We start from the raw sequence: 141,847 nt of genomic DNA, 5'->3' as shown, positions 1-141,847 counted from the left end.
GGGAAAGAATACAGAGGTGCAATTAGACACAATCCATGTTCCTCGGGGAGGGGCTCATGATCTAATAAAATCATATCTCCTCCAGAAAGCCCTCCCTGACTAACCTCTCTCATCTCCCCATTGTATTTTCTCTTCCTTCTGCATAACCTATGCACTTGGGTCAATATCTATTAAGCATTTTGTTACTCACCCCACCCCCACCCATACAGCACTGTATGTCCATATCCTTATACTCTGCTGCTTCCCCTACCTGTTGTCTATCTTCCCTGCTAGATTGTCAGCTGCTGGAGGGCAGGGATCCTGTCTACTAACTCTATTGTATTGTTCTCTCCCATACAGTGCTCTGCACACAGTAAGCCCTCAGTGAATATGATTGATTGATTATAATTGTGATATTTGATATTATTATTATTAATAATAATAACAATAGTAACAACAATAATTGTGGTATTTGTTAAGCATTTACTGTATGTCAAGCACTGTTTAAGAAACAAGGTACTCTGGTCAGACACAGTCTCTGTCCAACTTAGGGCTCACAATCTAAGTAGGAAGGAGAACAGGTATTGAATCCCCATTTTACAGATGAGGTAACTGATGCACAGAGAAGTTAAGTGACTTGCCCAAGGTCACACAGCAGGGTTGTGACAGAGCCAGGATTAGAATCCAGGTCCTCTGACTCCCAGGCCCACACTTTTTTCCCCTAGGCCATGCTGCTCTAAGCTGCTCCTCTTGTGAAGCACAAGCAGCATGGCATAGTGGATAGAGCATGGGCCTGAGAGTCAGAAGTCATGGTAGTCATTGGTTCTAATACTGGCTCCACCACTTGTCTGCTGTGTGATTTCGGACAAGTCATTTAACTTCTCTATGCTTTGGTTACCTCATCTATAAAAGGGGGATTGAGACCGTGTGTCCCCCTGTGGTACAAGGACTGTGTCCAATCCAATTTGCTTGTATCCATCCCAGCGCTTAGAGGTGTGACTGAGAGCTTGGGGTGAGATGGAGGAGCCACACACACACACACACACACACACACGCACACACACACAAACACACACACTCTGCCTGGCACAGAGTAAGTGCTTAACAAATACTATAATTATTATTATTATTACTTATTATGTGCCAAGCACTGGCACATAGTAAATGCTTAACAAATACCATAATTATTATTATTACTTACTATGTGCCAAGCACTGGCACACAGTACATGCTTATCAAATACCATAATTATTCATTATTATCAGTAGTAGTACTCACTGGGGAAGACACAAAATAATCAGAAAAGGTACAGTCCCTGTCCCATACGAGGCTCCCGGTCTAAAGTGGAGAGAAAAGGTATTGAATTTTACCGATGAGGAAACAGGCCCAGAGAAGTGAAGTGACTTGCTCAAGTGGCAGAGCCTGGATTAGAACCCAGGTCCTCTGACTCCCAGGACCCTGCTCTTCCCACTAGGCCATGCTGCTCTTCTCTGAGGGTGAGTCCCAGTGTGTCTATAGGGGCCAGTTTGCATTTGAGGAGGTCAATTGGTGTGTCTCTGTGTGCATATTTAACAGTGGAAGGGCACAAACAGTTAATTCTGGGAAAGGACAGGATCCCAGAGGCAGGGGACTACTTCCTCACCCTCCCACCCACTGCCCTCCCACAGGGCAGGCAAAGCTTCTGTGTAGGCTTTTCTCAAAGCATCTCCTGCCCGGGGGCCGCTAATTGGGAACTCAGCTGACGTCATGTCTTGCTGTCATCTTTACGAGGGTGAGGAGGCCTCTAAGTGTGGAGGGCTGGGGCCAGCACGGGGCCGGAGCTGCCTGGACTTTACGAGTCCCAGGGAGAGAGTGCTGAGTGGAGTGGGGCAGGGCGGGGGCGGTTGTGGGGCAGGGCGGGGGCGGGAGGAGGGCAAGCAGTCATGAAGCCCGGGGCGGGGGCAGTCCTGGATATCAGGAGGGGACCGCGTCTGGTCACAATCTAGGGCTGCTTGTGTGCTGGCTGGGGCCCCAGGACTGTACCACCAACTCGAGTCTGGCATTTTCCCTTTGAGGATCCCAAAGCACCTTACATCACAGGGTCTTCCTCATCCTTCCAATGGTCCCATAAGCCAAGGAGGGTCCAGGAGGCCCTTGTCCATTTTCCCGACATGGCAGCAGAGCTGCCAGCCAACATGTGGAGACAGAGCTGAGGAGTCCTGAGGCCCAGGTCCAGGGCAAAGGAGGAGGGTGGGGGCTTGGTAGGTCTGAGCAGGGGCTGAGCTCCAGGCTGAAAGGGCCGAAGGTAGTAACAGGGCCTCCTGGAACCTGGTGGGCCTGGAAGCTGGGGAGCACGATAGGCTGGGGCCTCTGTGGCTCTTCAGAGACACAGCCGGGCCCCCCAGCCTGGCAGAGCACCCCTGGGACTACAATCCGAAGGCTACCTAAACAGCCCTGAGGACTTCTGGAAAGGCAGAACACCTCCAGGTGAGCTCAGAAGAGAGAAGAAAGTGGCCCCCCATCTCGCCCCCAGCTCTCAGTCATATCTCTAAGCTGTACTGGATCTTGGATGGATTTTCAGAAGCAAAGGTTTAGGGGTGCCAAATTGGTCCATCCATCACCATGAGGACAGGCAACCAGCATGTGGATTCTGCAAGCATCCTGTTGCCATGCAGACAGTCAGACCAATGGTCCACCCAGCCCAGGATTCTGTTTCTGGAAATGGCCACTGTCTACTCGGAGGCAATTGTGTTCTGGTTGCCCTTCTGGGCACCCACCCTCATGGTGAGGGATGGACTTCCTAAAAGTCTCCCACCTTAATGTTCCCTCAAGTAACCTATTTATATACCCCTCATCCATGTGTGACCTTGGGTGAGTCACTTGGCCTCTCTGGTTCTCAGTCCCCTTATCTATAAACTGGAGATAATAGATGATCAATCAATCAATCAATCAATCAATCGTATTTATTGAGCGCTTACTATGTGCAGAGCACTGTACTAAGCGCTTGGGAAGTACAAATTGGCATCACATAGAGACAGTCCCTACCCGATAGTGGGCTCACAGTCTAAAAGGGGGAGACAGAGAACAGAACCAAACATACCAACAAAATAAAATAAGTAGGATAGAAATGTACAAGTAAAATAAATAAATAAATAAATAAACAGAGTAATAAATATGTACAACCATATATACATATATACAGGTGCTGTGGGGAGGGGAAGGCGGTAAGGCGGGGGGATGGAGAGGGGGACGAGGGGGGAGAGGAAAGAAGGGGCTCAATCTGGGAAGGCCTCCTGGAGGAGGTGAGCTCTCAGCAGGGCCTTGAAGGGAGGAAGAGAGCTAGCTTGGCGGATGGGCAGAGGGAGGGCATTCCAGGCCCGGGGGATGACGTGGGCCGGGGGTCGATGGCGGGACAGGCGAGAGCGAGGTACAGTGAGGAGATTAGTGGTGGAGGAGCGGAGGGTGCGGGCTGGGCAGTAGAAGGAGAGAAGGGAGGTGAGGTAGGAGGGGGCGAGGTGATGGAGAGCCTTGAAGCCCAGGGTGAGGAGTTTCTGCCTGATGCGCAGATTGATCGGTAGCCATTGGAGGTTTTTGAGGAGGGGAGTGATATGTCCAGAGCGTTTCTGGACAAAGATAATCCGGGCAGCAGCATGAAGTATGGATTGAAGTGGAGAGAGACACGAGGATGGGAGATCAGAGAGAAGGCTAGTGCAGTAGTCCAGACGGGATAGGATGAGAGCTTGAATTAGCAGGGTAGCGGTTTGGATGGAGAGGAAAGGGCGGATCTTGGCAATGTTGCGGAGCTGAGACCGGCAGGTTTTGGTGACGGCTTGGATGTGAGGGGTGAATGAGAGAGCGGAGTCGAGGATGACACCAAGGTTGCGGGCTTGTGAGACGGGAAGGATGGTAGTGCCGTCAACAGAGATGGGAAAGTCAGGGAGAGGACAAGGTTTGGGAGGGAAGACAAGGAGCTCAGTCTTCGACATGTTGAGCTTTAGGTGGCGGGCGGACATCCAGATGGAGATGTCCTGAAGGCAGGAGGAGATGCGAGCCTGGAGGGAGGGGGAGAGAGCAGGGGCAGAGATGTAGATCTGGGTGTCATCAGCGTAGAGGTGATAGTTGAAGCCGTGGGAGCGAATGAGGTCACCAAGGGAGTGAGTGTAGATTGAGAACAGAAGGGGACCAAGCACTGAACCTTGGGGAACTCCCACAGTAAGAGGATGGGAGGGGGAGGAGGAGCCTGCAAAAGAGACTGAGAAAGAACGACCGGAGAGATAAGAGGAGAACCAGGAGAGGACGGAGTCTGTGAAGCCAAGGTCAGATAACGTGTTGAGGAGAAGGGGGTGGTCCACAGTGTCAAAGGCAGCTGAGAGGTCGAGGAGGATTAGGACAGAGTATGAGCCGTTGGATTTGGCAAGCAGGAGGTCATTGGTGACCTTTGAGAGCGCAGTTTCCGTGGAATGAAGGGGACGGAAGCCAGACTGGAGGGGGTCGAGGAGAGAGTTGTTGTTGAGGAATTCTAGGCAGCGCGTGTAGACAACTCGTTCAAGGAGTTTGGAAAGGAATGGTAGGAGGGATATGGGACGATAACTAGAAGGTGAGGTGGGGTCAAGAGAGGGTTTTTTTAGGATGGGAGAGACATGGGCATGTTTGAAGGCAGAGGGGAAGGAACCAGTGGAGAGTGAGCGGTTGAAGATGGAAGTTAAGGAGGGGAGAAGGGATGGAGCGAGAGATTTCATAAGATGAGAGGGAATGGGGTCAGAAGCACAGGTGGCCGGAGTAGCACTTGAGAGGAGGGAGGAGAGTTCCTCTGAGGATACCACTGGGAAGGATGGGAGAGTAGCAGAGAATGTTGAGAGCAGGGGGGTTGGAGAAAGGGGGGAAGAGACTTTGGGGAGGTCGGACCTGATGGATTTAATTTTGTTAATGAAGTAGGAGGCCAGATCGTTGGGGGTGAGGGAAGGAGGAGGGGGAGGAACCGGGGGCCTGAGAAGGGAGTTGAATGTACGGAAGAGCTGGCGGGGGTGATGGGCATGGGTGTCAATAAGGGAGGAGAAATAGTTTTGTCTGGCAGAAGAGAGGGCTGAGTTAAGGCAGGAAAGGATAAACTTGAAGTGAACGAGGTTGGCATGGTGTTTAGACTTTCGCCAGCAGCGTTCGGCAGCTCGAGCATAAGAGCGAAGGAGGCGGACAGTGGCAGTGATCCAGGGCTGTGGGTTAGTGGTGCGAGAGCGGCGAAGGGAAAGGGGAGCGAGCGAGTCTAGCTGAGTAGAAAGGGTAGAGTTGAGAGCAGTAATCTGATCATCAAGACTGGGTAGAGAGGAGAGGGCGGCGAGGTGGGGTGTGAGGCGTTCCGAAAGATGGGTGGGGTCCAGAGAGCGGAGATCTCTGTGAGGGAGTAATACGGAGTTACAGGGGAAAGGAGTGTGAGTGAGGAGGCAGGTGAGAAGATTATGATCAGAGAGAGGGATCACAGAGTTGGTGAGGGTGGACACAGTGCAGCGGTAGGAGATGATGAGGTCGAGGGTATGACCAAGTTGGTGAGTGGGTGAGGTGGGGTGGAGGAAGAGGTTGGCAGCGTCTTATCTGTTAAGCACTTACTGTGTGCCAGGCACTATACTAAGTGTTGGGCTAGATACAAGATAATCAGGTTGGGCACAGTCTCAGTCCCACATGGGATTCCTCGTGTAAGTAAGAGGTGGGGGGGTGGAGGTAAGATACTTCTTAGATTGTGGGAAAAGATTGGATTGTCTTATATCTATCCCAGTACTTGGCCCATAGTAAGAGCCTCTAATGATGCTATTTGTTAAGTGCTTACTAAGAGCCAGGCTCTGTAATAAGCACTAGGGTAGGTACAAGTTAATCAGGTCAGACATAGTCCCTGCCCCACATGGGGATCACAGTCTAAGAGGGAGGGAGAACAGGTCTTGAATCCCCATCCCCAGATGAGTTTACAGTCAATACCATTAGAAGAAAAAAAGTGTTGTCAAAGACATAGTCCCTGCCTTCAAGGAGCTTTCGATTCTCCCCATTTGTGATGGGGGAGCTGAAGCCCAGAGTGGTTAGGTAGCTGGCTCAAGATCACCCAGCACAAGGTTGCCTTCTCTGGAGGCCCAGATCCAGCAGCTTCCGCGCCATCTCCACTACTGTTGTTATCATTAACTGGGGGCCCCGAGGGCACCCAACATTCCCTTTGCTTTCCTGGAGCCACACACACAGACCCAGAAACGGTGTTCAAATGGTGGCAGAAAGCTGAGCTGCCACCTGGCCCCTCTCTTATCCCATTCCTTGCTGGTTTAATCTCTCATCCTATCCTGATTGGATTTCTGCATCAGCCTCCTCTCTGATCTCCCATCCTCCTGTCTCTCCCCACTTCAGTCTATACTTCACGCTGCTGCCCGGATCATCTTTGTGCAGAAACGCTCTGGGCATGTTACTCCCCTCCTCAAAAATCTCCAATGGCTGCCAGTCAACCTACGCATCAAGAAAAATACCCTCACTCTCGGCTTCAAGGCCCTCCATCACCTCACCCCCTCCTACCTCACCTCCCTTCTCTCCTTCTACAACCCAGCCCACAACGTCCTCTCCTCTGCTGCTAACCTCCTCACTGTACCTCGTTCTCGTCTGTCCCACCGTCGACCCCCGGCCTACGTCTCCCCCTGGCCTGGAATTCACTCAATTGTATTTATTGAGCGCTTACTGTGTGCAAAGCACTATACTAAGCGCTTGGGAGAGTACAATACAACAACAGACACAGTCCCTGTCCATAATGAGCTCAGAGTCTAATCAGTCCCAAAATATCAGAGATGCAGAGTTTCCTAGTGGCTAGAGCACAGCCCTGGGAGTTAGAAGGACTTGAGTTCTAATCCCAACTCTTCCACTTGTCTGTTGTGTGACCCTGGGCAAGTCACATCACTTCTCTGGACCTCAGATACCTCATCTGTAAAATGGGGATTAAGGTTGTGAGCCCCATGTTGGGTAGGGTCTCTGACCAACTTGACAACCTTGTATCCAATATTTAGTACAGTGCCTAGAACACACTAAGGGTTTAACAAATACCTTTAGCAACCATTAACAATCCTAATTTCAAACTGGCCGTCAGATTTTCCTCACTCTCCTCACTCTCCTTCCACACATCTGCCAAGCTAGGTCTCTTCCTCCCTTCAAAGCCCTACTGAGAGCTCACCTCCTCCAGGAGGCCTTCCCAGACTGAGCCCCCTTTTCCCTCTCCTCCTCCCCATCCCCCCCGCCCTACCTCCTTCCCCTCCCCACAGCACCTGTATATATGTTTGTACAGATTTACTACTCTATTTATTTTACTTGTACATATTTACTATTCTTTTTATTTTGTTAATGATGTGCATCTAGCTTTATTTCTATTTATTCGGATGACTTGATACCTGTCCACATGTTTTGTTTTGTTGTCTGTCTCCCCCTTCTAGGCTGTGAGCCCGTTGTTGGGTAGGGACCGTCTCTATATGTTGCCAACCTGTACTTCCCAAGCACTTAGTACAGTGCTCTGCACACAGTAAGCACTCAATAAATATGATTGAATGAATGAATGAATTCCTGAGGGCGCAGAAGGGAAGGACGCGTGGCGGCCCCCAGCCACTGCCCACCAGGGAAAATAACTCAAACCGCTGTCTCTTCTCTCAGCGTCACTACCCGGGTCTGGCTTTCCAACATCTGGAAAATGGGAAAGGAGAGCTGGTGCCTGCCCCATTTCTGAAAATATTATTGTTATTTTTAAGTGTTTCAGGACTGGTCCAGCACGTGGGCCCCAGGGGGAGAGAGCCATCCAGAGTGCGGGTGTGCGTGTGCGTGCATGCTTGCATGTGCCATCCACATGAAACCCTCTGGGATGTGTGTGTTGGAAATCCAAGGCGATTTATGTCCATCTTGAAAACGCACCTCCCAACCAAGCCAGAGTGGAATGTCTGTTTGGCCCATTCTGGAAATTGGCTCCTGGTGGGCTTCCCAGAATACATTTTTCCTAAACACATCAGCTTTGATAGTCAGGCGGGGTTGGGTCTGAGTGACTAACTGGAAACTCCTCCCGAACAATCAGGCGAAACGGTGGCTTTTGAGCTTGGCCGACAGGGAGGCGGGTGGATGGAGGCCCAGGGGCAGGGGGTGAGACCGGACTCCTGGGTTCTGGTTCCTGACCCAATGGGTGACAGTCTCGCTGTAGGCCTTGGCTTCTCCAGCTGTAAAATGGGTGGGTTGGGGGCTTCTCATCTTGACTCTTGGAACTTTAGGGGGTGGGGATGGGGGGCTGGAACTGACTCCTTGAGGCCTCTGATCCTCCATCACCAGGCCAGATTCCAGCCTGAACTAATGGGAGAATTTTCTGCACTCCTGGGAGAGAAATCACAGCTGAAAATCTCTGTGTTGGGAGATCAGCAAGGCTTCACAGGGCACTGAGAGACAACTCCTCTCTCCAGTCCTCCCTCCCCTCCTCCGCCCTCACTTAGAACTCCTAAGTCTTATCTCTGTTGAAGAACTTCCCCTCCCAGCATTTTTGCCCCCACCCCTCAGCCCCAGGGGTGACCTTCTCCCTCAATCAATCAGTGGTATTTATTAAGAGCTTACTGTCTGTGGAGCACTGTACTAAGTATTTAGGAGAGTACCATATAACAGAGTTGGTAGAAACGTTCCCTGCCCACAAGGAGCTTGCCTCGTACAGGAGGCAAGTCGTCTGATCTGCAGTCATGTGCTGGGAGAAAAGGGAAAGTGGACAGAGAAACCTTTCCCACGCCATCTAGCTCTTGGCTGAAAATGAGAAGGAGAGGCAGAATAAGGAATTTAAACCCCAGAAGGGATAACTGAGATCAACTGTGTAATCTCTTCCAGTGGAAACACTAACTGGGCGTTTGTGGGTTTGGGAGAGGGAAGGTGCCGTTCTAGGGAGGTGGGTGCGAGGTGACTTTCGGGATGACCTCTGCTTTACAGCTCAATCAATCAGTCTCCTTTACTGAGCACATACTGTGTGCAGAAAACTGCACTAAGCGCTTGGGAGAGAACAATATGCCAGAGTTGGTACGCGCATTCCCTGCCCAGAATGAACTCACAGTCTAGAGGGGGAGACAGACATTAATATAAATAAATAAATTCAGGATATGTACATAAGTCCTGTTGGGCTGAGGGAGGGGTGAATAAAGGGAGCAGATTGGGGCGACGCAGAAGGGAGTGGGAAAAGAGGGCTTAGTCAGGGAAGGAGGAGATGTGCCTTCAATAAGGCTCTGAAGGTGGAGAGAGTAACTGTCAGGTATGTAGAGGGAGGGTGTTCCAGGCCAGGGGCAGGACGTGGGCAAAAGGTCGGCAGAGAGATAGATGAGATCGAGGTACAGTGAGTAGGTTGGCATTAGAGGAGCCAAGTGTGTGGGCTGGGTTGTAGCAGGAGAGCAGTGAGGTAAGGTAGGAGGGGACAAGGTGATGGAGTGCTTTAAAGCCAATGAGAAGGAGTTTTTGTTTGATGTGGAGATGGATGGGCATATGAGGAGTAGAGAAACATGGATTGAACGTTTTGTAGAATAATGATCTGGGGAGCAGAGTGAAATATGGACTGGAGTGTAGAGAGACAGGATGCAGAGAAGTCAGCAAGGAAGCTGATACAGTAATCAAGGTGGGATAGGATAAGTGCTTGAATTAACATGGTAGCAGTTTGGATGGTGAGGAAAGGACAGATTTTAGCAATGCTGTGAGGGTTGAACCAACAGGATTTAGTGATAGATTGACTATGTGGGTTGAATGAGAGAGAAGAGTCAAGGGTAATGCCAAGTTTACTGACTTGAGAGACAGGAAGTATGGTGAAGCTGTCTATAGTGAAGGGAAAATCACAGGGAGGATAGTTTGGGTGGGAAGAAAAGGAGGTCTGTTTTGGACATGTTAAATTTGAGGTGTTGGTAGGACATCCAAGCAGAGATGTCAAAGGCAGGAGGAAATGTGAGACTGCAGAGAGGGAGAGAGATCAGGGCTGAAGATATAGATTTGGGAATAATCTGCATAGAGGTGGTAGTTGAAGTCATGGGAATGAATGAGTTCTCCAAGGGAGTGGGTGTAGCTGGATAATAGAAGGGGGCCCAGAACTGAACCGTGAGGGGCTCCTACAGTTGGAGGATGGTAGGCAGAGGAGAAGCCTGTGAAAAAGATAAGAATGAGCCACCAGAGAGATTGGAGAAGAACCAGGAGAGGACAATGTCAGTGAAGCCGAGGTTGAATAATGTTTCCAGGAGAAGGGGTTGGTGGACAGTGTCCAAGTCAGCTGAGAGGTTGAGGAGGATTCAGATGGAGTAGAGGCAGTTGACCCTTCTGAGGGTCACCTGGAGAGTTTCCAGTACTCTACCAGTCTTGGCTATGGGAGGGAGAGTCAAGTAGAGGCCTACCCATTCCATTCCTAGCTTGGGCAGTGGTTAGTGAGTGGAAGGCAATCTGCTACAAGTCAAAGCTCACCCGTGCTGGGCAGCAGCAGCATGGGAGAGAGTCGAGGGCTGAGACTAAAGTTTACTGCGCGGAAGGAGGCAATGGTAAACCACTTCTATAATTTTACCAAGAAAACTCTATGGATACACTACCAGAACGATTGCAGTTGGAGAGCGGGGTGTTCTGGGAGAGATATGTCCGTGGTATCACTATGGGTTGGAAATGACTCGATGGCATAAGACAAGACAAGAGGCAGTTGAATTTAGCAAGAAGGATGCTTGCAACTTTAGAATTCTGGAATCAAAGCAGCTGGAGGCATCAGGCTGGGTCTTAATGGGAGTCGACAGACCCATCCTTCCATCCCTCTGGCATTTCTGACCCCCACCTGGAGCCAGAGATAGCCTCAAGCCTAGGGGAGACCCTATGGAGGAGGAGGAGAAAGAGGAGGAAAAGGAGAAGGAACAGGAGTGAGATGAGGAGGAAGAGGAGGAGGAGAAGGAAAGGGAGTAAGGTGAGGAGAAGAGGAGAAGGAGGAAGAAGAAAAGGAGAGTGAAGAGGAGAAGGAGGAAAGGAAGGAGGAGGCAAGGGCCCACAGCACACAATGCAAAACCCACCCTGCTCCCAATTTAGCACAGTTCTCCTTTTTAACTGTTTATCCAGCTAGAGGAGCAGAGCGGGGGCCCAGAGCACACACCTTGGCCAGACACCACATTCTTCTGGGCCATGGGGACAGGGGAGAGGGGTCAGATTCAGTCTGATTACACTGAGTCCGGCGTCGGCGTCGGCGTCGGCATCATCCGGTTGGACCAGCAGTCCCACAGGGTGCAGTAAAAAGCAGCCAGAAGGCAGCGGGTGCAGGCCGGGTGAGGTGGAGAGGGAGCCAGGGGTTATGGCTGGTCACCAAATAGCCGTTGGGCTGGATCTCCCCTGTGGACCCTGACGATGGAGAGAAGAGATCCTCTCTTCCCCCAGCCGAAGACCAGGCAGCACAGAACCCTTGGCACACCTGGACAACTGCTACCAATAGGGCAGACCCTGGGTCAGCTTAGAGGCCCACAGGAGCCTGCAATTCCAAGACCTCAAATCCCTAGTTGATCCTGGGGCTAGTGGAGGCCCCCTGTCCACGAGTCTGTTTGAAGGGGCAGATTTTAAATCGGCACCATGCACCTCCGCTGGCTGCTTGCCTGTTGAAGCTGGAAGTGGTTGAGACATTAAGAAATGGGGGGCAGGGGAGGGCGGAGATGGGGAGGGTGGTGACGGAGGACGCGTGCTGCCTTTGTTCAATGAAGCCACTGTTTGGCTTCAGGCCAAGCCGCCTCCGAGCCACTGGGAAGAGAAGGATCTGGTTTTGTGGAGGGGAAGAGGGGGGAGGGCATTCCAGACAGGGGAACGGCCTGGGCCATGCTCCCTCATGTATGTGAGGCAAGCAAGGAAGGAGTGGGGAGAATGGAACCTGGGGGTAGAGGCCATGAAGGGAGTTGGGTCTGGCAGGTGGAGGGGAAGGTCAGTGGCAGCCTGTGGCTTGGGGATCTGGACCATCAGAGTTGCTTCTGAGTCCCTGCTGCTGGACAGTCTCTTGGGTCAGTGGCTCAGAACCTGTGAAGTTCAGGGCCACCTGAATCAGCAGGATGCTGGAGGGAACTGGAGAGAAGTCACGTGATGTTGGGGAGGGGGATGGCTTGGGGGGCCGGGGATGGGAGCAGGGGGGCTCATGATTTGGAGATGACTTGGGAGATGATTTCATGATTTGGAGACCCCAAAGTGCCGGGGGTCTCGGGCAAGGCTGGGGAGGTGGTAAGTTAATTAATTCATTCATTCAATCGTATTTATTGAGCGCTTACTGGGTGCAGAGCACTGTACTAAGCGCTTGTGAAGTACAAGTCGGCAACATATAGAGACAGTCCCTACCCAACAATGGGCTCACAGTCTAGAAAGGGGAGACAGACAACAAAACAAAACATGTAGACAGGTGTCAAAATCGTCAGAACAAATAGAATTAAAGCTATATGCACATCATTAACAAAATAAATAGAATAGTAAATATGTACAAGTAAAATAGAGTGATAAATCTGTACAAATATATACAAGTGCTGTGGGGAGGGGAAGGAGGTAGGGCCACGGGGATGGGGAGGAGGAGAGGAAAAGGGGGGCTCAATCTGGGAAGGCCTCCTGGAGGAGGTGAGCTCTCAGTAGGGCTTTGAAGGGAGGAAGAGAGCTAGCTTGGTGGATGTGTGGAGGGAGGGCATTCCAGACCAGGGGAAGGACGTGGGCCGGTAAGGACGTGGGCCGGGGGTCGATGGCGGGACAGGCGAGAACGAGGTACAGTGAGAAGGTTAGCGGCAGAGGAGCAGAGAGTGCGGGCTGGGCTGTAGAAGGAGAGAAGGGAGGTGAGGTAGGAGGGGGCGCAGTGATGGAGAGCCTTGAAGCTGACAGTAAGGAGTTTTTGCTTGATTCGTAGTTTGACAGGCAGCCACTGGAGATTTTAGAGGAGGGGAATAACATGCCCAAAGCGTTTCTGCACAAAGATAATCCGGGCAGCAGAGTGAAGTATAGACTGAAGTGGGGAGAGACAGGAGGATGGGAGATCAATCAATCAATGGTATTTATTGAGCACTTACTACATGCAGAGCACTGTACTAAGTGCTTAGGAGAGCACGATACCTCGGGGATCTCTCCTCATTCCCCAGCTGGGTGGTGCCTCCTCCAGCATGTGCGGCTTCCTGGGGCGGGGGAGAGGGGTCGGGGGGCGGGGAACGGGACATACCTGAGGTTTGGGAGCAGGAGCCCAGCTCACATCTGGATTTCTCTCTCATCTCTTGCCGATTTCCTTTTCTATTTACCTTGTACACCCCAGGGGTTAACTCTTCACTGGAGCCGATCAGCACCGCAGTTAAGGCCGAACTGGCTGTTACATTTTCCAGGATTATTTAAAAACTAACACAAGACACCCCCGCTCCCCCACCCCAACCCCGACGTGTCCAGAACAGATTTCCAAGGTCTGATTTTTCTCTTGTGCATCGTGTTCTAGTTCCACAGAGGAGAAAGAGACTGCCCTGTTTTGCGTCAGAGCTGGGAGGAGATGGTTGGAAGGGGCCTTGGTTGGAAATGGGGCTGGTGCTGCTGGGGCAGAAGAATTGCAGGGTGCGGGGTAGGCATATGTTTGTGCATGTATAGATCCGTATATGGCTGGACTGTGTGTGTGTGTGTGTGTGTGTATGCATGTGTACGTGTGTAGGTGCCAAGTGTCTGGATGTGTGCATGTGGGGGCTCTCCCATCTGTGCCTATGTGGTTTGTGTGGATTTGTGTCCCCGTTTGCCTGTGCACATGATGTGTGAATGCTCCAGCATCTGTGATGGCATTTGACCCTTTCCCACCTTCCTTGCCCTTCTAGGAAGCGCACAAATCATCTGGGAAGCAAGAGACTCAGATCAGACCTGCACAGGCACCATTTTAGTTTTCTCAGGTAACAACACTGAATCTGTTCTGGGTGCTTGGAAGCAAACACTAAGGGTAATGGACATGGTCCCTGCCCTCAAGGAGCTTGCAGTCTAAATCTTGTTGACCCCCTCCGTTCAGTGATTTTAAAATCCTTTGAAAATTGGTCGCTTGCAAATGAATCTGGGTATTTCTAAGGGCTTGTACGCTGAGCTGTAAAGTGTGAGCTAATAATACCTTTTGTTTTCCAAAGTCCTTTTCTCTTACTGATCTCATGTCCTCATGACAGCCTGGTGAAATAGGGAAAGGCTGATCCTCTGGACTGTAAGCTCACTGTGGGCAGGGAATGTGAGTATCAACTCTGTTGTTCTCCCCCTTCTAGAATGTGAGCCCATTGTTGGGTAGGGACTGTCTCTATCTGTTGCCGAATTGTACTTTCCAAGCTCTTAGTACAGTGCTCTGCACACAGTAAGCGCTCAGTAAATACGATTGAATGAATGAATGAGCTCACCCAAGCACTTTGTCCAGTGCTCTGTACACAGTAAGTGCTCAATAAATACCACTGATTGATTTGATATGATGGTCCCCATTCATTCATTCATTCAATAGGATTTACTGAGTGCTTACTGTGTTCAGAGCACTGTACTGAGCACTTGGGAAGTACAAGTTGGCAACATATAGAGACGGTCCCTACCCAACAACAGGATCATAGTCTAGAAGGGGGAGACAGACAGCAAAACAAAACATGTGGACAGGTGTCAAGTTGTCAGAACAAATAGAATTGTGCACATCATTAACAAAACAAAATAGTCAATATGTACAAGTAAAATAGAGTAATAAATCTGTACAAACATATGTACAGGTGCTGTGGGGAGAAAACACTGTTCTAAGCGCTGGGGAGGATACAAGGTGATCAGGTTGTCCCATGTGGGGCTCACAATCTTAATCCCCATTATACAAATGAGGTAACTGAGGCTCATTTTCAGGATGAGGAAACTGAGACCCAGAGAGGTACCATTACTTGCTCAAGGTGTCACCCAGAAGGCCAGTAGCAGGGCTAGGATGAGAATCCAAGTCCTCTGACTCCCCTATAACCACTTTCTTTCCACCATACCATGCGGCAGATCCTTTAATCAGTGAATCTATCCCTCATTCTTGACTCTCCCACCTCTGATCCACTGCTCACTCCTCTTACTCTCCTCATCCTCCCCCCTCACCCTTCCATTTTACTAAACTATATCTTTCCCCTCCTTCAAAGGGGAGTTGTCGAGTTGTCTACACGCGCTGCCTCAAATACCTCAACACCAACTCTCTCCTCGACCCCCTCCAGTCTGGCTTCCGTCCCCTACATTCCACGGAAACTGCCCTCTCAAAGGTCACCAATGACCTCCTGCTTGCCAAATCCAATGGCTCATACTCTATCCTAATCCTCCTCGACCTCTCAGCTGCCTTCGACACTGTGGACCACCCGCTTCTCCTCAACACGTTATCCAACCTTGGCTTCACAGACTCTGTCCTCTCCTGGTTCTCCTCTTATCTCTCCGGTCGTTTATTCTCAGTTTCTTTTGCAGGCTTCTCCTCCCCCTCCCATCCCCTTACTGTGGGGGTTCCCCAAGGTTCAGTTCTCGGTCCCCTTCTGTTCTCGATCTACACTCACTCCCTTGGTGACCTCATTCGCTCCCACGGCTTCAACTATCATCTTTACGCTGATGACACCCAAATCTACATCTCTGCCCCTGCTCTCTCCCCCTCCCTCCAGGCTCACATCTCCTCCTGCCTTCAGGACATCTCCATCTGGATGTCTGGCCGCGACCTAAAACTCAACATGTCCAAGACTGAACTCCTTGTCTTCCCTCCCAAACCCTGCCCTCTCCCTGACTTTCCCATCACTGTTGACGGCACTACCATCCTTCCCGTCTCACAAGCCCACAACCTTGTTGTCATCCTCGACTCCGCTCTCTCATTCACCTCTCACATCCAAGCCATCACCAAAACCTGCCAGTCTCAGCTCCGCAACATTGCCAAGATCCGCCCTTTCCTCTCCATCCAAACCGCTTCCCTGCTCGCTCAAGCTCTCATCCTATCCCGTCTGGACTACTGCATCAGCCTTCTCTCTGATCTCCCATCCTCGTGTCTCTCCCCACTTCAATCCATACTTCATGCTGCTGCCTGGATTGTCTTTGTCCAGAAACGCTCTGGGCATGTTACTCCCCTCCTCAGAAATCTCCAGTGGCTACCAATCAATCTGCGCATCAGGCAGAAACTCCTCACCCTGGGCTTCAAGGCTCTCCATCACCTCGCCCCCTCCTACCTCACCTCCCTTCTCTCCTTCTACAGCCCAGCCCGCACCCTCCGCTCCTCTGCCACTAATCTCCTCACCATGCCACATTCTCGCCTGTCCCGCCATCGACCCCCGGCCCACGTCATCCCCCTGGCCTGGAATGCCCTCCCTCTGCCCATCCGCCAAGCTAGCTCTCTTCCTCCCTTCAAGGCCCTACTGAGAGCTCACCTCTTCCAGGAGGCCTTCCCAGACTGAGCCTCCTCCTTCCTCTCCCTCTCGTCCCCCTTTCCATCCCGGCCGTCTTACCTCCTTCCCTTCCCCACAGCACCTGTTTATTACTCTATTCATTTATTTATTTATTTTACTTGTACATATCTATTCTATTTATTTTATTTTGTTAATATGTTTGGTTTTGTTCTCTGTCTCCCCCTTCTAGCCTGTGAGCCCACTGTTGGGTAGGGACTGTCTCTACATGTTGCCAACTTGTACTTCCCAAGCACTTAGTACAGTGTTCTGCACACAGTAAGTGCTCAATAAATACGATTGATTGATTGATTCAAAGCTCATTTAGAAAAAAACACCACCTCCAAGAAGCCATCCCTGATTAACCCCTCACCTTCCAGAGCAGGCCAACACTCAACCACTCCAGATCTCCTCTTCAATGATCTGTTCATTTGTTATTGACTGATTTATCCATCCAGGTGGATGGATAGCTACTCTTGTGCTCTCTGCCCAGCTCAAATCACCAGAGTAGTAGACACAGGCTACCAGTGGGTGCCCCATATACAGACTTACGGTGGGGACTACCCCCTGTCCATTTCCTTGGATGGCAGCCTGGGATCTGGGGGCACCAGGAATGGAGGAGAGTCTTGGACAAGGAGTCAGACTTGGCATCTGTGGGGGGCGGTTTCTGTGCCTCCTTTTCAGAGCTCTTGGTGGGCAGGGTGGTGGGGGGGTGGGGTGGGGGGGGCGAGTGCAACCCTGGAGGAGAAGGGGAAGAAGAAGGAGAGATCTCCAGGGTGGTATTTGAAGTCTCATCCAAACTAGGAAATGGGCTGATGGCAGCACTAGGGTGGTGTTTGCTTTGGGCTGGAGCCACTTCTAATTAAAGTATTGGTGAGTGGATCAGGGCGGCCAGGAAGGAGTGGGGAGGCAGGGAGGCGGGGAGTGGGTTTGGGCTATACTTTTTAGGCTTTTTGATTCTATTTTTGGAAAGGGGATGGTAATGCTAAGCAGATGAGCTGGGACTCTCTCTCTCTCTCTCTCTCTCTCTCTCTCTTCCCCCTCCCTCACCTCCCCCCCACACACTGGACCTCCCCACTCCCCAACTTCCCCTCAGGCTTCCGGCTATCCTACCCAACGGGACACCTTCCAAGCCATGCCAGCCTCTGAGAGGTTGCAAGGAGGCCCTTGCCAGTGGAGAGGGAGACAGATCTGCCAGAGACCCAGTTGATGCTTATACTTCTGGCCCAGGGCTGCTGGGTGTATAATTAGAGGTAGCTTGTGGAGTTCATTTTCACTTTAACTTACTGATGACCCAGGGGGCTTTTCCAAAGCTAAACCCAACTGAAAAGAGCAGAAGGGCCATTTAAACCCAGCCCCTACTTACAAAACACCAGCAGGCCCATTTAAATCCAGCCCCTACATAGAACACCAAGGAGTTTTTCCAGTCAATCAATCAATCAATCAAGTGTATTGACCAAGCACTTGGGTGAGTATGAAAGAGTTCGAAGACACCATCCCTGCCTGCAGGGAACTTATGGTCAAGAGGTGGAGTCAAGACACATTAATGAAGGACAGTTAGGAGGAAGTGATTGAGTATACAAGCTATAATAATAATAATACTTGTGGTATTTGTTAAGCAGTTACTCTGTGCCAGACATTATGCTAAGTGCTGGGATGGATTCAAGCAAATCGTGTTGGACACAGTCCCTGTCCCCCTTGGGGCTTACAGTCTCAATCCCTATTTTACTAATGAGGTAACTGAGGAACAGAGAAGTGAAGTGGATTGCCCGAGGTCACACAACAGACAAGTGGCAGAGCAGGGATTAGAACCCAGATCCTTCTTACTTCCAGACCCTTGTATGTTACTACAGGATTGTGGGAAGTTAGTGTGTTCCCCACCTGTCCCAGGCTCTGAGTTGCTCCGTGTGCAGGATGGACACCCTGTGTTCCCAAGAGGGAGAGGGAGAGAAAGGATCCAAGGATCCTTCTCATTATTTAGCATGCAGGAAAACGAGGCTCATGGCCAGCCCTTACTCAAGGTCAGAGGTAGAGCTGGAAAGGGAACCCTAAAGCTTTGCTCAGGGTTGGGTGCATTGAAGTTCATTACCCAAGGAAGATCCCGAGGGGCCAGCTCAGGAAATGGGAGCTGATTGCTGTAGGGGGATGGGGCCATGAACTTCCCCCGCCAGCAAATTCCCAGCAACCAAAGCCTGGGACACTCAGAACCCCAAATTCCAGAAGAGAAAGCCACCTGCCAACCTGTGGTACACACCTCTGACAAGAGGTCATGTGCATCAGAGCCTGCCTCATCTAGGAAGCCTTCGCAGATTACCCCCACGTGGTTCCAGGTCTCTAATCATTCCGGCCCTCCCTACTTATGGATAACTGGGTACCGTGATTATTTTAAAATTTCCTTCCTGTGTGTTCTCTTTATGCTCAAGTCAATTGATCAATGGTATTTATTGAGCACTTATTGTGTGCAGAGCACTGTACTGAACTCCTGTTTCTCTCTCTTAAGGGTTGGAGCAGCATGTTATCTGATGATCACTCTCCCCACTTTCAAAGCCTTATTAAAAGCACACCTCCTCCAGGAGGCCTTCCTTCTCTAAGCCCCCATGTCCTCTTTTCCCACTCCCTACTGCGTCACCCTTGCACTTTAATTTGCACTTTATTTCCCTTTATTTCCCACTCCCTGAGCCCCACAGCACTTATGTACATATCTGTAAATAATTTATTTTATATTAATGTCTGTCTCACCCTCTAGACTGTAAGCCCATTGTGGGTTGGGAATGTGACTACCAATTCTCTTCTGGTGTACTCTCCCAAGTGCTTAGTACAGTGCTAAGAGCTTAGTACAGTGCTCTGCACACAGTAAGCACTCAATAAATACGATTGAATGAATGAATGAATGCTTAGCACAGTGCTCTGCACAAAGTAAGCAATCAAAAAATTATTAATTGATTGATTAATCGGGGCTTCAGATCGAACCAAAGGTCTCCAGAGCTGTCCCGCTGCTCAGCCTTCTTTTTGCCTATGAGACTGGGACCTCTCCTCGCCCCCATGTCCTAATCCTTGAGCAGTTCCTTCCTGGTCCCTTACAGGCTGTACTCAAATCAACTGGCAAGACAGGATCAGAAATGATGGAGACCGAGGACGATTCAGTCTTTCAACATCGAAGCTCTGCTCACCTTAATACAACCGCCCTGGGAGGGACCAGTGAGGAGAACAGTTGGCCAGCCACCCGCCCGGCACGGACCACTGCCCCCACACTGCCATGACCATCTCCAGGTGTGTGGCCCACCCCGCACCGCCCACCTGACCCCCGTGCCATGGGTGCTATTGTCAGGGTATGGAGAAGGAGGAGGCCCCCTCCTGCCCAAAGGCCCCGAGGCCTCAGGCCCATCCTTACTGCCTCCCACCTCCGCATCCCCTTCTCCTCTCTAATAATCATAATAATGATGTTATTTGTGAAGTGCTTACTCTGTGCCAAGCACTGTTCTAATCACTGGGGTTGAACCAAGGTAATCAGGTTGTCCCACGTGGGGCTTACAGTCTTCATCCCCATTTTCCAGATGAGGGAACTGAGGCCTAGTGAAGTGATTTGCCCAGAGTCACCCAGCTGAGAAGGGGCAGAGGCGGGATTAGAACTCACAACCTCTGACACCCAAGCCCAGCTTCTTTCCACTGAGCCACGCTGCTTCCCTATTGTCAAGGGGTGGAGGCCCTTTCTGCCCACAGGCACCAAGGCCACAGGCCCGTCCTTGCTGCCTCCCGCCTCCTCATCCCCTCCCTGGACCCCCTTAATCATCATCCTCATCATAATAATGGTATTTGTTCAGCGCTTACTGTGTGCCAAACACTGTTCTAAGCACTGGGGGAGATCCAAGCTCATCAGGTTGTCCCACGTGGGGCTCACAGTCTTCATCCCCATTTTATAGTTTAGGGAACGGAGGCCCAGAGAAGTGAAGTGACTAGCCCAAAGTCACCCAGCTGGCATGTTATGGAGGCAGGATTAAAACCCACGACCTCTGACTCCCAAGCCTGCTTCTTTCCACTGAGCCACGTTGCTTCCCTATTGTCAGAAGGTGGAAGCCCCCTTCTGTCCACAGGCCCCGAGACCTCAGGCCCGTCCTTGCTGCCTCCCACCTCCTCATCCCCTCCCCAGACCCCCTTAATAATAATCATAATAATGATGGTATTTGTTAAGCGCTTACTCTGTGCCAAGCACTGTTCTAAGCACTGGCGTAGATACAAGGTTATCAGGTTGTCCCACGTGGGGCTCACAGTCTTCATCCCCATTTTCCATTTCCATTTCCCCCATTTCCAGATGAGGTCACTGAAGTGAAGTGACTTGCCCAGAGTCACCCAGCTGACAAGTGGTGGAGGTGGGTTTAGAACCCTTCTCATTTGCTTAGGATAATGATAATAATAATAATAACAATGATGATATTTGTTAAGCACTTATTGTGTGATAACTACTATACTAAGTACAGGGCTATAGTGCTTGGCACACAATAAGTGCTTAACACTTATTGTGTGCCAATAAGCAGCAGCATGCAGAAGCAGCATGGCTCAGTGGAAAGAGCATTGGCTTTGGAGTCAGAGGTCAGGCGTTCAAATCCTGACTCTACCATTGTCAGCTGTGTGACTCTGGGCAAGTCACTTAACTTCTCTGTGCCTCAGTTCCCTCATCTGTAAAATGGGGATTAAGACTGTGAGCCCCACGTGGGACAACCTGATCACCTTTTATCCCCCCAGCACTTAGAACAGTGCTTTGCACATAGTAAGTGCTTAACAAATACCATCATTATTATTGTTATTATTATTATTATATATAAGATAAGCACTTAGTACAGTGCTCTGCACACAGTAAGTCTCAATAAATACGATTGAATGAATGAATCCAAGACCTCTGACTCTCAAGCCCGGCTTCTTTCCACTAAACCATGCTGCTTCTCCTTAGTGGGGGGAGAGGGGATGGGCACCCCCATCTCTTTCCACCCCTCCCCCCCAGGCAGGTCGAGGGGAGACCCCTTTCCAACCACCCCTCTAATCTGGTTTTGTGGTCTGTCTCCCCCCTTCTAGCCTGTGGGCCCATTGTTGGGTAGGGGTTGTCTCTGTTTGTTGCCAAATTGTACTTTCCAAGCATTGCCAAATTGTACTTTCCAAGCACGTAGTACAGTGCTCTGCACACAGTAAGTGCTCAATAAATACGATTGAATGAATGAATCACAGCAGGAGACACAAACAACTGCTGGATTGAGAGCTGAAATCAGAAAACTGAAAGCCAGGAGGGGCAGAGGAAACCTTTTAAGATCATGGTAAAACAGAGCCTCACACAAGGCTACATCCCAGCTGAAAACTAGGAGTCATTTGCTAAGGATAATGATAACAACAATAATAATGATGGTATTTGTTAAGCAATTATTGTGTGATAAGTACTATACTAAGCACAGGGGTATAGAGCTTGGCACACAGTAAGTGCTTAACAAGACATACAAGATAATCAGGTTGGACACAGTCCCTGCCCACATGGGACTCATAGTATAAGGAGGAAGGACAACAGGTATTGAATCCTCATTTTACAGATGAGGAAACTGCGGCACAGAAAAGTTAAGTGACTTGTCCAAGGTCACACAGCAGTCAAGTGGAAGAGCCGGGATTAGAATCCAGGTCCTCTGACTCCCAGGCCAAGGCTCTTTCCATCAGGCCATACTGCTTCCCACTAGGCCAGCTTGCTTCTAGTCCAACATGGTACATGCTATCAAGAAAGGAGTGGCTCTCTTAGATCAAAAGGTTCATAAAAGGAACGAGAAACAAGGAGGTTAAAAAGAAAATGGCATCAGGAGCTACAAGCAACTATGACAGCACAACAAGGAACAGCCTTGGTGTGTGCCACAATGGGGCCTGGACCATGGGTCCTCCTCATTGGCCTTTTCAGTCACCTGTGGGTGAATTTCACTGTCTATGGAAATATATTTGAGTACAAAAGACAACTCTATTTCTAACTCCCTGGGTTTTTAAATCTCCCCCCTCCAGGACACGGTTGCTGTCTTCTCCTTCCTCTGGCCCTCCCCACAGCAGCCAGTAGAGGCCGCACTGCACTTAGTGGGAGCTCAGCTCTCCCCAGGGACTGACTTGACTGATTGTCACTGCTGCCTCTTGGAGCTGGGGTGACCCCGAGTTTCTTTCTCATCCCAGACCCTCAAGGACCCAGGGTTTCTAAACAGGTGCAGTGCAACCTGCCCAAGCCCACAACTCTTCCATCTCCCTTTTTGTAGCCAAGAGCAGCATGGCCTAGTGGAAAGAGTCCAGGTCTGGGAGTCAGAAGACCTGGGTTCTAATCCCGGCTCCGACATTTCTCTGCTGCATGATCTTGGGCAAGTAACTTGACTTCTCTGAGCCTCAGTTACCTCATCTGTAAAATGGGGATTAAGACCGTTAGCCCTATGTGGGACAGGGGCTGGGTCCAACCTGATTATCTTGTATTGACTCAGGTGCTTAGTACAGTGCCTGTCACATAGTAAGCGCTAAACAAATACCATAAAAAAGCCAGTTACCAGTTTGGAATCACTCCTCCTGTTAGTAATTACCGGGGACGGGATGGCCAGGCAGTGGCTTTGGACTTCTGCCCTGCAATCTACTCGGCTCTTTTTTTGTGAGATGAAGCATCTCTCGGGATGGAGCAGCAGGCAGAAGCCACTCTGGCCCAAGCCCAGTGCCTGTGGCTGTCAGTGGGGCCAGAGAATGGCAAAGTGGGTGGGGGGCCCGCCACCCAGCTGTAACTTACACCACAGAAGGACAGAAGTCCAGGAGCTGTGCCAAGCTTTCTGACACACTAGACTGCCCAACTTCAGAACCCATGCCAGCCCAGATGAGATGAGAAGGGAGCAATGTGGCAGTGTGAGCAGAGATTGAGGAGACCACTGCCCAGGCTGCTTATTTACTGACTCTCCAATAGGTCTCAGAATCTTTCCAACCTTCCCACATCTTAATCATCTGAGTGGAGGAAGCTGAACTGTACTCTCCAAAGCACTTAGTACAGTGTTCTGTACATGGTAAGTGCTCAGTAAGTACCACTGATGATGAGAGGTCAGATGAGGCAGGAGGGGGAGAATCAAAAGGTTTTGGATAGACCCTATTCATCCTCCCTCTTGGGTTTTATTTGGGGAAGAAGTGGGTGTCCTATTGGGAACTTGGGAAGACAGTCTGTAAATTCTATTAAAACATTCCTGTTTGGTCCAGGGAGCTGTTCCTTTACCATCTTGGGACCTTTTGGAAATACCTATAACCCAGGACTGTCTCTTTCCTGGACAGCTGGGGGATTGCTCATGAGTTCCCGGGCCAGGATCCCTCCTCCTCCTTCCTTCCCACCTCCACCACCCTAAAAAAATTCCTTGGAACGAGTTGCTGAACAATAAGCTTCCAGCAATGAGGTGGAGATGATGGATATCTGAGAGGCAGAATTTCCCAAATTAACCCCACCTGACGGCAATCATTCACCCTGATCTCTCCAATGCTGGGGTCTCTCTCTCTCTCCCTCTCCCTCTCTCTCCCCACCTCCCTTTCCCCTTCTTCTCCCCCCTTTCTTCCACTCCCTCCTTCTCCCTCCTTCTCTCTCCCTCCCTCTCTCCCTCTCTCTCCCACCCCAAGCCCCCACCCCCTGCTCTGTATTGACAAAAGTCAGTTATTCAAAAAGATAGAGATTGACTCTTTTGGGAGAAAACTTTAGGAGGGAATATCTGAGAGATTCTTGAATTAGCTGATGTTGGGTGGGCCACAAAAAGGAGAAAGACCCAGTTTTGGGCTGTAAAAAAATGAGGCGGGGGTGGGGTGGTGTGTGTGTGTGTGTGTGTGTGTGTGTGTGTGTGTGTGTGTGTGTGTGTGTGTGTTGAGATTTTAAAGTTGAAAGCATTGCAGCTCTCAGAACAATCAGATATGAAATATTCAAATTTGCAAGTTTATTGTTTCTGTAATTCTACAGCATATTTTCTTAGAGTAGGAGCCTAAGAGTCAGGAGTCTTGGGTTCTAATCCCAGCTCCACCACTTGCCTGTTGTGTGTCTTGGGGCAAATCACTTCCTCTCTGGGCTTCAGTTTCCCCATCTATACAGTCCCTACCTCTTAGGTTGTGAGCTCTTTGTGGCGCAGAGACTGTGTCAAATCTGATTAGGTGGGACAAGGATTGTATTTGATCTGTTTGCCTTGTATCTGCCCAGTATTTAGCCTAGTAATTGATGAAGTAAGTGCTAATAAACATTTATTATTATTAGTATTACTATCATCATCATTATTATTATTGTTAGCGTCATCATCATCACCCACCTCCCCTCTCCTCCAATCCCCCCAGTGGCTTCCCATTAAGTAAAACCCCCTCACAACTGGCTTCCTGGCTATCCACTAACTCTCCCCATGTTATGTATCAGCCATCTTCACCTGCTACTTTCCATCTCACTCTCTTTGTCCCTTCCAAAGCCAAATTTCTAGCCATATCTTGCTCTTGACTCTCCCCCTCTGTCCCCTCACTCGTATGGATTCACCAGCCTGGAACTCCCCTCCCTACCCGCTTAGAACAGTGCTTAAGACAATGTCTGGCATATAGTAAGCCCTGAACAAACATCATAATTATTATTATTACCCTAATCCAACAAACCACAGCTCTCTCCACCTTCAAAGACCTCCTAAAATCCCATCTCCTCCAGCATGCTTTTCCCTGATGAACTTCCAAAACCCAAGTCACATCAATCCATCAACCTCCTCTCATGCTTGTGGTATTTGTTAAGCACTTACTATGTGCCAGACACTGTACTAAGCACTGGTAGATATGAGGTAATTGGATTGGACACAGTCCCTGTCCCACATAGGGCTCACAGTCTTAATCTCCATTTTACAGGTGAGGTAATAGTAATGATAAAAATAATAATAATAATGATAGTATTTGTTAAGCACTTACTATGTGCCAAACGCTGTTCTAAGCACTGAGGTAGATACAAGGTAATCAACCTGTCCTACGTGAGGCTCAAAGATTTCATGCCCATTTTACAGATGAGGTAACTAAGGCACAGGGAAGTAAAGGTTCTTGCCCAAGGTCACACAGCAGACAAGCGGCTTGTGTATTTGTTTGTTCATTCATTCATCCCTCTAAACTGTGAGATCCTTGTGGGCAGGTAACCGGTCTTATTCATTCATTCATTCATTCAATCATATTTATTGAGCATTTACTGTGTGCAAAGCACTGTACTAATCGCTTGGGAAGTACAAATCAGCAACATATAGAGACAGTCCCTGCCCAATGGTGGCCTCAAAGCAGCATGGCTCAGTGGAAACAGCCCGGGCTTTGGAGTCAGAGGTCATGGGTTCAAATCCCAGCTCCATCAATTGTCAGCTATGTGACTTTGGGCAAGTCACTTAACTTCTCTGTGCCTCAGTTACCTCATCTGTAAAATGGGGATTAAGACTGTGAGCCCCCTGTGGGACAACCTGATCACCTTGTAACCTCCCCAGTGCTTAGAACAGTGCTTTGCACATAGTAAGCACTTAATAAATGCCATCATTATCATTATTATTATTATCAGAAGGGGAAAACAGACAACAAAAGAAACAAACAGGTGCATGGCTCAGTGGAAAGAGCACAGGCTTTGGAGTCAGAAGTCATGGGTTCAAATCCTGACTCCGCCAATTGTCAGCTGTGTGACTTTGGGCAAGTCACTTAACTTTGTGCCTCAGTTACCTCATCTGTATAATGGGGATTGACTGTGAGCCCCCCGTGGGACAACCTGATCACCTTGTAACCTCCCCAGTGCTTAGAACAGTGCTTTGCACATAGTAAGTGCTAAATAAATGCCATTGTTATTATTATTATTATTATTATCAGAATAAATAGAATTATAGCTATATACACATCGTTAATAAAATGAATAGAGTAATAAATATGTACAAATATACACAAGTGCTATGGGGAGGGGAAGGAGGTAGGGCAGAGGGAGGGAGGGTGGCAAGGGGGAGGAGGAGGGGAGGAAAAGGGGGGGCTCAGCCTGGGAAGACCTCCTGGAGGAGGTGAGCTCTCAGTAGGGCTTCGAAGGGAGGAAGAAAGCTAGTTTGGCGGATGTGTGGAGGGAGGGCATTCCAGGACAGAGGTAAGACTCTCCCACTCCCCCAGACTCACCGGAAAAGGAGGAGGTGTCGGTTTCCTTCTCGCCCCCCAATGTCGCTTTCGCACTATCCCTCCTCCCCCTTCCCTTTCCTTCCCTTCCTTTGAAGCCCACATTATTCGCCTCTACCACCCCCTCCAGATTCTTGTAGCCGTCATCTACCGCCCTCCGGGCCCCACTTCCAACTTCTTTAATGACTTTGACCCCTTCCTCACATTCCTTCTCTCCTTCTCCATGCCCACTCTGATCCTCGGAGACTTCAATATCCACATGGATATCCCTAACGACTCCTCTGCCGCCCGCCTTCTATCTCTCCTTGACGCTGCCAACCTCTTCCTCCACCCCACCTCACCCACTCACCAACTTGGTCATACCCTCGACCTCATCATCTCCTACCGCTGCACTGTGTCCACCCTCACCAACTCTGTGATCCCTCTCTCTGATCATAATCTTCTCACCTGCCTCCTCACTCACACTCCTTTCCCCTGTAAATCCGTATTACTCCCTCACAGAGATCTCCGCTCTCTGGACCCCACCCATCTTTCGGAGCGCCTCACACCCCACCTCGCCGCCCTCTCCTCTCTACCCAGTCTTGATGATCAGATTACTGCTCTCAACTCTACCCTTTCTACTCAGCTAGACTCGCTCGCTCCCCTTTCCCTTCGCCGCTCTCGCACCACTAACCCACAGCCCTGGATCACTGCCACTGTCCGCCTCCTTCGCTCTTATGCTCGAGCTGCTGAACGCTGCTGGCGAAAGTCTAAACACCATGCCAACCTCGTTCACTTCAAGTTTATCCTTTCCTGCCTTAACTCAGCCCTCTCTTCTGCCAGACAAAACTATTTCTCCTCCCTTATTGACACCCAGGCCCATCACCCCCGCCAGCTCTTCCGTACATTCAACTCCCTTCTCAGGCCCCCGGTTCCTCCCCCTCCTCCTTCCCTCACCCCCAACGATCTGGCCTCCTACTTCATCAACAAAATTAAATCCATCAGGTCCAACCTCCCCAAAGTCTCTTCCCCCCTTTCTCCAACCCCCCGGCTCTCAACACTCTCTGCTACTCTTGGCCTTGAAGCCAAGAGTGAGGAGTTTTTGCTTGATGCATAGGTTGACAGGCAGCCACTGGAGATTTTTGAGGAGGGGAGTAACATGCCCAGAGCATTTCTGCACAAAGATAATCCGGGCAGCAGAGAGAAGTATAGACTGAAGTGGGGAGACACAGGAGGATGGGAGATCAGAAAGGAGGCTGATGTAGTAATTCAGTCGGGATAGGATGAGAGATTGAACCAGCAAGGTAGTGGTTCGGATGGAGAGGAAAGAGTGGATCTTGACGATGTTGTGGAGGTGAGACCGGCAGGTTTTGGTGATGGATTGGATGTGTGGGGTGAACGAGAGAGCAGAGTCAAAAATGACACCAAGGTTGCGAGCTTGTGAGATGGGAAGGATGGTAGTGCCATCTACAGTGACAGGAAAGTCAGGGAGAAGACAGGGTTTGGGCGGGAAGATGAGGAGCTCAGTCTTGGACATGTTGAGTTTTAGTTGGCGGGCAGACATCCAGATGGAGATATCCTGAAGGCAGGAGGAGATACGAGCCTGGAGGGAGGGAGAGAGAACAGGGGTGGAGATGTAGATTTGGGTGTCATCAGCGTAGAGATGATAGTTGAAGCCATGGGAGTGAGTGAGTTCACCAAGGGAGTGAGTATAGATGGAGAACAGAAGGGGACCAGGAACTGACCCTTGAGGAACCCCTACAGTAAGGGGATGAGAGGGGGAGGAGGAGTCCTTGGAGGAGACTGAGAATGAACAGCCAGAGAGACGAGGAGAACCAGGAGAGGATGGAGTCTGTGAAGCCAAGGTTGGGTAGTGTGTTGAGGAGAAGGGGATGGTCCACAGTGTCGAAAGCATCTGAGAGGTCGAGGAGGATTAGGATAGGGTGGAAAGAAGGAGGTCATTGGTGACTTTTGAGAGGGCAGTTTCGGTGGAGTGGAGGGGATGGAAGCCAGGTCTAGGAGAGAGTTGGAGTTGAGGAATTCGAGGGAGTGAGTGTAGATAACTCATTCTAGGAGTTTGGAAAGGAAGGGTAGGAAGGAGATAGGGCAATAACTAGAAGGGGCAGTGGGGTCAAGAGAGGGTTTTTTTTTTAGGATGGGGGAGACGTGGGCATGTTTGAAAGCAGAGGGGAAGGAACCAGTGGAGAGTGAGCGGTTGAAGATGGAAGTTAAGGAGGGGAGGAAGGAAGGGGCGAGAGTTTTCATAAAATGAGAGGGAATGGGGTCCGAAGCACAGGTGGATGGGGTGGCACTGTACTCTCCCAAGTGCTTAGTACAGTGCTTTGCACACCCTAAATACAATAGATTGATCGATTAATTGATTTTGGCCCTCCCTCATCACTTACGTATATGTAGAAATGACTGTAAAGTCATTTTATTTCTTCCGATTACCTCATTTGTAAATATTTCCATTAGAGTATACTTTTGGTGTACTTTCCCAAGCACTTACTACATTGGTTCCTAATACAATGAGTACATTGCATCCAGTGAGCACTCAATTAACACCTTCACCACTAGTACTACTGATGTTATTCGGTGGTCCTCATTCCCCTACCTCTTGTGAAACATCTGCCTGTGTGTCAGCGACTCCACAGGCCCCCAGCTCCTTGCACTCCTGTTCCCCACCCCGGTCCCAGCAAATACCCAGACCTCCCCAAACCATCCAGGTTTACACTGCTCCCACCCCACTGGTCGGTTATCAATGCCTGATGAGCACAGTGATGTGGGTTGAACTTTACCTGCCACCACCCAGCTAAGCTCCTTGAGTCCCAGAAGAAGGAGAGGAAAGGGCTTAACCCAGTTGCACCAGGAGAACCCAGGAGTCCACGCCTCCTGGTCTTCCCCTCCCCCTACCCCAAATCCATTCGGCGGATGCTGAAGTGGCTGGAATGTGGCTTTTCTGAAACGGCTGGCTGGCCCCTCCCTCCAGCCCCCTGGTTCCCAGAAGGAGTTTAATAAAATAATAGTCAAAGAATCCCTTCCCGTTAAGGCAGGCCCCCTGGCCCATCTGTAGCATGATCCGCCAGTCTACACAGACGGGGTGGGGGATCAGAGGGGTGGAGATGATGGTTAAGGGTCTGGGGAGTGGTGATTGTGGGGGGAGGGGCTCCTCTTTAGAAGGCCTTTCATTTCAGGCCACGGGAGGAGTGAGCCCTGTGGTTTCTCTTTTCCAACACTGCTGCTCTGTCCCCACAGGCAGAGCCCTGCTGGGGGAAAAGACCCAGAAACAAAGGTTGCAGATGGACCTGGTCCCTGTGGTTTGGATGGAATCTAGACTAAGGCCATGGATGCTAGAGCCCTCCAGACTGGTGGGCTGTGGAAATGCCACTTGGCATTCTGGGAACTGTCTTTCCAAGGGCTTGTGGGGATGTAAAACTGTTTTCCAAGGACCTGTGGGGATGGAAAACTGTCCCCCCAAACTCCAGGGACCAATTTAATGGTGTCTGGCACTTCAGATCTGTGAAATCCCCCTCATCCGGCTCATCTCCCAGGGGTTGGGAGGGGAGAAGAAGAGAGGGACTTTGGCTTTGTTCTTTGAAAACTTCCTTCTCTGCTGCCAGTCCCAGAGAGGACCAAGGTTCAGGCCTACCTCTGAGCCTGGAAGTTTTATTTCCTGCAGTTGCTGTCCCTGGCAGGAGAAATCAAATGGAGTCAATAGGCTTGTGGGTGGCACCAAGGCAGGCTAGACCCTCACTTGCTCAATCAAGCAATGGCATTTATTGAGCACCTACTCTGTGCAGAGTAATAATAATAATAATTATTATTATTAACAATTGTTAATTTGTTAAGCACTTACTATGTGCTAGGCACTGTACTAAGTGCTGGAGTAGATACAAGCAAATCAGGTTAGACACAGTCCCTGTCCCACAGTGGGCTCACATTCTCAATCCCTATTTTCCAGATGAGGTGATTGAGGCCCAGAGAAGTGAAGTGACTTGCCCAAGGTCACACAGCAGACAAGTGGCTGAACAGGGATTAGAACTCACGACTTCTGGACTCCCAGGCCTGTACTCTGTCCACTATGCCATGCCAATTCTCTGAGTACAGTACAGTAGAATTGGCAGACCTGTTCCCTGCCCATAACAAGCTTGCAGTCTAGAGGGGGAAAGACAGATATTAAGAGAAATAATGTACAGTGTATAATTTAAAGATATGTACATAAGTGCTGTGGGGTTGGGGGTGGGGCTAATATCAAATGTCCAAAGGTCACGGATCCAAGTGCACAGATGATGTAGAAGGGAGAGCGAGGGAGAAGAACCCTCAGAACACCCAGTTCTCCTGTAATGCAGGAGTTGCATTCCTGAAACACCCCACTTTAAGAAAAGCTTCCGCTGTAGTACTTGGTACACAATGCTGCTTCACACTGTAATCAAACAGATTCGCGCTTCTGGATGAACATTTCCCAATTCCCTAAGAGCATCCCAGCCAAAACCCCATAGGGAAAACACATGGTCGAGGCAGGTTGCCTAGTGGAAAGAGTACAGGGCTGGGAGTCAGGAGTAGGCAGTACTCTGTGTGTAGGCAAACACAGTAGACGAGTTTTCTGCTCTCGAGGAGCTTCCAATCTCATGAGGAAGACAGACACTAAAGTAATTTACAGGCAGAAGGAAGAAGGAAAAGTATGCAGGTGAGTGAGTGAATGCTTAAGTGGATATGTAAGTTGACTCTGCTCTTCCTACCAAATCTCCAGGCAGATGGTTTCCTTGCAGAGTGAGGAGCCAGGACAGCAGTGCACTGCAATTGAATGAATTGGCCTCCAGAGCTCCCTCTTCATACCCGACAGGCCATGACTCTCTCCACCTTCAAAACCTATTAAAAGCACATCTGCTCCAAGAGGCCTTCCCTGACTAAGCCCTCATTTCCTCTTCTCCGACTCTCTTCTGCATAGTCCTAACCCTTGGACTTGCACTTTTTATTCACCCCTTCCTCATCCCCACAGCACTTACGGATGTAGCCGTAATTTATTCATTTATGTTAATGTCTGCCTCCCCCTCTAGACTGTAAGCTTGTTGAGGGCAGAGAATGTGTCTACCAACTCTGTTATATTGCTCTGCACACAATAAGTGCTCAATAAATAAAATTGATTGAAATATGATTGATTGATGGATTGAGTGTCTGTAGTGTGGGTGGGACTGCACCTTGGCAGTGGTCTGGGGGTAAACTTCCTTTCTTGCTCTTTCCCAAACATGGGTGAAGGGGGCCACAATCTCTCACCTGGACCGATCTGATGTGACTAATCTTGAGCAGCCCCGCCCACGAAAAGCTCCACCCAGGGTCGGAACATCCATAGAATTTTCCCAGCTTGCTGCAGACAGATGCTCATCGACAGAGCTTTCATTCATTCAATCGTATTTATTGAGCGCTTACTGTGTGCAAAGCACTGTACTAAGCGCTTGGGAAGTACAAGCTGGCAACATATAGAGATGGTCCCTACCCAACAGTGGGCTCACAGTCTAGAAGGGGGAAACAGACAACAAAACAAAACATATTAACAAAATAAAATAAATAGAATAAACATGTACAAATAAAATAAATAGAGAAGCAGCGTAGCTCAGTGGAAAGAGCACGGGCTTTGGAGTAAGAGATCATGGGTTCAAATCCCAACTCCACAAATCGTCAGCTGTGTGACTTTGGGCAAGTCACTTAACTTCTCTGGGCCTCAGTACCCTAATCTGTAAAATGGGGATTAAGACTGTGAGCCCCCCCGTAACCTTGTAACCTTGTAACCTCCCCAGCACTTAGAACAGTGCTTTGCACATAGTAAGTGCTTAATAAATGCCATCATTAATAAATAGAGTAATAAATATGTACAAACATATATACATATATACAGGTGCTATGGGGAGAGGAAAGAGGTAAGGCGGGGGGATGGGGAGGGGGAGGAGTGGGAGAGGAAAGAGGGGTTCAGTCTGGGAAGGCCTCCTGGAGGAGGTGAGCTCTCAGTAGGGCTTTGAAGGGAGGAAGAGAGCTAGCTTGGCGGATGTGTGGAGGGAGGGCATTCCAGGCCAGGGAGAGGACATGGGCCATGGGTCGATGGCGGAACAGGTGAGAACGAGGCACAGTGAGGAGGTTAGCGGCAGAAGAGCGGAGGGTGCGGGCTGGGCTGTAGAAGGAAAGAAGGGAGGTGAGGTAGGAGGGGGCGAGGTGATGGAGAGCCTTGAAGCCAAGAGTGAGGAGTTTTCGCCTGATGCGTAGGTTGATTGGTAGCCACTGGAGATTTTTGAGGAGGGGAGTAACATGCCCAGAGCATTTCTGCACAAAGATGATCCGGGAAGCGGCGTGAAGTATAGACTGAAGTGGGGAGAGACAAGAGGATGGGAGAGCAGAGAGGAGGCTGATGCAGTGATCCAGTCGGGATTGGATGAGAGACTTAATCAGCAAGGTAGCGGTTTGGATGGAGAGGAAAGGGCGGATCTTGGTGATGTTGCGGAGGTGAGACCGGCAGGTTTTGGTGACGGATTGGATGTGAGGGGTGAACGAGAGAGCAGAGTTGAGGATGACACCAAGGTTGTGGGCTTGTGAGACGGGAAGGATGGTAGTGCCGTCAACAGTGATGGGAAAGTCAGGGAGAGGGCAGGGTTTGGGAGGGAAGATAAGGAGTTCAGTCTTGGACATATTGAGCTTTAGATGGAGGGCAGACATCCAAATGGAGATGTCTTGAAGGCAGGAGGAGACACGAGCCTGAAGGGAGGGAGAGAGAGCAGGGGCAGAGATGTAGATTTGGGTGTCATCAGTGTACAGATGATAGTTGAAGCCGTGGGAGTGTATGAGTTCACCTAGGGAATGAGTGTAGATAGAGAACAGAAGGGGACCAAGAACTGACCCTTGAGAACCCCCTACAGTAAGGGGACGGGAGGGGGAGGAGGAGCCCGCAAAAGAGACTGAGAATGAACGGCCGGAGAGATAAGAGGAGAACCAGGAGAGGACAGAGTCTGTGAAGCCAAGGTTGGATAGCGTGTTGAGGAGAAGGGGGTTTCCAGACACCTACTGGATGTAGAGAATTGTGCTCCAATATTGGGGAAGGAAAGAAGGAGATGAAATGAGCCAGCCTAAGGAGAGAAGATAAGCATAGAATTCAGCAGCATTCAAATAAGCATAAAACACAAGATGCAGAAGTGTAAGAATCTACTGAATTTGAGAAATGTAACTGAACATGCAACAGCAATAAACATAATTCCCCAAGATACATTGCATGAGGTGTAGCAGTAGTAGTAGTAGTAACAGTAGCCATGACTGAGCGTCCACTACAGTGCATTGTACTAGATGCTTGGGAAGTACAAAACAAAGAAGTGATCTATTCCCTGCCTATAGGAAGCTTCCACTTTAATAAAGACAACAATATTTACAAACAGAATAGTCAGAAAAAATATGAATGCGGAAGGGTTGGTGGGTCCAAATCTGAAGTGATTTTTAAATCAGCTGAGTTCCTGCAGGGATGAGAGGTGGCTGAGAGGTTTTGGGTCTCCATCAGTATGGCTGGGCCAACCATCCTTAATGACCTCTGGGAGCTGGAAAATGCCTTCCAACTCACTTTACCCAGAACCAATCCAGGTCAGCCGCAGAGGAGGTGGAGTAGGGGAGGCAGCTCTGTTCACCACATTGGTGGACAGTGGAACCTGGGGGATGAGAGGGGGTCCCCGTCCCTCCCTGGCCTGAGTCCTGAGAGCTGGGAAGATCCTTATGGAGTGGGGGTGGGAACCCCAGGCTGTCATCTGAGTTGGTCTTCCTGGTCAGTTCAGTCGGCCTGGGCCTCTGAGAGTAGAAAGAAGGACTTGGAGGTTCCTGTGGAGTGTGACGAGATTTCCAAACTCTGGGTGTCTTCCCTGGCCAGAGCCTCCCCCACCCACTTCCCACCTCCTCTGATCCCTCCAAAGCCTCGGGTCTGGCCCCAGCCAGCTCCGAGAGAGGACGAGCCAGAGCGAGATGGAGGGGAGGGAAGAGTCGGGCTGCGGGAACTCCCAGACCCACCACACCCCTCGGCAGTCCAGACAGATTTATGGCCTCGAGTGAGCCACAGTCGCCCTGGGTGGCTGGCGTGGCCTAGAGGGCAGTAAGCGCTGGTCACAGTGCGGTTGAGGTGGAATGAACGGAGGGAAGGCAGATGAACCAGGGCTACCACGCCCACGGCTAGCCAAACTGCCAGCCTCAGTGACCTAGGGCGTCCTGGCTGGGGAGTCCACTTCGCTGCCACAGCCCATCCCAGGTTGTAAATCTCCTCCCCTCACCGCAGCCTGGGAGTGATTATCTTCTCTGGGCTTTCGCGGCCTGGGAAAGACACGAGCGTGGCAGTTGCGTGAAGGATCTGGCGGGGAGGTTAGGGGGGGATTCCCCTGGGACCCATCATTCTGCCCAGCCTGATGTTCCCAGTCACTCTTAAAGTTTTCATGAGTTGTTTATAAGGCTCTGATTTCCCAGGAACACCGTACATGAAGTGTTTGTTCTTCCCGGCTGTGTAACTTCACAGGTTATAACACTACAGGCTGGGGGCAAGGAGGTTGCCAACACGCGGGGAGGGGGGATCCCACATGGAGACCCGAAGCCCAGGGAGCTGGGAGCCTAATAGCTCTGGGCCTTGGTGGATATGGGTGGGATGGGATGGTTCATTCATTCATTCATTCATTCATTCATTCATTCAATCGTATTTATTGAGCTTTTATTGTGTGCAGAATACTGTACTAAGCACTTGGAAAGTACAATTCGGCAACAAATAGAGACAATGCCTACCCAACAATGGGCTCACAGTCTAGAACGGGGAGACAGACAACAAAACAAAACAAGTAGACAGGCATCAATAGTATCAGTGGTTGATGGATGGTCATGTCTTCTCCTCTGAGCCTTCTCCTATGCTGCCCCTTCTGCATGGAACCGCCTTCCCTCTCCCCTCTCCTTTATATCCTTAGCAAAAGGCCACCTCACCCAGGAATCTTTCCCTGCTTCACCCCACCTACTTGTCAAACCACCAGGACCCTTCCCAGCACATTTCTCTCCCTCAGCTGGCTCACTGATGCAATCGCTGAATCTCTGAATTTATGGAAGTGGGTTGGTTAGGCTTGTCTTTCGGTCCGTCCTCCCCTACAAGACTGTGAGTGCCCTGAAAGTGATCAACCAATAAATTAGTTAATGCTATTTATTGAGTGCCTATGGTGTGCAGAGCACTATGCACTAAGTGCTTGGGAGAGTACGATAGATAGTAGACAAGATCCCTCCCCTAAAGGAGCTATCAATCTAGTGAGGGAGACAGAAACTAAGTAAATTACTGACAGTAGAAAGTAGTAGGTAGGAAGTGCAGACAGGAGGAGCAACATGATCTAGTGGAAAGAGCACGGGCCTGGGAATCAGAGAACCTGGGTTCTAATCCTGGCTTTGCCACCTGCCTGTAGTAAGACCTTGGGCAAATCACTTCTCAATGCCTCGGTTTTCTCATCTGTAAATTGGGAATTCAATGCCTGTTGTCCCTTCTTAGGGACCGTCTCTATATGTTGCCAACTTGTACTTCCCAAGCACTTAGTACAGTGCTCTACACACAGTAAGCGCTCAATAAATATGATTGAATGAATGAATGAATGAATGAATATGAACTCTATGTGGGACAGAGACTCCTCCTGATCTGATTAACTTGTACCTACCCCAGTGCTTAGAACGGTGCTAAACACATAGTAAGCACTTAAATGCAATTATTATCATTATTATTATTATTATTATTGAGCATAAAGATACATGTACATAAATGCTGTGGGGGATTATGTTTAGGTGGTGTAGAGTGTCACATGAGAGAGTTGGGGGCTACAAAGTGAGGGGAAGAAAGATTGATCAGCCTCAGTTACCTCATCTGCAAAATGAGGATTAAGACTGTGAGCCCCATGTGGGACACGGACTGCGTCCAACCTGATTTGCTTGTATCTACCTTAGTGCCGTACAGTGTCTGGCACATAGTAAGCGTTTAACAAATACCAATAAAAAAAACAGTCTCTTTGAGGAGATGCGATTTTTTGAATCCATCAATCTATCAATGTTATTTATTGAGCACTTACTGTTTAGAGGGCACTGTACTAAGTACTTGGGAGACTACAATATAACAGAGTTGGTAGACATGTTCCCTGCCTACAAGGAGCTTACAGTCTATAGGGAAGAGCTGAAGATAAGGAGAGCTGTGGTATTTTGGGAATAGAGGGGGAAGGAGTTCCAGGCTCAGGGGAAGGCAGGCATGAACAAGAAGTTGTCAGCAGAAGAGTCAAGAACAAGGCCTGGTGAGTAGGTGAGCTTGAGAGGAGTAACGAATGTGAGCTTGGGGGAAGTGGGAGAAGAAAATGGATAAGTAATAATAATAATAATAATGATAATGGCATTTCTTAAGTGCTTACTATGTGCCAAGCACTGTTCTAAGCACTAAGGGAGATACAAGGTAATCAGGTTGTCCCACATGGGGCTCACAGTCTTAATCTCCATTTTCCAGATGAGGTAACTGAGGCACAGAGAAGTGAAGTGACTTGCCCAAAGTCACACAGCTGACAAGTGGCAGAGATGGGATTAGAACCCATGACCTCTGACTCCCAAGCCCATGTTCTTTCCACTGAGTCACAAAGATGGAGAATTGATAGACTGCCTTGAAGTCCATGGTCAGGAGTTTCTCCTGGATGCAGAGAGGAATGGACCAACCAGGAGGCAGGGAATGGATCCTCTGAGTGCTAAACACAATTTTCTGTTCCCTGCGGGTGTTCATGTTCAAGAAAGATTTTATTTTTTAACTGAATGGCTGACTCACCAGTTCCCACGTCAACCCCATTCTACTACTGGTCAGAATCAGGTAACCTAAAACTTTTTCCCAGGAGATGGAGAAAAGTTGCTAGAATGGGACACCTCTCTTTCTATCTTTTTCTAGGTGTCTCCATTTTCTCCAAGACAGAGGCCCCCTCTGACCCCCAAAATCCAAGTTTGGCCCCCTTCCTCCATCCTCTCTTTCCTTCTATCATACCTCAAGTAAAAACCCACCTCTTTCAGGAAGTCCTAAAAATAGTGTGGCCTAGAGGAGAGAGCATGGACCTGGGAGTTGGAGGAACCTGAGTTCTAATTCCTGCTCTGACAATTGATTGCTGTGTGACCTTGGGCAAGTCACCTAACTCCTGTGCTTCAGTTTCTTTAACTGTAAAATAGGGTTCAATCCATGTTCTCCCTCCTATTTAGACTGTGAGCCCCTTGTGGGACAGGGAGTATTCCAATCTGATAAACGTGTCTCCACTCCAGCATTTAGAACAGTGCTTGACACATAGTAAGTGCTTTGCCAATTGTCAGCTGTGTGACTTTGGGAAAGTCACTTAACTTCTCTGTGCCCCAGTTATGTCATCTGCAAAATGGGGATGAAGACTGTGAGCCCCAAGTGGGACAATCTGATCACCTTGTATCCTCCCCAGTGCTTAGAACAGTGCTTTGCACATAGTAAGCGCTTAACAAATGTCATCTTTTTTTTTAACAAACATCATTTTAAAAAAAGCCCTCCAGGTTGACACCCATCCTGGCTTCAATTACTTCACCAGCCCCTTAGTCCTCATGTCTTTCTCTGTAAATGATATGTATGTAGTTCTGGTTGTCTGCTCTTAAATGTTTTTATACATTTATAGGCTTCTGTCCCTTGTGGTTTGTGTTTATGACTTTGTGTCTGTCCCGTCTTCCCCATTAGATTATAAGGTTTCAAAGGGCTGGGAGCCATGGCTTCCTTCTCTGTTAACTCCTCACAGTGTCCTTAACAGAGCTCCACCTCCAGCACTTGCTCAAGAAGTTCTTTGAACAGACTGACGCATATCACCATCTTTTTCCGTCAGTCACTCTGTGCAACTCCGGGTTGCTGGGCAACCCACAGTGCATCCAAGCAGCTGCCTTAACAGGGACAGTTCAGACAAGTACTGAGGTGGGGGGTGAGGACCTGAGAGAAAGGCTGAACCTCTGGGAATGGTGCTTGGCACGTAGTAAGCACTTAACAAATACCATCACTATTATTATTTGTGGAGGAAGAAGAGGCAGAGGAAGAAGAGGCAGAGCCTGTGGTGTTTGTGTTCAACCCAGCTCTCCCTTCAGAGTGCCAGACCAGTCCAGAGCTATGTCCGAGGCTCCTCTGCCAGTCTGTGACCATAACAAAGCTTGACATTGACTAAAAGTATTATTATGCTTCCTTGGTGACTCCCTGCCGCCTGTTTGTCCTCACTCCAGGTCATACTTCACTCTGCTGCCCGAATCATTTTTCTACAAAAGAAAAACAGTAGAGAAGCCGTGTGGCTTAATGGAAAGAGCACGGGCTTGGGAGTCAAAGGACGTGGGTTCTAATCTCAGCTCCGCCACTTGTCTGCTTTGTGACCTTGGGCAAGCCACTTAACTTCTTTGTGCCTCAGTTACCTCATCTGTAAAATGGGGATTAAGAATGTGAGCCCCATGTGGGACAACCTGATTACCTTGCATCTAACCAGCACTTAGAACAGTGCTTGGCACATAGTAAGTGCTTAACAAATACCATTATTATTATTGTTATTATTACAAAAACATTCAGGCCATGTTTCCCCACTCCTCAAGAACTTCCAGTGGTTGCCCATCCACCTCCGCATCAAACAGAAACTCCTTCACATCAGCTTTAAAGCACTCAATCACTTTACCCCCTCCTACCTCACCTTGCTGCTCTCCTATTACAACTCAGCCCCCTCCTCTAATGACAATCTACTCACTGTAACTCATTCTCGTCTATCTCACTGTTGACCTCTTGCCCACATCCTGCATCTGGTCTGGAACACCCTCCCTCTTCGTATCTGACAGATGATCGCTCTCCCCACCTTCAAAACCTTATTTTTTTAAGGTTTTTTTAGCACTTATTATGTGCCAGGCACTGTACTAAGTGCTGGGGTAGGTACAAGCTAATCAAGTTGGACATAGTCCATGTTCCATATGGGGCTCACAGTACTAATCCCCATTTTACAGATGAGGTAACTAAGACACCGAGAAGTTAAGTAACTTTCCTGAGGTCACAAAGCAGACATGTGGCAGAGCTGGGATTAGAACCCAGGTCCTCCAGACCCCCAAGCCCATGCTCTATCCATTAGGCTACTCGTTGGTTCTTATTAAAAGCACATCTCCTCCAGGAGGTCTTCCTCAACTAGGCCCTCATTTCCTCTTCTCCCACTCCCTTCTGTGTCACCCTTGCACTTGGATTTGCATCCTTTATTCACCCCTCCCTCAGCCCCACAGCACTTAAGTACAAATCCTCCAGGAGGCCTTCCCAGCCTGAGCCCCCTCCTTCCTCTCCCCCTCGTCCCCCTCTCCATCCCCCCGTCTTACCTCCTTCCCTTCCCCACAGCACCTGCATATATGTATTGTATGTTTGTACATATTTATTACTCTATTTATTTATTTATCTATTTATTTATTTATTCATTTTACTTGTACATATCTATTCTATTTATTTTATTTTGTTAATATGTTTGGTTTTGTTCTCTGTCTCCCCCTTCTAGACTGTGAGCCCACTGTTGGGTAGGGACTGTCTTTATATGTTGCCAACTTGTACTTCCCAAGCGCTTAGTACAGTGCTCTGCACACAGTAAGCGCTCAATAAATACGATTGATTGATTCATTGATTATTTATTTTTATCCATGTCTGTCTCCCCCTCTAGACTGTAAGCTTGTTGTGGGAATGGAAATTGCGTCCCAACTTTGGCATATTGTACTCTCCCAAGAGCTTAGTGATTGATTGATTGATTGATTGATCGATGGGGCCGGGCCACAGTCTCTCTCAATCAATCAATGGTACTTATTGAGCACTTACTTTGTGCACAGCACTGTACTAAATGCTTGGGAAAGTACAGTGCAATGAAGTTGGTAGACACAATCCCTGTCTACAAGGAGCTTTCAATCCAGAGGGGGACTCAGATAGTATGATAAATTACAGATAAGGGAAAATGACAGAAAATAGGGATATGAACTTAAGTGTTGTGGGCCTGGGGGTGGGGTGAAAAAAGTGTTTAAGGGATACAGACCTATGAACTTTAGGTCTATGAACTCAGAGGGAAGGACAAAAATGGTGGGGAAACAAGGGCTTAGTTAGGGAAGGCCTTTGAGAGGTGATAGGATTTTAGTAAGGCTTTGAAGATGGGGAGGGTGGTGATCTCTGTCTCTCTTCCCCTCTCAGCTGCTTGGTTCAAAGCTGGGAGGAATTTGACCCACATGCTCAAAGACAGCACTCATCTGGAATGGGGAAAGGCGACCACATTAAATAAAGTCACAATATCTCCTGGTTTTCTAAAATCCTCACCACTGGAGCCCTGCTTTTCGACTCAGGGCCTCCTGAGCATGGGCCCAAGCACTTGGGGGCATGGATCCCTGGGTCTCAGCGACTCCCGAAAGCCCCATGTACAGCAAAGCCAATGGGCCCGTACTGATGGTGGATTGGCCAGTGGTGGGAGGAAATCACAGAACAGCCAGTCATGGTTAGAGGCCTTCCCAGACTAAGCCCCACTTTTCCTCATCTCCCATTCCCTTCTGCATCACCCTGACTTGCTCCCTTTGCTCTTACCCGCTCCCAGACCCACAGCACTTATGTACACATCTGCTATTTTATTTATTTGTGTTGATGTCTGTCTCCCCGACTCTAGACTGTAAGCCCGTTGTGGGCAGGGAATGTGACTGTTTATTGCTGTATTGTACTCTCCCAAGCACTTAGTACAGTGCTCTGCACACAGTAAGCACTCAATAAATATGATTGAATGAATGAATGGTCAGCTCCCGGAAGGGGTGGGAGGAGAAATGAAAGAAGGGAAGAGTTCGCCTGTCACAAACCCAACTTCCCCAGGAGCGGAAGTAGGGATCGCACAAAGGAGGTGGAATGTGACACAGTTGGGAGACATGCCCAAGGGCCTGGGCCAAGCCAGTAGGGGGCTAAATGGACCAGTTTAAATTTTTGATTTATACTCTCTCTCTTTGGTTTTTGTCCTGCAGCTGCTGCAGGGACGGTTTTATGAAGTGTGCTGGCAGACTGACAGAATACCTCTCATTTAAAAAACTTTGAGAGGCAGATTCTCTGGCAGGGTGAAGAAGCTTCCTCCCCAACCCCAGCCCACACTCTCCTTTGATCTGACCCACGGCAGCTGACTCACTCAGCCCAGAGAAATGCCCATCCGGCCCGTCTGGCTTTCGAAGGGAACGAAACCTCGTGCTGCAGATGAGGGGATTCACATGCATGTTGGGGTTTTGGTAGATTGGTTTTTAATATCCCGTCAATGTCGGATGTTCTGTTTGTGGAGCCAGGGCCAGGCCCGCCAATCCTAGGCTTTCCCTTTGCCCTGTGGAGTTGGTTTGGTGTGGGCTGGCAACACTGGGAGCTTCCTAACCAGATCAGTGCCAACTCCCTGGGGTCTCCTCTAGGACTTAGGGCCAGGTCCTACTCTGAATGGGTCTCCTCGGGGTGGCCCCAGGCTGAGACTTCACCCTGGACCCCAGCACTAAATCCTGCCAGTCCAACCTTCAAAACATCGCTAAAATGCACCCTTTCCTCTCCATCCAAACCACTACCATGTTAATCCAATCCAATCCTGCCTTGATTACTGTATCAGCCTCTTTGCTGACCTCCCTGCCTCCTGTCTCTCCCGACTCCAGTCCATACTTCACTCTGCTGCCTGGATCACTCTTCTACAAAAACGTTCAGACCATGTTTCCTCACTCATCAAGAAAATTCAGTGGTTGTCCATCCAGCTCCACATCAAATAGAAACTACTCACAATTGGCTTTAAAGTACTCAATCACTTTGCCCCCTCCTACCTCACCTCACTACTCTCCTACTACAACCCAACCTGCACACTTTGCTCCTCTGGTGCTGGCCTTCTCGCTGTACCTCTATCTCGTCTATCTTGCCACCGACCTCTAGCCCAAGTCCTGCCTCTGGCCTGGAATGCCCTCCCTCTTCATATCTGATAGTCAATTACTCTCCCCCTCTTCAAAACCCTTACTGAAGACACATCTACTCCAAGAGGCCTTCCCTGACTAAACCCTTCTCCTCTTCTCCCACTCCCTTCTGTCACCCTGACTTGCTCCCTTTATTCCCCACTGCCCCCCCAGGACTTATGTATATATCTCTAATTCATTTATTTATATTAATGTCTGTCTCCCTCTCTATACTGTAAGCTCATTGTGGGCAGGGAATATGTCTATTATATTGTACCCTCCCAACTGCTTAGCATAGTGCTCAGCACATAGTAAGCGCTTAATAAATACAATTGTCTGACTGACTGACTGGAGCGCAGGTCTCAAACGGGAGGCTCCCCTCCCCATCGCCTTCATCCCCGCTCCACCATTCAGAAGTCTGAATATCAGGAAGCAAAAGCCCTCACCTCCTCCCGACTCCAAGACGCCGGGGCTGGCCCACTTTTAGCCCAGTCCTGGTGAAGGAGGATCTGGACCAGGTCATGAGCAGGGTGGGGGCCCCAGAATACTGAGGCCCAGGATAACCCATAGCAATCTACATCCCATCAAAGATCATCCTAGTGCTGAACCTTTCCCCATTTTGCCAAGCTCACTTCCTAGGGAGGAACTGAAGATGGAAGAACCAGCAGAGGAGCTGATAGCTGGTAGCTCCAGTCTGGAGCAGGCAACTGAGAGAAACCTCAGCTCAGGGAAATAATCAGAAGCTTGAATGGTAGCCAAATGAGATACCTGACCCTATCTCCAAACTGTCTGAGAGTTTTCTTCCTCCATGGTGACCAGCCCCTGCCTGTGTCACCACCCCTCCCTGCCTTGCTCTCTCCAGCCTAGTGATTTACATGCCAGTTACTGAGCAGGGAGCACCCCTGCTCTCCATCCTCCACGCCCGCAGTGGCTGGCCCTGGCAGGCTCCCGGAATTTATTTCTTGGCCCCGGCGGCATCATTACAGTCTGGACCTGGAAAAAGGATTAGGGAGCTGACTGTTAAACACATCCACTCCTGCCTCCCTGTTTCCGACAACAAGAGCCAAGCCAGTTTCCCTGCCCCTGCCCCACCTTCCAACCCCCCCACCCCATACCGTGCTCTACTGCTGCCCTGCCATGCCCTCCTGATCCTCCTGAGGACTGCCTATCACCCAGGTCCTGAGAGTGTCAAGGGGGCACAGGCAGGAAGGATGGTGAGAAGCATCTCCCCAAACCCTCTGAGGACCCTGGCCTCACCCACTGTGTTTACCTCCTTGTTCTAAGTGTTCTTGCTGGACTGTAGAAATAGCTAGGGTGAGAGTAAGCAGCTCATGGGCTCCCCACTCCCTGCTACAGGCCTCTCAACAATGTCTCCCATGGCAGTTCTACCACCACACAGCAATACTCAAGTCTAAGTGTGGGATATGGTGCCCACTCTCCAGGGACCAGGCACTCCTCTCCTCACCCCTGTCACCCCCGCCCCATGCATCTCTACCAGCCCCTAGTCCCCCGCCCCTTCCTCTCAGCAGAAAGTGACTGACTGGAGCTGCCCATGCTCTCTCCTTAGCTGATGCAATCAGTCTTGGTCTCCCCGCTGCCCCCCCCAACACACACACAGACACACTTATCGCCCTCTTTCCCCTCAAGAGAGGCTTGGTTACGCGGGGCTCAGGGAACATTGGCTGAGACCCAAATTTAGCTCTCAGGCCCTATTCAAATTACCACCCAATTAAGACTGGATCGATTATGCTACTGCAATTAAATCTGGCCCAATTAAGCTACTTCAATTCCACTCCTCCACTCTTCTCTTATTTCCTCCTGGGTGGCAGCCATTAACCCATTGGCACCTGGGCTGACTGGAGATACCTAGACTGGCATTCCTCACCAAGTTGGTTGCGTCCCACCACCTTCTACCTCCGTCCTGCCTCAGTCCAAAAGCCCCAGTTGGAGTAGGCAGAGTAACTGAGAGGAAGGAAAATGTCAGCATGGAATTAATGGGACAGGACGGTTGGAATACCCGCATTCTCTTCCCAGCAGCCTGGTTCCTTAATGGATCCCGACGTCTCCATCCCTGCCTTTCCAACAGCGTCAGGGTGTGTCCCTGCCCCACCGTGGGAGCTCAGGGAAGGGTCGGCTCTCTAATTTGTCCTGAGGAATGATTGGAGGGAGAGAGGCCAGGGAAAAGTGGGGTTGGCAGGGAGGGTGAGGGCGGCGGGGGGGGGGGGGGGGGGGAAGGGAGGAAGCTCAGGCAGGCCTCCACCAGCATCTCAAGGTGTTTGCCCTTCCATGATGTAGGAAATGGAGTCCAAGGTTTTACCTGCCTGTTAGAGCAAGGTAGTCCCTGGTGTTTGTATGCATGTGTTCATGCACAACCACACACACACACACACACACACACACACACACACACACACACACACACACACACACTCTTCCCGCTCAGCAATCGTGACCTGTTCTTCCCAGCTGAACCTTGGATGGGCTTTTTCACTCCCACCCCAGTCAACCCTTCCCCGCCCCCCGGCCCCTGCCACTTCCCTTCCCAGATGCTCAGCAGGTGCTGGGGCTCTGTGCCAGCTGCAGGCTCCCAGGAGGGAGAAGAGATGGTAGCAGTTCTGCTCCAGACAGCCTCTGTGCTCTGGCAGCCCATCCATTCCCCCACCCCAACTTCAATCCATCCAGCAAGGAGCTCCACTCAGCAAGACCAGGACAGTCTCCTGAACAGAGACCAAGGTAAACAGAGAAACTGAGCCTCACTACTGTATTCAGTAAGCAGCTTGCAAGTCGGAGGGAGAGTGGGTAAGCAAGAGGTTCGGCTCCCCCTGGAGCCCCATTTCCCAGTCTTTCTTCCTCTGGGCCCCACCCTCCCCAGCACCTCCTGTCATGCCCCAGTGCCTTTGCATCCTCTCCAGTCCCCTTCCCCCTTCCTCATCCTTCCCCCCTCCTTTTCAGGGCTGCCATGGAGACAGGATGCAGCAAGGTGGAACCCAAGCAGGGATTGCTCCAGGATGGGCTGGTGGAACCTAACCCAGAAGGGGCTGAGGGGTGTGGTTCTGGAGGGATGAAAGGTTAGGGCCTTGCCAGAAAACAAGCAGGGGCTGGGAGACTTCAGTCAGTCAGTCAGTCAATCATATTTATTGAGCGCTTACTGTGTGCGGAGCACTGTACTAAGCGCACTTCAGAATTGAAGGACAGAGGCCGGATACATGAATGTACGTTTGAATGACAATTGAGCTATTTGCAAATTACATACAAACATTATGCAAACCGGGGCCCACTTTAGAGGTGCTGTGCCCTGGCTTGCCCCTTCCTCTTCTTCCTCACCAACAGCAAACACCTGAGGGACTGAGTGTCTGCCCTCAGGAACCAAATGCCATGTATCTGCCTTTGGTTTGATTTCCCAGCTCAGTCTTGTGGACTCCTTCCCACTCCCTGGTTGTGAGACTGGTTCTGAGGGAACCAGGAGAGAAGGGGGCTTGGAGAACAGCTGAGATGCGAGAGGAAGGAGGAAATGGTCTGCAGCCCCAAACCTCTGCCTGCAAGCGAGTGAATGGAAACACCCACTTAGGTGTGTACTTGAATCCATATGCCCGGAACACTTTCATACTCACCCCACCTCCACAGCACTTATGTCCATATCCTTATACTAGACGGTAAGCTCCCTGTGGGCAGGGAACATGTCTATCAACCTTGTTATAGTGTCCTCTCTGCACACAGTAAATGCTCAATGAATAACATTGATTGATTGATTATACTCTGTTCCTTCCTCTATCTGCCATTTATTTTCATGCCTGTCTCCCCCATTAGACTGTGAGCAACTTGAGAGCAGGGATCATGTCTACCGACTAGTATACTCACCCGAATGTCACTGATTGATGGACAGCTGTCGATGTGCTAGCACACCTCTAAGGGGGCTCATGTGTGTCCCTATGCCTGCATATGTCCATGAGTGGTTCCAAAATTGGAGCTCCATTTTCACCTTTTAGTGATTCTGCCCCATGGGGAGCCCGGGGGGTCAGCTGGGAAGGAAGCCCCGGCCCCCACTGACGAGGCCTGACAGGTTGGAATCTCTCAGAAAAGCCATCCCCCTGGACCTTCCCATTGGCTTCCAAGTTTCAGTCTGGCTTGCTTCTGGAGGAGCCCGCTATGGGACCAGGACTCCGAGCCCAGCAGCAGCTCCAGCCCATCAGGTGAGAGAACTGGGTAGGTGGAACTGTGCAGCCCGGGGCCAGCCAAGCCTTCATCCAGAAACCACCAAGCCCGGGGAGCAAGGATAGAGGCTCCATCCCGGCAATCCAAGCTACATTACCTTCCCCCAGAAAAATGTCTGTCAGCTGAGTGCCACCTGGAGCCCGGGAACTGCCTAGGGCCAGCTGAGGCCCCTCACCGGCTTCTGCTCCCAGCCACATGGGCAGCCCTGTCCCAATACTGGCCCTGGCACCACAAGCCGGAACAGGTTTGACACTGGACCAGCACTCAGCTGCCGGCCCCCTTTACTGTTTCGAGTCCTGGCCTCTTAGCCACCACCCTCAAGCCGGGTATCATTTTCCATCCCGTCAATTTGGCAGTCGAGGGGTCAGTGTGCGACCTTGGTCCCCCAACGCCCACTCTGACCGCTTAGCCTGTGGGTGTAGGCATATCAGCCAGGTCCACAGTAAGACCCATCCACGAAGTGGGTGGAGCCGTGCCCTCCCAGCACGCCCTGAAACTCCCTGCCCCCCCGTAAAAAATAAATCAGGGGCTTCAAGAATACCTGGGAGTAGTGGGAGCCCCTAGGGACTACATGTGGATTGCTGAACCCCTCCCCCACCCTCACGACCACAGAAAGACCAGAAGGCTTGATTGTCAATGAAGCATCTTTAATGATGAGCACCTATATGATTAACATTCAGCCCCAGATCTCAAAGCACCGTATAGATAAGAATGGCAGCCCCAGGGCTGACTGAGGCTCTGAGTGACAGCCTGGACCCGGGATTCCTCAGTGTACACGTAGTCATACTGAGGAGTGGATGTGGGCCTCCCGGAGGTCATCATGTTACCTTGGCCTCCCTGGCCAGGGCAGGAAATTTGTCCAGCATCAGACTGGTCACACTCTACAGAGCATCCCGGCCCTTCCCTGTGACTCGACTCCCTCGGTAGGTCGAGCAGGGTCCAGTCTGACCTGGACTCTCCAGGTTCCAAGATCCAGATGACACTTGGAAGATCCAGCACCCGATCAACTTCCAGGAAGAATCCAGGAGGATCCTGGCATCTGCCCCTCATCCATCACCCACCCTGAGGGCTATTCTCCAGGCAAAGCACAAAACCCCCCTACTTCCGGCCTGCCACCTCCCCTACTGTGGGGTCCCTGGTGCTTTCTGCCCCATGGACAGCTGGGTGGAGGACTCAGTACAGAGAAGAGTTATAAATCCTGGGGGGCAGCGGGGGCAAAGAAAGGAATGAAGATCCTGCTAGGCAAGTCTGCAGGCATGTTGTAGCCCATGCAGTGGAGTTAGGAAAGTGGATGGATCAGGAAGAGGATGTGTGGAGAGCCAGGTGGATGATGAGAAAAAAGCGGGGTGGATTGGCGAAGGGGAGGGGCCGGGGAATAGGAGGGCAGGTCGAAGGACAGTTTAGCAGATGGATGTACTCGGCGGGGAGGGGCTTTCTCCGAGAGGGGCTCAAGGTTCCCCAACCCTCCCAGGATTTCCCCATCTCTCAGCCCTGTGGAGGGACTGGGCCCCAGTGAGAGGGAAAGGTGAGCTGGGGTTGGGCCCGGTGGAAAGGGGGGACCCTGGACCTCACCTCTTCAGCACCAAGAAGGGAGGGAGAGGGGATCTGAAGCCTGCCCCCCACCCCTCCGACCCAAAACGGCACAGACCGCACAAACGTGTCTTCCACAATAAATAATGTACAGATCGGCACAAGAGGCCAAGGCGCCTGAGCAAACGGTGTGTCCTCAAGGAAGGGTAGCGCCTCCCCTGCCCCTGACATTAGTATCCCGCCCACCCGTAATTCCACCAAAGTCAACACTTGACTCAGCAGCGCTAATCAGGCCGGGCCAGGTTTGGCAGCCGGGCTGGTCCCTGGCTCTGCTGGGTCAGGGGAGTGGCCACGGGGGCAGCGGGGGCTGCGTAGGCCTGTTTTCGCCACTTGCCCTGAAGCTGTCAGGAAGCACTGGGCCAGCACCAGGCCCTCAGGGGTTGGGGTGGGACTGGTTGGAAGAGGCAGGGTTGGATTGACCTTTCCCCCCTGCAGGTCAGCGCTGGAGTGAACCAGGGTGACCCTCCATTCCACCTTCCCCGCCCTTCTTTCTGGCACCGACTGGATAGCAGGAGATGGAGGCGGGGGAAACGGGATCAGGATTGGTAGGAAACGAATCCTCGGATTCCACCTACCAAACCCTCCCACCTCTGCCAGGGTGTTGCCTCCTTCTCAAAGGGAGTCTGCTAGTTCGCCAGCTGGCCAGTAAACCCACCTCCCCTCCCCACCCCAAGCTAGGCACGTTCCAGAGACAGGAGCTCGAGGACGGTGCCCAGATCAGAGTCCTCCCACGTCCCTCGTTTTCACTCTGCCCACAGCCTCCCGCCTCCCCCCCGCCCGCTCCCGCTCTCCCCAGCCGCTCTCCACTGCCACCTACTGGACAGATCCAGGCCTGTTTCAGAGCACACAATAAGCCCGATTACTGCTACCGCTACAAGGAGACTTCTCCCTTTAGCTCTAGTGGTTGAGGCTGTGCTTTGAACAGCACCTGACCCTTGATCCCTAACCCTGATCCTCCAGGCCAGAATTTCCTTAGAGCGACAGTGGCGTGCTCTGATTTCAACCCATTAAAGCGTTTCAAAGTCACTGTTGAACGGTGGGGGAATCGATTTCCCATCGATTCCATTCCTTTTCTCAACTGACCTCCCCCGCCCCCAGCTTGTCTTCTGGGCCTTTTCCAAACTGGACTGATGAGAATAGAATCCAAGTGGTCAGCTAGCCACATGAGCTACTCTGGCCTGGCAGATGGTGGAAGGGGGGCACTGGAGGCAGAGCGCAGGAACAGCCAAGGAAGAAAAAAGCACAGGTCTGAGACTCTGAGCAGCCCCAGGGCTGGTAGAGAGAGCAGAGCACGGGCTAGCCCACTTACCAGGCCCAGAGAGGCCACAGGGTAGGGTAGGAGCCCTGGCAGTGGGAGCTGGAGAGGAGAGGCAGGAGGAGAGGGCAGGCGTGAAGCCAAGGAGAACTGTCTCTTACTGATTCTAAAACAAAGAACCCCAAACAGAGTCAAAAAAATTTTAAGAGAGAGAGAGAGAGAGAGAGAAACCAGTTGAGGGACCAGAGTACTTCACTCTGGTGAAAAGACCTCGCCCATCTTGCCAGGGCCGGGGACTGGGTGCCCGGGAAGCTCTCAATTCCTGGTGGAGATGCTGGAGATGGGGGGGGGTCTCTGGTCCTGGCCAGGGATCGTGGAGTGTCCTGGGGGTCCTGGAGCCCCCCCCTCCCTGGGGAGAAACCAGTTTTTTTCCAAAGCAATAAGCAAGGGGCCCTGCAGGGTGGGAACGGAGAATTCAAGGAGGAGGGGAAGGGGATCCCAGGAGGTAGGGAGCAGCAGGGGGAAGTTGGGAGGGAAATGGGGTCCCCAGGCCAGGGGCCAGCTCACTGCCGGGCCCGGAGAGCTTCTACCCTCCGCCGGCCACCGGGGGTTCGGCGGGTTTGAGAGGGGAGCGGGTTCCTGAGAGCCACAGGGAAGGCCACTGCCCTGGCCGGGCCCCGTCGCTGCTCATTGCCTCCCATCTCTCTGCCGCTCATCTCGCGGCGGATCTCCGCCAGGGTATCAGCGGGTGAGGTGAGCAGACGGCGGAAGAGGCTCTGGCGCCCGGAGGGCCGCTCCTGGCAGTGGAAGGTGACGGCCGTGCCCACGTCAGCCTTCATCTCCCGCGAGAAACCGTCAGAGGTACCGTCGAAGCAGCGGCCGATGGCGATCTCCTTGGCCAGCCGGGGGTTCTGGTCGGTGACCGTGTAGATGCCATAGTTGTGGCCCAGCGGGTCGACGGGGGCCAGCATATCGAAGGCCGAGAGGTCGTCGGTGTCTGCAGGCCCGGGAGGGTGGCGGCTCAGGTACTCCCTTAGGAGGCCATTGACGGCTGTCCGGCGGCAGCTGCCCTGGGGGATGAGGGACACCAGCGTGCGGTCCACCAGGCTCTGGTCAAAGAGCATGCCGCTGCACTTGAACTCCACACAGGCGGCCGAAGTGTTGGACCGCTCTGGGTCCCGCACGCTGCGGGTGTCCCGCAGCCCGTACAGTTGGCCCCGCGTCTGGGGGTGGCTGCCCCCTACATTCCGGGACCGGACCATGTACTCCTGGGGACCCTGGATCTTGACCTTGATGAAGCAGGCCCGGAACTCCTGCGGGTTGGGCCACCAGGAGAGGTAATCCCGGCTCCAAGACGTCAGGTCTCCCTCCCGGAAGGGCACCACGTTGTACTCGAACTTGTCCGCCTCCACCCGGGAGAAACGGAAGTGGTTGGCAGAGACAGGAGCCTCCTCGCACTCGCGCAGCCCACTGTAGGGGTAGAGGGGACCATTGATCTCGTCCAGGTTGTTGGGGTTGGGCTTTGGCAGGTTGATGCGGAACCCATTTCTTTTCAAGTTCGGGTCGTCATGGTCTGTCCGCCGGTACTGCAGCTTGCCTAGGTAGGGCTGGGAAACGCCCACAGTGCTGGGGTTCGGGCGCGGGCTCGAGGCCGCCGGCTCCAGTTCCTCACCACCCAGGGCCGCCGTGACGTAGGCCGTGTAGGCATCCGCCTGCTGGCTGTCGCAGAAGGCAGGGAGGCAGGCCCCATTAGGGCCTGTGATGGCGCTGTCAAAGCGGCCCCAGGCCCGGGGGTTGGCAGAGAAGCCGGCCATGGGCTCCAGGTTGATCAGGCTGACCACCACCCCTTCCAGCTGCTCATTGGGGACGAACTTGTCATTGATGTAGGCCCGGACCTTCACGAAGCAGCGGCGGGGCTCTGGCACGTCCAGGTTGAAGAGACGCCGCTCCCGGATCTCCAGGTTACCGACCAAGAAGGTCCGCTCCTCCCGCTTGCCCCGGGCCCGCGGGGCCTGGCGGAAGTCACTCTCCTCTTCCCAGAAGCCCGTCTCGGGGTTCAGGGACCAGAGCTTCATCGTCTGGGCGTGCTCCGGCATCTGGATCTGTCCCGCGTCCACGCGGACCTCCACCCGGCCGGTCTGCAGGACCTCGTTGGAGCCCTCGGCCCGCAGGTCCACCGAGAACATGCCGTAGGTCCTGAGTGGCGCGGCCTCTCCGTCGGCATCGACAAAGCTCAGGTCGCTGGAGGCGGCAGCGGCCGTGAGGAGGTCGCGGGGGTCCAGGAAGGTGAGGCTGGCCCGCACCGGTCCCCGGTACACCTCCCCGTTAGCCCGGCGGAAGGAGAGGGGAGGGATCACCACCTCGCCCATGAGCTCGGCCCCCTCCACCTCCCCAAGTGGGATCCTGTTAAGCTGGGTGGCATCTAGGGTCACGGGCGCCTTCTTCCTCATGACCTTGACCTCCTGGTATACAGCGCCCCCCCCGCTGGTCGAAGGGGAAGACCTTGACCGTGTCCACAAACCTCTGCAGCGGATCGATGAACTGGACCACCAGCCGCTCTGTGTCTGGGGGCACCTCGATGGTGAAGGTCCCCTGGTAGCCAGTGAAGCCGATCTTCTCTTTCCCCAGGAAGACCTGGGCGAAACGCAGGGGCTCCCCTGTGTCCGCCGCCGTCACCCGCCCACGGACGAGGATTTTGGGCACTGGGCACTTCTCACAACCACACTCGACCACTGCCTTGATGGGCAAGACATAGCCGGGGCACTGGATCTCCCGCAGCTCCATGCGGCGCACTGCGCAGCAGCGGTCAGAGCTATCCCGGCACTGTGGGCTGGACTCTTGCTTTCCGGGACACTTGCTGTCCGGGCAGCGGCCCACGTTGTAGTAGTGGGAGCCCGTGGCAGCTTGCGGACAGTCCTTGGGCAACTTGATGAGGTGCTCTTGGGGCCGGGGGTCACAGGCAGGTTGTCCTTTGCCTGGGAAAGAAATCTGGAATGAAGAGGGACTGTGAAATCCCCACACCACCTCCCCCATAGCCCCTCGACAACCCCGAACCCTAGACCAGTCAGGAACCCGCTAACGATCCATCGAGAAGCAGCATGGTGTAGTGGATAGAGCAAGAGCCTGGGAGTCAGAAGGTCATGGGTTCTAATCCCCGCCTCTACCACTTGTCTGCTGTGTGACCTTGGGCAAGTAACTTCACTTCTCTGTGCCTTAGTTACCTCATCTGTAAAATGGGGATTGAGATTATGAGCCCCACGTGGGACAAGGGACTGTGTCCAACCCAATTTGCTAGTATCCTTTTCAGCACTTAGTAAAGTGCCTGGCACATAGTAAGCGCTTAACAAATACCATTATTCTTCTTATTATTATCATTATTATTATTATTCCCCACAGACTACTACAAACCAAAGGGCCAGGCCCGTCCATCACTGACAATCAATGCATTGAACCTGCCCTAAGCCATAACCCTACGATAACCTAAGACTACTAGAAGTCTGTTTGGATGCAAGTCCAATCCTGGATCACCCCCCACCAGTTCATCTGACCCAGTGTTTGGTCCTCCTGGCAACTGGATGCTGGGGGAAACTGGGTGCCCGTTGCCCTCCTGAACACCATCCCCAGCTTGTGGTTAGCTCCAACAGGGGTCTTCTCATCCTGGTGTGTTGAGAGTGGCTGGGCAGAAATTCTGGGTTGGCCCTGGCCACCCATTCTGTGGCCCTGATCTGATCTTCAGCCCAAGAGTGCACTGCCCAATGAAAGCCCAACTTGCATTATTCTCTCTCAAGCACTTTGTACCCAAGGGCCAGGGACCGTGTCTAATTACTGCCAATGTATTCTTTCCCGGCACTTAGAGTGGTGCTCTGTACACAGTGAGCACTTAATAACAATTATTACTACTACTACTACAGTGTTCTGCACACAGTGAGCGCTCGATAAATAGCACTCGTCGACTGCTTGATTAACTTGCCTCTCCTGCTTTCTGCGCCACTGTCCTTTGGGACGAGGTGGGGACACCATCAGGCTTGTGAAGCCCAGAGCTCCTCCCCTTCGATTTAATTTTTAATTGGGCATTTTTTTAAGCACTTACTATGTGCCAAGCACTGTACTGAACCCTGGGGAGAGAGATGAGATCATTGTCAGACACAGTCCCTGTCCGACATGGGACTCACCATCTAAACGGGACGAGAACAGGTATTTGAACCCCCATTTGATAGATGAGGAAGATCAGTGACTGGCCCGAGGTCACATTCACTCATTCATTCATTCAATTGTACTTATTGAGCTCTTACCGTATGCAGAGAACTGTACCAAGTGCTTGGAAAAATACAGTGCAACAATAAACAGTGACAATCCCTGCCCACAGTGAGCTCACAGACAGGCAAGTGGCAGAGCTGGGGTGAGAAGCCAGGTCCTAGGACTCGCAGGCCCGGGATCTTGCCACTAGATCACACTGCTTCCACGCCCTGTGGGAGGGGCAGACTGGGGAGGCACTCACCTACAACAGTCAGGAAAGCGTCTGAGGACCGGATGGCCCCAGCATCACTGCTGGCCTTGCAGTGGTACGTGCCAGCCTGTTGAGGCTCCAGGTCCCTCAGGATCAGGCTGCTGTCATACTTGTGGGCAGCCCTGTCCAGGAGGCTCCCGTTGTGGTACCTGTGCGGGTCAGGAGGAGGCCAGGTTAGCAGTGGGGGAGCAGCCCCTTCCGGGGCCGGCCTGTTTTCCCCACATCCCAGCCCAACTCTGACAATGTTGGTCTGTCTCCAGTCACCTGAGCAATAGGCACTCGATGCCTACTCGCCCTGGGCAGGAAACAACTATTCCAGGGGGCTGATGGCATCCATTTTCCTACCAGGGTTCCCTCAACATGGGAGGTCCGGCTGGTGAGAAATGCATGTGGGCTGGTCCTTATCTGCAAGCTGCTCACCAATAATATTTTTTGGGAACGGGGGTGCCCAGGGCTTTGCAGCAGAGAGTCACATGCTGACCGGCCTCTCGCACCTTGGACTCGGGGTGCTTCACGAGATAGGGCCTCTCTGCAGGGGGAGAAGAGCAGCGGGATCAGCGGAATAAAGGCAAACCCTCCCCATCCCTCCTTCTCCCCTCAGCCCCCCACGCCCCCGGTTTCCGCCACGTACTGGGTGTGTGTCCACAGTGTAGCCCGATTTTGGCCAGGCCCCATTTTAGATGGGCCACCTGAGTGGGCGCAGATTCTCCCTCTGGTGTAGTCCGGCAGAAAGTACCTCCTCTCAGCCCACCGCCCCCTCCCCATGGTTCAGTTCATGGGAGGAGAGGGAGATGTTGGGGAGAGGGAGAGGGAGAGGAAACCCATTCCCTAGTGGAAATCCGTCCCCCAGCAGCTCTGTGGGACCCGCAAAGGCAGGTGCTAGATGGGGAGAAGCTTGCTGAGAGAACTGAAGTGGGGAGTGCAGCTGACCGCAGGCTATTGCTTGTCCTCAGTCAGTTACAGTTTTGGGTGACTATCCACCGTGGTTAGAGTCAGCTTGATTCTGAGCACTGGAGGGGGACAGAAGAGGGTGAAGACACGATCCCTGCCCTCAAAGAGCTTGGCAGGGTAACAGGGGAGACAAAACAGAACCAGAGAGCCTGATCCAGGAACAAGCGACAGAGCAAAGAGACAGAAAAAGAAATCTCCAAATGCAAACAGAAACATAGAAATGTAAATTAATGAGGTGGCCAAAAATGCTGAGTGGCTTGAACTGGAGGGGTAGGAGGTGGAGGGTCTCTGGGAGGGCTTCCTGGAGAAGGTGGGCTTTTAGGCATCTTTGAAAGGCAGAAGGAATGTGGTTTGGCGATTGACTGATTGATTGATATGGAGGAGGGCGGTCAAGGCTCCAGCATTGGCAAGATCATCTAGAGAAGAGTCCCTTACCTACTCTCCGGAGGATGACCTTCACAGAAGCCACAGTGGAGCCATTGGAGACGATCTGGGCAGTGCCCGGAGAAAAGCCCTCCAGCTGCACACTGATGTTGGCCCGGCTGTCGGAACAGACCCCCGACACACGGAAACTTCCCCGGTGGTCGCTCGTGGCCAGGACAGCCCGGGGACGCCCCTTCAGGGTCACCCGGGCTTCAGGCAGAGCCACACCTGCTGGAGTGAGGATGGTCCCCAGGATGGTGTGTCCCTCACAGACACAAGTGCTGCAGTCTTCGCTGGGCACCCCTGTGGCACATCTCAGCTGGCACCCTGGAACAGGGAGAGAGGTCACCCTTCAACCTGCCCTCCTGGTGCCCCAGAAAAGGGGAGAGACCTCCAGCAAGGGAACCCCAAAAATCTCCCATTGGGGGACCAGGGCTCCCCATGATGCTAAGAGAATGGCCCCCCACCTCAGGCCCAAACTGCTTTGGGAATAGCAGTTGCGGGTGTTAGGTGAAGACACAGGCTAGTAAGCTGGCAAAAAAGGCCACTGATCTAGTAGCCAAGAAATCCTGCAGGTGAGAGACCAATCTTCCTCTGACCGCCGCTTCGGCCCTCCGGACAATAGTGGCTCTCACCTGCCCCAGGGTTACAGGTGCCTGCTTTCTCCCTGCCAGTTCCCCGGCCCCCAGCCCCTGCCCTCTGGGGTTTGAGTTGGAGCCCGTGCTGGGTGGGGTTCACCAGGGAGGGGTGGTTGGGTGGCTCGAACCTCTCCCCCACCCCCCACACCATTCCTTTTCCTTCATCCCCACCGCCCTCCACCCTCCGCCTTCCCAATCCTTGCCATTGCCGCTGCTCTAATAAAATGGAAAATTCCACTGGAAACTCTTCCCAGCACACAGCAAACGCCTCAGAACCAACACAGGGGAGTTGTGCTCCTTGGCCACAGCAGAGGCCAAGTTTGTGAGTCAATGAACCCAGAGGAAGCCAAAGCAGGGAAAGGGGTGGGGAGAAAGGGGAATGGGGGAAAGCAGCTACCATATTGGTCTGAATATAAGTCCACTTTTTTTGCACACCCCACCCCGCTTAAAACAACAACAAAAAAGCCATCTTTCAACTTCCTTACTTTGTGGCAGAGAGGAGGAAAAGGAAGGGAAGAGGGGAACCAGGGAAACGAAAAGGAAACAACACCAGGATGGATCAGACAGACGGAGAGATGGATCAGGACCAGACAGTGGCCCACCTGGGGCGTGTAGGAGCCACATGCTGGGCCAAGGGGCTCGCAGAAGTTCCTTTTCTAACTCTGTGCCACTCGTGGCTCAGTGGAAAGAGTACGGGCTTTGGAGTCAGAGGTCATGGGTTCAAATCCCTGCTCCGCCAATTGTCAGCTGTGTGACTTTGGGCAAGTCACTTCACTTCTCTGTGCCTCAGTTCCCTCATCTGTAAAATGGGGATGAAGACTGTGGCCCCCCGTGGGACAACCTGATCACCATGTAACCTCCCCAGTGCTTAGAACAGTGCTTTGCACATAGTAAGCACTTAACAAGTACCATCATTATTATTATTATTATTATTATTACTGTGCCAAAGAGCTTCTCAGAGTCACTTAACTTCTCTGTGCCTCAGTTTCTTCAACTGCAAAATGGGGATTCAATGCCTGTACTCCCTCCTTCCTAAACCATGAGCCCCATGTGGGACGGGGACTGAATCCAGCCTGAATAACTTGTATCTACTCCAGCACTTCGAAGAGTGCTTGACACATAGTAAGTAGGAAGAGGGGAACTTCTACTCCTCCTCAAACTGCCTCTCCCTCTCAAATGCTTTACACGCACACACATTCCAGTCCAACTGGCTGTGAGGGGTCCCCAGTCTGGTCCGGCACCCAGCCACCAGAATCCTTAGTCCAACCCTGGGAGGGGGAGATGTGATGGACACTCTCACTGAAAATATCCCCTCCCTGTGGTGAGAGAAGAATGGATAGAAAACGATGCTGAAAGAAAAATTCCAGGCCCCCCGCCCCCAACCTGACCCCCAGACTGCTGTTCACCCCTCCAGCTGGGCAAGTTCCCGAGATGCCAAGTCTCTGGGAGGGGCTTCGGGGAAGTTGGTGCCATTCTTTGTGATCTCACTAGGGGGTAACATTAGCGGCAGTAGGGCAGAAGTGCTACTGTTCCCCACGGGTCACAGGGCAAATGATCCAATTGCCTCTGAGTTGACCTAAACTCGCAGGTCCTCCAGGAAGGAAGGGACCCCCAGGCATCCTTCTCTCCCACTGACTTTACCCCCAGATCCTGGACTGTTGAAGCTTCACGGGTTCCCCTGGCCTGTTCCTGGGCCCCCAACCCTGTTATGGCCCTACCTGAGCAGGGTCTCTGGATGCACTTCTGCGCCTCCGTGGGGTGTCCGACACAAGCCGACTTCTTGTTAGATATACTGCAGGTCCGGCGGCGAAGGCGACGGCCTCCCCCGCAGCTCTTCGAACAGGGGCCCCAGGCCCCCCACTCACTCCAGGTGGCTTCTGGGAAGAGAAAGAAACAGAGCTGAGTTAAGATTGGAAGCAGCAACCTGATCCATTGCCCTCTGGTGGCAAGGCCGACAGGGGAATGAAGCTTTGCTTTACCAGACTGGAGGCAGGAGGCTGGACCAAATGACCTCTTGAGGGTCACTGCAACACTAGATTTCTCTGGTTGCACTAGTGGCCCATCTGCCAGGTATCCCCTAAAGACACTGTCATTGTCCCTGATGGACAGACCCTCATTCAAAAGGAAGGAGGGAAATTTGCGAGCTATCTGTTTAAAGCAGCTAACCCTGCCCACCTAAAACCCTCCAGCTCCTACTGAGCCAACTCTGAGAAACCTGCTGAGGCCCTCGGACTGGACTGCCATCCCAGAAGGGGTGGGGGTGGTCCATGGGCCCAGGGGCTGTAGTTGGCAGGGGTGCCTGGCTGCCACCCATGTCTGAACTAGGGCCGGGGCAGGTGGGGCCTCTCACCTGGGCAGGGGCCAGCAGCGCACTCCCGCCGCTCGGTGGCCGGGCCCACACACTTGGGCAGCTGCAGGAGCCAGGGCGGCTGGGTATTCAGGCAGCTCCGCTGACGGGCCTGCGTCCCGCTGCCTCCGCAGGCTGTCTGGGAACAGGGACTCCAGGCCGACCAAGCCGACCAGTACATTTGTTCTGAGAAGTCCAGCAAGACCACATGACTTTAATGGCAGGAGAGTTGGGGGGCCCCCGGACCCCGAGCTCCCAAGCCCTCCTCTTTACTCCCAGGTTCCAATGAGCTGATGAGGGTCCGGTCGGGAAACTGAGGCATGTGAGGACAAGTTTCTCCAGGGGCACCTCTGGGAGCTCAGAGTCAGGTGCTCTGATTCTTTTGCCTTTCATTTAAAGAGAAGGATAGAGAACTCTCTTGCCTAGACCAGATGAGCCCTTCCAGCCCAGGGATCTTTTTTTTTTTTTGGCATGCAGTCCTGCTTGGAGGCAGGGGTGTATCCCAGATGACCTCTGGAAGTCCCTTCCAGCCCTAGGAGGTTGTTATTACTGTCAGGTTCCCTGCAGGGGATTGTGGAGCTGGGGGGATGCCCATAAGGTGTGGGATGTGGTAAGCCCGGTCCTGTGTGGCATAAATCCTGACCCAGCAGTTTCAGGGACAAAAGGGGAAACCCTGCTGGGCAGAGGAAGACCAGGTGAGGCATTCTGGGTAACGATCAATCACCCTCCCAAGAGGTCTTCGTAGGAGAGGTCTGGAGGGAGAGGGGCTAGAGACAGAGGGGCAGCCCAGCAGCTGGAGGAAGGGACTGAGGACCCCAGTGCCCACCCTCCGGCACTCACCCAGTGGGCACTTGAAGCGGATGTGGTAGTTGGAGCAAGTCTTGCCCTCGGCCTGCTCCTGGTTGAGACACCAGAAGCCCTTGCTGGGGCTGGAGTGGACCCGCTCACCCACGTCCCAGGGGAGCTCCCATTCAGTAGTTCGGGCCTCCAGCGCCAGGGGCCGTGGGCACACACGCTCGCGGTAATAGAAGCGGATGGCCTCCAGGCTCTCGAAGTCGCCCTCGCCCCCTGGGTGATCCACATTGAACCAGGAGGTCCACTCTGTGGCATCTAGACAGAGAGGAGGGGAGGAAACTGAAGTCACTTGGAGGCAAAAGTGGGAGAGGTGGGGCTGGCTCTGTACCTTCCCATCATCCTCTGGATCAAGCACACACTGCCTCTAACTTCCAGAAGGGTTCACCAGGGGACCCCACCTGGCCTCTTCACCCTCCTCTCCTGCCCTCCCCAGCCTATCCACTCCGCACCAGCATAGCTGACCCGCTAATGGCCCTTCCACACAATCGCTGCCCACATCCTCCCTCTGGCCTGGCACTCCCTCCCCTTCATATCCGACAGACCACCACTCTCTCCGCCTTCAAAGGCTTATTAAAATCACATCTCCAAGAAGCCTTCCCTGATTAACCCCTCATTTCCCCTACTTCCTCACCCTGCACTTTGGTGTGTGCCCTTAATTCAGCCCACCCTCATCCCCAAAGCACCTATGTCCTTATCCATAATTTATTTTCATGTCTGTCTTCCCATCTAGACTGTAACCTCCTTGTGGGTAGGGAACGTGCTTACCAACTCTGTTGTACCGTACTCTCCCAAGCGCCTAGTACAGTGCTCTGCACTTAGTAAGCACTCAATAAATACCACTGATTGATTAATTGATTGATTTGGGGAGTGGGTTCAGATTGAAAAACTACTCAGGAGTAGAAATCAGATTCATTTGGGTAAAACTCTCAAAATTTAAAACCTAGAGTTCATTACTTGGGTCCAGGGCTTTGCCCCCAGGAGCATTCAGTAAAGATGTGTTGGCTGTTGGGTGGGCAGGAAGCTGTGCTGGTCAGGCAGAGCCTGAGTTTTCTGTAAATGGTATTTATTAAGAGCTCTATGTATCAAACACTGTTTAAGGCACTGGGGCAGATACCAGTTAATCGGGCCATATAAGCCCCCCTTTCCTCTTTTCTGCATCACCCTGACTTGCTCCCAGCCCCACAGCATTTATGTACATATCTGTAATTTATTTATTTATATTAATGTCTGTCTCCCCCTCTAGACTGTAAGCTCGTTGTGGGCAGGGAATGAGTCTATTTATTGTTACAGTGTGCTCTCCCAAGCGCTTAGTACAGTGCTTTGCACACAGTAAGTGCTCAATAAATAAGATTGAATGAATGAATGAATGAACTGCCTGTCCCACATGGGGCTCATAGCAGTGCTTGGCACATAGTAAGCGCTTAACAAAAACCATCATTATTATTAAGAGATAGAACATGTATTGAATACCCATTGTGCCATTGAGAAAACTGAGGCACAGAGAAGTTAAGTGACTTGCCCAAGGTCACACAGCAGGTGAGTGGGGGATCTGGGATTAGAACCCAGGTCCCCTGGATCCCAGGCCCATGCTTTATCCACTAGGCCCCGATTGTGGGACACAACTGAGAGAAGTCACCCGCTGTCTAGGCACCTTGAGTTTGATTCCCACACACCCCAGTCTTGGCTCAATATTACTATCCTTACCTCCTCCTTCCCCAGGCCCCATTTCCCATCCTCACTCTCTTGGGTAAAAAGTTGAGTGAACCAATACTAATTGCTTACATCCACTTCAGCCCCGGCCCACCCCGGCCCAGCGGTGGGGAGGAGTGAGGTCCAGCAGGACCCTCTGGGCTTGAGAGGAGCCAGTGACAGGGAATTCCCTAGCTTTCAGTGTGTGTTGGCCCCTGTCCCACAAATGCCCAGAATGAAAGGAAAACAGCTATCTTTGGAGAGAGTCTCTGCCCCTGGGGCACGCAGCACGGCCTCTAGGCCAATGCTTCGCTGTGAGTGGATAGTTGAGTGCTCCACCTCTTAGTGATTCTGACTGTTGTCTAGCCCATGGCCAGTTGTGAGTCTCACCTTCCCGGTCTGTGTCCAGAGCTGATGTTGGTCTCCCCTTCTTCCAGTGTCTCCCCACCTGGCTGAGCTTGTACCCTCTGGGTTCCTCCTTCTGAGATTCTGGGTGGGGCAGAGGGGTATTATGGGCTAATGAAGGAAGGGAACAAGGAAAAGGGATAAAGGGTGGAGGGGGGAGTAAACGTATTTCGCAGGAAACACTTCTGAAGGTTCATTTCTCCATCACCCTCAGCCTTTCCTCTCCATTGACACAGGACATTAGCTGCTGCCATCCTGTGACTGATCTGAAGAGAGAGGGATACAGCAGGTGGCATTGCCCAGAACAGTGGCTCAGCGAACATCTGAGTGGGTTCTATGGCTTCCCCTTCACATTCCCCCCATCAACCCCTCCCATTCTATCTGAAACATCAGATTCTGGATTCCTGCTCAAAGCCCCAGCCTTGGTCTTGGTATTGGTTCTAGGACAGAAAGGAAGGATAAGGGGTCTTGAGCCTGGTCTGTTTATTACATCGACAAGGGCTTCATAGAGCAATTATGGCTCAGGGATGAAAGCAAAGCTTTTTCATAACAGAGGACATCATAGTGAAAGAATTCGGAAGCCAGAAATAGAGGCCATGTTGGAAACGTGACCGCAGCATGTCCAAGGAGGGGGAGATATCTCCAGAGTTGTGCCTAGGTCTTCCTGCATCCAGGATTGAACTGTGTTCCCTAGCCCCTCCCCATCCTAGTGAGGGAGACTCAACCTTCATCCAAACTCTCCCCAGGCAACAGTAGTCCCACTCTGTTAAAATGCTTTCAAATGGGGTTCCCCCTTCCCTGGGCTCTTCAGCTTTGGCAGATGCCACATCCGCCACACCCTTGGCCTGGATCAAGGGGTGTCGCTCCCCCCCACCACACACACTTCCTCCCACTCCCTGTTCTTCTGAGAACTTCTCAGAGAGAGGAGTAGTTTAGTTCTTAGATGAGAGGATCAGAGTGTCGATTGTCAGTCCCCTACCCCCACCCAGCCACCACCACCCCCCGGGGGCAGGGCAGAAAGGGATCCTCAATTGTTTTTATTTATGTTGCAGCTCCAGGAAGTGAGACAGTTAGCCCCTTCCTGGCTGGCATCTTATAATAGAGATGTGCTGAAGGGGTGGGTGATCCCAAGAGGGTGGGGGAACAGGGGGTTGGCGGCATTTGGGAGAACTATGTGGCATAGTGTGGGAAGGAGAGATTGAATGAATGAATGAATGAATGAATGAATGAATGAATGAATGCAAGTCTGATTTCCTTTGGCCCCACTAACCCCAGGGGTTGTCTCAATAAAGGGGAGACTCAATGAGCGGGAATGGGTCCGGGGAAGAGAGCAGTTAGGGAGAAGGAAAAAAAAGGGCCACATCAGCTAACTCCAGTGTCCTTAACCGAGAAGCCATTTGTCACCCCAACCCAGCCCCCTAGCACTCACCCATCCCTGTCCCCCTCCCCCACCTCCACCCACTCCCAGCTGTTCCCTGAGAGGGAGGATTTCCTGATTCAAGGCAAAGGGGGTGGGGATAGATGTTATGTGCCAAGGGACTGCCCAGCTCCATCTTTACCCCTGGGTCTCAAGGGACCTAGGACCAGGATCCCAACTAGCCCTAGCACCTGCAGATGTCCCTGTCCCTCCCTCTTGTGACCCTCTGGCACTACATGTTTCCTCTGAACAAAAAGCACCAATGGACCCCAGTTTCCGGGGGCATATGGGTCCCTGGGACCACCAAAGGGGTGGAAATGGAATGTGTCTTCACCAGCTCCTGGGTGGTGCTAGGAGATACAGCCCCATCTGCGTTTCCAAAGAAAAGTTCAGCAAAGGTGATTTGGAAGGGCCCCCCCCCACCCCCAGGCAAGAAAATCAAGGACCTTCCGAGGGTCTCTGCCTCCACAGGGGCAGCCTTGGGGGCAATGATTGTAAAATTCACGGGAAGGTTATAAAAATTCATTTCCTGGGGCTCCATCATCCCTAAGGCTACCATTTTCTCCATTCAGAGAGGGGATCCACATCCACTCAAGAGCTCAGAAAGCCCTCCTCCTTGTTGAGCCAACTCCCCCCACCACACACACACACACACACACACACACACATACTGACAAACACAACCCAAGTCCTACCTCTCAGCCTCTTTCAGGGCATCAGCTAACTCCAAACACACCTCCCTTTGCTCCTTTTGGAGAGTCATATCAGAAGTAAGGACATCTACTGACCGTTCGATGAGTGTGATGCAGTTCCCCGAACTCTTGGGCAAGTACAACTGACAAAAATGTCACGTTCCCTGCCCACTAGAAGCTTACATTCTAGACAGACATAAAATACATGGTACTTCCAAATGAAGTAATCAATATCAATCGGAGCCCGCAACGCCTCTAGGGAAAGAGTTTTGCAGACAACGGCAGTGACTGGGCGATGCCGAGCTGCGGAGAAGGGAGAGGGGCACGTCATTCTCTTCTGGGGGTTTTCTTCTTGTTCTCCTCCCAGGGGAGACGGCGGAGGAGCTGCCCCCTTTCCCGGCCTGGAGGTTAGGGACCCCAACGCCTCAGGAAAGAGCGAGGCTCTCCCCACTATCCCGCACAACCACCCGCCTCCGGCTCCAGGTCCCGGTCAGAGGAACTGGGGGTCAGGCTCCCCTCTGCGGAAATGTTGGGAACCCCCCTTTCCCCAGAGTCTAGGCACCCTCTCTCCCTCCCTACCCCTCTCTCTAACGCCGCCGGCTGCCGGACCTATGCGGTGGGCTACAATAAAGGGACCTTCTCCCTCTCCCAGAGCCCCAGACCCCCCAATCTACTAGGAGACCCCGGCCCCTATTCCGCAGCGCAGACGTCTCGGCCTCCGACGGCCCCGTGAGCACCCTCGGTCCGCCCCGTGGGGAGACCGAAGAGCAGCCGTGGGGCAGAGGGGGGCTGAACGGGGCGGAAGGCAACGCCCCCCCCCTCCACCTCCGAGCTCTGCTCGCATCTGCTGGTCTCCCCCCACCGCCCCGCCGCTTCCCGCTCTTGGCGCATCCTCCAGCGTTGTCTCCCCGCCGGGTCCTCAAGCGTGGCCTAGGAGAGAGATCCCCGGGCCTGGGAATCAGAGGGACCTGGGGTCTAATCCCTGCTCTGCCAAGTGCTTGCTGTGTGACCTTGGGCAAGTCCCTTCACTTCTCTGTGCCTGTTTCCTCAACTGTAAAATGAAGATACCTGTTCTCCCTCTTACTTTGACTGTGAGCCCCATGCGGAACAGGGACTGTGTCTGACCTCATTAACTTGTACCTACCCCAGCTTTTAGAACGGTGTTTGACTCACAGTAATCGCTGAACAAATACCACAAGAAAGTATCCCCGTTTCCAGCCTCTCTTTTCCTCCGTGACAAGGCTCTGAAACGGGGTGATCCGGGCCGCGGTGTCGGAGGGTGAATGAAGAGGGGAGCCTTAGCCGACCTCACTTACCGCGCTCCCTCCTCCCCTCCCAGGGCTTTTTTTTTTCCGGAACACTGGCCTGAAAACCCACGAGTAGCGCGAGGAGAGAGGACGGACGAAGAACGCGCCGCTTCCAGAAAGCCCTGCGCTTGGGGGATACACCGCGTGGGAGTTGCGCGGAAGGCGTTCGTTTAAAAAAAAAAAGAAAAGAAAAAAGTGAGGCTCCAGGCTGAGTGGGCCGTCGGGGGTTGCCAGATGGGGAGGGAGGAGGCTTCCTCGCTGTGCCTTACCTCTGGCCGCAGCGAGGTGGGAGAAGATGCAGAGGAGCAGGATTCGGGTTAAATCGCGCATGGTCTCTCTCGGGACGGGGAGCGGTGCCGGGGCACAGGCTCCTGTGGAGGGAGGGTGGGCGGTGCGCGGTGCGAGGGTAGAGGGGGCCGTCCCGTCCCGTCCCGTCCCGTCGGAAGCGACTGCTGTGCGGCCCAGAGTAATTGGCCGCAACGGGCGCTCTGCGCGCTTAGCCCGCTATTTATGCACGTCCCCCTGAGCCTTGGTTTCTGGTGTGCGCGGAGCCGGCTCGCCCGCTTTTCCACGAGAAATAGGAGACTCGAATGGAGGGTTTGTCCGTGCGCCACCGCTTGGAAGCAGGTCAAGGAAAAGAGCCGCCGAGTTTGGGGGTTTTGGGGTTTGTGGGTTTTTTCCTTCTTCCCACTTGTTCACTCCCTCTTCCTCCTCCCCCACCCTCTTCTCTCCTTCATTAGGCAAACAGAAGCTTCTTTTCTTTTTTTTCCCCCTGCAAAGTTGCTAAATTTGGAAACAGGGATGAGAAGGAAAAAAAAAATCCCATATTATGACCTAATCCCTCCTGCTACCCAGGGGCGGGATGGGGATGGAATTCTCTGGGACTGGAAGAGCTACTTGATTGAGCTGCCCCTTGGGATCCCCTATCCCCCCCTTCTCCCCAAACACACACACACACACACACACACACACACATACACTCTGGCGACGGGAGCCCTTCACCTATTCTCCGAAGGTCTTGTCTTTTTCTTCCCACCCAACCTCTCCCAGACCTCCTTAGTACAGTGCTCTGCACGGAGTAAGCGCTCAATTTATATATATTTATGTATGTATCGATATTTATATATGATTGATTGATATAGATTGGGAAAGCTCTGACGGCCGGGGACAGTGCCTAATTCCCTCCTGTTATATTTTTCCTCAGCGCTTAGCACAGTGCTCTGCACACAGTAAGCATGCTATTACTACCACCCGACTCTGACGTCGACTGTGCTGTGTGCAAAACACTCAACCTTTCTGGGCCAGGGCAACGAGGAGAGGGACCCCCTAGGATGTGCGCGTGTGGGGGGAGAGGAGTGCGTGGGCGTGCGGGGGGCTCTCAGGGCGGGGGAGAACCGAAAAGGGGAAAGGGGGGGGCGGAAAAGCGCTGTAGGGGCTGGAGCCGTACACCTTGGGGCGAGAGGGGGCGAACACGCTACTAGCCACACAGGCCCGTGCGGGTGATCTCCGAGAGAAGGGAGGACTGGAGGCACGGTCCAGTCCTCAATACCACCCCGGATTCAACCTCAGCTAAGAAGTCCAGCCGCCGGGTAAAACTGGAGCCTCAGACGGAGGCGGGCGGTTAAATTCGGGGCTCCTCTCCCCACCGCAGTGTTTTCTCTTTCATTGCTGGTGGGGAGCATGTCCTCGTCTGGCTTCAGAGCCCAGAGCGAACACCTAGACCCAGCAGGGTCTCCCGCTCCAGCTGCAAACATCTGGGTCCCGGGCATATTTTCCGACTGCGCCCGAGGCGGCGGAGTTCTCGCTGACGCTGCGATCCCGGTCACGAGGCTGGAAACGTCTCGGACCCCGGCAGCCCCCCGCCCGCCCCTGCCTCCAAGCGCCGCGCTCGCTTCTCTCGTGCCCTGCCGCCGTCGGGGTTTGGGTTCGGGGTGGGACTCCGCCCGGTGGAGTCTGCAGGCCTCCGGGAGGTGAGCCCGGGAAAACGTGTGGGATAGAGTGGCGGCGGTGCAAGCAACCAGCGCCAGGGTTAGCGTGCAATCTGAATCCCCTCCGCAAGCGTGGGCTTGGGAAAGCGGGGGAGGGGCCGCTACGGTCTCCAAAGGGCTAATGTCAAATACCCAAAGCCGTTTCTCCGGCTTGGCTGCACCCCTCAGCCTTGGATTTTTTCCCGTCGCCTTTCGTCTCCCCTGGAGCCCTAGGAGGCTGTGGAGAGAGGGGTTCGGCCGCTGCCCGAGAGGGTGAAAGCTAAAAACGGATGTTGGGCTTAGTCCAGCCCACGGCGTCTCCCCTCCCGTTCTTCTCTCTCTGTGGCAGTACCATCAGTGATCGTGTCACCGCCGACCCCCATTCTCCGTCCCCCCCGATCCTTCCCCTTAACCCAATCCAGTCCCTACCTGCCCACCCCCGCCGCGCCCCCAACCCCATCCCTCCCTCCGGCACCCTGGCAGCACCTGGACAAGTCCATCCCGTCTCCCTCCCTCCATCTCTCTCAATATCTTTCTTCTCCTCTCCCTGTCTCTCCTTTCCTCTCTTCCTCCTTCCCTCTCTTCCTCCTTCCCCTTCCCTCCCTCTTCTCTCCCTCCCTCCCTCCCTCCCATCTTCCTTCCTCCTCCTCTCTTCTTCCTCTTCTTCTCCCTCCCTCTCTCCCTCTCTTTGAGGGCAGGGGCCGGGGTGGGGAGGGGGAATGCCTCTATGTCTTCCCTCAGAAAAGGGGATTGACCTGCAAATCCTGCCCCTCTGCCCTCCTGACTGACTCCTGGCTGCTGAGGGGAGAAGGTCTGAGCCCGCTGTTGGGTAGGGACCGTCTCTATATGTTGCAAACTTGTACTTCCCAAGCGCTTAGTACAGTGCTCTGCACACATTAAGCGCTCAATAAATACGATTGAATGAATGAATGAATAATGCTCTGCTCTGGCTTCTCCTAAACCCTCAGCCCTTGACATTTGGGGAGCAGGGGCTTATGGAAAGGCTGAGGAGATGTCTCATCAGGCCCCGGGCTAAGCTCCTGTTCTCAGAGCTCCCAGAGACCAGTGGTTGTTGAGGATCCCACTCTCACAAACCATTCTCCATTTGGGAAGAGGGCAGCCCCCCCACAAATAAGCACCAGCCCTCAAACACCACCAGTTAACCTTAAGAATCACCCCACTTCCCAATCTTCTCCCCTCTCCCCCAACTCCAGCTTCCCAAACCAGGGACCAGATCTTTTCATTAACCCAAGAGACCCTGAGAGGACATCCAGAAGTCATTTCGTCCCTCCCCCCTGCCTCTGGGCAAGTTTCATCTCTCCCAGCCAGAAGAGAACACCCCTCCCGCCGCCTGGCAACGTCTCCATCCAGCTTCCCTTGATAACCCATGCTCAGGCTGAGCCCTGCCTAACCTTAAGTCCCCTTCTTTTAAAATGTTCCAGCTTGCCACAGGTGAGCATTCAACAGATAGTGCACCTCCCACACCCATTCCCCTCAAATCATTCCAAAGAAAATGCTTTCCTTGTCAGTCACAGAATGATTATTTATTGGATGACTGATCGGGGTAGAAGATGTGGGCTGGAGATTTGTTCCTCTCCTCGTCCCCCTCCCCCCAACTCTCTCTAAAGAGACACGACACATTCTGTCCCCGGGTAGCCTGGGAGGTTCAGATCAAACTTCTTTTGGACATCATAAGGGAGGAAACGGCCAGCTACGAAGTGATATTTCCCAGAGAAGCGGTCAGCACACTTCTTGGGGGCGGCCAGGGACACCAGGACCTCAGGGCTGATCCCATCATCGCTCCCGGTCTCCACATCCCATCCTGTTTGCAAGGAAAAGGGGAAGGAGAAGAGAGATGAGTGTTGAAGAGGAGGAGGTGGAGCAGCATTCTCTTGCCCAAAAGAGACAGGAGAAAAGTCTTGTTCCTTAATAATAGCAGTAACTTGAATGAATAGGGCACTTTTCTTTTCCAAAGTGCTTTCATAAGGAGTATCTCATTTTATCCTCACAACATCCCTGTAAGGGATGAGGCAGGTATTAGTATTTCCATTTTACAGATGGAAAAACTGAGAACAAGGGACTTTAAGTGACTTCTCCAAGGTCACACAGCAGATCAGTGCCCAGTTCCTCTGATTCTTTCGCTAGATGGTCAGTCTCTTGAGGGCAAGGATCAGGCCTACTACCTACTGTATTGTACTCTCCCAAGTGCTCAGTCCAGTATTCTGCACTACCTAAACACTCAGTACAGTGCTCTGCATATAGTAGATTCTAAGCTCCTTGAGGGCAGGAGGGACTCTTTTGTCCTTTCCCAAGCAGTCAGTACAGTGCTGTGCACACAGTAGAATGGAAGCTCCTTGTGAGCAGGAATCGTGTCTACTAACTCTATTGTACTTTCCCAAGCATTCAGTTCAGTGCTCTGCACACAATACTCAATAAATACTATTGACTGGTTGATTGATTGATTGACTCCTAACTCCTTGCTCTGGCCATTGAGCAGCAATCCATCAACCAATCAATCAATGCCTACCCAAGTGGGGTCCCAGTAGGGGAGAGGATGAGGCTTCATCCAAGACCTTCAGTGATGAGCTCCATCCCAAGTCGGGGAGGGGACTGAAAAAAGAAAACCCTTCCTGTCCTTTCTGTCCTGAGTCCAAGCCGCCTGAGGGCTCAAGGTGAGCCCAGCCAACCCGATCCAAAAAGAACTCAAGCTGTTGTCCCAGTGTGGGATTGTCACTGTCGTCGTAGTTGTCTTCCGGTTCGAAGATAAAGCTGCTGGCTGGGTGACTGCATCCATGAGGGGGTATTTCTGTCTAAGAGAGAATCTCTTGCATATTGTGCCCATGAAACTATGGTCGGGCATCTTTTCTGACTCTGTGCCATTAGGATGAATGTTGCTCAGACACCAATGGTTAAGAGGGAGAAAGGGTGTCCTTCTGCCAGCATTTGCATGTGGTTGATTTAGGAAACATTTTCCTTGATCCATACTGGCTCCATTCCTTTCTCTCCAGGGCTCTCCAGGCCCTGTTTCTGGGGGCTGAGCTAACCCAATCTGGAACAACTACTGGCTGGGTTCCTGACCGGGGATGAAGACCAGAAGGAGCTAGACACACTGGACTCTCAGGCCAAGAGGGCAGGAAGTGTGTGTGTGTGGTGGGGGGGGGGGGGCAGTTGCCCCTCGACCCTGGGGAAGAGTTCTGGGTTTGAGGAACCCAAAGGAGATTATGGGGGTAGAGAGGCAGGAGGAGGATCCCAGAGCTGCCTAACCCATAAGCCATCCTTGTGGAAGAGACTGTGCAGTTATTTGGTCCATCCCCCTAGCCCCACCCCTGTCCCAGATTATTTCTAAAAATCTACAGAGAAGGAAAGTCACCAGACTCCACACCCACTTTCTAGCAATGTGTTCTAGTGTCTCCCCACTGGGGTAAATTCTGCCTGACCACTTTCATATTCACCCCTCCCCCAGACCCATAGCACTTATGTATGAATCCACCTGCCAATATCTGTTATCAATATCTGTCTCCCCCTCTAGTCTGTAAGCTCTGTGTGGGCGGGGATGGTGTCCACCAGCTCTTTTGTATTGCACTCTCCCAAGGGTTTAGTACAGTGCCCTGCACTGAGAAAGAACTCATTAAACACCATTGACTGATAGTCTTCCCTTAATCCCTCCTGTTGCTGGGTAAGCCCCAAGGGCTCCCTGCCATTGGTCTGATCCCCTAGATGCCAGTCCACGCCCCAGGCCTGGAGTCCAGAGACCCGCCCGGGCAAGGAAAGAGCTCTGGCCCTGGCAACGACAGGCATTTCTCTGGGTGGGAATTTACCCACTGACATCGCGGACAGCCGTCTGTTTGTTCTTCCATTTTCCGAATTCCTTCTCGCAGGGGCTGTCTAATGGAGACACCAGACACTTCCCCAGACGCTCGTGTGTTTTTGAAATTACATCATGTCTCCACGGCGGGAGTGTGTTTACTCTGTGGCCCGAAGGCACCTTGATGGGGAGAGTCGGGGGGGTGGTTCTTACCTATCTTCCTTCCTTCCTTCCCTCCTTCCCTCCTTCCTTCCTACTTTCCTTCCTTCCTTTCCCCCAGACCCCCACCCGGCTCCCTAGACTCTGGGAAATCATAAGTGACCACTAAAACAATCCAGCTCCCGGCATTCTGAGCTGGAGGAGGAGGATTAGAGACTAAGAAAGGCAAGAACTTTTTGATCCTATCCCCTCCACCTTCCCCACTCCTTCAGCCACCCCTTCTCTCAAGTATCAGGCCCCAGATCCTTGCCTGATGGGATGTCCAAGCTAACAATGGGGATCTTGATTTGCTTCAAGGTGGCAAGGATGCTGGTATAGGGCTCCTTGACTTCTGCAGGATCCACGCCAGGTCCCAGGATGGCATCAACCACCAGGTTATAGGCGTCATTGATGAGTTGTACCTAAGAATGGCAGAGTGAGGGGTATGGGGAGGGGAAAGCCAGTCATCCCTCTGAGAGTTCCAGTGGACTCCCTGGAGTTGAACAGCTCCCAACAGGGGCTTCTGGGTTGGCACTTCACCCCCAGCCTAGCCCTCTGCTTGAGGCCTTTGCTGAGCCAGAGGGCACCTTCTGCAAGGCCGAGACTCTAAGGGACTCAGTGTGGGGGCCGTAGCTGGGTGCCCTCCACACAATGCCCTGCTTCTGGATCGGCCTCACCACTCCAGGGGTGCAGGGGGGAAGGGGCCAGGTTGGACGGCAGCCCTGGCTTAAGAGACAGGATTTCCCGGTTTCTGACCTGATTATCTTATATCTACTCCAGCGCTTAGTACAGTGCTTGGCACCTAGTCAGCGCTTAACAAAGACTATTTTTATGATGATGATGATGACGATATCCCCCAGTTCCCCCAACCCAACCACGGTGGGGAAGTTGCCTCCAAGAGCTGGTAGATCATCCCCTTCCCCCAGCAATGCCTCGTGGAGAGGAAGACTGGGGAGCAGGAAAGTTTTGCCCCTGCTGCCCTGGCCCTGGCAGCCTGAAGTTCACCCTGGCGCCAGTCCTGGAGAGACTCTGAACAGAACTTTGGCTCCACGACCTTGAAAAAGAGGAACAGATGTTAGGCCATTTGCATACACACACACACACACACACACACACACACGCACACGCGCGCGCACACACACACACACACACACACACACTCACATGCTGTTGCAGCTCCCAGAACCTCCAGAAGAGGAAGCAAGTAAGATATGGCCCAGCTTGTCTAGCCTGGGAGAGGCTGGATAGGTGGGGTGGGGGTGGCAAGAGGCTGCCAGGATCCCAGTACAGATCTCCCTGACCTCCCACCTCTCTCTAAGAAGCTTCGGACATTTGTCCGGCCACATGCCAGCCAGGTTCCTGTCCCATCTCCCACATGGGGAAACACAGAAGGTGGAAGGGGGAGACCTGTGCTTAGTACAATGCTCTGCACACAGTAAATGTTTAATAAATACCATTGATGATGAAATGACCAGGCTTTGGATGCCCTTGTGACCACCCTATGCCTCCACCCCAAACCCCAGTCCAGTGGCAGGAAGCCTGAGCAACACTCTGCTGGAGGAACAAGTCACCAGGAGCAAAGACAGAAAGACGGATGGACAGACAGACAGTCATATGAGCTGTGGGCATGAGGCTCAGCAGATGAGACAAGGGGTGGATGGAACTGGAAAGGAGAGATGGAGGACAAGCTGGCAAAGAGGAGTGAGAAGAGGAAGGAGAAAGAAAAAACAAAAGGTTGTAGTAAAGAAGGAGGAGGAGTGGTGGATTGGAGGTTAGGGTAGGGGAGACTGGGTGAGGCCTCCTTCCATTTTGGGAAAGCGATAAATTGTTGGAATCCAGTCACCAAGAAATTCCAAACGCCAAGGCTTCCAAAGAATGATCTGTCAACAACCCCGATTGTCAAAAAGCCTCCTTAGATCAAGGGCCAGGGGTTATGGCTAGATTTTGGGTTGGGTAGGGGTAGGGTTTGGGTTAGGGTTAGAGCTTGGGGAAACAGAAGTGATGGCAGTGGCGATGCCGGGGGTTTGCTGGCGACATGAAGGAATTTGACACTCCCACCCCTCCCCGTTCTTCTCTGCTTCTGAGCTGCTTCCCCAGCGATTGATCCAGGCACCACCAAGGGTCTGTACTGCCCATACACATACTGCCCCACAGCCCCGCCCAGAGCAGGGTTGTCACTGAATTCGGCAGCAGAAACTGGCCACTTGCCTCTGAACACCCCCGTCCCCATCAGCGCTGCACCCATCCCCACTCCAGGTCCCCCTGTTTTGGCTGTAGGGAGGGGTTGACCCTGCTAAGAACAGAAGCAAGGTGAGTGGTCCACCCAGGGGCATCACTCCAGCCCTGCAGCTGCAGACCAGAAGCTCAGACCCCGGAGCTCAGACATTCCCCGCAGGTCCCAGGGGAAGGTGTGGCCAGAACAAATTACCCCATGGTGGAGCAGCCAGAAGAGTTGGGGGGATTCACCACTGGGCCGGGATTAGGGTCAGGGTTGCGGCTAGAATTTAAGGTTAGGTTGGGATGAGGGTAAGGATTTGATTAAGGCCGTGGTTTTGGTAGATTATAGGACTGGAGACAGGGAATTAGGACTAAGATTAGGGTTGTGGTTTCAAGGACAAGGTACATGCAGCAAGTGATTCTCTCAGAGACACTCACACTCATGGGTTCAGTCTCACCACCACCAGCATCATCTTTACACCAAAGGACCACTCTACTAGATTGAGGCTAGGATTATAGTTAGGATAAGGGTTGGGTTAAGGTTATGTTGGGGGTGAGTTAGGGTTAGGGGAAATTCTAGGAAGCAGCATGGCCTTGTGGTAGAGCACGAGCCTGGGAGTCAGAGGATGTGGGTTCTAATCCTGGCTCTGCCACATGTCTGCTGTGTGACCTTGGGCAGCTCACTTAATCTCTCTGTGTCTCAGGTACCTTATCTGTAAAATGGGGATTAAGACTGTGAGCCCATGTGGGACAGTGATTGTGTCCAACCTGATTATCTTGTATCTATCTCATTGCTTAGAATAGTGCTTGGCACATAGTAAGCACTTCACAAATACCACAATTATTATTATTATGGAAAGAGGTGGATTATTGGTTTTGCCAGTAATTTTACTGCCAATGACTGAGCATTGTGCACTGTGCAGAGTGCTGTACTGAGTGCCTACTGTTTTAAGAGTATTTACTGAGTGCCTATTGTGTGCAGAGCACACTGTACTGGGCACCCACCATTGAATGCAGAATGCTATACTGAGCGTCTACTGTGTACAGAACACTGCATTAAGTGCTTGCGGATATTCAGTACAAGTAAAAGACATGATCCCTGCCCTCAAGAGCCTTACTATCTAACAGCCCATTCAAAGCAGTTATTATTATTATTATTATGGCTTTTGTTTAATGTTCAGTATATCTTAAACACTGCAGCAGATTCATTCTAATCAGATCAGGCACACTCCCTGTCCTACACAGGGCTCACAGTCTAAGGGGGAGGTAGAACAGATATTTTAATCTCCATTTTACAGATGAGGAAACTAAGGCACGGAGAAACTGAGGCACAGCAGGCAAGGGGCAGAGCCAGTATTAGAATCCAGGTCTACTGACTCCTGGCTCTATCAACTGGGATGTGCTGCATCTCTATCTTACATTCTAGCCAGCTCTTAGTCTGTTACCCAGTGCCAACACGCCACAGATTCCGGGAAATTTTAGGATGTGATGGGAAGAAAGAAAGAGAAAGTGAAAACCCTCCTAAAATCACATCTCCTCCAAGAGGCCATCCCTGAATAAGCCTTCATTTCCCCTACTCCCTCTCCCTTCTGCCTTACCCTTGCACTTAGATCTGTAACCTTTATTCACCCCATCCATAATCCGACAACACTTTTGCATGTATACATCATTTATTTTAATGTCTGTCTCCCCTTCTAGACTGTAAGCTCCTTGAGGACAGGGATCGTGAAATATCAACTCTATTGTACTCCTCAAAGTGCTTAGTAAGTGCTTCACACAGTAAGTGTTCAATAAATACTATTGACTGATTGATTGATTGATTGATTGACTGGACTAGAGGGCTATAATCAGGCCAAGATCAATCCTCTGCCATGCCAACGCTCACTGTCAGCCAGACCATTCTCCCTCACCTGGCCTGGAAGGAGATAGGTAGAACTCACCCCCAACTGGGACCACTGAACTCAGTGCCCACTTCACGTGACCCACACTATCACACCCCTTCTGGACTCTTCCAACTCTTGATGTTAAAATGCCCACCCTCAACATCTTTTCCTTCACCAGACTCAACTTCTGGTCTGCCTGGCCCTCCATCGCTCTCACACCAGAAACCACCAGCCCTAATGGCTTTCAGAAGTCCAATTCACTTATGAAGAGTACTCTGCTGGTGGAAACCAGGCACCCAGCCGGCTTCTGCCACTTCAGATTCATTCTGACTTACTGTAATTCAGCTCTCTCTTCTGCTCAGCAACACTTAAACTCCCCCCTCATCGACTTCCAAGCCTGCAGCCCCCACCCACTATTCCAAACCTTTAACTCTCTCCTGAAGCCCCCAATTCTCCCTTTTTCCCCTTAACTCCCCTTCTCCCCATCTCCTCCAAACCCTCCTTCCCATGCCTCCTGGCTATCATGGAGAAGAGTGGGAAGTGGTTCTTGTGTTCCCAGCCGCTTTATCAATGAACTCTCAGCAGGGAAGGAATTGTGGGATTGAGTTGTGGGTTTGGCTACAAAAGCAAAGAGAAGCCTGCCTTTGGACCCAGACCAGGCAACGGCAGAGTGGTAAGCAGGGACTCTTCAAGTTTTTTTGCTTTTTTTTTCCCTTCAACCTCCATATCCTTCCAGGAAAAAAAGGAACATCCCCATGCCTCCTGACTGTCATGGAAAAGAGTGTGAAGCGCTGTCGAAGATGACACCATATTTTCATTTTATTTCTCTTTCCTTCTCTTTCACTATCTGCACTTCCCCTACTTAACCCCTTGTAAATAACCATTCTATCAGTAGTGAGAGTCTCACTTATTGAGAGACTGTACAAACCACATTCAAACAACTGGAGGGCAGGAGGCCAGGGAAGAATTTCTCTTTTTTATGTGTTCTTCCACTGGCCTGACCCAGAGAAGGGGGCTTCTGGGAAAGAAGAGTTCCCCTGTTCTTGATTGCCTGGCTGGAATGGCAAGAGCCTGCGCTTTTCTCTTTTTTAGGTTTTGAACTTTTTCTCTCCCACTCCTTTACTCTCTACAAGCATCACTTCCATTTCTTTTTTATGGTATTAAGCACATACTTTGTGCCAAGCACTGTGCTAAGTGTTGGGGTAGATATGAAATAATCAGGTTGGACACAGTCCTTGTCCCACATAGAGCTCACTGTCTTAATCCCCAGTTTACAGATGAGATAAATGAGGCTAAGAGAAGTTAAATGATTTGTCCAATGTCACACAGCAGACAAGTGGTGGAGCCAGGATTAGAACTCAGGCCCTCTGACTCCCAGGCCTGTGCTCTTTCCACTAGGTTACACTGCTTCTCCATTCCCTTTCTAATGGGAACAGTCATTGCTGAGAAAGGATGGTGTCACTTATTGCACAGCGGCAAATGTGGGGTCAATTTGTACTCTCCCAAGTGAACGATTGCCTAATTGATAAATTCCCAGCCCTGGGTGAGGTTGGAGGATGGCTCATGGAGATGGGTGCTGGGTGCACCTTGTTTTGGAGAGGACTTTCCTCATTGGACCACTGGCCACCAGGGGGTGGTTTTGCACTCAAATGATTAATGGGAAAAGCCCTTCCAAATCCTCCCAGAGACAGGCGTGATTGCCTAGTGACTCTGTGTTGTTTGGGGAAAGCACCATCCCCCCCATCCACTGTCTTTCTAGTTGAGCAGAGGGAATACGTTCTTTTTTTTAAAAAAAAAAAAGACTGTCCCAGGCCTTAGTGAGTCTCTCAAAGTATGGTATACAGTGATGACTTACAAAACTAAAATTCCTCTATCCGACCACAACCTCCTCACCTGCCTTCTCTCCCACATACCCCCTCCTTACAAAATCCATCCTGTTCTCCACCTGCTCCAATTTTCTAGAGTCACCGAGCTCCATCTGGCTCCATAGCCAGAGTTGGCTCCATAGAGTCAACACAGCCCTCTCCACTGAACACAACTCCCTCGCTCCCCTGTCCCTCTGCCGATCTTGTACCACTAACCCACAGCCCTGGAGCATCTCCACAGTATGCTTCCTCCTCTACATGAACCGCAGCAATCAATCAATCAATCAATCAATCGTATTTATTGAGCACTTACTGTGTGCAGAGCACTGTACTAAGCTCTTGGGAAGTACAAGTTGGCAACATGTAGAGACAGTCCCTACCCAACAGTGGGCTCACAGTCTAAAAGGGGGAGACAGAGAACAAAACCAAACATACTAACAAAATAAAATAAATAGAATAGATATGTACAAGTAAAATAAACAAATAAATAGAGTAATAAATATGTACAAACATATATACATATATACAGGTGCTGTGGGGAAGAGAAGGAGGTAAGATGAGGGGGATGGAGAGGGGGACGTGCTGGCGGAATACAGAAATCAAGCCAACCTCATCATCCATCTCAATTCATCCTCCCTTGCTTTGACTCTGCCCTCTCTTCCTCCTGGCAACACTACTTCTCCATTCTTATTAACTCCCTGCCCTTGCCAGCTGTTTCAGACTTTTAACTCCCTCCTCAACTCCCTGTCCCCCACCCCTCCCATCTCTTGCTCTTAATGACCTGGCCACAAACTTTAATCAATAAAGTTGAAACCATCAGATGTGTTTGCCCTAAAATCCTCCATGCTTCTCTCCAGTCCCTCTCTCCCTCCCCCTGCCCCTTCTTTGGCTCTCATCATTATCAGCAATAACTCAAGAGGAGATCTCCCACCTCCTCTTTAAATCCAACCCCTCCTCTGTGCCCCTGATGCCATTCTTTCACATCTTATCAAAACACTTGCCCCCTCCTTTCTTCTCTTCCCGACTGCCATGTTCAACTGTTCCCTTACCAGTGGCTTCTTCCCCACTGCTTTCAAACATGCCCATGTATCCTTTATCCTAAAAAAAATCCTCCCTTGACCCCACGGCTCCCTCCAGTTCTCACCCCATCTCCCTCCTACCATCTTCCCCAACTCCTTGAGAGCTTTGTCTACACCCTCTGCCTCTACTTCCTCTCCACTAATTATCTTATTGACCCCCTCCAATCTGTCTTCTGTTCCCTTTGCTCCATGGAAACTGCCCTTTCTAAGGTCACCAATGACCTCCTTCTGGCCAATCCAATTGCCTCTACTCCATCCTAATCCTCCGTCTCCCTCTCAGCTGCATTCAACACTCTGGACCACCTGCTTCTCCTGGAAACTTTAACCTCGGCTACACTGACATTGTCCTCTCATGGTTCTCCTCCTATCTCTCTGGCTGCTCTCTTTTCTCTTTCGGGAGTGCCTCCTCTGCCTCTCACTCTCTAAATGTGGGAGTCCCTCAAGTCTCAGTTCTGAGTCCCTTTCTATTCTCCATCTACATCCCCTCCCTCAGAGAACTCATTCACTCCCATGGCTTCAACGACCATCTCTACAAAGATGATCTCAAATCTACCTCTCCTGTCTACCTTTTCTGCAGTCTCGCATTTCCTTCTGCCTTCAGGGCATCTCTACCTGGATGTCCCACTGACGCCTCAAACTTAACATGTCCAAAACAGAACTACGCATCATCCCACCAAAACCCTGTCCTCCCATGACTTCCCATCACTATAGACAGCACCACCATCCACCCTATCTCACAAGCTTATAACTTCGACATTATCCTTGACTCATCTCCCTCATTCAGCACTCATATTTAATCTGTCACCAAATCCTGTCAATTCTACCTTCAAGATATCATTAAAATCCTCCCTTTCCATCCAAACTGCTACCATGCTGATCCAATCACTTATCACATCCTGCCTTTACTACTGCATCAACCTCCTTGTTGATCTCCCTGCCTCCTGTCTCTCTTCACTCCAGTCCTCACTTCACTCTGCTGCCCGGATCATTTTTCTACAGAATTGTTCAGTCCAGGTTTCCCCACTCCCTCATCAAACAGAAACACCTTACCATCAGCTTTAAAACACTCAATCATCTTGCCCCCTCCTACCTTACCTCTTTGATTTCATATTATAACCTAGCATCCTCACTCCTCTAATGCCAACCTACTCACTGTTCCTTGATCTTGTCTGCCTCACTGCCAACCCCTTACCTACATCCTCCCTCTGTCCTGGAACTCCCTTCCCCTTCATAATAATAATAATTATTATGGCATTTGTTAAGCACTTAACTATGTGACAAACATTGTTCTAAACTCTGGGGTAAATACAAGGTAATCAGATTGTCCCATGTGGGGCTCACAGTCTTAATCCCCAATTTACAGATGAGGTAACTGAGGCACAGAAAAGTTAAGTGGCTTGCCCAAGGTTACACAGCAGACAAGTGGTGGAGCTGGGATTAGAACCCACATCCTCTGACTTACAGGCCCGGGCTCTTTCCAATAAATCATGCTCCTTCTCTAGACAGACAACCACTCTCCCCGCCTTCAAACCTTAATTAAAATCACTTGTCCTCTGAGAGGCCTTCCCTGACTAAGCCTTCATTTCTCCAACTCCCTCTCCCCTCTGTGTCACCCTGGCACTTGGATTTGTACCCTTGTACTCTGTTCTCCCTACCAGCCATCTCACAGTGTGTGCCCCTGGGCATGTGGGGCCTGGCCGAGAGAGTTGTGGATGGTTCAGTGCCAACCATCACTACTACGGCAAAACAACTCAAGTAGGTGTCCTGCTGGCAGGAGGACTCACCTTTTCCCTCTTAACCACTGGTGTCTGAGCAACACTCACCCAAACGGCAAAGTGCCAGAAAGGGTGCTTGACTGTATTTTCACAGGTACCAGGTGTCAGTGTGCAACAGATTCTCAGTGGACAACAGTCACACTGTGAGCAGTGACATCTTGAACCAAAGGGCCACTCTACATACTTCCCTAATCCCTGATGATGTTCCCAACCACTTTATTAGTAAAATAGGAACTAGGCGTAAACTCCCCAAGGGACTCCGTCCTGTCCATCCCTCTCCAACCACTCTACTGCCTACTGGAAAGAGCACAGTTCTGGGAGTTAGAGAACCTGGGTTCTAATCTTGCCACTAGCAGTGTGGCTCAGTGGAAAGAGCCCGGGCTTTGGAGTCAGAGGTCATGGGTTCAATTCCAGGCTCCGCCAATTGTCAGCTGTGTGACTTTGGGCAAGTCACTTAACTTCTCTTTGCCCCAGTTACCTCATCTGTAAAATGGGGATTAAGACTGTGAGCCCCCCGTGGGACAACCTGATCACCTTGTAACCTCCCCAGCGCTTAGAACAGTGCTTTGCACATAGTAAGCGCTTAATAAATGCCATAATTAATTAATTAATTGCCTGCTGGCAAGTCATTTCGCTTCTCTGGCCCCCAGTTTCCTCATCTGTAAAATGGGGGTGAAAAACCCATTCTCCTTCTTCCTTAGACTGTGAGCCCTAAGTTGGGCAGGGACTGTTCCTGATCTGATTATCTTGTGTCTACCTCAGTGCTTAGCACGTAGTAAGCACTTAAATAACATAATTATTATTACTACCCCTTTTTCTTTCTCCTTCTTCCCAACCATCTCTCAAAGAGTGGTCTTCCAACTACTCTTTAAATCTCTTCCCTCTATCTGTGGCTCTGACCCATCCTCTCTCCCCTCTTAAAAACAACTGATCCCATTTCCCTCCCTTCCCTTTACTGTTCTTCAACTTTTCACGTTCTGGTGGCTCTTTCCCATCTGCCTTCAAACATGCTCAAGCCTCGCCCAGTCTAAAAAATCCTCCTCTGGACCCCATGGCTTTCTCCAGCTATGCCTGCTCCCATTTCCATCCAAACTCCTTAATCAATCAATCAGTCAACCAATGGCATTTATTGAGCACTGACTATATGCAGAACACTGTACTGAGCACATGAGTCCAATATAACAGAGTTAGTAGACACAACAGTGCTGCTACTGCAGTGTGATTTGCATACTTAGTGTCTCTACTTCTACCTCTACCTCTACCTCCAGCTTTAGTCTTGACCCACTACAGTCTCGTTTTTGCCCCCTCCAAAGTCACCCACAATCTCTTCATAGTCAAGTCCAATGGAATCTACTCTGTTCTGTCCTTACCCTTGACCTCTCGCTTGCCTTCAACACCGTGAACCACCCCCCTCTCCTTAGGACAGTATCAGATTTTGGCTTTGCTGCTTCAATACTCACCTCGTTCGCCTCCTCCCTCTCTGCCCGCTCCTTCTGTTTCTTTTGCTGCCTTCTCTTCCACCTCTCATCCCCTATCCATGAGGGTTCCACCTGTCCCCTCCAAGTCACCATCCTTCTCATAAAGACCCTTCGATCCTTCCCTCATCCTGTCCTCCCTCGTCACCCTCAGCTTTCTCTTCTGATGGCTAGACAACCCCAGGAGACTAATTTTCCAACCCCGGTCATCCAACCCAGAGTTCCTGGGTGATTGTTAAGGTGAGGAGGCCTCATTATATTCCTGAGGCCCCCACTAGATTTCCCTGAATCTAGCACTAACATGGCCTAGTGGAAAGAGCCTGGGTGTCAGAGGACTTGAGTTCTAATTCTAGCTCCACTTGTCTGCTGTGTGATCTTAGGAAAGTCAATTAACTTTCCTGTGCCTTGGTTTCCTCATTTGTAATATGGGGATTAGATACCTCTTCTGTCTCCCCCTTAGACTGTGAGTCCCATATGGGACAGGGACTGTGTCCAGCCTGATTATCTTGTATGTACCCCAGGGCTCAGTACAGTGCATAGCACAAAGTAAGTGCTTAACAAATACCATTTTTTTAAAATTCCCCTTTTGCCAAAAGATCCCAAGGTTTTAGGTCACTGGGACCCTTCTAGGCAAGTTTCTGGGTTCAATCTGGTTCTCTCCCATCCAGCTAACAATGATAATAATAATAATAGTGGGATTTGTTAAGTACATATTATGTGCTGAGCACTGTGCTAAGCACTGGGATAAATACAAGATAATCAGGTCAGACACAGGCCCTGTCCCAACTGGAAACACCTGGAACAATAATTTGAGATCACATCGCTAGGATCTGATGCCAATCTGATTTTTTATAAAATAGCCAGGCTGGCTATTTTATTGTGTTTCAGTAATGCCTTTCCCAGTCCATCCTGCTCCACAGACTCCCATTCTGCATGCCGAAAGTCATAACCCTCCAAACCTCCTAGATCACAAACCCAGGCCCTAAGTGCTCCCTGGGACCGACTTTCCACCCCATGATTACCTGGGGGATTCGGGGACTAGCCAACTCCAGGAGCTCTCTGGACCTGTGGGCCCCAAAGCCCTCTCTTCTCCGTGAGCCATGACTAATAGCCAGAGGCAGTGTGATTTCTTGATGGAAGTGGGTGATGGATGATATGGGCTCAATTGCTGTCTTACCAGGAGACCTTGTGTTCTGGGTCACCTGGTTTTCCAGAATGGTGAGGGCTTGCAGAGCACCATCCACACTCCCTAGATTAGTTCCAGCTGCATGTCCAGTTAATGGCACACATGGGGTCCTCTATGGCTCTGGGAAAGGCTGAGAGCTTTAGCTGAGGCAGCATGGACTAGTAGAAAGACCACAGGCCTGGAAGTGAGGAGTCCCAGGTGAAAGTCCTGGATCTGCTGCAAGATCATCAGAATTGGTTGGAGTGAGATATCCCTCATTTCCCCTACTCCTTCTCCCTTCTGTGATGCCCTTGAACTTGGGTCTGTCCCTTTTAAGCACTTGATATTCACCCACCATCAGCCCCACAGCTCTTAGAGAAGCAGCGTGGCTCAGTGGAAAGAGCCCGGGCTTTGGAGTCAGAGGTCATGGGTTCAAATCCTGGCTCTGCCACTTGTCAGCTGTGTGACTTTGGGCAAGTCACTTCACTTCTCTGGGCCTCAGTTCCCTCATCTGTAAAATGGGGATGAAGACTGTGAGCCCCCTGTGGGACAACCTGATCACCTTGTAACCTCCCCAGTGCTTAGAACAGTGCTTTGCACATAGTAAGTGCTTAATACAGTGTGTACAGTACTGTGTTCTGTACACAGTAAACAGTCAATAAATAGGATTGATTGATTGAAGGAGGGAGGGAGAGCTCCAAAGGAGACCAGGAAATCTGTGAGGACAGAGACACATTTGTGAAGGAAATTAGAGAAGCAGCATAGCCTAGTGGAAAGAGCATAGCTCTGAGAGTCAGAGGACCTGGTTTCTAATCCTGACTCTGCCACTTGTCTGCTGTGTGACCTTCTCTGTGCCTCAGTTACCTCTTCTGTAAAACGGGGATTAAAGCTGTGAGCCCCATGTGGGACATGGACTGTGTCCAACCTGCTTATCTTACATGTACCCCAGCACTTAGTACAGGACTTAACAAATACCATAAAGAAAGGGCCCTCCTCTCTTCGGTAACTGCTCTCCGTATGAAGGGTGGGCAGAGGAAAGGGGAAATGGTGGAGTAGAGGGGAGGCAGCTGTTTCCCCAAAACACCCAGATGTTTCTAAACTAGTGAAAAGCATTCACAGGATGCTGCTGTATGGTGTCTTGGGAGACTCAATATTTCTGCAGCTGCTAAGCAGCCCATTGAGCTCTTCCCTGGGGAGGCCACAGGAGAGGGGCAGATGGAGGGAGAGAGTTGGATGGAGGAGAGAAACAAGAACGAGGGAGAAACCCCGACAGAGGGTTACCAGCCATTTTTGAGGCTGCCCATCAAAAGAGTGGGGAGGCCTGGGGTTTGTCTCATGCCCGCCTCATGACCACTCACCTCTGTAGGAAGGTAAGAGAGGAAGGGAATGTCCATCTTCTCACACTGGGTGGTAAAATCCCGGTACAGCGCATCCAGCGAGCGTTTTGGGTAAAAGATGGTCGGCTCATACTCCTGGAGGTGAGGGGAGGAGAAGGTGAGATCGGTCAGGAGCCACCTCCCAAGGGAAGGCTCACTCCTTCCTTCCCCAGGTGGCCTCTTGGGTGAGTCTGACAGAGGACACACCCACCCAGGAATTTGGGGCTGAGGAGAAACAGGTGGTCAATTTCATGCCACGGGTTTTGGGTGTCGAAGAGGACGCTTTGTGCCAGGGTTGCCTGGATACCCTGGGACCACTTTCCACCCCACTCCCCACCTCAGAAAGAAATATGGGTGCTGGCAAAGGGTTCGTGGGCAAGAAGTATGTGATGGGTTATCAGAGGGGAAAATTAGGAGTGTTGGCTGGACCAACCCTAGCCACGAGAATGGGTGTCCAGGAGGGTGACCACCACGTGGCTCCGCCAAGCATCCTGTTGCAATAGAGACCAAATCCGGGGTCACCTAGGCCGTGGCTCTGGCCCAGCAATGACCTAGAGCCTGGGTTGATGGTTCGCATTATACTCCGCCCATTGGAGCTGTACCCAAGATCCTTGGGCCACTCCCCTCCTGGCTGCCACCTTTCAGGGGGAGAAGGGCCAGGGCCCAGATACCTACAAACACCCGCAGGTGCCGGGCGCACACCAAGCCGATGGCCCCGTTCTGCTCAGGCCCGCACACCACCAGCACCGTCGGCTGCTTCTTGGGCAGCGAAGCCACGGGGAACACCTGGGGGGAGCAGAAAGGAAAGCTGCAGAGAGGAGAGGCCTGATCCCTAGCTCTCAGCTCCCAGAGGGAGACACCAGTACACCGCTGCCTTCTTCTCGTTTGAAGGCTCGTCCCTCTCCCATCCCCATGACATCACCCTCTCGGAGGTGGAATTCCACAGCCAGACCGATGGCAGCGGCAAGGGCGGTGACTCTTTTATCAGGATTCTTGGGCCAGGAGGGCACTCTCCCTCTGGCAGTGCCCGGGTAATTTGAGCTGAAACTGGTGGCTGCAGCAGAGGTAAGAGTGGGAGCGATTGTGGGGCGGGGAGGGTTGGCGGGAGGAGCAGAAAGGCTCTTCGATAAGCCTCTTGGGTCTTCCCCCTCAACGGGCAATAGGCCCTTGGTGACTGCTCAGAGGCCAGGCTGAAACAATGATGGGGAGGAGAAAGAAGTGGAAATAGATGAGAGATGCTGGACAGTGATGAGGCTAAGGGGGCAATGGAGAGTGAGGAGGGAGCAGGCAGGGGAAATGAATGGTCCCACTCAAGTGATCTGTTGACCCCAAGACTTTGATAGCCACCGGCCTAATGGACAGGGCACTGGGTTGGGGGGTCGGAAGACCTGGGATCCTGTCCTGCCTCTGCTGCTGGTTCACCATGTAACCTTAGTAGGCCTAACTTCTCTGGATCCCCATGCATCAAATGGGGAATGGAGCTCCTTCCCCTCCCGCCTCCGTGGGCGTGTTGGGAGGAAGGCCCAGAAGCCACTAAAGGTCTTGGGCTTTTCAGAGGCAGCGGGGCGCCGGGTACAGGGCATCACCCCAAGTCGGGCTCGGTAAGTGTGGAGGTTTCGGCAGGTCATCTTGGCTCTTCAATATCCCGGCAATGATTTATGCTGTCCGGGACATCCACTGCCAGAGTCCCTGTTCCCCAGCTGCGTTTGCTTTTCCTGCTCTGACAGTAGCATCTTCTGCCGTCCGGGCGCAGGATGGAGTCAGACAAGGGGCTATTGAGAGCCTCGGCGGGACTCTGACTCTCTCTCTGCTCTGGCTTGGCCCAGGCCCTCCCTGTGTCAGGGAGTTTCCGATCTCCCACGCACCTTGGAGTCGCCAGGGATGGAAGAAGATGGCAGAGGAGCAGCTGAGAATGACGTGGGTGCCCGCCAGTATGAGGGCATTTTCTCCAGGTTCCCGAGATGCCCTGGGGGCTTGGCAGGGGCATCCGGTGACTGGAAAAGATGGGGTCTCCCGGGCCCTGGGAGAGGGACTGAGCCAGCTGCCCACTGCCCCTCCTATGCCCTCTAAGGCCCAGGGTCTCCCCTAGGTGTTTAAAGATGGGCAGCACCCACAGGGTGGGGAGGGAGGGGGGAAGGGGCAAGCCCGAGGGAGGGAGGCAGAGTCTCTGTCCCGCTAAAAAGATGACAAGACGTGGCAGATGGATCTAAGTTCCAACTCTCCCTCCCTTCCCTTTCAGGTTCAACATTCAGGACACCCTCAACTGATTTCCCTTTCTCCACAAAGTCTGGGGAGCGGAAAGGAGGGGTCAGCGTATATTCAGAAAATGCAGCATATACCCCGGCAGGGTAGCAATAACAAAACTGACTTTCCCCAGCCAAGCCACGGAGAACTGGGTTTGAATGAAAATGAGAATGTGCTTCTCTTCTTGATGGATAACTCCGTCCTGTCCAGAGAGAGGTGGGGGAAGGTGGCAGAGAGGCAAAGCCATAGCTTTTTGTAAAACTCTTTCCCACATTTTGAGTATTTTTCCCCCTTTGGTACCTTTAGGGGCAGATTGAGGGTCTGTTCACCCCCACTTCCCCTGGGGTGTAGGGGGACAATATCAAAAGGGATCTTTGTTCCACTTTCAATTATCCAGGTTGTAGATTATCCATGCCCTTTGCCTCTCCCCCTCCAGTGGCCACATTTTTTGGTCCGTCATTCCCTCCATCAGAAGACAGACAGGGCAGAGAGTGGAGTGGGTAGTGCCCAAGAAAATGCTCGGTGGGGAGGGGAAGTTGGTGTTCTTTGCTAAAATGAGACTTTTTTGGGGTTATCCATGGATTTCAATTATCCATGCTCTTCCTGTCCCCCAGCCCCCAAGGTAATCCAGAGTTGGCTGTACATCCCGCTCCCCTCAAAATGAACATCTCCCCCTCCTCTTCCCCAGCCCAGCCCAGGCAGCCGGAATAAACATTCAGTCCCTGTTGGCCCCAAGCCATTAGCGTCTCTCCCTGGAACACTTTCGCCGACATAAAGAGGGGCTTATGATCTGGCAGGGGAGGCTTGGATGGAAACATTGACATAACCCCAGTTACTGTTGAGTGATTAAGCTTCGCTCTAATAAAATGCAATGTAAGTAATATCAGATATATAAACACTTTCCTGTAGGAAGGGGAAAGAAAAAAAGGAGTTCACCCTCATTGGGTACTTTGTTTTCCTTTTTACCTGCCCTCAGGATGACCTCTAGGACTCCAAAGGGTTCTGCTCCAGCAGCCACCCCCTTCCCGGCTTTTCCCAAAATGCCCCTCTTCCCGAGTCTACCATCCATCATAGCTGGGAATGGTTTCCTCTCCCTGTCTGCGGCCCGCAGGAGGTGGAAGCTGAGGGAGATTCTGGCCTCAAGTAACACAGAGGCTCGATGAGGCAGGGGAGCAGCTGAGGGGGGAGTCTCTTGCACCCACTGGCTTTCCCAAGAGGTCAGAAGAAATGAGTCCAAGACCCTCAAGCAGCAGAGGTGGGAGGGAGCTCAGGTGAGTGAGGAGGAAGCAGCCCGGTCGGGTGGATTATGGGCCCTGCACCTAGGATGAGGGCCAACAGCCACAGGGAAAGAGGCAAGGGCTGACTGGAACCCAGAGACTCAAGAGATCCCCTTCAGAACAGAGGGATCCACTCCACGACCCCTATGAATTTATCACCAATACTCCCAGCCTCGCTCATCCCACGTCTCGGACAAGCCCCAAGAGTTTCTGACTGGGGCTGGAAAGATTCAAAATGGCAGCTTCCTGGTCCGTGGGCTCTTTGAAGACCACCCCCCCCCCCAAAAAAAAAACTTCACTCCTTTTGTACCCCAGTGCTCTAACTGAACAGTTGGCATTTCTGGTTCGGAGGCCAACTCCCTTCACAATCAAAACACAGAGAAAGAGGGAAAAAGAGAGAGTGAAAAACAGGAAATGTCAAGGCCCACTAGAAAACCCTGCCCATAAACTGCTACTATAAAAGGGGCAAGGGATGGAGGACCTGAAATCACTTGTTGGGAGAGATGAAGGGGGCATGTGGCTAAATCCTCAAAAGTTAGGAGATGGGATCCAAATTGTGCGAGTTGCCAAGGAGAAGGCTCCTGTACCTCGCACCTTGGGCCCAGTTCTCCAGGCAGGTTTCTGGCTCCCTGTGACCTCCAAGGTCAGAGGGAAAGAAGAGAAGAGGAGGAAACAGTTCCTGCCTCTCCCATGGTCCCGATCTCTTCCGTGGTCCATGTTCCATCATGTTGGCCCCCATCATGGCTTTGTCAACTTCAACCCTCTCCCCTTTCCTCCTGAGTCTTTCCAGATCCAAAATTACTAACCTTGGAAAAATTAATCTTTATTCTATTTCTAAAGATCTCCAGGGATAGAGGATCTGGGTCCTCCCTCAGTTGCCTCTGTTTAACCTGCAAAATTGGTGGAGGAGAGACCCATAACAGGCTATTAGAAGGAAAAATTGGCGATGTAGGAGAGACGTCCCTAATGGTGGCTGATCATTTGACTCCCTGTGGTTTGACATTTGGGCAATTTCACTCCCAGTCATTTCATTCCTGATGACTGAAGTGGAGCAGGTGTTAAAGATCAAAATCAAATGACCAGGAATCAAAAATGAGCAGAAGGATATTCTAGCTACCTTTTTTTTTTAATGATACTTGTTAAGCACTTACTATGTGCCAGGTGCTGTACTAAGTGTTGGGATAGATACTAGATAAACCAGATTGGACACAGTCTCTGTCCTACCTGGGACTCACAGTCTAAGTAAAGAGGATTTAACCCTCATTTTATAGATGAGGTAACCGAGAAGGGAAGTGACTTGCTCAAGATCACACAGCAGAGAGGTGGTGGAGCTGGGATTAGAACCCAGGTCCTCTGACTCCCAGGTCCTGGCTTTTTTTACTAGGCCACACTGTTTCTGGGCTGGTGGGTCCCCTGTCTGGTGAGGGTATGGTACAGGATGACTTTATGTTCAATATTTTTATTTTTAGAGCTTGGACTCTGGTTGCCTTAGCTCCTGCCCCTCAATTCCATGATTCAGAAGCAGCATCTATCGATCAATCAATCTATCAATGATATTTATTGAACACTTACTGTGTGCAGAACACTGTACTAAGCCCTTGAGAAAGACCCTACAATAGAGTTGATAGACATGATCCCTGCCCACTAGGAGCTTAAGTCTACAGGAGGAGACAAACATTAAAATCAATTATGGATAGGGGAAATTGGCATAATAATAATAGTTGTGGAATTCCTAAAGTGCTTACTTTGTGCCAGGCACTGTACTAAGCACTGGGGCAGATACAACCAAATCGGGTTGGGCATAGTCCCTGTCCCACGGGGGGTTCACAGTCTTAATCCCCATTTTACAGATGAGGGAACTGAGGCACAGAAGTCAAGTGACTTGCCCAAGGCCACCCAGCAGACAAGTGGCAGAGGCGGAATTAGAACCCAAGGCCTTCTGACTCCCAGGCCCATGCTCTATCCACTAGACCACCTGGGGCTAGGGTGAGTATCAAAGGGGTGCATGGCCAAGTGGATAGGTGATGGAGAGGGGAGGGAGGGTAAGAGAAATGAGGGCTTAATCAGGGAAGGCCCCTTGGGGGAGATGTGATTTTAGGAGGGCTTTGAAAGTCGGGAGAGTGGTGGGTGGTCTGTTGGTTATGAGTGGGGAGGGAGTTCTAGTCCAGAGGGCAGACATGGGTGAGGGATTGGCAGTGGGATAGATGAGAAGCAGCGTGGCTCAGTGGAAAGAGCACGGGCTTTGGAGTCAGCTGTCATGGGTTCAAATCCCGGCTCTGCCAACTGTCAGCTGTGTGACTTTGGGCAAGTCACTTAATCAATCAATCAATCAATTGTATATATTGAGCGCTTACTGTGTGCAGAGCATTGTACTAAGCGCTTGGGAAGTACAAGTTGGCAACATATAGAGACAGTCCCTACCCAACAGTGGGCTCACAGTCTAGAAGGGGGAGACAGAGAACAAAGCCAAACATACTAACAAAATAAAATAAATAGAATAGATATGTACAAGTAAAATAGATAAATAGGGTAATAAATATGTACAAACATATATACATATATACAGGTGCCGTGGGGAAGGGAAGGAGGTAAGATGGGGGGGATGGAGAGGAGGCGAGGGGGAGAGGAAGGAAGGGGCTCAGTCTGGGAAGGCCTCCTGGAGGAGGCGAGCTCTCAGTAGGGCCTTGAAGGGAGGAAGAGAGCTAGCTTAGTGGATGGGCAGAGGGAGGGCATTCCAGGCCTGGGGGATGACGTGGGCCGGGGGTTGATGGCGGGACAGGTGAGAACGAGGCATGGTGAGGAGATTAGCGGCAGAGGAGCGGAGGGTGCGGGGTGGGCTGTAGAAGGAGAGAAGGGAGGTGAGGTAGGAGGGGGCAAGGTGTTGGAGAGCCTTGAAGCCCAGGGTGAGGAGTTTCTGCCTGATGTGCAGATTGATTGGTAGCCACTTAACTTCCCTGTGCCTCAGTTACCTCATCTGTAAAATGGGGATTAAAACTGTGAGCCCCCCGTGGGACAACCTGATCACCTTGTAGCCTCCCTAGTGCTTAGAACAGTGCTTTGCACATAGTAGGTGCTTAACAAATATCATCATCATCATCATCATCATGAGACTGAGGTACAATGAAGAGGCTGGCATTAGAGGAGCAAAGTGTACAGACTGGGTTGTAATAGATCAGTGGGGTAAGATATGAGAGGATGAGCTGATTGAGTGCCTTAAAGCCAGTGGTGAGGAGTTTCTGTTTGATGCGGAGTTGGATGGGCAACCATCGGAAGGTTTTGAGGAGTGGGGAGATCTGGACTGAACAGGGTTATTTTTAGAGAAATGATCCGGGCAGCAGAGTGAAGTATGGACTGGAGTGGGGAGAGGCAGGAGGCAGGGAGGTCAGTGAGGCGGCTGATGCAGTAGTCAGAGAGGGATAGGACAAGTGCTTGGCTGGTAGCAGTTTGGACCAAGAGGTGGATTTTAGAGCTGTTCATAGTGTCCTGAAAAAGGAACATAGAGGTTCTGGAGCAAGTGGTGGGGCCAAGATTCCCCCCAACACATACACGCACCACCCCCAGGAGAAACACTCTAGGTTCATTTGGCCTTGGATGGACTCCCGCCAAATGATATATATGATGTCATTATGTTGCATTGTGTATTCATATGACATCACGTGTGTCTATCTACCCAGTAACCCCAAGGGCCGGCAGTCGCGGCTCTACTCCAGAGAAGCAGCGTGGCTCAGTGGAAAGAGCCTGGGCTTAGGAGTCAGGGGTCATGGGTTCTAATCCCGGCTCTGCCACATGTCTGTTGTGTGACCTTGGGCAAGTCATTTAACTTCTCTGAGCCTCAGTTACCTCATCTTTAAAATGGGGATTAAGACTGTGAGCCCCACATGGGACAACCTGATCACCTTGTATCCCCCCCAGGGCTTAGAACAGTGCTTCGCACATAGTAAGTGCTTAACAAATGCCATCATTATTTTTACTTGCTTCCATTGTACTATCCCAAGTGCTTAGTGCGATGCTGTGCCCTCAGTAGGCACTCAATAAATAGCATTGACTGATTCCTATTTGCATAAGTCCACACTTGACCACTTTGAAGTTGAAAAGTCATTTTAGTTCCCCAAAAAGTGGGCATGTTGTGTTTTTTCTCTTTGATCCTTGTCACATGGATCTACAACCGCAAACTGGAGAACCTAGCTTTTGCCCATGGTGGGCCGCCAGCACCTCCCCAGTCCAATCAGTCGATCAACTATCTGATTGATCCATCCTGGGTGCAGAATGGCTGCCCGGCCTGAGCCCAGGATTTCTGGCTCCTCCATCTCCGCATCGCCATCTGCCTCCTCTCAAACTCCAAACCTCTCCCTGTAGGCTCATCTGGGAGAAGCCTTCCCTGACTAAACCCTCATCTCCCTACCCTCTTCTCCCTCCCTTCTGCATTGCTTAGGCACTTAGGTCTGTACCCTTTAAGCACTCTGACACCCTACCCCCAACCCCAGAGTGCTTATGTCCATATCCTTATACACTTATCCTTTTCCTGCCCATAATTTATTTTAATGTCTGTCTCCCCAACTAGACTATCAGCTGTTTGAGGGCAGAGATTGTGTCTACCTCCTCTATTTTATTGTCCTCTCCCAAATGCTCAGTACAATGACATGTACACAGTAAGCGCTAGATTAATTCCCTCAACTGATGGACTGACTGATTAGCTGGAAGGGATACGAAGGAGCATTGATGCCAAGCCGAGACATCCCCGCTGGAGCCTCAATTCTACGTGAGCCCCGACCCCCCTTCCCCTCTAATTTCACCCCTGTTCCTCAATCTTTCTTACATTCCTTTTGTTTTCTTTGTTTTTAACAATGCCAAAAACAACAAACATTGTGGCATATGAGTCGGGACCTTTTTATGTGCATAATGTGATAGGAACATTGGGTCTCACATTGGGTTTTTCAGCTGTACAAGCACCTTTGTGTGAATTTCAGCCTCAATAGCTTCCTCTTCAAGTATGAGGGGCAACTCTTTTTTCTAGACCCACTGTCCTATTTCTTTTTAAGCCAATTTGAGTGATTGTCCTACCTTATGTACTCCTTTATTATCTGGAAGCAGTGTGACCTAGTGGAAAGAGCACAGGCCTGGGAGTAAGGGGACCTAGGTTCTCATCTTGGCTCAGCCACTTTTCTGCTGTGTGACCTTGGGCAAGTCACTTTACCTCTCTGTGCCTCGTTACCTCATCTGTAAAATGGGGACCCTACTCCCTCCTATTTAGACTGTGAGACCTGTAAGGGACAGGGACTGTGTCCAATCTGATTATCTTGTATCTGCCCCAGTGTTTAGTACAGTGCTTGGCACATAGTAAGCATTTAACAAGAATAATAATAATAATCTGTAAGTTAAGAAGCAACTTCTCCTATTAAAGGCTCCCACTCCTCCCTCCCAAAGGGTTACACCCATCCTTCACCTGAAAAGCAAGAAAGTATGTCTAATAATAATAATAATGATAATAACGACAATAATGGTAACAATAGTAAGACTAGTGGTATTTGTTGTGCCAGGGGCTGAGTTAGATACAAAACAATCAGGTAGGATGCAGTGTGATTGGGAAGCAGCATGGACTAGTGAATAGAGCCCTTGCCTGGGAGCCAGAGGACCTGGGTTCTAATCCTGGCTCCACCACTTGCCTGCTGTGTGACCTTGGGCAAGTTACTTTACTTCTCTATGCCTCAGTTACTTCATCTGTAAAATGGGGATTAAGACTGTGAGCCCCATGTGGGACATGGACTGCGTCCAACCTGATTAGCTTGTATCTACCCCAGCGCTTAGTGCCTGACACATAGTAGGCACTTAACAAATACCATTTAAAAAATCCCCATTCCAGAGGGGGCTCTCAGTCTAAGCAGGAGGGAGAATGCATATTTTATTCCCATTTTAGAGGTGAGGAAACTGAGGCCCATAGAAGTGCAGTGACTTGCCCAAGATCACACAGCAGGCATGTGGCAGATCTGGGATTAGAACCCAGGTCCCCAGGCCAGGGCTCTTTCCACTAAACCACACTGCTTTTCCATGAGACTTGGAAAATTCCCTTGTGAGTAAAACTCCCCTGCAATCATTCATGGCTCTGGCCTGAGAAGATGGGGAGGGTTAAAAGCTAGGTGTGGTTGGTTGAGTGGGGAATTGCAAGGGGAGGTGGAGGTTTCTCTCCCCCACCCCACAGCCCTGAATCCTGCTCCCCACTCCCCAAGAGGACAGAATCCACCTTCTCTCCTCGAGCCCTGGCTCCTGTTTCTCCTTTGAAGCCCGTTAATAACCGAGGGGCGTTCATCCAGAGAATCCCTGAGAGCCCATTCCCTGGCAAGCCATTGCTGGAGAGTAAACATGCTCATTCCTTGAAGGTTCTAATCCAGTGCAGTCCCCTCCTTTTCTCCCCCCACCCCCCAGCTCTCCAAGATGCCAACATCAAAGGGCAGTAGGAAGGGGCAAATGGGCTCAGCAGTGGAACAGGGGAGATGACAACCCATAGTCCTTTAGCTCCTGCCCAACATCCGATTGCCTTTTATGTGCCTTCTCTCACCACTGGGGAGAAAAAGCCTAGTGGGTCTTTGTGGCAGGTGCATCTGAAGCTGGGAAACAGAGGAGTTGTGTTTCCGCTTCCCCCAACCAGACGGGCAGAGCCATGGCACGGAGTTGCCCGCAGATCACCGGCTGCTCTGTGTTGGTGTGTACCTTCTTCCATTCGTGGGGGTAAATGGGTGTATTCATGTGAGAACCTGTATGCATGGTGAATTTGTGTGTGTGTGTGTGTGTGTGTCTGTATGTGTTGTATCCCCAGGTTATAGCCCCCTCCCTGCCCCAGCCCCCAACTGCCATTTCAGCATTTCTGTGTCATTAACTGAACACTTGGATACTGACAACTCCCCATAGCCCTTATGCACACATTGTACACAACCTATTACTTTAAACATTAACTCATGTCTATATTCTCTTTTCCTTCTTTCTCCTACCTGTCATTTATTTTAATGTCTGCCCCCTCACCCCACTAGATTGTAAGCATCTCGAGAGCAGAGATCTTGTCTACTAACTCTACTGGATTCTCCCAAGTGCTTGGTACAGAGCTTTGCACCCGCTAGGTGCGCAATAAACACCCTTGATTGATTGTGTGTGCATGGATCAGTTGTGTGTGAGTTTGTACATGTGTACCTATTGGGTGATGTACTGCGGGGAGAAAAGGGTTCTTCTCTCATTGAATTTTGAAGCTGGAAAGATTTCCAGAAATCAGTCAATCAATCAGTGGTAAGAGCATGGTGTAGTGGATAGGGCATGGGCCTGGGATTCAGAAGGTCATGGGTTCTAATATTACTCTGCCACTTGTCTGATGTGTGACCTTGGGCAAGTCACTTCACTTCTCTGTGCCTCAGTTCCCTCATCTGTAAAATGGGGATTGAGAATGTGAGCCCCACGTGGGTCAGGGACTGTATCCTATCTGATAAACTTGTATCTACCCCTGTGCTAAATACAGTGCCTGGCATATAGTAAGCACTTAACAAATACCACAATTAGTGGTATTTATTGAATATTTACAAGGTGAAGAGCACTGCAGTAAACATTTGGGAGAGTACAGTACAACAGAGTTGGTAGACACAATCCTCTGCCTCCAGGAAATTACCATTTTACCATCCAAGGAGATTTCACAACCCCCTTCAGTTTCCCCTTTCCCTCTTGGATATGATGATTATGGCATTTATTAAGCGCTTACTATGTGCAAAGCACTGTTTTAAGCACTGGGCACTGTTCTAAGCGCTGGGCACTGTTTTCGGCACTGGATATCCTCCTCGTTGAGAGGTTCTTCCTTAGGTCTAGCTCACCTTCCCCCCGCTGCAGTGTCCATCTGTAGGACTGTGCTTCTCATTACCCAAAAGCAATCTACTAGTTTTTTTAAAGGAGAAATGGCCACCCCCACAAATTCTTGCAGCTTTTCTACAGTCGCCTCCAGCAACCAAAAGTCTTACTCTGGTTTTCTCAAGAGCAGAGGGGAACTATGGCAGCCAGCTGACCTTGGATGAAGAATGCTAGGTCCCCCCACCTGCCCTCCTTCAGCCACCCCCACAAAGACCCCTAGGAAAATCCCCAAACTCTCTCTGAGATCTGGGGACCCCCACGCTCCTGCTGCCTATAAGAAAGGCTGACGTCCGGCTGGAGTGGCTGGCTCTGAAAACCAACATGACGTTCCCCGGCACCTAATCCACTTAGTCTACAATGTGTTCCCCGCCCTCTTCTTCTCTCTCTTGTCATCATCCCACAGATGTTGGTTTGGGAAATTCTGGGATTGGTGGGTTGGAGCCCCCAGGGGCCAAGGGAGGGAAGCCAGGCATGTGTAATCCTTAAAGGGCTACTCGGGGGTCTTACCTTGGTCACGGCCATGGCACAGGCATGTCCACAGATCTCCACCAGCTGCTGCCGCCCAAACTTGTAATCCTCAATCAGCTCCTTTTCCATGGCAGCCGCCTCCACCTTGCTGAAGAATGAGAGGCCCAGAGGGGGATAGTTAGCTGCCAAAGGTCAATCAATCAATCAATCAATCAATTGTATTTATTGAGCGCTTACTATGTGCAGAGCACTGTACTAAGCGCTTGGGAAGTACAAATTGGCAACACATAGAGACAGTCCCTACCCAACAGTGGGCTCATAGTCCAAAAAGGGGAGACAGAGAACAGAACCAAACATACCAACAAAATAAAATAAATAGGATAGAAATGTACAAGTAAAATAAATAAATAAATAAATAGAGTAATAAATATGTACAACCATACATACATATATACAGGTGCTGTGGGGAAGGGAAGGAGGCAAGATGGGGGGATGGAGAGGGGGACGAGGGGGAGAGGAGGGAAGGGGCTCAGTCTGGGAAGGCCTCCTGGAGGAGGTGAGCTCTCAGCAGGGCTTGAAGGGAGGGAGAGAGCTAGCTTGGCGGAGGGGCAGAGGGAGGGCATTCCAGGCCCGGGGGATGACGTGGGCCGGGGGTCGACGGCGGGACAGGCGAGAACGAGGTACAGTGAGGAGATTAGCGGTGGAGGAGCGGAGGTTGCGGGCTGGGCAGTAGAAGGAGAGAAGGGAGGTGAGGTAGGAGGGGGCGAGGTGATGGAGAGCCTTGAAGCCCAGGGTGAGGAGTTTCTGCCTGATGCGCAGATTGATTGGTAGCCACTGGAGATTTTTGAGGACACACAGTATTCAATCATGTACATTGGTGCTGAAGTGCCCTGACTCTCAGCCTTCTCTCTCCTTCCCTTCCTCACTCCCCCCACCCCAACAACCTGCATTTCACCAGTATCGGGCCCCAGTGCTCATACCAGTCATTTGAGAGCAGGAGTACTTGGTAATGACATTTACTGAATGCCAATGAGTGCATCAAGAAGTAGCATGGCTTAGTGGAAAGAACATGGGCTTGGGAGTCAGAGCATGTGGGTTCTAATCCCGGCTCCACCACTTGTCTGCTGTGTGACCTTGGGCAAGGCACTTACCTTCTCTGTGCTGCAGTTCCCTCATCTGTAAAATGGGGATGAAGAATGTGAGCCCCATATGGGACAACCTGATTACCTTGTGTCTACCCCAGCACTTAGAACAGTGTTTGGCACATAGTAAACACTTAACAAATACCATAATTACTATTAACACACTGGACTACGTAGACTGTGAGCCCCATGTGGGACAGGGACTCTGTCCAACCTGATTAACTTGTATCTACCCAAGTGCTTAGAACAGTGTTTCACACATAGTAAGCATTAAACAAATACCATAATTATTGTTATTATTACTAAGCACTTAGGAAAATACACTGAAGTACAAGACACCTTCTCTGCCCACAAAGAGCTTATACTCTGACAGAGGAGGTAGACAGACAAGTATCTGTGAAAAGTGGAATCAAAATAAAGGGCTGAGGATAGGGACAAGAACATACAAAAGTACTACAAATGGCTGTTGGGTTGATAGACTGCAGGTGTTGGGAATTAGTCTAGGAATAAAAATAATAATAATAATAGTATTTGTTAAGCATTTACTCTGTGCCAAACACCATAGTAAGAACTGGGATAGATACAATATGGACAGATTGGAAGCAGTCCTTGGGCTGCTCACAGGCTGTGAGAAGGCTGAGGGGGAGGGAGAACATGTGTTTAATCCCCATTTTACAAATGAGGAAACTGAGGCCCAGAGAAGTGAAGTGACTTCCCCAAGATCACATGGCAGGCAAGTGGTGAGCCAGGATTAGAACCCAGGTACTATGACTCCCAGCCTTGGGATCTTTCAACTAGGCCATGCTGCTTCCCCAAACCTAAGAAGGGTAGTTGGGATGAAATTCTAGGAGGGCTGAGGATTGGCATTTTACTGAGGGAAGAGAGTTCCAGGACGGGGAGCAACATGAACAAGGGGGTTGGAGGTTGAGCGAGATAAAAGTGGTGAGGAATACTGATATGTGAAATAGAGAAAGTTCATGGAGAGCCTTGAAGCCAATGTTAAGGAGTTTCCATTTGATGCAGAGGGAGCTTTGAGGGAGAGGGGAGATGTGTGATGAGTGATCTAGACAGGGCATGGGGTATGCACTGAAGTGGGGAGCAGATAGAGGCAGGGAGATGAGCGAGGAGGCTGATAGAGTAGTCTAGCTTTGATATAACCGGTTCAGAAGAGAAACAGGCTCACAGCTGTCCTTGTCTGCCTCCTAAATTCAGTTTGGGAAGACCATCTCTGTTCCTTCCTCCCCTCTCTTCCACCCTTTGCCCTCAAAGAGGACCAACCGCATGTCACCTAGGCTGGGCCAGCTTATCTGAGTCCCTCCTCATGTGGAGGGGATTCTGGCCAAGTCTCTCTCCACCGAGCTGCCGAGGCACACACATATTCATACACAGTAAGCCTGCTAAGTACAAGCTGGCGCTGTGCAGCTTCCAATGGGATCATAATTGTTCACATCTGGCAGATCACATCTGGCAGTGTGGTCACCTGACTTGAGCAGAGGGAGCATTATATCTTGAATCTAGGGCAGCCCACCGCTGCATCAGTGTTTCAACTTTCAGCTGTTCAGTGTTTCAGGGACCTAGGGGGACAAACCGTGTGTGTTGGAGAGGGGGTGTTTACAGGGGGCGGGGGACAGGACACATTGAGGTGAGGAAGGGAAAGAGCTGTATTTTTTCAGTGTCTCTTGTTTTCCCACTCTACATCAGCTTTTGTGAGACATACACATATCCATAATGTATTTATTTTCATGTCTGTCTCCCCTGCTAGATTGTAAGCTCCTTGTGGGCAGGGAATGTGTCTACCAACTCTTTTGTTGTACTCTCCCAACCTCTTAGTCCAGTGCTCTGCACACAGTAAGCGCTCAATAAATATGATTGATCAGTTGATTGATTGGCAAGGGGGCTGGAGAGCAGTAAGACTGATTCACAGTTAGAAAACTGGGCGGGTTGGGGGGGGGGGGGGGGGGGCGTCTCCCAGTGTTAGTGAAATAGCTAGAAGGTCCATTTGCATGCTATTCACAAAGGCCTAAATGGTTGATGTTATCCATGCTCAGGCGATTTCTGGGTAAAATAGCATTCTAGTTCAGCTAAAGCTCATCTCTGTTCCTGCTCCTGTCTGCTCTTTCAGACCACAGACTCGCAATATGGGGGAGGCACCTGGAGCCAGGGAAAGGGTGGGTAGGGACTGCAGGGGTGTCTGGGCAATTATGCAGAATGTCATTGGAAAGCCGGGTGGGAAAACTGGGGTTCAGCAGGTGGATGAGAAAAAAAAATCAGTCAAGTCTACGAGGAAGTGTTCTGCAGGCAGAGGAGGACTATCGGGTCACCCCACTTCCCAAAGGATGTGGAGAAACTGGAGGTGGAGAATCAGAAAAGGTCGACAAAGATAGTCAAAGGTGTGGAAATTAGGTCCTATGAGGCAAGTTTAGAGGAATTGGGGAGGTTCTGAAGGCTGAGAGTGGAGGGATGAGGGTGGGGGGAGTTGAATAACTGCCATCTGATAAGCACTTAGCCCAGTGCTGTGCATGCAGTAAGCACTCAATATATACCACTGATTGACTGATTGAGCTGCCATCTAAGTCTATGAAGGATTTAGATGGGGAGGTTGCTGACCTGTGATCCACATCCAAATCAATCATAGGATTGAACAAAATAAAATGGCTTTAGATAAAGCAGAAAATGTTTTGGTGGGCCAAAGCCCATTCTCAGGGTGGGTGACTGTGATCAGGTGCTGTCCAATTTGTGCTGCCATTCTTTTGATGGCCTGGAGTCCAGAATCAATGGCACCTCTTCTTCATCTGAAAGGGGGTGGTTTGAGGAACAGAACCCAAGGTTCCTCCCTATAAACTTTAAGCCCAAGCTTCAAATCCAAGCTTCCTCCCTTCCCTCCTTTCCCATCTGCCCTGCAGCAGCCTCTGTGTAGCTTCATGGGCTCAGATCCAGCCTAGACCTCAAGACTAGGATCAGGAGCAGTGCCCAGCTTGACCCACTGACAGTCCCAGGGCAAGAGGGTGGCAATGGTACCAAAATCCCTCTCCCCCACTCCTCCCGCTGGCCAGAAGAAGGCAACACTCCAGTCCACATGACCGCCCACCCTCCCGATCTCCCGCGCTGCCCACCGTGAACTCCACCCAGGACCAAACATGGGCATCTTTCCACTTTAAAGCTCCAGTTCTACCATTGCCTCTGCCTAGTGTCCTTCAGCAAGTCACTGTTCTCCCTCTTACTTAGACTTCAAGCCCCATGCGGGACAGGGGCTGTGTCCAAATTAGTTAACTTGTACCCACCCCAGCACTTAGAACAGCGCTTGACACATAGTAAGCGCTTAACAAATACCATAAAATACAATTTTAAACGGTTTCTTAACCTCTCTGGATCTCGGTTTCTCCAACTGTAAAATGGGAAGAATAATCCCTGCTCCTCTGGGATGTTGAGACGACAAGTGAGAGAATCAATGAGACTGTGTTTTAGATGCTAAAAGGCCACGAACAATTCAAGGGATTATCGCGTTCTTTAAATACCTCCCTTCTGAGTTTCTCCCCGTCAGGATGTCTGTACTGAAATCCAAGAGCAAGGGAACCAAGTCTGGGTGGCATAGACCTCTGCAACCACAACCCACACACTAGATCCTTCTCTGCCACTGTAACTGTAGAGGACAAGGAGAAAAGAGAGGGTAGGAGAGCTTTGATGTCTGTCTCCCCCCTTCTAGACTGTGAGCCCGTTGTGGGCAGGGATTGTTTCTATTTGTTGCTGAATTGTACTTTTCAAGCACTTAGTACAGTATTCTGTGCACAGTAAGCACTCAATAAATACGATTAAATGAATGAATGAATGAGAGGTTGTACTTTCTGGCTCTTCAAGTGTGGCTCAGTGGAAAGAGCACGGGCTTTGGAGTCAGAGGTCACGGGTTCAAATCCCGGCTCCGCCAATTGTCAGCTATGTGACTTTGGGCAAGTCACTTAACTTCTCTGTGCCTCAGTTACCTCATCTGGAAAATGGGGATGAAGACTGTGAGCCCCACGTGGGACAACCTGATCACCTTGTAACCTCCCCAGCGCTTAGAACAGTGCTTTGCACATAGTAAGCGCTTAGTAAATGCCATCATCATTATTATTATTGGAGGCCGGTGGGGCTCGAGTGAGGCCTTGCATCTTGCCGCTGTCCCAGAAAAGAAGCTTGCCTGGTGCTTTAGTGCCCTCTAGCGCCGAGAGACCCCAGGGCATCGCCCGGCCTCTGGTGCAAGGAAGCAGGAAGGTGGTATCCCCCTCCCCCCAACACCAACCCTTCGCCCCGATGCGGGGAGCAGAGGGATAGAGGCGAGAGCCAGGAGAATCCTAGCTTCCCTTTTAGGGGACCTGCAAGTCTAGCAGATGCAGGACAGATGGCCACAAGCCTCGTGTCAGCTGACTGCAGAGGCAAGCGGGGGACCGCTCCTCTGCCAACAGTGACCTCTGCCCTAAGGACCCACTGAATTCCAACCCTTCAGCACTCAGGGTCCTGGAAACTGCACGGACTCAGAGCCTTCCCCCCTCCTTGCCCAGGGAGCCAAGGTGCAGCAAGAGAGAGACAGGCCAGATGTTCAGAAGAACTTCCAGACCGTCGGGAGACACAACCCTGGAACCAACGCATGAAACACGTTGTCGAATCTCCAACCCTGAAGGCCTGGAGAAGGGGTGTGGGAGAGGGAATGCTGGTCGTGAGTAGACCGGGCCCTGTTCTTTCCTCAAAGATGATGGAGGGTTCGGGTGGATTTTCATCCCTCCCACCATCTTTTGTTGTTCCAAGGAAGAGAGGCTGAAGGGTGGGGGGGGGGGTCAATTCCATGTCCTTAATGTTCCGTTTCTCCAATTGGGAACAGCTGTGTGTACAACAGGCGTCACAAAAGGCTGTTATTAGCGCTCTGTTTGGCTCTCAAGATGCCTCTGCCTCCTGTGACTCCACCGTGTCTTTCTTGGTTTCCCTGTTGAAGTGCCACCCACGGGCCCAGGGGTTGGTTAGTCATGGGCTCGAGGGTGGGAGCACAGGAACCCAAACTTCTGACTCTGGTCCTGCTGACCTCAATTGCCAGGACTCCAACAGCGTCCACCTCGGACATACCCCTTTCAGGGGAGACTACCTGTAAGTCGCAGTTGGAGTCTACCTCCTCCAGGAAGCCTTCTCTAATTCACTGCTCCCACTCTCTAACCTGCTGGCACCATCCAGGACTTTCCTGGGCCCATCTGGGTCCAGGTAGATAGGGATTGTCTGTGGCTCTGTTCTAATGTCCCTCTCAGGCTGGACTCTTCTCTGGCATGACCACTTCTTCCTCCTATTTGTAAATTATTTTTTGTCCTGGCTCCTCCTTTAGAATGCAAGCTCCTTGTGGGCCGGAACAATGTCTTCTACTGCTTTTGGGCTCTTCCAAGCACATAGTACAGTGCTCTGCACATAGTAGGTGCTCATTCAACACTACTGATTGGTTGATTGACCCCCTTTTCTATGCACCTGGGGAACCAAGAAAGAATTCCTTACTGCGATTATGGTAGACTTAAAGCTACAAACGACGTCTTCAGATTCAACTGACATCACATCATCTCCTGTCTCATCAAGGGCCAGCAGACCTCTCCCTCTAGGAAGCAACGTGGCCTAGTGGATAGAGCCCAGGCCTGGGAGTCAGAAGGACCTGGGTTCTAATCCCAGCTCCACCACTTGTCTGCTCTGTGACCTTGGGCAAGTCACTTAACTACTCTGTGCCTCAGTTACCTCATCTGAAAAATGGGGATTAAGACTGTGAGCCCCACGTGGGACAGGGACTGTGTCCGACCTGATTAGCTTGTATCTACCCCAGTGCTTAGAACAGTGCTTGTTACATAGTAAGCACTTAACAAATGCCATTATTATTAATATTACCTCGCTTAGCCAAGAACCCAGGTCTGGGAGTCCCCCAGTGAGGGAAGCCCGAAAGTGGAACTGAAACATCCCCTTCTTCGAAGCCCCTAGACTGCCTCACCAGCTTCCAAGTGGATTTGCCACCAGCCAGTCAGACCAGATTAAGGCCCTGGTTGGCCTGGGGAAGAAACAATAGTGGTTCTTGTCAAGTGCGGCATGGCACAGTGGATAAAGCACAGGCTTGGGAGTCAGAAACTCATGAGTTCTAATCCTGCCTCTATCACTTGCCTGCTGTGTGGCCTTGGGTAAGTCAGTTTACTTCTCTGGGCCTCAGTTACCCCATCTGTAAAATGGGGATTAAGCCTATGAGCCTTGAGAGGGACAGGGACTGTGTCCAACGTGATTTGCTTGTATCTACTCCAGCGCTTAGTACAGTGCTTGACACACAGTAAGTGCTTAACAAAATACCACAATTATTAATTATTATGTGCTTACTCTGTCCCAAGCACTGTACTAGAAGCAGCACGGCCTAATGGATACAGTTTGGGCCTGGGAGTCCAAAGAACCTAGGTTCTAATCCTGCTCTGCTACTTGCCTGCTGTGTGACCTTGGGCAAGTCATTTAACTTCTCTGTGCCTCAGTTACCTCATCTGTAAAATGGGAATTGAAACTGGGACTGTGTCCACCCTGATTATCTTGCATCTACTCTAGCGCTTAGTACAGTTCCTGGCACATAATAAGTGCTTAGCAAATACCACAATTCTTAATCAATTATTATTAAGTGCTGGGGAAGCTACAGTATATGTAGATTGTATAAGTCCTTGTCCTACATGAAGCACACAGTCTAAGTAGGAAAGAGAACAGATATTGAATCCCCATTTTGCAAACAGTAATAATTATAATGGCATTTGCTATGCACTTACTGTGTACCAAGCACTGTTCTAAATGCTGAAGTAGATACAAGATAATCAGGTCCCACATGGGGCTCACAACCTAAGTATCAGGGAAAACAGGTATTGCATCCCCATTTTTCAAATGAGGGAACTGAGGCACAGAGAAGTTAAGTGACTTGTCCAAGGTCACACAGCAGACAAGTGGCAGAGCTGGGAATCAAACCCAGTTCCTCTGACTCCGAGGCCTGGGCTCTTTCCACTAGGTCATGCTGTCCCTGTTGAAGGCCCAAGTTTCCTCCTGAGGGCCCTGCCCCTGGATCTTGGTCCCCTCCCAGCACCAACAGGGCTATGTCAAGCACTGGAACAGCAGCTGCGACCAGGGATGAGTCCAGGAGGACCAGATGTGCTTTCAGGGGGCATAAGGTGGTGTGGTGAGCCCCCCTAATAGACACAGAGAAGCTCTTATGAGGGCAGAGAGCTAGGGCAGATGACTGTTCCACCCCATGGTTAAAGCGGCCCTGGCTGCAGAATCTCCCACTCTCTCTCTCTCTCACTCACTCACACACACACACACACACACACACAAAAACAAAAAAAAACAACCTATGCACACTTTTCGGGGCCCAACCACCCCAAGTTCGCTGACCCTGCCCAAAATGGGGATGGGAAGGAGGGAGAGCTAGAGGCAGGTGGGGAGCAGCCCTAGCCAGGGCCTAATTGGGTAGTGGCCCAAGGATGCTCCCGTTTCAGAGTTTACACACTCCAGCCTATCTGCTGAGGTCCTAGATCTGCCCTGTACTTTGCCAGGAGAGAAATATGGGGCATTAACCACCTCCGGTCTCTCCAACGCACTGCCACCTTAGCCAGCTCCTGTCAGCCCCACGCCTCACTGGAGCTGAGTGGAGGTGTTTGTGAGTAGGGAGTTGAAAGGAAGCTATTATGGCAAAGAGAGGGATCATCTGCCGATGAGACATGCTTAGTGATGGGGGTTGGGGGAAGGAGACGGGGTGGGGGAAGGAGATGGGGAAGCTGGAGGGTTTTTTTCCCTCTTTCCTACTTAAAGGAGAAGAGATAAAAGTTTGGCTCTTCCATGAAAGGAGTCACATTGTTTTGGACAAAAAAGAATAAGGGGAGGAACCATGCTGCTTCTCTAAGAGTGGAACCAGGACTCTTGCAGGAACCCTGAACAGATCAAACTCCCACCCTCAGACATTCCAAGTCTCCCCTCTATACCCTTATTTTTCCCTCTAGCAGCTAATCAATAGACTTCTCATCCAAGCCCCTCTCGGACATCCCGACAGTATTATGGTCTGCGTAACGTCTCATAGTGACCAAATCCCTCGATTTACTACCAGCTGCTGGTATAAGATTTAGCAGACACAACTTTTCTAGGTTCGCCCTGTCCACACCCTTCATTATTCCGTAGACTTCGGTCTACAAAATCAGCCTTTGACTTTCCAGCCTGAAGAGAGTTAATCTTTTCAGACTCTTGTGAAACAAAAGCTTTTCCACTCCTCCCTGCCCCCCACCCCAATTATCTTCCTTGCCCTTTGCGCTGGCTCCGCTCTACTATGTCCTTATTGTAAAGATGCTGCTACCCCAAGAGTCTTGGGTGGAGGGTGACCCCTAAAGAGGGCTCTGTTTTAACACAGGTGCTGTCTTCAGGTCAGAGGATTGGCTGCAGAGCCAGTTTGCTGGTGTGGGCAAGTCACCGAGCTGTCGGAGGATGTAGAAAGTAGTGCAATCTGGAGGTGGTACTGGGTGGCCAAGCTGCCGCTGCTCTTGAAGGGTAAACCTGATTGTCAATGTAAGGCAGGATGAGGCGACTCCAGAATCTGTTTCACTTTCCTCCAAGGAGTAGGGAGCCAATCTACTCTCCACAAGTGTCTGAGTCTCTCCCTTAGTCCTGCCCCCACAGTCTGGGGTCTATCTGTACTAAGGTCTCAGGTCTGACTTGCCTCCAGAGACCACAAGAATCAGGTATTTCTGCTAGTGATCTAGGAGAGGGGAAGGCCAACCCCTCTCCTTCTCCAACCCTTGGAGACCTTCAGAATAAAGACCTCACCTTATGTATTCTCTCTCTCTCTCTCTCTCTCTCTCTCTCTCTCTCTCTCTCTCTTTCTCTCTCTCTCTCTCTCTCTCTTTCTCTCTCTCTCTCTCTCTCTCTCTTCCCCCCCTCCACCCCCCGCAAGGGGGATGTGGTTGATTCCAGTCATCTCTTTTCCATCTCAGCACTGGAAGGGGTTAAAGAGATCATCCAGTCCATCCCCCTGCTTCCCAGAAGGTTAGTACCTAAGCCAGCCAGATTAAGCAGTTGATTTCCCAAGATCTATCTTGTCTAATTTCAACCATAAGTCCCTGGAGGACAGAGGCTGCATCTCTGCCGGGTCCACCCCTCCCCCCTCAGCCTCACAGTTCCCTAGGTCTGGACCGCAGGCCAGGCTCTCTGGGGGCTGGCCCTCCGCCAATCCTAAATGGCAGATGGGACAGCCAAAAAAACAGAGAGGAAGTGGCTCTGATCCAAGCTCCCGGCCCTGCCGGGCTCTGATGGGTTCTGCTGCCACTGCAGGGGGGTTATTTGTTGCCCATGATAAAGGGGAGAGGACAAATGAAACAATGTGATGCCCAATTACCTGCTCCCTGCCAGAAGAGACCACTGAGCCTCAGGACCAAATTCCGAGGGATGGGGAGGAGAGTGGCGGGGAGAGAAGAAAGAAGGAAGGGAAGGGACTTGGGGTGACAACTGGGTTACTTCAGGACCCCTGACTGAGAAGGTGGCCAGGCAGGGATCAGGGAAACAGAGATGGGGAAGGGTCCAGAACCCGATGGTGTAGGGAGAACATCTCGTCTAAAAGCACAGACCTTCCCTTCCACCCCCCACACTCTCCCAGCTCTGCCTAGTGGAGTCATCAGTGGGACCAACCGGATATCCCACCAAGGGAGGTGGAGTGGGTGGAGCCGGGAACTTCAAATCCAATGTGGAACCAGCCTGAAGGTACGCTCGCTTGCTCTCCCTCCTCCTTGGTGCCCCCTTGCCTCACCTGCATAAGGAAGAGGGCAACAAATCTGCTCTGGGGATCATCCATCCTCCACCATCCCCAGCCCTTGGGGGCAGCCTGAGATTATCATTTTGTTCTGAAAGCCAGATGACCCCCTTGGCTAAGACACAGCTTTTTGAGGAGGAGAAGGGGAATTCTTCCATGACTCCCTTCCCCATGTTCCCCAATCTGTCAGTTCTCCAGGAGCTGCACTGTCCCAGGTCCACTGTGGCTGGAGAAGGCGTGTTCGGTAAGGTCAGTGAGCGGGATTCCATTTCTCCCAGAACAGGGAATTTATAATGGCATATATAAGTGCTTATTCTGTGCCAAATCACTGTGCTAAGCACTGTGCAAGATAATCTGCACACAGTAAGTGCTCAATAAATACAATTGATTGATTGATAATCCCATCAGACCCAGGCCCTGTTCCACATGGGTCTCAACAGTCTAACAGGGAGGGACCCCTTATTCACCCCACCCTCAGCCCCACAGCACTTATTATATAGCCATAATTTACTTTAATGTTTGTGTCCTTCTCTAGACTGTCAGCTCCTTGTGGGCAGGGAACATGTCCACCAACTCTGTGATATCATACTCTCCCAAACACTTAGTATAGTGCTATGCACACAGTAAGTGCCTGATAAATACCATTGGTGGATTGGTTGAGGGAAAGTGAATATTTCATGCCCATTTTACAGAGGAGGAAATTGAGGCCCAGAGACGTTAAGTGACTTGCCCAAGGTCACCCAGCAGGGCAGTGGCAGAGCTTGGGACTAGGATCCAGGTCTCCTCTCTCCCAGCCCCGTGCTTTTTCCACTAGTTCGCAATGCCATCTGCATTCAACTGCCTGTGCTCATCTAGCCCTGGAAACACAGAAACCAAACAGGGCTGGCCCACCTTCGCACTTAGTAATCAGCTGGGCTGGAACCTCGGCCAGAAGGGACCTCAAGGGTTATCTAGTCTAATCACCTGCCTTCACACAGGACAGTCCCTGGGGCTCTGGTAAGCCCCCTTTTCTTGCCAGGAAGTTATTCCCTGTGTCTAACCTAAATCTTTCCTATTCTGGCAAATGCCTATTTGCATTCCAGTCCCGTTCATTCAGTGGTACTTACTGGGTGTCTACTGTGTGCAGAGTACAAAGGGCCTTGGGACAGATGATAGAAGTGAAAGACATGGTCCCTGCCTTCAAGAATCTTACTGTCTAATCCTTACTCCTCCATGTGACCACCCCTAACAAACTTGAGGCTTGATTTCTCTCAGCCTCCTCTTTCCCAAGCTAATAATATCCCCACTCCCTACCTGACTCCTTTCATTATTGCCTGGTCCCTAAGTCCTTCTCACATGACTCATGATCATGAAGCAGTGCGGCCTAGTGGGAAGAGCATGAGCCAAGGTGTCAGAGGACCTGGGTTCTAATCCTGGCTCTGCCACTTGCTTGCTGTATGACAAGGCACTTCACTTCTCTGGGCCTCAGTTTCCTGATCTGTAAAATGGGGATGAAATACCACTTCTCCTACCCCCTTATACTGTGAGCCCCATTTGGGACAGGGACTATATCTGACCTAATTATCTGCTATCTACCCCTGCACTCGGTACAGTGCTTGACATATAATGAGCACTTTACAATTATTATTATTATTGTTATGTTCCAGGATGCTAACTGGAACCAGTACTCTACTAAGGAGTTGAGTGAAGAGGGGAAGGGGGAAAGGGGAAAAAAGAAGGGGGACGAGGCAAGGTAGCTCCCCTTCCCCTTCCCCCACCAAGAACCTCTAGCTTCTTATTCAGAAAAGTATGGTATTTCCACTAAAAAAAAACACACAACAAACTCCAACCACAGCTCCCCGTTGCCGTGCCAACAGAAGGATGAAAATGATGTGGAAATTGAGAGAACTGGGGCTTCAGGTCACTCATCCGGCAGGGGGAAGAGAGAGAGACACCACTACAGAGAGAGAGATGAAAGCATAAGGTGGCACCCCCCCCCCCTCGCTGTTTCCGAGAGCCTTCAGGCTCATCTTCCAATGACCCCTTCCTCCCTCCCTCCCTCCCTCTCTCCCTGCTGCCCACATCTCTCCCTTCGGGAAACGGCATCTTGGACAGCAAGGGACCACAAGAAAACATCTTCTGCATCCATCTGCCTCCAGGCGGGGCTGCACCCACCCCAGCTGCTGGTTCTGTTTTCCATTTGCTGGACCAATCAATGGGGTGGAGGGGAATAAGGGTGCTGAGTTTACTGGGGCACCCCTCCTGGGGCACAGCTATTTCTGGGCCCCAGGCTGGCACCTGTACCAATGTCCTGGAGCCTCCACCCACAACGAACTTACCAAATACAAAAAAAATCAAAGAAAGCTTACACACTGTGTCCTATCCTGTGTTTCTTCCAGCAATAACAGTTTGTTAAGCACTTATTATGTGCCAGAGCACTGTACTAAGCGCTTGAGGAGATGCACATAGTAAGCGCTTAACAAATACCATCATTATTATACATGATTATCAGGTCGGACGCAGTCTCTGTCCCATGTGGACCTCACAGTCTAACAGAGAGGGAGAACAGGTATTTCATCCCCATTTTACAGATTAGGAAACTGAGGCTCAGAGAAGTGAAGTGAGTTCCCCAAGGTCCCATAGCAGTCAAGTGGCAGGGTCAGGGTTATAATTTAGGTCCTCTGACTCCCAGGTCTGTTCTCTTTCCAAAAGGCCACGCATCACGCGGTATCCAACAATCTTGGGCTGTTAGAGAAATGCCCCTAGTTTCCTAACAACGTTCTAGGCTGTGTCATGGCCCAATTGAATGGGATATTTATTGAGCACCTTGTGTGTATGGAGGGCTGTACTGAAAACCCAAAGTAAAAGACACAGATGATCCCTACCCTCAAAGAGTTTACAATCTAATGGGTAAGGGTAGTCAGGCAGGGTCAGCTTCAGACATTCAGCCTCCCTGAGATGAGAAAATATTGACTGCCTCTAAACCATAAGCTTGTGGGCAGGGAATGTGTCTGCTAATTCTGTTGTATTGTATTGTATTTTTAGACTGTGAGCCCACTGTTGGGTAGGGACTGTCTCTATATGTTGCCAACTTGTACTTCCCAAGCGCTTAGTACAGTGCTCTGCACACAGTAAGCGCTCAATAAATACGATTGATTGATTGATTATTGTGCTTAGTACAGTGCTCTGCACATGATAAGTACTCAATAAATACTATTGATTGCTTTTTCCCCCCACCCCCAGTGCAGGTGAGTGAGTGGTTGGAGGCAAGAAAGTTGAAAGCAAGGCGAAGTAAGAAGGCGAGCTTGGAAGGAATAGATTAAAGGAATTTCTGCTTGATGCAGACCGAAATGGGGAACCATGAGAGGTTTTCCAAGTGTTGAGGGATGTGTGTTGAGCAACATCTTAGAAAATGACCAGGGTGTCAGAGTATAGTGTAGACTGAAGAGGAGAGGGGTCTGAAGGGCTGGGAGACCGGTGAGGAGGCTGATGCAGTAGTCTAGTTGACGAAAGTTTGAATCAGATTGGTGGCGGTTTGGATGGAGAGGAAGGGGAGGATCCGAAGAATGTTGTGGAGGAAAGATGACAAGATTTAGTGACAGACTGGATGAGAGAGTTAAAAGACAATGAAAAGGTCATAAATGATCCCAAGGTTGTGAGCTTCTGGGACAGGAAGGTTGGTGATTGGTGGGGGGTGTCATTGACTGTGATGGGAAAATTGGGAGGAGGAAGAAGAGAAAGTGATGTTATCAGATAAGCACCCCTCCCCTTGTCTTCCCCTCCCTCCCTCCTTCCCTTCTTTCCTCCCTCCCTCCTCCCCCAGCCAGGGAGCTGTTCATTATCTCCCAGTCAGTCACACCAAACTTGCTCCAGAGCTTGTTGATTCATCCCACTGGAAAAGAGCTGCGTCTCCCAACCTCCACAGTGCCACTCCACTGGGCCCGCAGCTGGTCGAGGACGGACAGGGAGACCCTTTACCCGGACCCCCTCCTTCGCCTCCTCCTCCTCCTGCCCCGCAACCCTCCAGGTCTCTGCTGCCCAGGCCTCCAGAGCGCAGAGAACATTTCTGCCCCGGAAGGAAAGCCTAACTCAACCCTCCAATCACGATCCTTCAGAACCAGCTCTGGAGAGGGGCAGCCCACTGGGCAGCAGGGAAATTCACCCCAGACCTGGCAAGCCACCAGTCTCTGATTAGCCAGAGACCATCTGACTGAGATTTCAAGACTGCCCAACCATCTGCTTCATGGAAGAAAAGGAAAATGCCGGCGAGACCACTGCAGGTGGTACCTTGAGATGGCTGCCACTCTGTCTTCTGCCTATGTGGGGCTGGGGGGGGGGGGGCAAGAGGGCGGTCTCCTGCCACCCTAGATGTGGTTGTCGAGGCTACAAAGGCTGCCTCCCCTGACTGCTTTGGAAAGGTCCGACTTTGGCATTTCTGGACATCCCCTGACACCCAAGTATCCTCCCTGCAGTTCCTCACTCTTTCCCCATGGGCATCAGCCCCGCCCTGGTTGCGGCACTGTTTAAACTCCTTTCCATCAGGGCTCACTCACATGTTTTAAAAGCTTCCACTCTCCGTGGGGTGGATCATTCATTCATTCATTCAGTAGTATTTATAGAGCACTTACTGTGGGCAGAGCACTGTACTAAGCACTTGGAAAGTACAACTGAGCAATAAAGAGAGACAATCCCTGCCCACACTGGGCTTAGGGTCTTGAAGGGGGAGACAGACATCAAAGCGAGTAAACAGGCAACAATATAAATAAAGAGAATTATATATATATACACATTAAAACAAGTAAACAAGCATCAATATAAATAAATAGAATTATAGATATGTACATATATACACGAGTGCTGTGTGGTGGGGAGAAGGGGGTAGAGCAAAGGGAGCGAGTCAGGGTGACACGAAGGGGATAGGGAGCTGAGGAAAAGCAGGGCTTAGTCTTGGTCCCCACAGTCATCCCCTGAACACACATATCCCCCTCCCTCCACCCCTTCTACATCCTCTAAACTCCCTATTACAGTCACAGTTGAGGCTAAAATAGGCCAGGCTGTGTCTAGGAGGGACAAACATGGGTCTTTCTAAAGTGGGTTTGGAAAGTGGGTTTGAAAAGGCTCACTGGGTTCCCTCTGCCCTGGGCCATGAGATCTTTAACACAGTTTGGCTGCCAGCAAGGCCCCTCATCAGGGGTCATACCCTTCCTACACCCTCAGCAAATGATCCTGCTTTCTTTGGCCTTGCGCAATCAGAGCCCCCTAGAGAAGCAACATGACCTAGTGGAAAGTGCACGGGCCTGGGAGTCAGAGGACCTGGGTTCTAATCCCGGCTCTGCCAATGGCTTGCTGCGTGACATTGGGAGAGTCACTTAACATCTCTGTGCCTCAGTTACCTCACTTGTAAAATGGGGATTGAATACCTGTTCTCCCTCCTACTTCAACAGTGAGCCCCATGAGGGACAGGGACTGTGTCTGACCTAATTAACTTGTACCTATCCCAGTGCTTAGAACAGTGTTTGATGCATAGTAAGAGCTTAAGAAATACCAAAAAAAAAAGCCATGTGGGTGTGCACCACTCCTCCTTTCCAAGTATTTCCCTCCAAAGTCTAACCTCGACCTGTCCTCAAGCTCAGAACTGAAGACCTTCCAGGATGGCAGCAGGCTCAGAGGCAGAGGGAGAATGGTGCTTGGGTGGAAGTGGAGGGTGGTGTGCAGCAGAGACAGGGATCGGTGGACACCCAGAGGCCTCTCTGCCTGCAGCCCAGCTTGGCCAAGGGTGGAGTAGACTGGGGACTTGGACCCTATGGGATTGGCTTCCTTTAAGAATCTAATTGGTCTGGAGACCAGATGATGATGATGATGGCATTTGTTAAGTGCTTACTATGTGCAAAGCACTGCTCTAAGTGCTGGGGAGGATACAGGTTGATCAGGTTGTCCCACATGGGTCTCACAAGATCTAGACCAGATCTAAACACTCTGTAATTAGATTACGCTAATCAGGAGTCTGGATACCAAGGAAAGAGCCTTGGAAAACAGGGTCAATCTGGTACCCTGGCTAAGAGGTTGGGAGGTTGACAGAATGAACCCTCTGATGCTCGGGCTTCCCCCACTCTCACCTCCAGTTTAACAACCCCTGATAACTCAGCCACTTTCCCCCCTGGAGCCTTGGAATGAGGCAGAAAAGGGATCGGGTCAGGCAGGCAGCCCCAGTGGCTCCATCTTCAGAAAGTTTTGTGATTCAGAGGAATCCCCATTCTGAGACCCTGTGGCAGGTGAGGGGAGGAGGCTCATGGGATGGAGGTGAAGGTTTGGACAGAGAAAGAGAGGTTTTCCCTCATTCACACCTCCTAGCACTTTGCAGACAATCTCCTTCAATTTCACAATCTCCCTGAAAGATGGTGGTTGAGCTGGGTGGGGGGCGGGGAGGTCTCTTCATTTTTCACATAGAGTCGACTGAAGCTCAGAAAGGTTAAGTTGCTTGATCAAGGTCACCCAGCTCGCCAGAGGACAAAAGAGACTAGAGCCCAAATGTCCCATCTTCCAGCTCTAGATGGCTAAACCCCACTGCTACGGAAGCCAAAAGCTTTGACCACCTCTTGAACAGAAAAAGAAGGGTGGATGATGACTCTATTCCCTGAAGTGAAGGACTGCCAGGGAAGCTCCAGGCACAAGGGCATCATTGAATAGCAATAGTGACTGATCCCCCATTTCCCAAATCCTTGCCTGTTCAGCAGTCACCCAGTTCACCTCTTCCCCCAGATTCTGGACTACTTTCCCTCAAAACACACACGCACACACACACACGCACACACACACACACACGTGCCGTGGCACATCATCTCCCCCTCCACTTTGTCCCAGATGGTAATCACTGGTAGCAGCATCTTCCAACCTAAAGGGTGGCAACCTGCACAAATCTAATCCCTGCTCTGCCCCTCATCTGCTGTATGACCTTGGACAAGTCACTTCACTTCTTTGTGCCTCAGTTACCTCATCTGTAAAATGGAGAGTGAGACGGTGAGCCCCACTTGAGACAGGGACTGCGTCCAATCCGATTTGCAATATCTACCCCAGTACTTAGTACAGTGCCTGGCACATAGTAAGTGCTAAACAAACACCATAATTATTATTATTATTATTATTATTATTGAGAAACAGCATGGTGTAGTGGAAAGAGCGCGGGCCTGAGAGTCAGAGATCGTGGATTCTAATCCCAGCTCTGCCACTTGTCAGCTGTGTGACTTTGGGCAAGTCACTTAGCTTCTCTATGCCTCAGTGACCTGAACTGTAAAATGGAGATGAAGACTGTGAGCCCCACGTGGGACAACCTGATTACCTTATATCTACCCCAGTGCTTAGAACAGTGCTTGGCACATAGTAAGCACTTAACAAGATTTAATTTAATTTAATAAGATTTATTATTAAATCTTAGACAGGAACCCAGAAAGGTTAAATTGCTTGCCTGAAGTTACACAGTCAGACTCATACACCTAGGCACGGCCCACTTCCTCCTTCCTTGTGGGCTGGAGGATGGATCTGGCCCGGGACTTCCCGGGGGGCTGTGGAAGGCTTGGTGGTCCAGGGTGCAGCCAGCTGCCAAGCTAACAGGAGCCACAATTACCTAGGAGGGTGCCTCTTATTTGAGTCTCCCAGCGTCTCTGAGTAGCCGGCAGGGATCTCGTCTACCAATTCTTTTGCATTGCATTTTCCCAAGCACCTAGTACAGTGCTCTGTAAACAGTAAGTGATAATAAATACGACTGATTGATTCTAGGGATCCTCGGGGAGGAAGATCGGGCCCCTTCTCAGTCTACTACCCCTTGTCGGCCAGTAGAGCGGAGACAGCGTGGCCGCAACCTGTTTGGAGTGGCGCGCCGGAGCCGAGCCGGAGCCTGTGACGGATGACTTTAATTGAATGCCAATGAATAATTAATTCCACTTACTGGTCAATGCATCTCACCTCGCTCAGGGAGGCGAGTGGGGGGGCGACTATGTGCTGCTTTATTTCCTGGGGAAGGGACGGAAGTTGGCCAACAGGGGGCCATGGAGCCGGGGCGGCGGCGTTTGTTACCGATTTGTACTTCCCAAGCGCTTAGTACAGTGCTCTGCACACAGTAAGCGCTCAATAAATACGATTGAATGCGTGAATGAACGAATGGACTCCCCCAGGTTCCCGGCGAAGGAGCCGAGCCCGTGAATAAAGTGATCGTTTCTAACTGTGGTCTCTCTCGCTCTGTCTCTCTCTGGTCTTTTCTCGTCTCCCTCCCTCCCCGGTCTCTCTTTCTCTCGTGGCTCTCTCTCTCTCTCTCTGGTGACTCGCTGGTGTCTCTCCCTCTCTCTCTCCGGTCTCTCACAGGTGTCTCTCTGGTGTCTCTCCGGTCTCTCCCTCCTCTATCAACAGTAGCTCTCTCCCTCCAATCTCTCCCTCTCTCGTGTCTCTCTGGTGTCTCATTTCTCCTCTCTATCCAGTCTCTCTCTGGTATCTCTCCGTTTTCTCTCTGGCGCCTTCTCTCTCTCTCTCTCTCTCCCTCTCTCTCTCTCTCTCTCTCTCTCTCTCTCTCTTTCTCTCCGGTCTCTCCTTCCTCTGTCCAGTCTCTCTGTCTGGTGTCTCTCTCCGGTCTCTCTCTGGTATCTCTCTCTTTGGTGTCTCTCCAGTCTCTCTCCAGTGTCTCTCTCTGATCTCTCTCTTTTGTCTCTCTCTCCGGTGACTCTCTCTCTGGAATCTCCTTCCCCGCTCTTTCTCTCTCCGGTCTCTCTCCTCTTCCCCCGGTTGCTCTCTCCCTTCAGTTTCTCTCCCTCTCTCTGGTCTCTCTGGTTTCTCTCTCCAGTCTTTCTCTTTTTCTCTTCCATCTTTCCCTTCTCTCTTCTCTCTTTCCGAGCTCTCCAATCTCTCACCCGGTCTCTCTCCGATTTCCCTCTCCCCAGCAGCTCTTTCTCCCTGGTATCTCTCTCTGGTCTTTCTCCAATCTTTCTCTGGTATCTCTCATCTCTCTGGTCTCCCTCTCCAGTCTCTTCCTCTCTGGTCATTATCCCTATTTGGTCACGCCATCTGGTCTCTCTCCAGTCTCTCTTTCTGGTTTCTCTCTGGTCGTTCTCTCTCCAGTCTCTCTCTCTTTCTCCAGTATCTTTCTCTGTCTCTCTCACCCCAGTCTCTCTCTCATGTCTCTCTTTGGGCTCTCCAGTCACTCTCTTTGTCTCTCTATTTGTCCCCAATCTCTCTCTCTCCCTGGTCTCGCTCTCTCTCCCCGATTTCTCACTCTCTCCCTAGACTCTCGCTCTCTCCTGTCTCATGTCCCCCTCTTTCATGTCTCTCTCTCCGATCTCTCTCTCCAGTCATTCATTCATTCATTCAATCGTATTTATTGAGCGCTTACTGTGTGCAGAGCACTGTACTAAGCGCTTGAGAAGTACAAGTTGTCAACATATAGAGACGGTCTCTACCCAACAGCGGGCTCACAGTCTAGAAGGGGGAGAAAGACAACAAAACATATTTACAAAATAAAATAGAATAAATATGCACAAGTAAAATAGAGTAATAAATATGTACAAACATATATACATATATACAGGTGCTATGGGGATGGGAAGGAGGTAAAGCGGGGGGTGGGGAGGGGGAGGAGGGGGAGAGGAAGGAGGGGGCTCAGTCTGGGAAGGCCTCCTGGAGGAGGTGAGCTCTCAGTAGGGCTTTGAAGGGAGGAAGAGAGCTAGCTTGGCGGATGTGAGGAGGGGGGGCATTCCAGGCCAGGAGGAGGACGTGGGCCGGGGGTCGACGGCGGGACAGGCGAGAACGAGGCACAGTGAGAAGATTAGAGGCAGAGCAGAAGTGGTCGGTCACTCTCACTCTCTAGTTTCTCTCTATGGTCTCTCTCTTTAATCTCTTTCTCTTGGTTTCTCTCTTCCTGGTCTCTCTCTTCGGACTCTCCAGTCATTCTCTCGGTTTCTTTCTCTCTGTCCCCAGTGTCTGTCTGTCTATGTCTGTCTGTCTGTCTGTCTGTCTCTCCCCACTATCTCTCTCTGGTCTCTCGATCTCTTTCTCCGATCTTTCTCTCTAGTCTCTCTCCATTCTCTCTAGTCTCTCTCTCCCTTCTCTCTCTATTCTCGCTCCAGTCTCTCTCTCCATACTCTCTTTATCACTCTCCACTCTGCTCTCTCTGTGTGTGTGTGTTCTTTCTGATCTTTCTCTCCAGTCTCTCTCTGCCCTCTCTAACCGATCGTTCTCTGCTCTCTCCAGTCTCTCGCGCACCAGTCTCTTTGTCACTCTCTCTAAACTCTCTTTCTTCAGTTCCTCTCTCTCTTTGTCACTGATCTCTCTCTCGCACATACGCCAGTCTCTCTCTTTCTGTCACTCCCGGATTTTCTCTTTGTCACTCTCTGATCTCTCTCTGTCACTCCCTGATCTTTTTTTTGTCACTCTTTGATCTCTTTCTCTTTGTCACTCTGATCTCTCTCTTTGTCATTCTCTGATCTCTTTCTCTCGCTCGCTCTCTCGCTCGCTCGCTCTCTCTCTCTCGTCTGTCACAGCACACCCCCTCCGTAGCCTGGAATGAACCATCGTGAAAGGGGAGGGAGATAACGAGGAAAGGGTCCAGGACCAGGATGGCGGGAAACAGTATCTCCGGCCTGGTCCTGGACAAGCCCTCCCACCCACAGCCTCCCTGTAGGGATAGGATGGGGCAACCCAGAGATCTGGAGATTCTGGTCCCGTCTCCTCCTTTTTTGTGCTGCGCGATGCCTGACAAATCTCTTAACTTCTCTGTGAGACCTCAGGCCGTTCATCGGAAACGCAACCGACTTGGGCAACCCGCATCCTTCAGTAGCCATTGGCACCTCGAGAGAGAGAGAGGTGCCATGGGGCTCAAGAGGCTGTAAGCCTGGGCCGCTGGGCAGCGGGCTCTGATGGAGATTTTGAATAAAACGTCTGCCTCTCCCTCGCAGCAGGCCTGCTGCTCCTCCCAACTTATTTATCACCGAATACAAACTTGGCTCCGGAAGGGAGTGCTGCGGGAGGGAGCAACGTGCTCCGGCTCAGAGAGGGAGGGATCCCAGCAGTCCGGCAGGTGGGAGACCAGCCCCTTGGAAGTGCCATCGGCCCCCAGGTGCCTACTGTCACCCCACAAGGAACGCCCCACCGAGTTTCCCTTGGCCCTTAGGGGAGACTCATCTTCACACCTCATTCCCCCTCTCCGCCCGCCATGCTCCCCGCCCTAGGACTGAGGAGGGGGAGAATCAAGAGGGGGCAGCGCTGTGCCGAGGGTGTTCGTATGTGCGCACGTGTGTGCATGTGCGTACGCGTGTGCATGTGTGTGCAGGGGAGCCGGATAAAGCGGGAGTATCACAGGCGGGGTGGGGGGCAGGAAAGACATTTGGGGTGGGGGGCGACGGGGGCGTCAAGGAGCTGAATCGGGGAGACTGATGGGCTGAGGCAGTTAGAAGCGGTTTCCCGGGCAACACACTGCTGGGAAGGAGATGCCAGGAACGCACAAGGAGCCAACAACGAGTAGCGGGGTACCCGGAGCTGGAATGAGGAAAGAAGGGGAGCGCGAGTTCTAATCCCGGCTCTGCCCCATGCTTGCCGGGAGGTCACAGAGAGGTGCCTCGGTTTCAGTGTCCCCATCTGTGTGTGTGTGTGTGTGTGTGTGTGTGTGTGTGATGTCTATCTTGTATTGATGTCTGTCTCCCCCCTCTAGACTGTGAGCTTGTTGCAGGCAGGGATTGTCTCTGTTGCTGTATTGCACTTTCCCAAGCGCTTAGTACAGTGCTCTGCACCCAGTAAGCGCTTCATAAATACGATTGAATGAATGAGACAGAGAGAGAAGAGGCTGCGTCTCTGCCCCCTGGGCAGAGGGGCAGATCAGGACCAGTTGGAGAATCTTCAGAGGTGGCAGTGGGGAGAATCCCCGCCGTGACCCAGAAATCAGTGCTGCCATACCTGATGCCCTCCAGGACTAAATGGGTCCCCTTCGGAGTTACCGCCTATACACCCGACTCCGTCCCTCCCTACCCCGCCCCAAGGAAGCTCCGAGGACACCTTGGCAGGGAAAGCAGCTAGCCAGGAGCCCGTCGGAGGCCGTGCCCCTGGCACTGCTTTGACCGTCCCTCCCTCCCGGCCCTGGCTTCCCCAGCTTCCTTCCCCCTGATCCACTGGCCCCTGCCCTCCGGTGCTCTCCAAGCCTCCCGTCGGGGGAGAGACCGGGTTCCCTGAGCCATGGGGAGGATCGGGTCGCACCACCTTCTCGGGGGAGGCTTGGAGATCAACGGAGGGCAGGGACCAGCAGGAGGGAGGAAACCGGGGGAGCCGGGGCCGGGAGGGAGGAACGGCCAAAGCAGGGCCAAGAGCGCGGCCTCCGAGAAGCTCCGACTGGATGCCTTCCCTGCCAGGTGCCTTCGGAGCTTCATTAGGGCTGGCCGGCGCTGCCTCTCTGCAGCACGATCAGGGGAGGATCCCTTGGGACAGTTTCAGCAGGAAACTTTAGCGCTTCCCAACATTGCGCCCGGACGTTCCCCCTGGCAGAGCTGTCCAGCTCCGACTGAGACGGCAGCGACTCTCCCTGCCCGGCCCAGCCAAGCTTCCCTCGAGAGAGTCCCGGACCCGCGAAGGGCGCACCTCTTCCAAGTTGGGCATAGCCTCCGGCCCCTTCCCCCAACCCCGCATCCCCTTCCCGGGGCAGCCTCCCTCCCGTGGCACCGCTCCCTCGCCGGACAGAGCCCCCGCCTCTTACCTGAGATACTTGATCGGCTCCAGGTGATTCCCCTCGGGGGTTGCCATGCTGCTCACCCTCGGCTGGCCGGTTGGGCTAGGGGAAACCGAGGGCAGGAAACCAGCGCTTTCAACCGCGGGTGCCGAAGCTGGGTGTGCTGCGGGCGCTGCCGCCTTTTATTCGCTCCCGGGGCGCGGGACGCACCGGGGAACGCGCCCCCCCCCCCCCGCTCCGCCCCTCGTCCGCACCTGCCCCCCGCAAGCCACCCCGACCCCCCGACAGCGCGGGAGACCGAGCCAGCGATGAAGGGGAGCGATTACCTCGGGGAGCCCGCTGATTGGGCGGCAGAGAAGCAGCGGAAACGTTTCGCCCAATGGGAAACCGACTCATCCTTGCCGGCCGGGGGAGGGAGGCAGTGGAAAGAGACACGGGTGGGGGGAACACCGTCCGACGAACGCGGCGGTCCTGAAATGGGAATAGCTACAGGAAGGACGCAGGGGGGAGAAGGGGGCGAGGAGAGGGGCGGTGATTAGCGCATGTTTCGCGGGCTTGAACTCTTCCGTGGCCGGGTAGCCAGGGCGGAGGGTCCGAGGGTCGAAGGGGTCAAGGAGGTGAAACAGATGTCATCCAGGAGGCTAAACCCAGGTGGTACCAACCGGGAGGAGCCACACCGAGCCAAGAATGCGAGAAAAGAGGGAGATTGACGGGATCAAGCTTCAGAGCGGTTCCCGCGGACTGGTAGGCGGGAAGGTCAGGAACCGGCAGGCAGGAGCGAGAAGCAGCAGCAGAGACAGGAGGGGGCTTAACCCCAGCCCACAGAGGGGGGGTTGTTGCCATCCTGCAGTTCTTGCAAGTCCTACGGCTCTTCCCCCTCCAGGGCTGGGATTGTCTGGATTCCTGGGAGAAATGAGAAGCGGTACGGGCTGGTGGAAAGAGTGCGGACCCGGGAGTCAGAGGACTGGGTTCTATTCCCAGCTTTGCCAATTGCTTGCTGTGTGACCTTGGGCAAATCACTTAACTTCTCCCTGCCTCCGTTCCAACTGTAAAATGGGGATCGACTAGCTGTTCTCCCTCTTAGGCTGTAAGCCCCATGAGGGACAGGGACTGTATCCGATCTAATTAACTCGTACCTACCCCAGCGCTTAGAACAGTGTTTGACCCAGAGTAAGTGCTTAACCAATACCATGAAAAAAAATGGCTAACCTAATCAGGTCTAGAGTAGCGGGGAATGAGAGGAGGGGGAAGAGGAGGTCCCTGAGAGGGCCGGGTTCAGAAGGCTGGGCTGCTTTGAACGGCTGGCACCGCCTGCTCTCCTTCCCTGAGTTCCGGCAAATACTCACTCTGCTCCACTTTGCCGCTGTGACTTCCTCCCTTTCAGGAAGAACAGCGGCCCGAACATTGCCATTAGTGTCTCTGAAAGGCTCTCCTTTCCCCCTGGCGATTCACATGCAAATACCAAAGAAGGAGGGAAGGGGAGGGGGATGGACAGAAGTGGTCTTGTGCTGCTGGCTCCAGTCCTGGGAGCTCCTGCAGTCCCCGTGATTAAAGCCAGGCCACAAGAGCCACCCTAGGGCCCATGCACTGGCTAGCCGTAGGAGGCTGCCCTCACTCTGCTGTCCCCCTTACAGGCTTCTCTGGTTTTCTCCGTCCTTCCCCTTTTAGGTCATTTCACTTGTCGTGGGCACCTCCACGAGGAGGATAAAGTGGGGGAAACTCAAACTTGTCATTTTCCCCTGCTTCCCTGCAGCTCGGGTGAAAAGACTGGTGGGGGAGGATTAAAATGAAGGTCGTGGGCTGGATTTTCCCGTGCAACCCTGTCCTATGTCGGCATGAATGACGGAGTGTGGGTTGCACCCTCGTGGGGAAGGTGGGGGTGGCGGGAGAGGGAAGCCAGGTCTCAGAGGCCCAGCGGCTTGAAGAAGCCACTGGAACAGTGAGCATGATGGCGGAGTGGGATGGCCCTCTTCCAGGAAAACCTCAGCACACTGAGCCTCAGTTCTGGGCACCCTGACAGCAGAGGGAAATCAGAAGAGAGCAACCAGGGAAAGGTTGGAGAGCTTGACAGAGGATGAAGACCCAGATCCAGCTGCACTGTACTCGCTTCATTGAAGACAACACAAATGTGTGGTGGGGAGGAGGGAGGGGTGCGCTGGCAGGAGAGACCTGGGAGGGCGGTAGATGTCAACACCAATGCGGGGAATGTGAGTGCTTAGCAAATTAAATCCACATTCACGGCTCCTGCTTTCTGATCCCCAGTTTGGGCTGTGGGACAAGCCCCAGGAGACTGTGGGGATGGAACTGCACTAGTCTGTGTCTGGTTCCTCTGCCTACGGTGGGACTCTGGCCTTGCTGCAGAATAGAGAGGACTTGGGAGGGCTTCTGCTAAAGGTGCCATTGATCCAAAACACCCCTCTAGGAGAGAGCATGGCTGATTGTTGGAGCTGGCCCTTCAGGTCAGGGCAGGGGCAAATTCTGTTAAGCAGGTGGGAAATCAATCAATCATATTTATTGAGCGCTTACTCTGTGCAGAGCACTGAAGGCTTCAAGGCTCTCCATCACCTCGCCCCCTCCTACGTCACCTCCCTTCTCTCCTTCTACAGCCCAGCCTGCACCCTCCGCTCCTCTGCCACTAATCTCCTCACCGTGCCTCGTTCTCGCCTGTCCTGCAGTTGATCCCCGGCCCACGTCATCCCCCTGGCCTGGCTCCCTCCCTCCCAACATCCGCCAAGCTAGCTCTCTTCCTCCCTTCAAGGCCCTACTGAGAGCTCACCTCCTCCAGGAGGCCTTCCCAGACTGAGCCCCCTCCTTCCTCTCCCCTTTGTCCCCCATCTCCATCCCCCCCGTCTTACCTCCTTCCCTTCCCCACAGCACCTGTATATATGTATATATGTTTGTACATATTTATTACTCTATTTATTTTACTTGTACATATCTATTCTATTTATTTTATTTTGTTAATATGTTTTGTTGTCTGTCTCCCCCTTCTAGACTGTGAGCCCACTGTTGGGTAGGGACTGTCTCTATATGTTGCCAACTTGTACTTCCCAAGCGCTTAGTACAGTGCTCTGCACACAGTAAGTGCTCAATACGATTGATTGATTGATTGATTAAAGCCAGGGAAGAGTCAAGAGAAGCCCTGGCCATCCACAAAGCATCACTGGCAACCAGGGGCCTCCTCAGCTCACCTGTTTCCCTCAGGACTGCCCAGAACAGCAATCCTGGGGACAAGGGAGACTATCACCTGCTCCAAGAGGTCATCTTGTCACCACCAGAAACTAAGAACCGCAGGACACGTGTACGAATGCAGTATCTGAGTCCCTTTCTTCCCTCCACCCGATCCCATGCTTGCACCGTCCTCATTTAGTGGGAGCCAGTGCAGAACCAGACTACAACGCCCACCAGCCCAGATCTCCCCGCTCCCAGCCTCCGATGGGAAATCTGATAATGCTTGGAAATGGGTTTGAGGTTGGCATCACCGCAGGCCTGGGCTGCAGTTTGAGGGTTATTTTCTCTTCCCTCCCATCTTTCCTCTTTCCGTCTCTGCAGCCTCGGGGCCGTAAGGCTTATTTGGCTGCAATCTTCCCAGGTGCAAGCACACTGGCATTTCCAAGTGGAGGAGCACTTGAAGGCCTGGTAGGGAATGGTGGGGATCACTTAGCAACCACTGAGCCGCTGGGGAGGGGACAGCAGGTGGGTTGAACCCTGCCTCGGGGCTGGATGGAAACTCCAAACTATGCCAAAGTAAGCAACAATTTGCGAACAGCTCCATGGGGGGCGGTAACAGGGACTGTCTCTATATGTTGCCAATTTGTACTTCCCAAGCGCTTAGTACAGTGCTCTGCACATAGTAAGCACTCAATAAATACGATTGATGATGATGATGATGATGATACACAGCAGAGCTCCATGGCTTGCAGCAAGTTCGGGAGCTCGTAGAAAACATGGACAGTGACGGCAGACCCCGGACCGAATGCTTTGCTTCCCCAAGGAAGCCCCGGTGTCAATCCCCGGCTGAAACTTAGTGATCTGGCCCCCGATGGCAGAGACCTCCCTGCTTGTAACCGGCGCATCGCTCATTCATTTAATCGTATTTATTGTGCGTTTACTGAGTGCAGAGCACTGTACTAAGCGCTTGGGAAGTACAAATCGGCAACATTTAGAGACGGTCCCTACCCAACAATGGGCTCGCAGTCTAGAAGGGGGAGACAGACAACAAAACAAGTAGGCAGGCGTCAATACCATCAGAATGAATAGAATTATAGCTATATATACATCATTAGTAAAATAGAGTAATAAATATGTACAAATATATACAAGTGCTATGGGGAGGGGAAGGAGGTAGGACAGAGGGAGGGAGGGGGGATGATGGGGAGGAGAGGAAAAGGGGGGCTCAGTCTGGGAAGGCCTCCTGGAGGAGGTGAGCTCTTAGGAGGGTTTTGAAGGAAGAGAGAGAGTTTGGCAGATGTGTTGGGGGAGGGCATTCCAGGCCAGAGGTAGGACGTGGTCCGGGGGTCGACGGCGGGACAGGCTAGAACAAGGCACAGTGAGGAGGTAGCGGCAGAGCAGCGGAGTGTGCAGGCTGGGCTGTAGAGGGAGAGAAGGGAGGTGAGGTAGGAGGGGGCTAGGTGATGGGAGAGCCTTGAAGCCGAGGGTGAAGAGTTTTTGCTTGATTTGAGGGTTGATAGGCAACCACTACAGATTTTTGAGGAGGGGAGTGACGTGCCCAGGGTGTTTCTGTACAAAGATAATCCGGGCAGCAGAGTGAAATATAGACTGAAGTGGTATTTCGTACAGCTCCGAATAGCTCCATTGGCTTTATCTGGGTAATTCAGGGCAAGGCAGAATGTTTTGCTCATATTACCATGTTTCTGTCTCCATTTCCCTCCAACTGTTGGCCTCTTGAGACTCAACCAACCCCGAGACACCAGAAATCCAAGAGGGCTGCCAGCCGGTAAACTCTTGGTCCTTGGTCCCTCCTAACTGGCAGGATAAAAGGGTTAAGAGGAAAAACTCTTCAAGTTGCAATGGATTCCACCTTCTGCCATCAGAGCAATTTTCCTGTTCCCCTTGAGCACCTGCTGCATTACAGAATGGAGGGAGGGAAGGACGGGGTGAGGAAAAACTGAAAATCTCAGTTCCGTTTATGTGGGCCTGAGGCAGGCCGATACCTGGAGTCCCCTTTCCTCTTGGCACCAGAGCAGCTGGGGCCGGCCAGCCCTATGGAATCTCACGGGCGGGAGCATTTGGAACTCTGTGAAGCGTAGTGGATAGATCGGGTCATGGGTTCTAATCCCGACTCTGCCACTTGTTTGCTGTGACCTTGGGCAAGTCACTTCACTTCTCTGTGCCTCAGTTACCTTGTCTGGAAAATGGGGATTGAGACTGTGAGCCCCATGTGGGACTGGGACTGTGTCCAACCCGATTTGCCTGTATCCACCGCAGCGCTTAGAACAGTGCCTGGTACGTAGGAAGTGTTTAAATAACAGAGAAATAATTATCATCATCATCTGGAATGTGGGCTGAATTTATAATCATTTGAAGTTGAAAATCCACACTTTGCCTGTTACCCTGTAGGGAAAGGGACAGACAACAATCCTGCTCACAAGCCACACCGCTTTCGGCCTTCAGTGCATCAGTGGGCCAGACAAAATGCCAGCTTTTCCTCCACCCGAGGGGGTGAAATCCAAACTGATTCGACAATCCTATTCCTCTGGGTCCAGGCCAGACTTCCATTTTGTGCCCCTAATAGCGAGTTTAAGCGGTCAGCCCATGGAAGCCATTCCCAGGGGATACCACGCAGGCTGAAACTACCAACAGGATCAAATAGAGATTTGGATCGATTCACGGACCAAGGGTCCATACTGGGTCACTACAAAGAAAGTTACAAATGTTAGATGGTAGGTTCGGAACCGCAAGGGTGGAGGAAAACCTTACGAGCAGGCAACCGGGAATCCTCCAGTTACCACGGAGATGGAACACTAGGCCGGATGGACCGAGGGCCTGGGGCTATGACCAGGACCTGCAGAAGAACCAGGGATGGCGATCTCTATATGTTGCCAACTTGTACTTCCCAAGTGCTTAGTACAGTGCTCTGCACACAGTAAGCGCTCAATAAATACGATTGATGATGATGATCTGAACCCACTCCCATGCCACATCTGTACAGCCCAACATAACGACACATGCCCTTTTGGTTTCTAGAGGAGCCTTTTAATATTACTGGCTTAGGAAACAAGAGATGACCGCCACGCTGAGCACCTATGTGTACCACACAAAGCCTTGGTGCGCGTTAAGTCTTTCTTCCTTCGTGCGCAGGCTGTACAGCTCGCCGGTGGTCGGGGTCACCCAGCGGGTGGTGTTGAAGACGGATTCCCCGACCTACAAGAGGAAGTGTCTGTTAGTTTTTGAATCTCAGTCTTGTCTCTCAAGTCTCCACTGCTCCCCCAAAACACCGGGGTGTGAGGATGGGAAGGATTAGACTTCTCACTGACCTCTTACAGCCCAGCCCACACACACCACTCCTCTAGCTCCAACTTGCTCACTGCGCCCCAATCCTATCTCGTTGCCGATCCCTCGCCCACGTCCTCCCTCTGGCCTGAAACACCCTCCCCCTCCAAATAGGCCACACCACCACTCTGCCCATCTTCAAAACTTTATTAAGGTCACATCTCTTCCAAGAGGCCTTCCCTCAACTAAGCCCTCTTTCTTCCCAACTCCCTCTCCCTTCTGCATCATACACCGCCTTGTATCCGTGCCCTTTGGGCATTTGGTATTTGTCCAACTCACAGCTCCACAGCACTTATGTCCACAGCCGTAATTTATTTATTTATATTATTGTCAGCCTCCCTTTAGACTGTAAGCTCGTCGTAGGCAGGGAACGTGTCTACCAACTCTACTGTATTGTCCCACCCCCTCAAGAACTTAGTACAGAGCTCTGCACACAGTAAGTGCTCAGTAAATACCACTGATTGATTCTGTGAGCAGGACAGCGAGGGATGACCTTCCAGGAGGGAGGGCCTGCTGTGTGGAAGGGTGAATCCCCTCTCCCTGAAGTCTGCTAGCCACCCATCACTGACTATCTTGGCAGAGACGGAAGAGACAGAGCTACTAAGGAAGGCAGAAATGGCTGCCAGGCCTCCGTGAGGGGACGTGGCCCTGAGCTGCTGGTCCATGGCATCAGGAGGGAAGTCCAGCTCCTAGGTGAGGCTGAGGTCAGCGTTCCCAAATCCAGATAACTACTGCAATGCCATCTGCTTCCTTCCATGGCTTCAACCAGTAACCTTTATGTGGATGACTCTCAAATCTATCTCCCCAGCCCTGACCTCGGGCTTGCCCCAAAATCTTGCATCAGCACTTGCCCCATGGCCATCACTATAGGCATGTCTGAAAAGGAACTCTTCCCATTTTCCAACTGAAGTGGACAACACAGACACCAATTCCACATGGGTGAGAGGAGTCATGACCGGGTGCTTCGTGGGTAGGGGTAGCATGCCCCAATCCTCAGAGCCAGAAAGGGATCACAGATGAAGGATGCACTCGGTTCTCTCCCACCTACTTATCCACTCTTTTCCCATCACACCCCAGCTCGCACTCTTCACTCCTCTCCCACTCACTGCACTGCCTCATCTCAGCCCCTCTCATTTCTGTATCTACAAGACCACTGCTCTCCCCATCTTCCAAGACTTTCTGATATTATACCTCCTGCAGGAGGCTCCCCACAATTTCTAACATTCCCAACTGCCACTTCAGCACTAATTCAGCACCTGGGTATTCACAACCACCCAGAGCACTTCAGTACACAGTCTTCTCTATCCTACCATTTTAAGCACTAATAGGGTCAAGTAGAAAGAGCACAGGATGTGAAGTCAGGAGACTTAGGTCCTAGTCCCAGCTCTACCACCGGCAGGCTATGTGAACTTGGGCATGCCGCTTAACCTCTCTGGGCCTCAATTTCCTCATCTGTGAGCTGGGGATGAGACTCCGAGCCCCATGTCGGATGGAGCCCAATCTCATAACCTTGGATCTTCCCCAGCGCTTAGCATAGAGTATGTCCTTAATACCACAATATATTATATCCACTTCTCTTATCTGTAAACCACTTTAGCATCTGCCCGCCTCCGCACTAGATTTCTAACTCCTCAAGGGCAGGGATAGGGTCCACTAACTATTTTACTCTCCCAAGTGCCTAGTTCAGTGCATAATACGGCTGATTGATTGCTTCTCCCCCTCCACTGCAGCTTTCTGGTGCCAGGCACTGTACTAAGCGCTGGGGTGGATACAAGCAAATTGGGGGATTCCTGTAAGGAGCCACCTGTCTGCTTTGGCCACACCAGGCTGCACAAATGGGCCTTGAGGTATCTGCCTCCCACTGAAGACTGTGAATTCCTTGTGGACCAGGATGGCGTCTACCAGTTCTATTGTACTGTACTTTCCCAAGTGCTTAGTACAGCGCTCCACACACAGAAGTGTTCAATAAATACCACTGACTGATTAGGAGAGCAGTAATTCCGGAGCACTGGCCCCATCTCATGGGGCACCTGGATGGGAGAGCACCCATGTCCAGATAGGACCCAAGAAGGGTGGAAGGGAGTAAAAGGTGGTACTGCCATCTTGGCTCCACCTCTGGGTCCTTTCCAGCTCCAAGGGGAGAAGCAGGAGGGGCCAGTAGCCACAGCTGCCCACTATGCCCAAAAAGCAGGGATGACCTCATGGGGTGATGGTGCCTATCGTCCCCTGGAATGGGCACCCATTGAGGCAGGGAACCCTAAATTTCTCCTTTCTCCCCCTTTCCCCAACTCCCTCCCCAATCAACACTGATGCTCCACCCCTCAAATGAAAAGCTGGCACTCCTTGTCGACAGCACCAACACCCATCTCTCTGTCTCAGAATCTCACCACCTTGGTGTCTCTGACTCCTCGCTTTTACCTCTCATGTTGATCGGTGCTCAATCCTGCCGGATCCCCCCAGTACCAAATATTTTCTGGATCTGACCCTTCCTCTCTTCCCATGTGAGTCTCCCCCTTCCCCTCCCCCGCCATTCCCCAACTCCAGCTCCATCCACCTCTCAACTAGACTACTGCATTGCCTTCACACTGGTCTCTTGGCCCCCAGCATCTCCTCACTTCAGCCTGTACATTACACTCCGCTGCTGGGATCATCCTTCTAAAATACCTTTTGATCTACATCCCCTCTTCACTCCTCAAAAATCTCCATCTCTCTGTGCATCAAACAAAAACTACTGGCTTCAAGGCTCTCTTCTTCTTACTCATCCTCTCTTCACCCACTCCTTCGCTCCTCCTGAGCTCCCCTTCTACAGTGCCTGGCCCACACCCTGCCCCCTGCTAAGAACGCCTTCCCAAAAACCCATCTCTTCCAGGAGGTGTTCTCGACTTCCAACTCTCCAGGTCGTATTCCGACAGCCACCCGTAGCCTGCTTGCATTATCGGGTACCTCTACAAATAAGTGTTAACTGTGGCTGTAACACAGGCCAAGTGATTTACAGTTATCACCCCATCTCCTTCTACAATTCCTCTCCAAAGTCCTTGAGCGAGTTGTCCCCACCCGCTGCCTCCACTTCCTCTCCATGACTCCCCTCCAATCTGGTTTTTGCCCTTTTTACTCCACAGAAACTGAGCTCTCTAAGGTTACCAACAACATCCTTCTTGCCAAATCCAACGGTCTCATTCATTCAATCGTATTTATTGAGCGCTTACTGTGTGCAGAGCACTGTACTAAGCGCTTGGGAAGTACAAGTTGGCAACATCTAGAGACGGTCCCTACCCAATAGCGGGCTCACAGTCTAGAAGGGGGAGACAGACAACAAAACCAAACATACTAACAAAATAAAATAAATAAAAGAGTAAATATGTACAAGGAAATAGAGTAATAAATCTGTACAAACATCTATACATTCATATCTTGCCATGGTGGCAGGTACAGAAAGTGAAAAGTGGCAGTGGGAATTCGAGGGTGGGAAGAGGGAGAGAGGCCCGGATGAGCAGGGAGGGACAAGTGTTCCAAGAGCTTAGGCCCAAGTTGACCCACCTACCACCACCTTTTCCGGGTTCCGGAGGAGGAATAGGGGATTGGATACCAAAAGAGGATCGGGTCACAGATGCACCAAAGCCTTAGCCATGGAGAGCCAACATAAACCAAAATGGAGCCCTCAGGGAAGTCTCATCTGGCCTCAGGTCAGCTTTCTTTTAGAAAAGCAGCGTGGCTCAGTGGAAAGAGCACGGGCTTTGGAGTCAGAGGTCATGGGTTTGAATCCTGCCTCTGCCACATGTCAGCTGTGTGACCTTGGGCAAGTCTATTAACTTCTCTTAACTTAGGAGGCCTTCCCAGACTGAGCCCCCTCCTTCCTCTCCCCCTCATCCCCCTCTCCATCTCCCCATCTTACCTCCTTCCCTTCCCCACAGCACCTGTATAAATGTATATATGTTTGTACATATTTATTAATCAATTTATTTACCTGCACATATCCATTCTATTTATTTTACTTTGTTAATATGCCTGGCCTTGTTCTCTGTCTCCCCCTTCTAGACTGTGAGCCCACCGCTGGGTAGGGACCGTCTCTACATGTTGCCAACTTGTACTTTCCAAGTACCTAGCACAGTGCTCTGCACACAGTAAGCACTCAACAAATATGATTGATTCTCTGAGCCTCAGTTCCCTCATCTGTGAAAGGAGGATTAAGACTGTGAGCCCCACGTGGGACAACCTGATCACCTTGTATCCCCCCAGCACTTATAACAGTGCTTTGCACATAGTAAGCGCTTAACAAATGCCATCATTATTATTTATTATTATTTCTCCAGAGATTCTCCCCAAGACTGAGTCTGAACAGGGGGCCTCCTTATGGGGGTGACCAGAGCATGGCATAGTTTGGGTTTTTTTAGTGGCATTTGTTAAGCGCTGACTATGTGCAAAGCATTCATTCAATCGTATTTATTGAGCGCTTACTGTGAGCAGATAACTGCACAAAGCGCTTAGGAATTTCAAGGCCCTACTGAGAGCTCACCTCCTCCAGGAGGCCTTCCCAGACTGAACCCCTTCCTTCCTCTCCCCCTCGTCCCCTTCTCCATCCCCCTCATCTTACCTCCTTCCCTTCCCCACAGCACCTGTATATATGTATATATGTTTGTACATATTACTGTATTTATTTATTTATTTTACTTGTACATATCTATTCTATTTATTTTATTTTGTTAGTATGTTTGGTTTTGTTCTCTGTCTCCCCCTTTTAGACTGTGAGCCCACTGTTGGGTAGGGACTGTCTCTATATGTTGCCAACTTGTACTTCCCAAGCACTTAGTACAGTGCTCTGCACACAGTAAGCGCTCAATAAATACGATTGATTGATTGATTGATTGAATTACAAGTTGGCAACATACAGAGACGGTCCCCACCCAACAGTGGGCTCACAGTCTAGAAGGGGGAGACAGAGAACAAAACAAAACATTAACAAAATAAAATAGAATATGTACAAGTAAAATAAATAGAGTAATAAATACGTACAAAGCACTATTCTAGAGCACAGGACTGGGAGCCAGAAGGTCATGAGTTCTAATCCCAGCTCTGCCACTTGTCCGCTGTGTGGCCTTGGGCAAGTCACTTCACTTCTCTGTGCCTCAGTTACCTCATCTGTAAAATGGGAATGAATACTACGAGCCCTGGTTGGGACAGAGACTGTGCCCAACCCAATGTGCTTGTATCCATCCCAGCGCTTAGTACAGTGCCTGGCACGTAATAGGCACTTAACGAATGCCATAACAATTATTCCCCTCTAGACTGGAAGTTCACTGTGGGCAGGGTCTGTGTCATCTATTGTTGTATTGTACTCTCCAAATGCTCTGCACACAGAAAGTACTCAATAAATATAACTGAATGAATGAATGAATGAGGGGTCATGGATCTCTTGTGTGGTGATTCAGGGCACCATGAATACATTTGAGACCCTGAGAGTCTCCTAAACGATCCTGTCCTTCATGGGAGCAATCTCCTGGCTGACTTTGGCCAGAAAGTTAGGCAAAGTGCCCCTCTCTGAGGGAAATCTCCCAGCGTTGTAGAAAGCCCACTTCCCAACCCTTGCCCTGTCACTCGGAATACGCAGAAACGTGTCTTTGCTCAATCTTGTTATCTGCAGGCACACTTTAGGCCACAAAAACAATTCTTGAATATTCTTCCGGTTTCTAGAATTAAGGTAGTATTTGTAGTACGACGCAGCGTAATAATAATATTTGTTGGGCTCCCAGTTGGTGAAACGAACTGTACTAGACACTTAGGAACTTCTGAATATAGAAGTGATATGTTCCTTACCTACAGGGAGACTCTAACAAGGGATACATGCACACCCAGCTTTACAAAGAGAGTGGTCAAAATAAATAATTGAACAGGAATATATACATGAGTTTTGAGGGGGAGAATTAAGCATTTCAGAAGTACTAGAGTTGGCTAAAGGGTTTGCGCGGCTCAGAATGCTGGAAAACAAATTGGGGAGGGCTTGACGCAGCAGGTGGGGTTTTAGGTGAGGGTTGACTATGGTGGGAGGGTGTTCTGAGCTAGGAGAACAGTGAGAGCGAAGGGACAGCAGCAGAAGTGACAAGGGTGAGGTCTGGTTAGAAGGTTTGCTTGGAGGAACCAAGGAAATAATTTGGAGAATAGTGGTTGAAAAGGGGAGAGAGCTAAAATGAAGCCAGATGGTGGAGAACATTAAAGCCAATTGAGAGTGTTGAAAGGGTTTTTTTTTTTTTACACCATTCATTCATTCAATCGTATTTATTGAGCCCTTACTGTATGCAGAGCACTGTACCACCCCCTTCTCCTGGACATGTTAGCCAACCTTGGTTTCACAGACTTCTCCTGGTTCTCCTATCTCTCTGGCCATTCCTTCTCAGTCTCTTTCACGGGCTTCTCTTCTGCCTTCCACCCCATAACTGTGGGGAGTTCCTCAAGGTTCTGGTTTGGGTCCCCTTCTATTCTTCATCTACACCTACTGCCTACTCATTAGCTCCCATGGCTTCAACTACCATCTCTATGCAGATGATTCCCAAATCTACATCTCCTAGCCCTGACTTCTCTCCTTCTCTACAGTCTCGCATTTCCTCCTGCCTTTAGGACACCTCTACTTAGACGTCCAGCCGACACCTCAAATTTAACATGTCCAAAACGGGATTCCTTATCTTCCCACCCAAACCCTGTCCTCCCCCTGACTTTCCAATCGCTGTAAACAGCACCACCATCCTCCCTGTCTCACAAGCCTGTACCCTTGGCATTATCCTCTACCCATCTCTCTCATTCAACCCACGTATTCAATCTGTCACCAAAACCTGTCAGTTTTACCTTCACGACAGTGCTAAAATCCATCTTTTCCTCTCCAAACTGCTACTACACTGAGCCAAGCACTTTATAATTTCATACTGCCTTGAATACCAGCACCAACTTCCTTGCTGACCTCCCTGCCTCCTGTCTCTCCCCACTCCAGGCCATACTTCACTCTGGTGCCCAGATCATTTTTCTACACAATCGTTCAATCCATGTTTCCCCAAGCTTCAAGACCTTCCAGTGGTTGCCCATCCACCTCTGCAACAAACAGAAACTCCTTTTCCCACTGGCTTTAAAGCAATCACCTTGGCCTCTCCTATTTTGCCTCGATTCATTCATTCATTCAATTGTATTTATTGAACGCTTACTGTGTGCAGAGCACTGTACTAAGCACTTGGGAAGTACAAATCAGCAACATACAGAGTCGGTCCCTATCCAACAATGGGCTCACAGTCTAGAAGGGGGAGACAGACAGCAAAACAAGACCTGTAGACAGATTTCCTACTACAACCCAACCTGCTCACTTTGCTCCTCTAACACCAACCTACTCAGTGTACCTCGATTTCATCCATCTTGCTGCTGACCCCTCGCCCACATCCAGCCTCTGGCTCGAAACTCCCTCCGGCTTCCTATCTGGCAGACCATCACTCTCCCCACCTTCAAAGCCTTATTAAAATCCCATCTCTTCCAGACGCCTTCCCCGACTAAGCCCTCTTTTCCTCTACTCCCTCTCCCTTGTACTTGGATTTGTGCCCTATAAACACTTGATATTCAGCCCACCTTCAGCTCCTCAGCACTTAGGTACACATCTGTAATTTATATTAATATGTCTCCCCCTCTAGACTGTAAGCTCCTAAACGCCTACTATGTGTCAAGCAGTGCTGAGGTAGATACCAATTAATCAGGCTCAATACAATCCCTGTCTCAAACGGGGCTCCAAAATTCACAAATTTCAAATAACCAACTGGACCATTCCCTAGAATAGCCGATTGGACATAGTGACTTTTGGGGCAGTTTAAAGTATACCCTCACTTTACTGATTTTTCTCCTCAAACATTACAGGGTTTGCTTGGTTTGCTTCGCAGAGGACTCCGTGCCCCTGTGTTTCTCTTCATTCTGCCCACCTCCCCCTGCCCCCCAACCTCCACTGATCATCACAGCTCAGACTCCAGTGTCTTCAAGGGGAGGGGGCGAGTGAAAGAGGACATTAACATTGGAAGGATGGTGGCAGTTGGTCCAAAAGGAGATGGAGGCCCTGCCTGGAGCACCAAGGCGCCCAAGGACTATGCTCATGGTTGTTCTTCTGAATGTTCCCTCTGTGTCTGCCCTTCCTCCTCCAGATTTTGGAGGCCCCAGGGGACCCAGGACCGGGTCTGAGCCCAGCAGAAGCCCACCACAAAATGGCACTGCAAGTACAATGACTACTACAATGGCCTAGTGGATAGAGCATGGGCTTAGGAGTCAAAAGGTCATGGGTTCTAATCCTGGCTCCATTGCATGTCTGCTGTGTGACCTTGGGCTAGTCACACGACTGCTCTAAGCCTCAGTTACTTCATCTGTAAAATGGGGATTGAGACTGAGCCCCACATGGACAGGGATTGTGTCCAACCTGACTTGCTTGTATCCACACCAGTGCTTAGTACAGTGCTTGGCACATAGTAAGCGCTTAACAAATACAACAATTATTATTATTACAAACCTTCCAGCCAGGAACATCTTTCATAAGGATGGCTTCCTCCTCCAGATTCTCCCGTAACATGCGTAGAGTCCTTCAAGGAAAAAGAAAGACTCTCAAAGACCACCGGTGCACTACCAAAATCATCTGGGTATTTTGGGCCCTAACGAGCTCGGCGGACTTCCACCGCACTACACAGGTGGCCATTTCCCCGGCACAGGGACAAGTTTCAACTGGGATCAGATCCGGAAGGTCTCCAGTGGGTTTGCCTCCGGATCCTTTGGGGAGCTGCATTCGGATCTGCGCTTCGCTTCCCCCGCTGGCTTTCCGCCACTGATGGCAGATCGGAGCCCAGAGGAAGGAGGCAGCACCGGCAGGGCTTCCACATTTACCTTCGGTCACTCTCTGCCTGCAGGAGGGGCATCAGGGCAATTCTGGCTTCCAAGTCTTCAATCAGCAAACGCCTAGCACCAAACACAAAAGCAGGGTCAGCTCCTGAGAAGGCAAGCCTGCTCCTTCTGTCTGTATTTTTTTTTTCCACCCAAGAACTTCCGGTGCGATGAAGGAAAATGAGCTGGCCTGGAAATCTCTAGATCCTCTGCCAAAACCTAAGGCCTGATTTTTTTTTTCTTACGGTACTTGCTAAGGACTTACTACATGTCGAGCACCGTTCTAAGCGCTAGGGTAGATACAAACTAAATCACGTCAGATACAGTCCCTGTCCCACACGGGCCCACAGTCAAATAGGAGGGAGACTAGGTATATCACCATTTTGCAGTCAAGGAAACTGAGGCACAGAGAAGTAAAGTGATTTGCCCAAGGTCACACAGCAGGCAAATGGTGGAGCGGGATTAGAACCCAGGTCCTCTGGCTCCCAAGCCCATGCTTTATCTCCCAGGCCACGCTGCTGCCCAATTCCACACATTTCACGCCAGGGATGTCCAAAAAGAGTGGTGCTGGTCGGCTGGTCTGTACATCACTCCTTCTCAGCCGGCCTGCTGCTTTGGCCTGCAGGCCCAGTGATGAATCCTTCCTGGTTCTCGCTCACGTGGAAGCATACAAGGACTGGGCCTGGCCCTGACATGTGGAGCAAAACTGGGTTGAACCAGCATCACACGTCAAACCTAGTTGGGCTCGGGCAGGCTCGCACGGCTCCTCTACAGCTGCCCCTCTAGACGTACAGCTCTCTTCCCCCCTTCAAAGCCCTGAGAGCTCACCTCCTCGAGGAGGCCTTCCCAGATTAAGCCCCCCTTTTCCTCTGCTCCTCCTCCCATCCCCATCGCCCCTACTCCCTCCCTCTGCTCTACCCCCTTCCCCGCCCCACAGCACTTGTGCATGTTTGTACATATTTACTTTAATTACTTTATTAATGATGTGCACATAACTATAATTCTATTTATCTATTTTGGTGCCTGTCAACTTGTTTTGTTGTCTCTCTCCCCCTTCTAGACTGTGAGCCCATTGTTGGGTAGGGATTGTCTCTGTTGCCAAACTGTACTTTCCAGGTGCTTAGTACAGTGTCCTGCACACCGTAAGCGCTCAATAAATGCGGCTGAATGAATTAATTATCCTCTGAGCTGCTGTCCTCTAGACTGTAAATTCCTTGAGAGCAGGGATGGCATCTACCAACTCTGTTGTACTGGACTCTCCCAAGCACTTAGCACAGTGCTCTGCACAGAGTTAGTGCTCAAAAAATACCATTGATTAATTGCTACGACTACAATGCTCAGCCACCACATGGGTCCTGAAAATGAATCCAAACTCGTTTCTGGCCCAGTCTGCATTGTGGTTCAGTGGAAAGAGCCCGGGCTTTGGAGTCAGAGGTCATGGGTTCGAATCCCGGCTCCGTCGCTTGTCAGCTGTGCGACTTTGGGCAAGTCACTTCACTGGGCCTCAGTTCCCTCATCTGGAAAATGGGGATTAAGTCTGTGAGCCCCACGTAGGACAACTTGATTACCCTGTATCTACCCCAGCCCTTAGAACAGTGCTTTGCACATAGTAAGTGCTTAATAAATGCCATCATTATTATTATTATTATCTGAACACCCGAGATAGCCACCACCACAAGATATTTTAAGTGGTCACGTTGGCTTCATGCCAGTGGACCTATGGAAACCCTGTAAACTGAGAAGTTATGAATGGGTACCATCCCCTCTCTCCTCCCGCCACCCCGAGATCTTTAAAGACAGGGCAGGATGCTACCCGCTTAAAACAGTGCTTGGCACACAGTACGCGCTTAATACCGTAACTACTAAAGATGTGTGCGCGCCCCTACAAATCCCCAATGTACCTTCGCTCTCTGTTCCACTTCGTCATGCCCCAAAAACCAATCAACAAAGTGCCAATTCCAATGGCAAACATGCTATATCCTACAAGGAGAACGAGAGAAAGGCAGGGGTGGTTAATTAACTCCTCGCCATGGGAGAGGGGGTGGGGGGTGGGGGGGCAAAGCCGGGCAGCATAGGAGTCGTCTAACCCTTCTTTAGAGGAGGAGACCTTGCAGGCTACCCAAACCCCCCCAGCAAGGGGGAAGCTGGTCCTCGCTCTCCTTGCCGGCCATAAGGGTCATCATTCAGTCACTCAATCGTATTTATTGGGCGCTTACTGTGCGCAGAGCACTGTATTAAGCGCTTGGGAAGGACAAGTCGGCAACAGATAGAGACGGCCCCTACCCAAGGAGGCTCGGAGGAGTGCCCAGCCCCCATCACGGCCAACTGGACAGCGCTTAGTACAGTGCTCTGCACATAGTAAGCGCTCAATAAATACGATTGATCATCATCAATCGTATTTAATGAGCGCTTACTATGTGCAGAGCACTGTACTAAGCGCTTGGGAAGTATAAATTGGCAACAATTGATGATGCGGGTGGGGAAGGGGGCGAGGAGGGGGGTCCCACTCCAGACGCCCCCCAAACTGGCTGCGTGGGAGGGGAAGGGGGGCTGACTTGGGTCCCGCCCCCCCCCCACGCACTCCCCCCGGGGGGGGGGGGGCTTTGTCCGCCGCCCCCGCCTCCCACTGACCGGAAATCCCGCGTCGGGGCAGGTTCCTCTTGTAATCGATGGGTCCGTACCCCCCCGGAGGGGGCATGTCCTGCTTCACCTTGGACATCGACATCTTGCGGGAGGCCGTCCCCCTCACGAAGGCCGGGCCGCCCACTTCCGCTTCCTCCCCCCCCCCCCCCGGCCTCGTCCCGGCCAACCGGAAGTGGGCCGCGCGCCTCGGCGGGCCGCCATCTTGAGTGTGGCGCGACGCCCCGTCGCCGCGTTTGGAGGGCGCCCCAGCCCCTCGGTCTATCGTTAGTCAGTCAGCCCACCACCCAGTTGTGTTTTATTTGGGCACCTGCTGGGAGCAGAACACCGTACTCAACGCTCGAGAGGGTATACATAGAGTTAGAAACCACGATGGGGGGGGGGGGAGGGGGGGGATGGCTGGAGGAAGACGGTGAGGATTCCAGGATGAATGGCGAGGAAAGTGCCCAGGGCTGAGGCCAGCTTGGTCAGGTCACTGGACCCTGGTTCGAGAGCTGACCCCCCCCCCCCCCCCCCCACGTACGGCCCTCTCAAGAGCCCTAGATACCTGCAGTTCTCACCGTATTCTTCTTTGTCCCTCCTCTGGCCCAAACCCTTTCACCTTGGACACGGGATAGCTCATCACAGGAAAAAGCGCGTTCCCGTCCACGGAGGGTGAGGGGTGAAGGGGACTCCGATTATTAAACCGACATTTTCCACAATCTGTCCACCAGAGGGAGCCCCATCCCCATCATTCCTGTAGGAGTTCTGGCAGCTTCCTGACCCCCCCCAACCGCCACCTGACCACCAACCCCCGACCCCCACCAGCCATTAACTCAAAGATGAACCCAGAGCCTGAACCCAGTCCACTTTCTTCTCTTCACCCCAGGACTCATCGCTCGGTTTAATTCCAGCTCCTGCGCGATCCTGGTTGCGGTTCTCCCGCCCAAATCTACTTTCCTCCCAAGGCCCCACTTCCCGCATCCCCCTCTCCCCCACCAGTGAGGGAATTAAGTGAGCTGCCCTCCTCAGACGCTTCAGCTACTTCATAAAGGCCGCAATTCTTACCTGAATAATAGGGCCCAAAGCCCAGGAGGACATCACAGATCCGCAGGGGATGGTGAGGATCTAAGGCCTCATTGATCAATACAGAGCAGTGAAGGTCTCAGGGCCACCAGATAGTAAAGGTCTCAGGGCAGCATCAATCCATCCACAGTGGGCAGTGAAGGACCGAGAGCCACGTCGGCTACCCTCCCCTGACGCCTTGGCCAACCCATAAAGGCCAAAGCTCCTCTCCCCCACCTCCCTCATCCCTCTCCCCCCTTCACCCCTCCCCCTGCCAGAGAGGGGGCTGTGTGAGCTGTCCCCCACCCCGGCCCCCAGACGCTTCAGCTACTTCATAAAGGCCAAAATTCTTACCCAAGTCATAGAATGGGCCCAAGGCCCAGGAGGACATTATAGATCCCATAGGGGATGTGGAAGGTTTGAGGGCCACAGCATTGAAGGTCTGAGGACCTCATCCATCCACATGAGGCAGGGAAGGTCTCAGGGCCCCCTGACAGTAAAAGTCTGAGGGCACCATCATTCCACAGAGGGCAGTGAAGGCCTGAGGGCCACCTGTCACAGTGCATCAAACCCCAAAGTGAAACTGACACACTCGATAATCGCCCTACCCTCCAACCATGACTGATTACAAACTGTTGAAGGAACTAGGCTACCGCCTGGGCAAGACCATCGGGGAGGGAAGCTACTGCAAGGTTAATACAGGTGTGCGGGGGAGAGACAACACCACTGTAGCCATCAAGATCATCAACCTGCAGCGGGCCCCGAAAGAGTTTGTCGAAAAGTTCCTCCCTCGAGAGCTGTCCATCCTGCGGATCGTCCACCACCCGCACATCGTACAGGTGTTAGAACTCATCGAGGTGGGCAGTGACAAGATCTACATCGTGATGGAGGCTATGGGCAGCAACCTGCTCAAGGTGCTGCGGCGCCAGGGGTACCTCGACTGTGCCCGCGCCCAAAAATTCTTCGGCCAGCTCGTGAGTGCCGTCCACTACCTGCACAGCCAGCAAGTGGTACACCGAGACATCAAGTGTGAGAACATACTCCTGACCCACGATGAGCAGTGCATTAAGCTCACGGATTTCAGCTTCAGCCGCCAGGTCAGTGACTTTGGGGACCTGAGCACCACCTTCTGTGGCTCCATGGCCTATGCTTCTCCCGAAGTGCTGCTGGGTATCCCCTACGACCCCAAGAAATATGACATGTGGAGCCTGGGCGTTGTGCTGTACGCCATGGTGACCGGCCGCATGCCCTTCAGTGACGTGGCCATCATCAAGCTGCCCAACTTCCAGAAGCAGGGCATCGAGTTCCCCAAAAGGCCAAAGTTGGCCTTACCCTGCAAGGAGCTCATCAGCGACCTGCTGCAGTTCACCCCCAGCGCCCGGCCCACTGCTGGACAGGTGGCTCAGAACAGCTGGTTGTGTAAGGAGAGTCAGAGGCAACCGTATTCCCTACCCGCTCCTCACAGGAGCTTGAGTTTAGACCTGCCTACTAGCCATGTCCTTTCCTTTCCACCGCCTCTCCAGGACGAGGGGGCCTCAGACAACAAGATCCGTTGCTCCCCTAGATCGTTCTTGAAGACCCAATACCCGAGGGTGGTTGATCCGCCCAAAGGCCAAGGTGGCCAGGCCTGGGCATCGTGCAGCAAGGGACTTGAGGCTCTGCCCAGTCTCCTCCCAAGACGGGTCTCAGTGAAGGCAGAATGTCCGAGTGCGGCGGGTGTGCCGGAAGATCAAGGTGGCCAGGCCTGGGCTACATGCAGCAAGGGATCCGACACTTCCCCCAGTCCCCTCTCAAGACAGGTCTCGGTGAAGGCAGAATGCCCGAGCGTAGCAGGTGTGTCAGCAGACCAAGGTGGCCAGGCCTGGGCCACGCACAGCAAGGGACACGAGACCCATCCCGATCTCCTCCCTAGACTGGTCTCGAAGACTCAGTACCCGAGCGTGACGGGTCTGCCAAAAGGCCAAGGTGGCCAAAAGTCTCACAGTCCTGAGACTCTCCCCAGTATCCTCTCAAGGCGGGTGTCAGTGAAGACAGAATACCTGAGCGTGGCAGGTGTGTTCGAAGACCGAGGTGGCCCCGCCACACCCAGCATGGGACCCAAGGACCCCAGTCCCCTCTCAAGACAGATCTTGGTGAAGAGAGAATTCCTGAGTGTGGTGCATGTGCCCGAAGACCAAGGAAGCCAGGCCTGGGCCACCTACAGCAAGGAATCCAAGCCTCCCTCCAGTCTCCACCCAGGATGGATCTCGGTGAAGACAGAAGACCTGCGCGGGGCGGGTGCGCCGGAAGACCAAGGTGGCCAGGCCTGGGCCACATGCAGCAAGGGACCTGAGACTCATTCGGGTTTCGTTCCTAGGTCGGTCTTACCGAAGAAAGAATACCCTAAGGTGGCCGCTCTGTCAAAAGACCCAGGTGGCCAGACCTGGGGCCCGAGCAGCAAGAGACCGGAGACACCCCCAGGTCTCCTCTCAAGGAGTGTCTGGAGGACGGCAGAAGACTCAAATGTGGCAGGGGTGTCAGAAGACCAAAGTGGCCAGGCCTGGGCCACGCCCAGCGAGGGAGCCGAGACTCCCCCCAGTCTCCTTCCAAGACGGGCCTCGGTGAAGAGGGACTATCTGAGGGCAGCCCATACAGCCGAAGAACATAGGGGCCACTCCCATCAGAGATCCTGGGAGGAGAACCCGGGTGGAGGCGAGGAGGGGGAAACACACAGAACGTCAGGGATGCTCCCGCGCATTAACCCAGAAGAAACAGTGCTATCTCACGGCCATTACAACCCTGAATCCCCCCAATAAATTCGTTTCCTTTAAGCAACTTGGTTATGTTTCTAGCTCTGCCGCTGACTCGTTGTTCTCTGTATCTGTCTTCCCTCCACGTGAGACGGGGACCATATCTAATCGGGGACCATATCTAATCAGAATATCTTGTGTATCTTAGAATATGCTTAGTACATTAGTATACTTAGATCTATCTTAGAATATCTTAGTACAGTGCTCTGCACACAGTAAGTGCTCAATAAATACGATCAATTGGTTGATTGTTATATTTACCTCAGAGCTCAGGACATGATGCTTAATACGGATCACCACTACTCGTATTACCGCATTCTGGTTTCCTTACCTGCTCTTGTGTCCGGGGGCCTCTGGAGGAATAGGCAAAGTCTTCGGAAATCCCGGTTGTACCCGAAGGGCAGTGACTGATGGCCTTAAACCGCCGCACAGGTGCAGCAATAGCTGTTTAGAGAGTGGCAGGCCCAGCCCTGACAGCGGCCCCTAGGCGGCTGATGATAATCGTGGTATTTGTTAAGCACTCTCGGTGTGTCAAGCGCTGCACTAAGCACTGGGTTAGATAAGAGATAATCAGGCTGAACACAGTTCCTGTCCCACATGGGGCTCACAGGAAGGAGGAGGGAGAACAAGTATTTAATTCCCATTTTGCAGATGAGGAAACTGAGGCACAAAGAAGTGCTGATGTAATGAAACCCCTACTCTTTTTGAAGTGGGGCTTTGGGCCCAGGGGACCAAGTAGGTGATGCTTAGTACTTAATGTCAAGAGGCTGTTGATGACCAGGTACCAGGTTGATGACAGGAAGCCTGGGACCCCTTGAGCTGGGAGTCTCGAGGGGAGAAGGAGGGAGAGGAGGGGGCAGAGGGGAAAGCATTGGGTTGCTTTGAGCAGTGCCTCTTTGATCCTGCCTACCAGCCACTCTTCTTCACTGAGAGAGAGAGCTACAAGGGATTAAGACTCTGCCGAAGGACAAAAAGAGCT

At 51.5% G+C, this 141,847-nt stretch overlaps 4 protein-coding genes and 1 non-coding gene across 5 annotated transcripts; 2 read left to right on the top strand and 3 right to left on the bottom strand.

Moving 5' to 3' along the window:
* The first annotated feature begins 10,264 nt into the window (after positions 1–10,264).
* On the top strand, positions 10,265–10,400 carry LOC119920523. Its single transcript, XR_005448265.1, has one exon. It is a non-coding gene; the product is annotated as a small nucleolar RNA SNORA7 (small nucleolar RNA).
* Positions 10,401–50,051: 39,651 nt separating this feature from the next.
* Positions 50,052–65,049, bottom strand: CILP2 (cartilage intermediate layer protein 2). Its single transcript, XM_038740733.1, is given in 9 exon segments — positions 50,052–51,968; positions 51,970–52,463; positions 53,987–54,144; positions 54,416–54,524; positions 55,382–55,696; positions 57,726–57,884; positions 59,195–59,464; positions 61,289–61,414; positions 64,989–65,049. Coding segments are annotated over 9 exon segments (3,609 nt in total).
* Positions 65,050–68,221: 3,172 nt separating this feature from the next.
* On the bottom strand, positions 68,222–119,177 carry YJEFN3 (YjeF N-terminal domain containing 3). Its single transcript, XM_038739894.1, has 6 exons — positions 119,030–119,177; positions 95,431–95,539; positions 84,200–84,310; positions 83,507–83,620; positions 70,961–71,111; positions 68,222–68,508 (listed from the first exon to the last, which is right to left on the bottom strand). The coding sequence occupies exons 1-6, from the start codon at positions 119,074–119,076 to the stop codon at positions 68,309–68,311; spliced, it is 732 nt and encodes a 243-aa protein (XP_038595822.1). The 5' UTR covers positions 119,077–119,177; the 3' UTR covers positions 68,222–68,308.
* Positions 119,178–125,196: 6,019 nt separating this feature from the next.
* Positions 125,197–137,152, bottom strand: NDUFA13 (NADH:ubiquinone oxidoreductase subunit A13). Its single transcript, XM_038740711.1, has 5 exons — positions 137,027–137,152; positions 136,297–136,375; positions 134,399–134,470; positions 134,031–134,100; positions 125,197–125,386 (listed from the first exon to the last, which is right to left on the bottom strand). Exons 1-5 carry the CDS (start codon positions 137,118–137,120, stop codon positions 125,267–125,269), a joined length of 435 nt encoding a protein of 144 aa, XP_038596639.1. The 5' UTR covers positions 137,121–137,152; the 3' UTR covers positions 125,197–125,266.
* A 1,422-nt stretch (positions 137,153–138,574) lies between these two features.
* On the top strand, positions 138,575–140,874 carry TSSK6 (testis specific serine kinase 6). The gene has a single exon (XM_038740322.1). It carries the CDS (start codon positions 138,697–138,699, stop codon positions 140,872–140,874), a length of 2,178 nt encoding a protein of 725 aa, XP_038596250.1. The 5' UTR covers positions 138,575–138,696.
* Positions 140,875–141,847: the final 973 nt, after the last annotated feature.

Source organism: Tachyglossus aculeatus, chromosome X1 (assembly GCF_015852505.1).
Source record: "Tachyglossus aculeatus isolate mTacAcu1 chromosome X1, mTacAcu1.pri, whole genome shotgun sequence".
Lineage (NCBI taxonomy): Eukaryota > Metazoa > Chordata > Mammalia > Monotremata > Tachyglossidae > Tachyglossus > Tachyglossus aculeatus.
This window is presented reverse-complemented; position numbering and strand designations above follow the sequence as displayed.

What these genes read in the sequence shown, in the direction of transcription:
- YJEFN3 (XM_038739894.1), bottom strand. Translation starts at nt 119,076, where the DNA reads ATGGCAACCCCCGAGGGGAATCACCTGGAGCCGATCAAGTATCTCAG. An exon ending in CCCGGCACCTGCGGGTGTTT is followed by an intron (nt 83,621 to 84,199) that starts GTAGGTATCTGG and finishes CCTCACCTCCAG; the next exon opens with GAGTATGAGCCGACCATCTT. An exon ending in TCTCTTACCTTCCTACAGAG is followed by an intron (nt 71,112 to 83,506) that starts GTGAGTGGTCAT and finishes TGCCATTCTTAG; the next exon opens with GTACAACTCATCAATGACGC.
- NDUFA13 (XM_038740711.1), bottom strand. Translation starts at nt 137,120, where the DNA reads ATGTCGATGTCCAAGGTGAAGCAGGACATGCCCCCTCCGGGGGGGTAC. An exon ending in AAGTGGAACAGAGAGCGAAG is followed by an intron (nt 134,471 to 136,296) that starts GTACATTGGGGA and finishes GTTTGGTGCTAG; the next exon opens with GCGTTTGCTGATTGAAGACT. An exon ending in CAGGCAGAGAGTGACCGAAG is followed by an intron (nt 134,101 to 134,398) that starts GTAAATGTGGAA and finishes TTTTCCTTGAAG; the next exon opens with GACTCTACGCATGTTACGGG.
- TSSK6 (XM_038740322.1), top strand. Translation starts at nt 138,697, where the DNA reads ATGACTGATTACAAACTGTTGAAGGAACTAGGCTACCGCCTGGGCAAG.